Genomic DNA, 144,179 nt, shown 5'->3' on the forward strand with positions numbered 1-144,179 from the left:
GTAGTGGTGGAAAGGTGTTTTTCTGAATGGAGGTCTGTAAGTAGTGATGTTCCGCAGGGATCAGTGCTGGGACCTTTGTGGTTTGTAATATATAAAAATGACTTGGAAGAAAATGTAGCTGGTCTGATTAGCAAGTTTGAGGATGATACTAAGATTGCTGGAGTTGCGGAAAGTATTGAAGATTGTCAGAGAATACAGCAGGATATAGATAGGCTGGAAAATTGGGTGGAGAAATGGCAGGTGGAATTTAATCCGGACAAATGCGAGGTGATGAATTTTGGTAGATCCAGTTCAGACCGGAGCTATAAAATAAATGGCAGAACCATCAAGAGCATAGCCACACGGAGAGATCTGGGAGTATAGGTCCACAGATCGTTAAAAATGGCAGCATAGGTGGAAAAGATGGTGAAGAAAGTATATGGCATGCTTGCCTTCATCGGCCAAGGCTTTGAGTATAGAAGTTGGCAAATTATGTTAGAGTTATATAAAACGTTGGTTAGGCCACATTTGGAATACTGTGTGCAATTCTGGTCGCCACACTAACAGAAGAATGGGGAGGCTTTGGAGGAAATACAGAAAAGGTTTACCAAGGTGTTACCTGATATGGAGGGTATTAGCTATGAAGAGAGATTGAAAAAACTGGGATTGTTCTACCTGGAAAGACTGAGGCTGGGGTGGGGGGGGGGGGGGGGGACCTGACAGAAGTTTATAAAATTGTGAGGGACACAGATAAGTTGGAAACTTTTGATGACAATTACAAGGGGGCACAAGTTCAAGTTAAGGGGGGAAATGTTCAGTAGAGATGTGTGGGGAATTTTTTTTTTAAACACAGAGGGTAGTGGGGGCCTGGAATGCACTGCAAGTGAGGTGGTTGAGGCAGACACGTTAGTGACATTTAAGACTTATCTGGATTGACACGTGAACAGGCAGGGAATAGAGGGATACAGGCAGTTGGTCTAGATAGGACAACATGATTGGCGCAGGCTTGGTGGGCTGAAGGGCCTGTTCCTGTGCTGTACTGCTCCTTGTTCTTTGTTCATGTTAGCATTTACATGGCGTTAGCTAATCAGCCCAGTCACGTGACAAAAAACCTGCTTGCTGCAGTTATACTTCGACTGTATTTTTAAAATCAGATTATGTATGGACACAGGTGACAGCATTTTACTATGGCAAGATTGGCATTGAACATGAATTTGAACGAAGATTACCGTTAGTCATGGAGCACGAGCTGGAAGATTTGATGGCTTTAACTACAACTTGCCTGTGAACCAAATGCTAATGAAGAAAATGGCCTTTGGATCATTCCGTCCACATTTTTATGAGCTAACATTATGGATTCAGGTCTTAAGTCTTACCTGTCAGTTCTTTCCTGCTACTCCCTAAATGGTTCTGAAACATGTCTGGCCTCAATGTAAACCATTCGGAAGTCTCTCAATAGACTGCACTCAGTTAAAAAAAAAAATCATGGACTTGCCAATCCTTTTGCAAGAGTTAAAAAACACATTGAATTTGTCACATTTCGGTGATGACTTCATGTCCTTGTTCTCCTTGTTACAGCTAGAGATGCTTTGCCTGATCGCTAAATACAAAACTGACATGACACACCAACATAGAAAGCAAGGAAAAATATTTCATTCAAACTTAGTTTTGCTTTTTTTTTCTTGGCTCAGTTGATAGTGGTCTTTCCTCATTAAGAAGATCGGAGTTCAATCCTCCATTCGGGATTTGTGCGCATAGCGATGGATTGTCGTATGGACGGAGTCATTGGGCACAATTCTCCCAAAGAATTTCAAAGGGCGTGATCTTACCAGCCGTTCATGGCACACTCCCGCTGCAGCGGAGAATTTGGCGCCCAGCTAAGTATCCGTGCACTGCAGTGGGATGAGAAAATGCTGCCGGTGTGAATGGCCATAACATTCCGGCCTAAGTGTGGCCTCCAGCAGGAAATGCAGAGCAATTCCCATCAAGTGTGGTGACATGATCCCAGTTGCAATCCACCCACACTTAGACATTTTTTTGAACTTGGGGTGATTTATGCCGTATAATGGGCACCCCAATCTCAGAATAATGCAACAGACTACACTTCTTGCCAGCAACCCCGCCCCCCTCCCCTCCGTCAACTCATCAGCATCGAGTACCCCCCCATTGCCAGTACCAGTACCCTCTACCTCCAAATGGGTGACATCAGGCCACCAGAGGCCTTGCCCCCTTCACACATCCTCTTCAGGCCCTGCCCCTTGACAGTGCCATCCTGGAAGTGTATGCAATGCCAGGGCCCTGTCCAGCCATGTCCCCGAAGCTCTCCCTGGAGGCTACAATAGCGTGGTCATCAAGTCTATCCAGAAAATTCACCAGTGGCTGCGAGAAGGCTCTCATTGAGGAACCCTTGCACTTTAATATCTGGGTGGTGTCCTTGCCCTTTCTGGGAATGGGCCGGGAGCATCGAAACTGGTTAACGGCTGGTGCAAATCCCGTTTCAAGTCTCTCGCAAATTCACCAGCCCAGCAAGATTTGTGTCTGAGGCTAAAGGGACAAGAGAATCATCCCCATTTTGTGGAAATGAAACTTTAAGTTATGGTCTCGCCAGCTCACTCAAGTGACTATTGAATATCAGACGGCGTGACTTGAAGGGATCCAAAGAATTATTGGGGCCCAGGCCAATATTATTCCTTCAATCAACAGCAATTCAGATTAACTAGCTATTCATTCACTCATTTCATGATTTGTAGAATTTGTTGGGCATGAAAGATTGCCGCATCAGTTATAATCGTGGCAATCCAAAAGAAATGAACTAACAGTATGTAAAGTCCTTTAAAATGCTGCTGATAGATGTGATAAGGTATTACATAACTAAAAACTATTTAAGATTGCTTTTTAGGATTGATTATAGAGAAAGCCACAAAAGCATCGTAGACTCCAGCACAAAGACATAATTTTTTGTGTGCAGGAGAAATGAAAAGCAACGTATAAATAAAACACTAAAACTTCAAAATATCTGTTGTTATGAACAGGTGCTTAACTTAAACCACACTGCTTTCTCCTCCTACCATTTGTCCATAAACAGAAAGATGTTCAAATTTTGATTTCCCCCTTTATGAGCGATGGAGTATTTTCAGACCCCTCCATTTTGGTGTGATCCAATTTCTACTAATAATCCGACAGCAAACTTGAGATAGGACGAACTCTGGATTAGTTTATTTGCGCACACTCAAATATGAGAGGAGGGTGGCAACATTGCCTCTTGTGCACTCATACTCATAAAAGAGGGATAGAGAAAGAAACATTTACAGGGCAAAGACCACAGTGAAAATAATTATTGTTTCATGAGCGCCGAGGGTCCGGATTCATTCGTCCAGTGGTGTCTTCCTTCTCAGAGTTTTGCAGGCTGAATAATTCACTTTTCCCGTCGAGTTGACTTAGAATCATAGAATCCTATAGTGCAGAAGGAGGCCATTTGGCCCATCGAGTCCACACCGACCACAATCCCACCCAGGCCCTACACCCATAACCCTAGCTAGTTCCCCTGACACTAATGAGCAATTTAGCATGGCCAATCCACCTAACCCACACATTTTTGGACTGTGGGAGGAAACCAGAGCACCCGGAGGAAACCCACACAGACACGGGGAGAACCTGCAGACTCCGCACAGACAGTGACCCAAGCCGGGAATCGAACCCAGGTACCTGGCATTGTGAGGCAGCAGTGCTAGGCACTGTGCCACCATGCTGCCCATAACTGTGTCACCATGACTTCCACAATGAGAAATGACAGATTAAGCTTTGCAATTCCACAAGGCAAAATTTTAAGTTCCACCAGCTAGAAGGGTCATGTCACATGACTCCCACATGTCCATTTTGGCTTTCATCTGGTTCACCCTTTGTCTGAGTTCTTGAGATTGTTAATGCTTCAACTATTAAGAATCTGAAAGGAATGTTGCAGGGCCCTTTATTCTAGCAGACAAGTAGACACAGGTTGGCCAGCATGGGTTCTAAAATGACAATGTCCTTGGTACAATTCCCTTTGAATTTAGTCTCTGCAGTCCACAAGGATCTTTAGGGTCTCTTCAGCACTAACAAGGTGCATATTTCCCAGATAATGCCAGATTAGCTCCTATTGTTCGAAGGTCATACACAGACATAATTTAAGCTGTTTTGAAAGGTCATTTTCCAATTTCAAAATTTTAGAATTTTTTTTATTGTGAATGAAATATTAATTAAAGAGTGTCCTCAAAATGTATCATTTTAGAATTGGATTTCCCGATCTAATTTGTAATTTGGGAAGGTTTTAATTTAATTCAATTGCAACTTGACAACAATAAATTATATTAATCTTGTGTTTTTTGTGTAAATCAGTGTCCCATGGAGCTTTCATAGAAGTATTATCATACAAAATATGACACTAATCCATTAAGGAGATATTAAGTCAGAGGATCAAAAGCTTGGTCAAACAGGTAGATCTTAAAAGAGGAGATTGAGTTGAGTGAGTCAGCAAGGTGTCAGGAAGGAATTTCATAACTTAAGGTCTTGGCAAATGAAAGATTAACATTGGGATTACTCAAGGAGTCATAATTAGATTTTGATTTGATTTGATTTATTATTGTCACACGTATTAACATACAGTGAAAAGTATTGTTTCTTGCGCTATACAGACAAAACATACCGTTCACAGAGAAGGAAACTAGAGAGTGCAGAATGTAGTGTTACAGTCATAGCTAGGGTGTAGAGAAAGATCAACTTAATGCAAGGTAAGTCCATTCAAAAGTCTGACAGCAGCAGGGAAGAAGCTGTTCTTGAGTCAGTTGGTAAGTGACCTGAGACTTTTGTATCTTTTTCCCAATGGAAGAAGGTGGAAGAGAGAATGTCCGGGATGCATGGGGTTCTTAATTATGCTGGCTGCTTTGCCGAGGCAGCAGGAAGGGTAGACAGAGGCTGGTTTGCGTGATGGATTGGGCTACATTCACGACCTTTTGTAGTTCTTTGTGGCCTTGGGCAGAGCAGGAGCCATACCAAACTCTGATACAACCAGAAAGAATGCTTTCTGTGGTGCATATGTAAAAGTTGGTGAGAGTCGTAGCTGACATGCCAAAGTTCCTTAGTCTTCTGGGAAAGTAGAGTCGTTGGTGGGCTTTCTTAACTATAGTGTCAGCATGGGGGGACCAGGACAGGTTGTTGGTGATCTGGACACCTAAAACCTTGAAGCTCTTGACCCTTTCTACTTTGATGAGTGCAGATATCTGAATCCAGAATAAAAACCAATTAAAACTTGGGAAATATCTGGTTCTGGTCTGAACTGGTCTTGTATAGCTTAAAATGTAACTCCAGTTTGGACCAGTGCCAGCCATTTCGAAGTGGTACTGTATTATTTCCTTTTGGAAGAGTTGTAGGGCTGGAGGAGAATATAGAGTGATGGAAGGATAGCGGAATTGAAAATAAGGATGAAAATTTTCAAATCAAGGCCTTACCTGGATCCAATGTAAGTCAGTGAGCAGAAGGTTAATAGGGGAATGGAACTTGTTACAATTTGAGACACTGGAAACAGGGTTTTGGATGGCCTTAACTTTCTGGAGGGTAAAACTTGGGAGACCAGCTGGGATTGCTTTGGAAGAGTCAAGTCTAGATGTAATGAGGATATGAATGAGGGTTTCAGCAGCAGCTAAGATGAAATGGAGTGAAGTCAGGCAATGTTACACAAGTGGAAATGGACACCTTTTGTGACAGTGCAAATGCGACTAGCTTAATGTTAAAACTGTGCGGCATGGACAAGTTGAGCCGAAGGGCCTGTTTCCATGCTGTAAACCTCTATGACTCTATGTGGTCGAAAGTTCAATCCACAGTCAAATATGGTTGCGAACAAATTAGTTTTAATCACAGTATGCTGCCAGGGAAGGGGATGGAGTCAGCCTCTTTGGAATTAAGTTTGGAGCGGGGACCAAAAAAAAGGACTTCAATCTTCCCAATATTTGCCTTATTTGAGGAAGAGGGAACACTGTCCTATACAGTATCATCTTAGGTGATAAATATCTATCTTCTGCTCTTATTTTTGGCTTTCTTCAGCTGTGCACATTGCATTGATGCCTTCGGCCTTGTTCAAGGCATTAATTCTTGGTGTGCACACAGAGTCCCCCTTGAAGAGCAAGTCAGTGCTCTTGTCAAAAGACTTCACCAAAATTCAACCTGCTCCAATAAATCCGTCTGCACAACATAACACATAATGCAACAGCAAAGTATCAATTCTCCCTAATTCAAATTCTCTTCCCGCACCAAGGCACACTTTTGTCTGTTTCCATAGCTACTAATTCCCAGAACAGGTGCTAGTCTGTCATCAAGGGTTTAAAGCTTGAGGTGTGCAACTCCACATCAAGAGTGGCTGACCAGGAATCTCTCTTGCTCTTACTGCCGGATATTGGGAAGGATTTGCAGGTTGACACTCAACCTGTTTGACCGCGACGCACGTTCCTTGGCCAACATGTCTTGGGGTGGGACTCAAACCCAGAGCTTCTGGCTCAAAGGCAAGGTTGTTACCCACTGTGCCACAAGACCTCCTAAAGTATCCATACTGCGGCAAATGTCACAATATCATTTTTTGAAAATATGTCAGAAACTGCAACCCAACCAAAAACCCATAGGGTGCATGAATTTCCATCGACAGTTGTTGTTCACAGACGTTTAAGGTTCTCTGACTGATGTCAACAGTGGCAATGTCAGTCGCCAACTTTGACAGTTGGCTGTGGTGAAAGATAAAGGTCGTGGGATTGCTGACTCTTGAAACTTTGTCAGATTTGATTGCATGCCAATAGCACTTTTAAAAATAACTGGAATAAATCTGCAAGGAATCCTTATTAATAATGCAATTGACTGATTATCTTCAAGTTACACGTAAAGATATGTGCAATGCCTTTGCCAGGAGCAGTGGAAGGGACGGTGAAAAATCATTTAATTTGCTATTCCCAGTGCTTGGCAGCATTGCGAGGACATATCCTTTCTTACAATACAACACATACAATGACCCGGCGATGCTTTTGAAACATTGACTAAATCAAACGTTTTGAAGAAATACTCAGCGATGTTCAAAAAAATAAGCAATAATGATCAATCAACAGTCCAGGCAATGTTGTTGGCCATCTAGTCTTCCTCCCTGTTGTTGTTTTCTTGAGGTACAATGATCCTGAACAGGACATTGAAAGCAATTTTGTTTTGGAAATTAGATCTCAAAGTCTTGAAAGCTCAGAATGCAGTAAGCCCAAAGGACACAAGTCGTTGATCAGAGTTGAAATATATTATGACTGGGAGTCTCAGCCCAAGCATTTTATTCCTTTCAAATGTTAATTTGAGCCCATTTGGTTTTACATTTGTAGTTTGATGTGGTTGATTATTTTACATATCAGTGTAACAGCCGAAAATATTTTCGTGATAAAAAAGATCAAATCCAAGTTAAGAGGGTATGAATGAATATTGCAGATGGTAATGATATGCTTTTAATTAACCCTGCATCTATCTATGAAATACATCTATCTCTCTCGCACTCCAACTGACCTGCGAAACTCCCATCACCGTCATTAAATTCCTCTCCGTGACACCAATGTATTGTCAGAAAAAAATACATCTGCTTCACTTCTTGTCTTTTAAAAAGCATTTGAACAGTTACATGGGTAAGATGGTTATAGAGGGATATGGGCCAAACACGGGCAATTGGGACTAGTTTAGTGGTTAAAAAAAAGGGTGGCATGGATAAGTTGGGCCCCAGGTTCTGTTTCCATGCTGTAAATCTCTCTGACTCTAATGCCCTAACCAAATTTGGTCCACATGTAACCTCTGACCCATTGTAATGTGGCTGCCTCTTGGTTGCTCCTTGCAATGGTCTAGCAAGCCACTCAGTTGTAACAATAAATGCTTCAGAAGAGTTGCAAGGAATATAACAACGGATCCACGAGCATCGACCAGTACAGCAGAAATGACATGCTGTCCTGTTGACCCTGAATATCTTCTCATTGGCATCTGGCGACTTCAGACAAAATTGGGAGAATTGTCCTACAGACAAGCAGTAGCTTCAAATAATCATGCACGCCATGATAGTGCACAGATGACTAGATGGACATGGTGGCACAGTGGTTAGCACTGCTGCCGCATAGCGCCAGAGACCTGGGTTCAATTCCAGCCTTAGGTCACTGCTTTGAGGAGTTTGCACATCTCCCTGTGTCTGCGTGGGTTTCCCTAGGGTGCTTGAGTTTCCTCCCACAGTCCAAATATGTGCAGGTTAGGTGGATTGGCCATGCTAAATAGCCCCTTAGTGTCCCAAGATGTGTAGGTTAGGGGAATTAGCGAGGTAAACACATCAGGTTACAGGGATAGGGCCTGGGTAGGATGTTCAGTTGGAGAGTCGGTGCAGAATTGATGGGCCAAATGGTCTCCTTTTGTACTGGAGGGATTCTATTATGCACCTCCAATTTTGAACCCCAAATGGCCCCAATTTAAAACAAAATCACGAGGAAATGTTGCACTAGCTGGAAGGTGGGCGTGCAGGAAACAGGAAAAAAATTAAAATATTTTGATAAAATTGGGAGACAGAACAATAATTAAATTATCCTTTTCAATAGTAAATACATTTTCCGCATTGGACAGAAGATGAGATTGTGGAATTCAAATGTATCTCCTTTTAGCCAGGCACTGAGTAACTAAACGTGCAGCTGAAACAATTCTCTTTATTTACTGCTCCGTGGCAGTGATTACATTTTCACAGCTCACTAAACTGAAACGAGCAGCATCTGCTAACAGTGTCGGGCAACAACTCAGACTGCAGAAAGACCAACATGCCACATTGGAACTTTAATATCAAATCATCGCTTGTGATCTGACATCTACACCTCCATGGACTTGTTAATGGTTTCCTGCTCCCTTACAGAAAGGCCATTCATGTAAAACTGCGAAAGGCAAACTGGCTTCTGATATCTGAATGTACATTCAGGCTACACCAATGGAGGCCAGAATAAATTGCAAAATCTGATGTGGACTTTTGTAAACGTTACATAAGTAATAACTCCATGGAGGCAAAAGTCCCGTCACCAAGTTACTTTATTTACGCTTTACGTCTGTTCACAGCCAGCTCTCCAGTTGCTCCCTGCTGAATGCAGGCTGGGAGTCTGACACACCTGCTTTAAATAGGGAGCATGAGGCTCCCTGATTTAACCATCAATTAAGAGTTTATACTCTAGCAAGCCAACCTCATTAGCCTGGCTGAAGTCATCACACATAGTCTCACTTTCAAAGAAAATTGCCTCACGACCTCACCTTTTCCGACTTATCTCACCTTCCGTTCAAAAATCATTGCTCTCTGCCGCTCTCTGAAGTACGATATTTTTTTTTTCACTGAGATATCTTCAGTGCTTTCTCTGCTTAGCCTCTGCTCTGAGCAGCTTAGCATCCTTGGTTATTTCAACCTCCATCTCAACTCATTGTGCTCTCTCTCTTCCTGCCCTCTTTCCCTCATTATATTTCTCCCACCATTGCAAACTCACCAACCCACATTCATGGATAAACTCTTGACCCTGCTTGGCCATTTCAGAGGGCAGTTAAGAGGCAACCACGTTGTTGTGAGTCTGGAGGCCCATGTGGGTCAGACTGGCAGATTTCCTTCCTGAAGGGCATTAGCATCCCAGATGTTCAACAATCAAGAATTATTTCAGTTTCCAATTCCAGATTGTTATTAATTTGAATTAATTTGAACCACTTTCCATAGTGGGATTCGAACCATGACACATTTGCACAGAGGTTAGCACTGCTGCTCACAGCGCTTGGGACCCAGGTACGATTCCAGCCTGGGTGACTGTCTGTTTACACATTCTCCCCGTGTCTGTGTGGGTTCCCACTGGGTGCTCTGGTTTCCTCCCACAAACCAAAGATTTGCAGGTTAGGTGGTTTGCCCATGCTAAATTGCCCCTTCATGTCCAGCGATGTGCAGGTTAGGCAGTTTGGCCAAGCTAAACTGCCCTTTAGTGTCCAAAGAAGCATAGGTTAGGTGGATTAGCCATAGTAAATGTGCAGGATTATGGGGATATTGGGGAAGGGGGAAGTGTGGATCTGGATAAGATGCACTTTCGGAGAATCGGTGCAGACCCAATGGGCCGAATGGTCTCCTTCTGCACTGTAGGGATTCTGTGGAACCCACATCCCCAGAGAATTAGCCCAGGTCTCTGGATTGCTAGCCAGGTGGCATGACCATTATGCTCCATCTCTTATTAAGCCAGCACCAATTTGTTCCCAATGACTCAAAAAAAGCTAACAACCAACAGAAAGTTTCACATCTGGGAATCAAATTCTCCATGAGTGCATATAGTCAAGTAGAAAATGTTCCATTCCCTTGTTGTGGAATTGAAAAGATAAAGGTCATCACGGAGAAACAGATTGTATAGCAAAAATGAAAGAAAAAAAACAGTAAATGATGATCTGCCTCTTTGATATCGTCTCGAAGTTATTGATCACAAGAGAGATGCTTGAAAAACTGGATATAAAAAAGGTTACCGGTTATACAGGTAATATCAGAGTGTAGTACAGTTGGAGAAAGTGGAAGGTATACTTAAGATGGAGCAAGAACAGAGCAGAGAGAAGGGAGCCGTAAGAGATTGCTGAGATGTTGAAGAAGTCAAGAGGTTTTAAGGAGCAATTCGATGTCACCTGGATTTACGGGGCATGTTGCACAGACATATACAATTTATCGCGATACCTTCAGGGGTCCATTTCATTTTGTTACATCTAAACTTTCTCAGAGCTCTTAAAGAGTTCTGAGATGTTGAGTGGTATGAATCTCTTCCATCATTTCCTTGACAGGGACGAACATGTGAGATGGATTGACTTGCCGGAGTTTAGAAACAACAAACGTGTCCAGTGACAATGTATTTCTCAATGGATAAGGCTCAGTTAAAAATGGTAGGATGAGAATAGTACAACCAATGAAAATTGACCTTTGCAGGCGTATGATGGGGACAATTAGAAAAATGTGGTTTAGTCGCGATTTCAGAGGGAGGTTCCTTGCGCACTGTGACTTGTGCATGATTTTGATTAATTGCATTTCTGACATTTTTCCCACCGCAGTCAGATGTGCAGATCCCCCCTGAGGCATTCTGACTCACTGCCTGGAGACTTCAGCAGAGTCTGACTGGCAGAATAAAAGCAAGGTGACATTTTAGTGCAGCACAGTCTTAACTAACCATCTTCCATCTCGCCTACCTTACTGGCAGGGTCGGCCAAGGTTGCGATGGGTATCACTGACCTTTGAGGAAGAAAGTGTCAGACTGCAGACAGTCTAATTGCTGACTCTGTCCAGACACAGTGAACTTTCCTACTGCCCCAAGCAAAACTAGCAACTGGCCTTCCTGACTAACAGAAGGTGACAAATCTTCAAGGGCAGGTATTTTAATTGCTTTCAAGGTGTGCAAGGAGCTGCCAATCAGTTATCTTGAGGCATTGTGGGAGAATAAGATTAACCGTCTCCATAAATTTACCCGTGCTCCATTTTAACACAAATGCCCTGCAATCTCTAATTATTAAAAACGTGTTTCAAGAAAATATTAACATTTCAGAGAGAAGAGGAAGCAGGATGGCACCACATTGTTTATTAATATGGACAGTAAGAAGTCTCACAACACCAGGTTAAAGTCCAACAGGTTTATTTGGTAGCAAATACCAAAAGCTTTCGGAGCACAGCTCCTTCGTCAGATGGAGTGGATATCTGTTCTCCAACAGTGCACTCCAACAGATATCCACTCCATCTGACGAAGGGGCAGCGCTCCGAAAGCTTATGGTATTTGCTACCAAATAAACCTGTTGGACTTTAACCTGGTGTTGTGAGACTTCTTACTGTGCTTACCCCAGTCCAACGCCGGCAACTCCACATCATGATTAATATGGAGTCAGGTCACCAGAATTACTCAAAGCATCAAGATGAAGAACTTGAGGTATCATTTGTTTCCCTCTCCCTTCAAACCAGTTTCTCTCTTCACTTCAGGAAGTAGATGGTTTGCCCTCCCCGCCACGAATCAAAGTTGGCTCCACACCAGCCTGACTTGCAGATGTAAGGCACTGCGGGTGGGCTACATTGACTTTCACCAGCCCTCGAGAGCTGTTGGCCTATCCATTTGGCTGGCAGCTCCAGCAGCACCAAGATCTCATTCATGGGGTACTGCTGGGCCTCAACCAGTCCCAAGAAGAAGGTCCAGTGGATCCCAGAGTGTGGCAAATCCGGGGTATTGGGAAGGAGGTTTCAGCCAGTTTAGGGAGTGGTGAACAGGTCGATAGGAAGGAAGGGGCAGTACTAGTTTAGGGAGTGGTGAACAGATCGATAGGAAGGAAGGGGCAGTACTAGTTTGGGGCGATTGCCCCAGTTGCGCAAAGGGCACACCCTGAAAATAGTTACCCCCTCCTCACCCTTTATTCCTGCCTTTGAAAATCTTTTTAAACAAAATGGCCTTCCACACCTTGACTGACCATGACAACCCCCATATTATGGTTATATTATATTGTCAGTGTGTTACCAAAACTAGGCAAGTTTTTTACACAGAGGGTGGTGGGTGCCTGGAACTCGCGGCCGGGGAGGTAGTGGAAGCAGATACGACAGTGACTTTTAAGGGGCGTCTTGATGTATACATGAATAGGATGGGAATGGAGGGATATGGTCCCTGAAGGGTAGGGGGTTTTAGTTCAGTCGGGCAGCAAGATTGGTGCAGGCTTGGAGGGCAGAAGGGCCTGTTCCTGAGCTGTAATTTTCTTTGTTCTTGACACTTGATTATTTATTTAAATATGCCCACATTATGGGGATGAGCTTGCAGACATGCTGGACAGGAACATGCAACATCCAGCCATGTGGTGCTCCTGAGTTTAATTAGTTCTGGCTGAGACATCTTCAATATGTTGGCTCTACCACTCTGCTCTTTTTCTCTTATTTGCTCTACTCCAATGTCTCTCAGTTCTTTTTTTAAAAATCTCTTCATCAGTAGTTCACTCTCCATCCCCAACTCCTTTTCCTTCATTTTATTTTGACTACATTGGGTGGCACAGTGGTTAGCACTGCTGCCTCACAGCGCCAGAGACCCGGGTTCAATTCTGGCCTTGGGTGACTGTGTGCAGTTTGCACGTTCTTCCCATTTCTGTGTGGGTTTCCTCCGGGTGTTCCGGGCTCCTCTCCCAGTCCAAAGATGTGCAAGTTAGGTGCATCGGCCATGCTAAGTTGCCCGTTAGTGTCCCAAGATGTGTAGGTTAGGGTGATTGGCCATGGTAAATGTGTGGGGTTATGAGGATGGAGCAGGGGAAAGCGTTGGGTGTTCGATAGTCTATGCAGACTTGATGGGCCAAATGGCCCCCTTCTGCACTGTAGGGATTCTATGATTCTCTGATATATAAACATCTCCAGATACAGGAGATTGTGGATTATGGCTAAATTCTTTTATCAAGCGCAATAGCTTGCATAATTTGTGTAAATCTATTGCCAGGGCTCAACAAATTACCTCAAAATGATTCCTTGTTTAAAGAAAAACTCCTCATGGCACGAAGCAACTCAAAATAGCGCATACTGCCACATCAATACACAATTTGCAAACCCGTTGATTAGAAATTGGTTCAAGAAGGGAGTTCACCACCACGTTCTCAAAGGCAATTAGGGATGGGCAATAAATGCTGGCCAGACAGCGACGCCCACAGACCATGAATGATTTTTTAAAAATGGTGATATGGAAAGACACTTGGTGCTGTGACCTTTGTTGCTGGAATACCACGGAGTGATGGACCACATGCTCATAACCTGCTTGGTTAAATTGCAATCAAAGCCATCCCGTTGTCAGGAGATATTGTGCAGATGGCAGATGACAACAAGTGCCATCCGCTGACATTCCCACTTGTGCTTAATTCAGCAAGTTGTTCACCTTTAATTCCCAGAGATATCTGAGCTGATGAAATCAGGTGGTCCCAGAAGAAAATGTGAGTTTCACACGACTTATTAAAAAAAAAATCTGAACTCAGGTGGTGCGAAGTTCTGTTTGCTCCCCCAAAGATTACCCATCTGCCAATATCAGACTATTTAAGGACCGACATTAGCAAGCCGAGAACGCAATCATGAGGTGCAAACCAGTGTCCAGAAACAGAAGCCAGCCACTTTATTCCCATTGAATTTGCCACAAACATGAACAGGATCGGAAAGCAACTTGAGGCTTGATGGACGCTTGGCTGTTTTTGCAAAGAATCTGAATCAATTATGCAGCCTGTTCAAATACAAAAACTGAGAGAAGATCCACTTTGCTAAGTGTGCGTCACAAGACAAAAGTGCTTATTTCTCCTCAATTTATCTCTCTTCACATTCATCATGTGGGACAAAAACTGACATGTAAAACTTCATAACAGGCCCCAAGTGGTCTGTGCTACATAACGTTTCAACTATACCTTCAACAACTCAAAACTTTCCTGCCATCCTTCATGGACACAATGTCTGGAGATGTTTTATAGGTAACTGGAAAACTGCCATAAATGGTGAGGAACTTACAGAAGGTGATTGAAGAATTAAGTTTTAATCAGGCAGTCGAAGACAAATGTCACTGAAGTACTGCATAGGAGGGCAATTGCCTTTCTTTTTAAAAAAATTATTCATTGGGCATGGGCGTCACTGATGGGTTAGCATTTATTGCCCATCCCTAGTTGCCCTTAAGAAGGCAGTGGTGAGCTGGCTTCTTGAATACAACTGCGTGACTTGCAGGCCATTTCAGAGGGCAGTTGAAAGTCAACCACATTGCTGTGGCTCTGGAGTCACATGTAGGTCAGACCAGGCAAGTACGGCAGATTTCCTTCCTTAAAGGACATTAGAGAACCAGATGGGTTTTTCCAACAATCGAAGGTCATCAGTAGATTCTTAATTCCAGATATTTTTATTGAATTAAAATTCCACCATCTGCCATGGCAGGATTCAAACCCGAGTCCCTAGAATATTAGTTGAGTTTCTGGATTAATAGTCTAGCAATAATACCACTAGGTCCTCACCTTCTCTCGTATATGTTCAAGTGGCTGGAGTGCGATTTTCACCTTAGAGGCAGGAGCTGGACCATTGATTCATGGCTGACATAAATAGAATTTAGCAAGAACTGCAGTGATGGATGCAGCGGAATAAATCGGTGACAGGATACGAGTGGCAGAATTGGAGTTTAATCATGGGGCAGCATGGTGGCACAATGGTTAGCACTGCTGCCTCACAACACCAGGGATCCAGATTTGGTTCTCAGCTTGGGTCACCATCTGTGCAGAGTCTGCACGTTGCTCCCGTGTCTGTGTGGGTTTCCTCTGGATGCTCCGGTTTCCTCCCACAGTCCAAAAGACATGCTGGTTAGGTCCACTGGCAATGCTAAGTTCTCCCTCAGTGTACCCGAACAGGCATCGGAGTGTGGCGACTATGGGATTTTCACAGTAACTTCACTGCAGTGTTAATGTAAGCCTACTTGTGACACTAATAAATAAATTTAAAACTGGTGGAACTGGGGAGACCAGTGAAGAGAATATTGAAGTATTCAAGGCCTTATGTAATTAAACCAGCAATGAAAATCTCGACTATTAATGCTTTAAAATTCATTAGTGTCCTGATGAAGGAAATCAGATGGAGTCCGAACAAGTTAGACCTTGTTTAAATACAATTTCATTGTCAGGTAATTGTAATTACAATTTCATTGTCATGTAATTATAATGCTGAGACATTTTATTCAAACCACTTCTCACCTCTGCACAGTTTCCTTTCCCAACTTCTTAATTATAGCTTTTGTTTTAAAGGGTAAGAACTCTATTAGATTACCTTTGGCATGGAAAACAATTAGACTTTTCTCATTATCCAAATGCACCCAACTTCCACACTGATCTCCTCATTATACTGCCTTCTCCAACTTTCTCCAGCTTCCAAACTCTGAATGAAAACACCAGTATCTAAAAATGAGATGCAGGAGGCTTGGTTTTTGCCCATCATGCCCCCTCTGAAGCATTGGCAGTTAGATTCACATTAACTGAAAGAGTAAAATAATGTGGAATATGTCTTCACGCTGGGGGCATAACAGGCCTTCAATTTGAACAGAATTTCAGTCCATTTTCTGTCCCGTATGCTAAATATCCAGGACATAACTGGAACAGCAACATGCAAATCCTATTTTAACTGGCTGTCATTGAATATGTCTTTTCAGTGCACCATGATTCAAATTAGAAAAATAGAAAATAGAAAATGATCATGGCTGATCCTCAAAGTCAATATCCTGATCCCCCCACTAACCCACATATCCCTTGATCCCTTTAGCCCCAAGAGCAATATTTAATTTCTTCTTGAAATCACACGACGTTTTAGTCTGCACTACTTTCTGTGGTAGTGATTCACCACTCCCTGGGTGAAAAAATTTCTCCTCACCTCAGTTCTAAAAGGTTTTGCCCTAGTTCTGGACTCCCCCACCATCGGGAACATTCTTTCTGAATCTATCTTGTCTACCCTCGTAGAATTTTATAAGTTTCTATGAGATCCCCTCACTCTTCTAAACTCCAACCAATACAATCCTATCGTAAGGGCGGCACGGTGGCACAGTAGTTAGCACTGTTGCCTCACAGCGCGAGGGACCCGGGTTCAATTCCGCCCTTGGGTCACTGTCTGAGTGGAGTTTGTACATTCTCTTTGTGTCTGCATGAGTTTCCTCCAGGAGCTCTGGTCTCCTTCCACAGTCCAAAGGTGTGCAGGTTAGCTTGATTGGCCATGATAAATTGCCCCTTAGTGTCAGGGGAGTTAGGACGGCAAATATGTGGGCTTGTGGGGACGGGACCTGGGTGAGTTTTTGTTGATGCAGGCTCGATGGGCCAAAGGCCTCCTTCTGCACTGTAGCTTCTATGATTCTAACTCACTTAATCTATCCTCATATGGCAGACCTGCCATCCCAGGAATCAGCCTGGTAAAACTTCGCTGTACTCCTTCTATGGTAAGGACATCCTTCCTCAGATAAGGACACTCAAACATATATTTATTAAAAACATCAGACTTCAACAATATCCAAAAGGGAACATGCTATCTTTATTAGAAATAAAACAAACACGTTGATTTTTTTAAAAATTCACTTCCCATAATGTCATAATTATGTAAAATATTGAGGCCGTGGGTGTTAACTCATTGGTTACACCAGTATGTTCTCAGACTCTGATAAACAAGGACAAATCACATATCATTTTAATGCCATGATATACTTCACAAAGCTGAAAATCAATCTGTGAAGTCTGTTTCTATTTCAAATGTTATGGTTGGATTAGGTTTTCAGTTGACTGTATTAAAAATTCACAGAATTGCATTTCCTATTAAATGTGTTTATCCTTTTAGTTTGCACTAGATGAACAAATTATCCAACCTAAAAAGAATGCATTCAAAGTAAACTTTACCACCAATCTTTTACTAAAGAGAGAGTGAGGAGATGAATTGAAGCATACACACTTGCAGTTCCAGAACTTCAGTTTAAATCCAGTGTAGATTACAGGGGTTTAAAGTGTTTACTCAGAAACTCACAAAGGAGTGAACTAAGTTTGGATAGCCCCAGTGCAGTTTAAATAATACCTTTCTTTCTATTCTTTTCTGCCAAAATGGACAACTTCACATTGTCCCACATTTTGCAACATCCTGCCAATTTTTTGCCCACCCGTTTAACCTATGTGTATCCCTTTGCAGACTCAAGTATCCTCCTCCCAACATTGTATCATCAGAACATTTAGCGACAATACACTCTGTCCATTCATAAAAGTCATTAATATAGACGAGATTGTAAATAATTGAGACCCCCAACACCGATTCATGCGCCACTCCACTAAATTGTTTTCCAACTTGAAAATGACCCCGCTATCCTTATTCTCTGTTTCCCGTTTGTTCGTCAATCCTCTATCACCCCCAACACCATGAGCTCTCACCTTGTGCAGACAACTTCTATGTGCAACCTTGTCAAGTGCCTTTTGAGAAGCCAAGTGCACAATATCCTTTAAACAACTTATTTGTATCATCCTCAAAGAACCTGAATAAATTTGTCAAACAAGATTTTCCTTTCAAGATGGAACATAGGACTTAGGCGCAAGACCTTTAAAGCCTGCTCCACCATTTGATAAGATCATGGCTAATCTGTTTGTTGTCTGAACTCCATTTTCTGGTCTGCTCCCCTTAATCGGCAACTCGCGTGTCTATCAAAAATCTACCCAACTCTTGTCTTGAATAAATTCAATAACTCAGCTTGCACTGCTTCTGGGCAAAGAGAATTCCACAGAGTGGCAACCCTCTGGCAGAGAAAGAAATTCTCATCTCCATCTTAAAAGGAAAGCCTTTAATCTTAAACCGCATCTCCTAAATCTAATCTTCCCCATACCAGGAAACAGTATCCAGTACAAGAAACAGTATCCGCCTGATCAAGCCCCCTTTGGGATCTTATATATTTCAATGGCATCACCTCTCATTTTACTGAACACCAATAGGGACTAGCTCAACCTGACTTCATAAAATAAGCCCTTCGTCCTAGGAATGAGTTGAGTGAACCTTCTCTGAACTCTTCTAATGCAATTATATCCTTTTTCAAAAAAAGAGGGGAGACCAAAAAAATCTGGGCACTCCAGATGTGTCTCACCAGGAACCTGTGTGACAATTTCCCCAATGTTATATTCCATTCCTCTTGCAATAAACACCAACATTCCATTTGTCTTCTTAATTACTGCTGCGCCTGCATGTCAACTTTATCTGATTCATGTACCAGGATGCTCAGGTCAACTTGTACCACTGTGTTCTGAAATCTCTCACTATTTAAATAATATACTGTTTTTCTATTCTTCCTGCCAAAGCTGATATTTTCCCAAACTATGCTCCATCTGCCAAATGTTTGTCCACTCATTTAACCTATCTCTACCCCTTTGTAGGTACTGAAACTCCTCTTAACAATTTGCTTCCCTACCGATCTCGGTGTCATCCCCAAGTTTAGCCACTATGCATTTGGTGCCTTCAGCCAAGACATTTATGTGGATTGTAAATAATCAAGGCCCCAGATCTGATCCTGGAGGCACTCAATAGTTCCAGTTTGTCAACCCAGAAAAAACTCTATTAACCCTGATTCATTGCTCCCTGCTAGCTAACCAATCCTTTATTCATGCTAACATGATACCCAATCGCCATGTTCTCTTCTTATGTGGTAACCTTTGATGTAGCACTTATTAAATGCCTTTTGGAAATCTAAGTACACCACATCCACAGCTTTCCTTTTATCCACCTTGCTTCTTCCTTCTTCAAAGAACTCTAATGAATTGCATCAAATCAATTTCCCTTTCACAGAACAATATTGACGCTGCCTGATCCTATTATGACTTTCTAAGAATCCTTATTATCATAAAATCCTACAGTGCAGAAGGAGGCCATTCAGCCCATCAAGTCTGCACCGACCACAATCCCACCCAGGCCCTATCCCTATAATCCCTAGCTAGTCCTCCTGATACTAAGGGGTAATTTAGCATGGCAAATCCACCTCACCCACACTTTGGACTCGAGGAGGAAACCGGAGCATCTGAAGGAATCGGCCGCATTTGGAATACTGCGTCCAGTTCTGGTCGCCACACTACCAGAAGGACGTGGGGGCTTTGGAGAGAGTACAGAGGAGGTTTACCAGGATGTTGCCTGGTATGGGGGGGCTTGGTTATGAGGAGAGATTGGGGAAACTGGGGTTGTTCTCCTTGGAAAGATGGAGGATGAGGGGAGACTTAATAGAGGTGTATAAAATTATGAAAGGCATAGATAGGGTGAACGGTGGGAAGCTTTTCCCCGGGTCGGTGGTGACGTTCACGAGGGGTCATAGGTTCAAGGTGAAGGGGGGGAGGTTTAACACAGATATCAGAAGGACATATTTTACACAGAGGGTCGTGGGGGCCTGGAATGTGTTGCCGGGCAAGGTGGTGGAGGCGGACACACTGGGAACGTTTAAGACTTATCTAGACAGCTATATGAACGGAGTGGGAATGGAGGGATACAAAAGAGTGGTCTAGTTTGGACCAGGGAGCGGCGCGGGCTAATTGTTCTTTGTTTCTCGTTTCAAGGCTTCATTCTATGATCATCTTGCTGGTGCCAGTACAGAGCGAGACTGCGGATAGTTGGGAACCTGTCTCGGGGGCAGGGAATTCATATGGTGTTCGTGGAAGTGGAAATGAATAGGGTTGGGAAGCATTTTCCGATCAGGGCCAGTGTGATCTCCTGGACTCGTTTCGATCGCCTCAGGGGGTCGGAGAGGAATTTCCCAGATTTTTCTTTTCCCCATATTGGCCCTGGGGTTTTCACTCTGGGTTTTCGCCTCTCCCTGGAGATCACATGGTCTGGAATGGGGGGGTAGGGGTGAGTTAATAGGTTGTGATGAACAAAGCATCATAGCTGTGAGGGACAGCTCGGGGATAGGATATTAGTATGTAGATAGGCTGAAAAATTGGGCGGGGATCCTGGATTCAGGATTCAATCCTGGACCGGGGAGCAGCGCGGGCTTGGAGGGCTGATGGGCCTGTTCCTGTGCTGTATTGTTCTTTGTTTGTTCTTGAAACCCATGCAGACATGGGGAGAATGTACAAACTCCACACAGACAGTGATCCAAACCGGGAATCGAACCCGGGTCCCTAGAGCTGTGGGGCTGCAGTGCTAATCATTGTGCCACCGTGCTGCACGTGCCACCATATAACCTCATTAATACTGCAGTCTAGCAATTTCCCGATGACAGATGTTAGGCTAACTGGCCGAAAGGTTCCTGCTTTTTGTCTCCCTCTTTCTCGAATAAAGATGACAAATTTGCTATCTTTCAATCTGCTGGGACCCTTCCAAAATCTAATAAAAATTGGAGCATTATGACCAAGGCCTCTGCTATCTCTTCAACCACTTCTTTTAAGATCCTGGGATGCACACCATCTGGTCCTGGGAACTTTCTTTAGGTCAAATGATTTTTCCAGCATATTTTCCCAGGTGCTGGCAACTGTTCAACTTCCCTCCCTCTTTCTAACACCTGGATTTTCAAGTATCCTTGGGAACTGGCCTAGGTTGTTTCCACAGTGAAGACAGAAAGAAAATAATTGTTCAACATCTCTGCCATTTCCTTGTTTTCCATGATCAATTCCCCACACTCAATTTCTAGAGGATTAACACTAGCTTTAGTTCGTCATCTCCTATTTAAATACTTGTAGAACTTGGTAAGGTGTATTGACCCGAACAGGTGCCGGAATGTGGCCACTGGGGGAATTTCACAGTAACTTCATTGCAATGTTAATGTAAGCCTTATTTGTGACTCATAAATAAGCTTTTTTAAATGCCTAGCATCTACTTTTATGTTACTAGATAGCTTTCTCTCATACTCTACTTTCTTCTTTCCTTTTGTAATTCTTTGTTATTTATTAAAATCTGACCTATCTCCATGCCTACGGCTAACCTTTGCAGTTTTGTGCAGTGTTTTCTTTCATAGAATCACCACAGTGCAGAAGGAGGCCATTCAGCCCATCGAGTCTACACTGACTCTCTGACAGAGCATCCCACCCAGGCCTTGTACCCTAAACCTCACGTATTTCCCCCTAAACTACACATCTTGGGACACGAAGAGGCAATTTAGCATGGCCAATCCACCTAACCTGCACATCTTTGGACTGTGAGAGGAAACCGGAGCACCCAGAGGAAACACTCAATTCTAAACTTTCTTATTTAGCCACAGATGACGCTTCCTCCTCACCAGAATAAATCTTTGCTGAGAGCTAATAACGCTCGCTTTAAAAGTCTGCCAATGAATCTCGACTGTCCTACCTTTTAATCTAATTTCCTGGTTCACTTCAGCTAGCTCTGCCTTCAGACCCTGATGTGGAGATGCCGGCGTTGGACTGGGGTAAACACAGTAAGAAGTTTAACAACACCAGGTTAAAGTCCAACAGGTTTATTTGGTAGCAAAAGCCACACAAGCTTTCGGAGCTCCAAGCCCCTTCTTCAGGTGAGTGGGAATTCCATTCACAAACAGTTTTAGCCTGTCTTGATGCTCTCTCCACTCACGTTGTTTGTATCTTAAAGACTTGATTAGCTGTAAGTATTCGCATTCCAACCATTATTCATGTAAATTGAGTCTGTGACTTTATATGCCCTGTTTGTGAACAGAATTCCCACTCACTTGAAGAAGGGGCGTGGGGCTCCGAAAGCTTGTGTGGCTTTTGCTACCAAATAAACCTGTTGGACTTTAACCTGGTGTTGTTAAACTTCTTACTGTGTTCAGACCCTGATACAGACCTTTACTTGGGTTAAAGTACTATGCTTAGACCCACATTTTTCCTCTTCAAAGTAAAAGTGATAGTCTGTCATGTTATGATTGCTGTCACTGTGAGATTCCTTTACCACCAGGTTATTGATTAATCTCATTGCACATTACCAGCTCTAGAATAATTCTGCTCCCTGGTTGACCCTTGCATGCACTGCTCCAAGAAGTTGTCCTAAATACACTGTTATCAACTCATTCTGCAACGACCTTTGCTAATTCGATTTGTCCAGCACGTGTGCACATTAAATTATTACAGTAACTTTTCAACATGCCACAGTTATTTATTTCTTTATACTCTGACCTGACGTGTAACCACTGTTTCCTGCCTTTTTAACTATGTTCACAAATGAAGAGGAGTCATAAGGACTCAAAGCATTAACTCTGTTTTTTCTTCATGTATGCTGCCATGCTTGTTGAGATTATCCAGTTTTTTTTCCTGTTTTATCCCACAAGTGACCTCTTACTTTCCTATTTCTTACCTCCTCAAAACTGATTCTGCATCCTGTCTTCTCATGCTAAGGTAATCTCTCACTACTGTACTTATGATCTTTTCAATTAACAGAGGAACCTTTTCATAGCTTCCTGCCTTTTGAAAATGTTAAATACCCTTCAATATTCAGGTCCCACCCTTGGTCATCTTGCAAAACCACGGTGGCACTGATTGTTTATATTGTGATTCACCAAATGTCCTCTTACTGCCTTTTAATTAATGGATTCTAACATCTTCTGCAATGACTGATATTGGCCTAACTAACTAACTTACAATTTCCTAATTGCTGTCTCCCCCTTTTCTAATAGAGGTTTTACATTTGTGTTTTTTTTAATCTACTGGCACTTTCCCAGAAATAGGGACATTTTGGAAGATTGCAACCATGATCTCTGCAGGCAAGACTCAAGCCATCAGGTCAGCCTCCAATCCCATTAGTTTTCCTCTTACATTTTCTTTAATGATCCTGATTTTTGTTGGTTTACAACTGAAGACCTATTTTCCACAATGGATAGAGTGGATGTGGAGAGGATGTTTCCACTAGTAGGAAAAACTAGAATCAGAGGGCACAACCTCAGGCTAAAGGGACAATCCTTTAAAACAGAGATGAGGAGGAATTTCTTCAGCCAGAGAGTGGTGAATCTGTGCCGCAGAAGGCTGTGGAGGCCAGGTCATTGACTGTCTTTAAGACAGAGAAAGATAGGTTCTTGATTAATAAGAGGATCAGGGGTTATGGGGAAAGGACAGGAGAATGGGGATGAGAAAAATATCAGCCATGATTGAATGGCGAAGCAGACTCGATGGGCCGAGTGGCCTAATTCTGCTCTTATGTCTTATGGTCTAATGGGAAAAGATTCTACCTATGGAGCCAAGGCCAAGACAGTCATGGGCTCACTGTCCACGATTTCATGCCCATTAATTTAAGGAATGGAAAGTCATGAGTAACAACGCCATGATATCCAGTTTGTGTGATGAGTGGGCTATGACTTTCGCCTCTAGCAAAGCAGAACATCTGTCCTCTGCAATCTCCAGTATGCAATGAAATTACTAAACACCTGGAGAAGCCCCGGTTAATCAAAAGCCAGCTAGTATAGATTTCCAAATCATTTTGGATCATTTTGGACCAGCTTTATAGAAATCTTAGCAGAAATGAGAGAGAGTACTGGTAAAGGAAATAGATATGATTTTTAAGGATTTTCATTGAAAGAAAAATCTGGGAAGACATCAGATAAAAGATTGATGAGAATGAGAATGACAGATAGAAATGAGATAAACTTTTGCATGAATAGGGTGATGGCTGATGAGTAGGGAGTGAGGACAAAGAGAGAATGTAGGTGGAGCTCTGTGTTAGAGCCGCTGCTATATACAAAAATGACCTGAATTGAAAATAGTCCACATCAAAATTTGTTGATGACAAATTGTGATGAGGTTGAAGTTTATTTTATTAGTCACAAGTAAGCTTACATTAACACAGCAATGAAGTGTTTGCAAAAATCATAGAACTCCTATAGTGCAGGAGATCTTTCAGCCCATCAAATCTACACCAGCTCTCCAAAAGAGCATCTTACCCAGGCCCACTCCCCCTCTCTTTGACTGTTATTTGTCATTTATATTAATGATTTGGATGAGAATATAGGGGGCATGTTTAGTAAGTTTGCAGATGACACCAGGATTGGTGGCATAGTGGACAGTGAAGAACGTTATTTCCAATTGCAACGAGATCTTGATCAATTGGGCCAGTGGGCTGACGAATGTCAGATGGAGTTTAATTTAGACAAATGCGAGGTGATGCATTTTGGTAGATTGAACCAGGGCAGGACTTACTCAGTTAATGGTAGGGCGTTGGGGAGAGTTACAGAACAAAGAGATCTAGGGGTACATGTTCATAGCTCCTTGAAAGTGGAGTCACAGGTGGACAGATTGGTGAAGAAGGCATTTGGCATGCTTGGTTTCATTGGTCAGAACATTGAATACAGGAGTTGGGACGTCTTGCTGAAGTTGTACAAGACATTGGTAAGGCCACACTTGGAATACTGTGTGCAATTCTGGTCACCCTATTATAGAAAGGATATTATTAAACTAGAAAGAGTGCAGAAAAGATTTACTAGGATGTTACTGGGACTTGATGGATTGAGTTATAAGGAGAGGCTGGATAGACTGGGACTTTTCTCTCTGGAGCGTAGGAGGCTGAGGGGTGACATTATAGAGGTCTATAAAACAATGAGGGGCAGAGACAAGGTAGATAGTCAATATCTTTTCCCAAAGGTAGGGGAGTCTAAAACTAGAGGGCATAGGTTTAAGGTGAGAGGGGAGAGATACAAAAGTGTCCAAAGGGGCAATTTTTTCACACAGAGGGTGGTGAGTGCCTGGAACAAGCTGCCAAAGGTAGTAGTAGAGACGGGTACAATTTTATCTTTTAAAAAGCATTTAGATAGTTACTTGGATACGATGGGTACAGAGGGATATGGGCCAAATGCGGGCAATTAGGGTTAGCTTGGGAGTTTTAAAAAAAAGGGCAGCATGGACAAGTTGGGCCGAAGGGCCTGTTTCCATGCTGTAAACCTATATGACTCTATGACTCTATAACACCTCCTCCATGATCATCCTCAACACCGGTACCCCACAAGGCTGTGTTCCCAGCCCCTACCATACTCCTTATAAACCCATGACTGTGCAGCCAAATTCCCCTCCAATTCGATTTTCAAGTTTGCTGATGACGCCACCATAGAGGATCGGATCTCAAACAATGACGAGACAGAGTACAGGAATGAGATAGAGAATCTGGTGAACTGGCACGGCAACAATAACCTCTCCCTCAATGTCAACAAAACAGATTGTCATCGACTTCAGGAAGCGTAAAGGAGAACATGCCCCTGTCTACATCAATGGGGACGAAGTAGAAAGGGTCGAGAGCTTTAAGTATTTAGGAGTCCAGATCACCAACAACCTGTCTTGGTCCCCCATGCTGACACTATAGTTAAGAAAGCCCACCAATGCCTCTACTTTCTCAGAAGACAAAGGAAATTTGGCATGTCAGCTATGACTTTCACCAACTTTTACAAATGCACCATAGAAAGCATTCTTTCTGGTTGTATCACATCTTGGTATGGCTCCTGCTCTGCCCAAGACTGACTGCAAGGAGCTACAAAAAGTTGTGAATGTAGCCTAATCCATCACGCAAACCAGCCTCCCATCCATTGACTCTGTCTACACTTCCCGCTGCCTCGGCAAAGCAACCAGCATAATTAAGGACCCCACGCACCCCGGAAATTCTCTCTTCCGCCTTCTTCCTTCAGGAAAAAGATACAAAAATCTGAGGTCACGTACCAACCGATTCAAGAACAGCTTCTTCCCTGCTGCTGTCAGGCTTTTGAATGGACTTACCTTGCATTAAGTTGATCTTTTTCTACACCCTGGCTATGACTGTAACAGTACTTTCTGCTTTCTCTCGTTCCCTTCTCTATGAATGGTATGTTTTGTCTGTATCGCGCGCAAGAAACAGTACTTCTCACTGTATACTAATACATGTGACAATAATAAATCCAATCAAATCAAATCAAAGAGAATTGTTCTATTATATGGTGAATAGCCATGGTTCATTAATACAGGATGAACATTGACATTTGGATAATGCTTCGAGAAACTTGAGTCCATCAGGGCCAATTAACCAAAGTCTCCAACTTGAATGAAGTTATAAGCTTGAGTGGGGAAATGCCCACTTTCTGCACTCCACTATTCCAGGAAACTGCTGAGCAAGTCATTGTAATGTTGGCTTTGCCGAGTTGAGCTGTTGTCGCACAGAAGCAAAATGTCCCTAAATTTGCACAGGCATCCACTTCATTTGTTCTGCCTGTGAATCATTTTAGATTTAAAACCAATCAACCTGCTAACAATAGCCAGCCTGCCAGCTGAACTCTCCATTTCACCGTCTTCCCCACTCGTCTCACACTCATCATTTTCTTCACCTTTAAGATGTAGCCTGTGGCACGAATTAGCATTGTGTGTACACTCGACTCAATCTCCTTACAGCTCAGGGAAGCTTGCTCTTTCTCTTTTAAATGGCCTCCTTTTGAGAATGTCACCAAAAAACGTGATGTATTGTGCTCAAACGGATGGGCAGCATTTGGATTCCCTGGTGGGCAATCTCCTCACCTCAAAAATCTCCTCACCTCAAATGCAACATTTGGACAATAAACAGTAATTGATGAGCTGGCACACAAGCTCAGGAAAGAGGGATTTTTTTGGAGACACCAGTCACTCATAAGGGATCGGGTAAACATGTTCATAGAATCCCTACAGTGCAGAAGGAGGCCTTTCAGCCCATTGAGCCCGTATTGACAACAATCCTACCTAGGCCCTATCCCTGCACCCTACCTATTTACCCTTGCTAGTCCCCCTGACACTCAGGGGCTATTTAGCATGATCAATCCACCTAACCTGCATATCTTTGGATTGTGGGAGGAAACTGGAGGAAACCCACACAGACACGGGGAAAACATGTAAACTTCACACAGTCACCCGAGACGGGAATTGAACCCGGGTCTCTGGCGTTGTGAGGCAGCAGTGCTAAACACTGTGCCAACATGCTGCCCTTGGATTTCCAGATGCTTCATCGCTTGGTATGGATCTTGCTCTGACCAAGACGGCAAAAAACTACAAAGAGTTGTGAAGAGTTGGAGCTGTGCCAAGGAGAAGAGGTGAGGATAAAAGCAATAGAATTATCTATCATTCCCAAGCTTGATTTTGGAAAGTATTTGCTCCCTGGGAAAACATGTAAGAATACAGCAGGATTACTGAGTGATGTGGGTTTCCTCCGGGTGCTCCGGTTTCCTCCCACAGTCCAAAGATGTGCTGGTTAGGTTGATTGGCCATGCTAAAATTGCCCCTTAGCGTCCTGTGATGTGTAGGTTAGAGGGATTAGCGGGTAAATGTGTAGGGATACAGGAATAGGGCCTGGGTGGGAGTGTGGTCGGTGCAGACTCGATGGGCCGAATGGCCTCTTTCTGCACTGTAGGGATTCGATTCTATGAACGTAGTCCAGTCCATCAAGCAAACCAGCCTTCCATCCATTGACTCCGTCTACACTTCCTGCTGCCTCGGGAAAGCAGCCAGCACAATCAAGGACCCCACACACCCCGGACATACTCTCTTCCACCAGGTAAATGATACAAAAGCCTGAAAACACAGACCAACGGACTCGAGAACAGCTTCTTCTCTGCTGACATTAGAATTTTGAATTATCCTATCTCATATTTAGCTGATCTTTCTCTTCACCCTTTTGGTATCTGCAACACTATGTCCTGCAACGTCTCCTTTCCTTCTCCCCTATGTACTCTATGAATGATATGTTTTGTCTGTATAGTTCACAAGAAACAATACTTTTCACCATATCCCAATATATGTGACAATAATAAAACTAATCAATCCCTCTCCCACTGGAAACCATTTCTCTTTATTTACTTAACCGAACCATTCGTCATTTTAAACAACCTTTACCTGTGGTTTGGAAAAAAAGCGGGTTTGGAGTGGTGGTGGAAACAGGGACACTCCCTTCATTGATATAGACTAGTAATAGTTTTGGGAGACTCAGTCTCACAGATGAAGAATGGCCACTTGGGATCTGTAAAAGGAACTGTCATCTTATTATTGGCGCACCATGGCAACAAGTGAACTAACCTTTAAATGCACCACAGTTGGAACGGAACTTAGTATGCCGCACTGCCTTTCAAGCCAGTTTCAACTGTGATGCAGACTTCAGTTCCTGCTAGCTCTATACAAGTAGTGCACGTCAAGATCCCAGTCCATTACTTCTGCATTTTATGTTAACAGGAATCCTGGCCAAAAAAGACATTGAGGAACCAGGAGCTGTGCCAAGGAGAAGAGGTGAGGATAAAAGCAATAGAATTATCTATCATTCCCAAGCTTGATTTTGGAAAGTATTTGCTCCCTGGGAAAACATGTAAGAATACAGCAGGATTACTGAGTGATGATGCTGTTTAACAGGAGCGCTTTGAGGATTTTACTAATGTGCAACACATCTGCTTGCATTCAGCAATAAAACTGCAAACTATGCTAATGTTTGTGAGGGGCCAGGACTCACCTTTGCCATCTGTTGTCTGCTGAGCCCCACTGTCACTGGAATCTGTCTGGTGATGAACTACTGATAGCTAATAAACTGTTTCAAATTGCAATTGCCGTCACATTGGCCATTTTGTGCCTACTGGTCCCCCAGTAAATGCACCAGAAAGAGACAAGCGAAGCCTCCAAGCCTTACATCCATGATTACTCCAATTTAATGGGTAATGCTGTACAGGGATTACATTTCAATTTACTGCTCGCTCGTCTCATTATCTAGCATGCTGCTGTATTACAGCCTTATATACAGGATTAGGAATAAAATTGGGTACAGTGTGTATTCATACAAGTCCCAAAAGTGAGAGGCAGAGAGCTGCAGAATGCATGAGTCTGCTTCTGAATCTGATGTTTGAAAGAAACATTTCAGTAATAGCTTCATGCAAGGTGTGAAGGGAGATCTGAACAGGTGCTCACAGATCATCAAGCATGTCCTTTGATCAAGTATCTCTCTTCACATGTGAATGTCAATGTTAAGCTTCAGCAAGTAGCTAAGCAAAACCATAGAGGGACAATTTTGTTTGATTGTGCAAGTACACAGCCAGTATTTTGCTTTAAAAATGTTCTCTCCCTTGGTTCTCTCTTTGATTTGATTCATTTCATGGTGGTTAGCACTGCTGCCTCACAGGGCCAGGGACCCGGGTTCGATTCCCAGTTTGGGTCACTGTCTGTGTGGAGTTTGCACGTTCCCCTTATGTCTGTGTGGGTTTCCTCCGGGTGCTCTGGTTTCCTCCCACAGTCTGAAAGAGGTGTTGGTTAAGTGCATTGACCCAAATAGGCACCGGAGTGTGGTGACTAGGGGAATTTCACAGTAACTTCATTGCAGCGTTAATGTAAGGTTTACTTGTGACTAATAAATAAACTTTACATTTTCACTGTATCCCAGTACATGTGACAAAATATTGTTTCTTACACGCTATACAACAAAGCATACCATTATTCTGTTTTGGGGCCGCTGCTGTTTGTCATTTTTATTAATGACCTGGATGAGGGTGTGGAAGGATGGATTCGTAAATTTGCGGATGACACTAAAGTCGGTGGAGTTGTAGACAGTGCGGAGGGAAGTGGCAGGTTATAGAGGGACATAGATAAGCTGCAGAGCTGGGCTGAGAGGTGGCAAATGGAGTTTAATGCGGAAAAGTGTGAGGTGATTCACTTTGGAAGGAGTAACAGGAATACAGAGTACTGGTCTCATGGTAAGATACTTGGTAGTGTGGATGAACAGAGGGATCTGGGTGTCCACGTGCATAGATCCCTGAAAGTTGGCACCCAGGTTGATAGGGTTGTTAAGAAGGCGTACGGTGTGTTAGCTTTTATTGGGAGAGGGGTTGAGTTTCGGAGCCAGGAGGTCATGCTGCAACTGTACAAAACTCTGGTGCGGCCACATTTGGAGCATTGCGTACAGTTCTGGTCACCGTATTATAGGAAAGATGTGGAAGTGTTGGAAAGGGTGCAGAGGAGATTTACCAGGATGTTGCCTGGTATGGTGGGAAAATCGTATGAGGAAGGGCTGAGGGGCTTGAGGTTGTTTTCGTTAGAGAGAAGGTGGTTAAGAGGTGACTTAATAGAGGCATACAAGATGATCAGAGGATTAGATAGGGTGGATAGTGAGAGCCTTTTTCCTCGAATGGTGATGGCTAGCACGAGGGGACATAGCTTTAAATTGAGGGGTGAGAGATATAGGACAGATGTTAGAGGTAGGTTCTTTACTCAGAGAGTAGTAAGGGCATGGAATTCCCTGCCTGCAGCAGTAGTGGACTCGTCAACAGTAAGAGCATTCAAATGGTTATTGGATAAACATATGGATGATATTGGAATAGTGTAGATGAGAGGGGCTTTAGATTGGTTCCACTGGTCGGCGCAACATCGAGGGCCGAAGGGCCTGTACTGCGCTGTAATGTTTTACGTTCTATTTGTAAAGTACATAGGGGAAAAGGATAGGGTGTAGAATATAGCATTGCAGTTAGAGGTAATGGTCATAAACAATGAAAGTAGGGGGTATGCTGGGGACGGCTTGCAAGAAGTCACCTCGCTCTGGCGCCATTTTTTTTTTACAGCCATTGTTTGTCCTCTTTTATAGACTTCAGTTTGCTCAATTCAGTGGTAACTAAGTCAAAGCCATGAGAAGTTATGATGTTTCTGCCTTGTTTGATTCCAGCTGTAATTGCTTAACTAGTCTGCAGAAAAAAGACCAGACATAATCTCATTCAATGACATGACAGGATTGTGGGACTAAAAGGACCAGTCCTGTCCCTGTAGTCCAATAACTGAATATGTAGGCAGCTATTTCAGACCAAGTGAAGCACACACAATAAATCAGGTCTCCAAGTGCTTTAATTGGAACTAACTAATGTAGAGCTCAGAAGATTTCAGATATAGAGTCCCTACAGTGCAGGAGAGGCCATTCAGCCCATCGAGTCTGCACCGATTCTCTGACACAGCATCCTACCCAGGGTCCTCTCCCCTGCCCTATCCCCACACACATTCCCCATGGCTAATCCATCTACCTTACACATCTTGGGACGCTAAAAGGGCAATTTAGCATGGCCAGTCCACATAACCTGCACATCTTTGGACGGTGGGAGGGAACCGGAGCACCTGCAGAAAACCCATATAGACATGGGGAGAACCTGCAAACTCCACACCAACATTTACCTAAGGCTGGAATCGAACCCAGGTCCCAGGCGCTGTGAGGAAACAGTGCTAACCACTGTGCGACAATGCTGCAGATGCGAGTTGACCTCTACAAGAGCAGCTGTTAGGGTGTTGCCTCAGATTCATCATGGCAAATGGAGGGCAGGAAGAACAATTAGGTTTCTGCTTTTGGTTTCTATCCCATGACTCATACTGGAAGGCATGCTGATGCAATGGGTGAATGTGAATAGGATGGCAATTTGCTCTAACAATCTGGAAAGACAAATAGCTTGCTGAAACTCATTCTCCAAGCTCAAATTGGAAGAAGCGGCTCCTATGAGAGATACTAGAAGCTTGTTAATATTCATGACATGAGATTCCAACAAGATGGATTTGTTGATATCAGTTATCGACCATCTCCTATTTCATGCCTACGTACTTTGCAAAGTTTGGCTTCATGCAATCCATTTTCCGAGTTGTTATTTTATTGAAAAATATAGCTACAACTGGGTTTTGATGGATTAACTAAGGAGAAACTATTTTTACTGGCTAGAGAATTGGTGACAAGCACACCAGGGTGGAGAGAAGCGGAAATTGTTTTACGCAGTGATCTATGATGATCTGGAATGCACTGCCTGAAAGCAGATTCAATAATTACTTTCAGAAGGGATTTGGATGCATACTTGGAAAGGAAAAAAAATGCAGGGCTTTGGGGACAAAGAGGGGAAGGGGATGAATTTTAAAGCTCTTTTCCAATCATGATCTACAAAGTGGCCTCTTTCCATTCTGTATGATTCCAACATCTGAATTATTTTCTGAATTGCAGCGTATGTGGTTTTTCTTTCATTCTCAATATGTTCAGCCTATTCTTAAATCAAGAGAAGTTGAGCCAATGAGGCCTTTGAGACAAAGGTCAACAGACCCATGTTCACTATTTTTCTTCAGGCATCATGACCCACGTGAAAGGAATGATCTATTTTAAGTTCAATACTCTAAATATTTACCACACTGACAAAAAAGTCCTCGTAAGCTTTTAGTAAATGCTGCACTCCCATTTTCAGAGCACGCAATGAAAGCTCCACAGGAATACAATAAGCAAAGAACAAAGAACAAAGAAAAATACAGCACAGGAACAGGCCCTTCAGCCCTCCAAGCCTGCGCCAATCATGATGCCTGCCTAAACTAAAACCGTATGCACTTACGGAGTCCATGTCCTTCCATTCTCATCCTTTTCATGTATTTGTTTAGTTGCCCCTTAAATAGTGCTATCACACCTGCTCCCACCACCTCCCTGGGCAGCGCATTCCAGACATTCACCACCCTCTGTGTAAAAAGCTTGCCTTGCACATCTCCTCTAAACTTTTCCCAATGCACCTTAAACCTATGTACCCTAGTACTTGCCTTTTCTACCCTAAGGAAGAGCATCTGACTATATACTCTGTCAATGCCACTCATAATCTTGTAAACCTCTATCAGGTCACCCCCCTCAACCTCCATCGTTCCAGTGAGAACAAACCGAGTTTATACAACTCTCCTCATAGCTAATACCCTCCAGACCAGGCAACATGCTGGTAAACCTCTTCTGTATCCTCTCCAAAGCATCCACATCTTTAAAAATATTAAGGTCTTTTCATTAATTAATTGAGAATGTTTATGCAACTATGAGCAATTCAACCTTTAACAGCTTGCTGCGTTTCTGATCATGAGGCACATTTAATTAATTGGATTTAATAAAAAGTGATATTCTGCAGTTAACATCTCAGAAGTCCTATCAGTCTTCCCTCTACCCCAACAGTTCTTAATCACTGTGGGGATTTGGGTGAAATCATGTTTGGCACTTGCGCTCCAAATATGAAATATTTTTGTGAATAAAAACAGACTGTTGGGGGAAATTATGCAACTAAAGTCTGGCAAATATAATTTGAGTATTTCATTTCCAATTTTTGGTGCTGTGGATGAAGATAAACAATCCCAAATTAGGAAAAGGCATCGCATAAAACAAGGTCTATAAAGTATTTGTAAAAGAAACAGTGTGTCAGATTTCAGTCATGATGTGGAGATCAGGAGAACAGTGACCATGACACCACACAACCCTGCCACAGCAACCTCTGCAAGACGTGCCGGATCATCGACACGGATGCCATCATCTCATGTGAGAACACCATCTACCAAGTACACGGTACATACTCTTGCAACTCGGCCAACATTGTCTACCTGATACGCTGCAGGAAAGGATGTCGCGAGGCATGGTACATTGGGGAAACCATGCAGACGCTACGATAACGGATGAATGAACACCGCTCGACAATCACCAGGCAAGGCTGTTCTCTTCCTGTTGGGGAGCACTTCAGCGGTCATGGGCATTCGGCCTCTGATATTCGGGTAAGCATTCTCCAAGGCGGCCTTCACAACACACGACAGCGCAGAGTCGCTGAGCAGAGACTGATAGCCAGGTTCCGCACACATGAGGATGGCCTCAACCGGGATCTTGGGTTCATGTCACACTATCTGTAAATCTCACAACTTGCCTGGACTTGTAAAGTCTCACTGGCTGTCCTGTCTGGAGACAATACACATCTCTTTAATCTGTGCTAATGCTCTCTCCACTCACATTGTCTGTACCTTTAAGACTTGATTAGCTGTAAAGACTCGCATTCCAATCATTATTCATTATTCTGTAAATTGAGTTTGTGTCTTTATATGCTCTGTTTGTGAACAGAACTCCCACTCACCTGACGAAGGAGCAGCGCTCCGAAAGCTAGTGGCATTTGCTACCAAATAAACCTGTTGGACTTTAACCTTAGTTAGACTCCTTACTCAGATTTCAGTCACAGAGTCATGAAGAATTATTGTTACTGAGGCAGATAGCTCATGCCAGGGAATTTCACAACATGGCTTGATTTGTTTTGATTTATTATTGTCACATGTATTAACATACAGTGAAAAGTATTGTTTCTTGTGCGCGATACAGACAAAACATACTGTTCATAGAGAAGGAAACGAGAGAGTGCAGAAAGTACTGTTACAGTCATAGTTAGTGTGTAGAGACAGATCAACTTAATGCAAGGTAAGTCCATTCAAAAGTCTGACAACAGCAGGGAAGAAGCTGTTCTTGAGTTAGTTGGCACGTGACCTCAGACTTCTATATCTTTTTCCCAAAGGAAGAAGGTGGAAGATAGAATGTCCAGGGTGCGTGGGTTCCTTAATTATGCTGGCTACTCTGTCGAGGCAGTGGGAAGTGTAGACAGAGTCAATGGATGGGAGGCTGGTTTGCGTGATGGATTGGGCTACATTCATGACCTTTTGTAGGCTCACCAATTTTCACTCCGAGGTGATGGGGACAGGATAAAAGCATTTTATTCATTTTAAACAACATGGGACCTTGATTGCTACTTAAACCTTGCCTGTCCTTTCAGAATGTTTGGGCGGGATTTTCCAGCCGTGCTCGCCCCAAGACCGGATAATCCCATCCGACATCAAGGGGCCTTTGAATGGTCCGTGTCCTGCCTGCTACAACTCCCATGATGAGCGGGATGAGAAAACTCCTCCCTTTATGTTTATTTCACCAATTTGTGGCTCCCACACTGAGTTAAAGCTCTTGGGGCGACTAAATGTTCTCTGCTTAAACTCAGCGCAAAGGTTTTGACTTGATTTGTTATTGTCACATGTATTGGGAAAAGTATTGTTTCTGGTGCGATATACAGACAAAACACACTGTTCACAAAGAACATATGGGAGATGGAAAGGAGGGAGTGAAGAATACAGTATTACAGTCACAAATAGGGTGTGAGAAATATCAGCTTAATATATTATAGGACCACACAAAAGTCTGATGGCAACAGGGAAGAAGCTGTCCTTGAGTCGATTGGTATGCAACGTTAGACTTGTGCATCTTTTGCCCGAAAGAAGATAGTGAAAGAGAATGTGTCCGGTTCAAAGTTCAAATGGCCCTGCTGATTTATGTTTCCCCACTTATGTGATTCACATACCGTCCCTTTCCCCATGTTGATAAAACGGTCCCTGTTAGAAATGGGGGGGGGTGGCGAGCTTCTCTGGCCTACCAGCCACGTGTTTCCTGCCGGCGGGCGGTGGCGTGTTGTTTGCTCCTGGCGGGATTCTCTGGTCCCGCTGCTGTCAATGGAAATTCCCACTGAGGTCACTCCACGCCGGCAGGAAACCTAGAGGTGGGGGTGTGCTGTCGGCTGGAGTAGCTGGAGAATTCCGGCTGGGGACTTCCGCATCCAGGTTCTACCATGCGTTTTTTAAAGTCTCCTGAGTCAGCAAAAATGTGACCCATAAATTCTGGAAACTTGCGTTCACATAACTGGTTAGGTTACTAGGAGTGGCATTTTTAATTCCTTTATAAAACTACTCCACTTTTTTTAAACTCACAGTTCAGATTAAATACATAGCACAAAGCCTACATTAGGTTGAGAAAGACGCAATAACCTTTCAATTAGGATCCTTCATTTGGATTTCCCACGGTCAGATCTTTCTATTCATTCCTGCCTAATGTAGGATTTTATGTAACCCATGAGAAAAGTGTTTTTAACTCCATTTTAATTATTATTCACACATTGCGCCATTTACCTGACTTATGGGATAACAGTGATTATAATCAAACAGTTTATTATAATCAAGTGAACATGGTCTATTTATCCTTGGTTAGGCTCAGTACCTCATCACGCACATGCAAGAGCAGTTATTTTCTTTTCAACCTTCAATTAAACTTGCTGAAATGAAGGCCCTGCTTAATTTAGCTGAAATCGTGCCGTTCAGAGGTAGCTGACCATAGCATCCAGTCAAACCCATTCGCTGAATCTTAGTGTCCACCTGTGCTGTAAAACATGCCATTTCAGTACGGCATATGGTAATGCCAGACATTAGCAAACCCTCTGTGTCAATGTAAGTCTACCATTTAATGAAAATATTCACTTTTCCCCCCTTACGGTGCCCATTTATCCTGTACGACTTGGCTAAATCAAAATTAACAAGTTGTTATATGAATTTATGATGCTACAAATCTCTTAATAATCTCAGTGAGAATTCCCAAGCCAGTGAGCCAATATGGTTTTAACCATTCTGATGATGATCAAGTACCGTCCCTAAATATCTATTTTCCAGTTTTGAGCGCAGATGGATGTTAATAATTATTAATATTTTTCAGTTACGCTGTGGGAATAATGAGTAGATTAAATGAGGCTATTCATTTCTATATGGTCACAGAGCATTCACTACAAAGTCACATCCTATCAATTTATAATGGCTTATGCTAAGCTCGTGTGCATCATAGTTGAGTGGTTTAAAATGAGGAAAGGGATTTATCTGTCTGACCTGTTCATTCCAAGGTCAAAAATATTCCTACCAAAGTGTCCAGCCTAAAAGAGTAAACTTTCCCTTCCCTTTTCCTTTCTTTAAAAATGCATTTAATTCTACTCTAAAACAGTAGAAACATTTATTTGTTTGCAAGAGTTTATTTTCCTTAATTTTCTTTCACTCTGCACAGCGTCTCAGAAAGAATGGTGCACAGTGCAAATGTGGCAGAATGATATTGGGGCTAGAACGATTGAATTATGAGAATAGGTTGCCCATAGATTTCTAATATATCTTCTTCCACTTGAATATCGGAGACTAAAGGGTGATCTCATTGGAGGTGGTTAAGATGATTCAAGGAGTTGATATCGTTCATTGAATAGGAACTATGGTGGGCAAGTCCAGAAGTTGGGCTCATCATTCAGGCCTGATGTCAGTTAAGAATTTCTTCAGCCATAAAAATGTGAACTCTCTCCTCTTAAAATGTCATTGACACTAGGGGTCAACTAAGATCGATAGATTTTAGTTAGGCATGGGCATTAAGGATTACAGAAGGTAAGATTCACATCAATCATGATCTAATTGAATGTTGTGTGATCAGGCTCTAAGGGCTGAAATGTCTACTTTAATTTCAATGTTCTACAGGATAATGACTAAAATTCATGGCAGAATCTGTATGCATTCTGAATAAAGAAGGGACTAATCCAGATGTAGTGTATGAAATTAGCTGCTTATGGCTAGTGAGGGTGTTTGGCTGTAATTGTGAAGTTAGTATGCCGTTAAAAATCAAGTTACATTTCATTTAATAACCTGTAACTTTTTCAAGGGATTTTGCAACAAGGCTAACATCATTCAAGTGCAAGCTGTTGTCACTTAATAGATTTCCCATTGACTGAAATCTAGGGTTGCCACAGCAGCACACACTCTGGAGAAACTTCCAGAACTCATGTCATCCTGCGCATGTGGAAACTCCAGAAATTACTGTCAGTTTCAGTGCAGTAATGTCAGTGAATGCTGACAGTTTTGCCATCATTACCACAAAATAATCCAGGCCAATATATCTTGTGTTTTGATTGTGTGTCAGAATCAGCAATGGATCATGCCACTTTCCTTTTAATTGGGAAGGACACAGGAACATTCACTCTTCAGTGTTTGCATGACAGATTATTAACATGATGTGGAGATGCCGGCGTTGGACTGGGGTAAGCACAGTAAGAAGTCTCACAACACCAGGTTAAAGTCCAACAGGTTTATTTGGTAGCACAAGCCACAAAGCTTTCAAAGCGCTGCTCCGTCATCAGCGCTCCTGAAAGCTTGTGGCTTGTGCTACCAAATAAACCTGTTGGGCTTTAACCTGGTGTTGTGAGACTTCTTCCTGAGATTATTAACAAACAGAACCTTGTTTTCTGAAAGTTGGATAGAATGTCTTTGAAACTGCGCAACCTTAAGACCATAAGACCATAAGACATAGGAGCGGAAGTAAGGCCATTCGGCCCATCGAGTCCACTCCACCATTCAATCATGGTTGATTTCAACTCCATTTACCCGCTCTCTCCCCATAGCCCTTAATTCCTCGAGAAATCAAGAATTTATCAATTTCTGTCTTGAAGACGCTCAACGTCTCGGCCTCCACAGCCCTCTGTGGCAATGAATTCCACAGACCCACCACTCTCTGGCTGAAGAAATTTCTCCTCATCTCTGTTCTAAAGTGACTCCCTTTTATTCTAAGGCTGTGCCCCCGCGTCCTAGTCTCCCCTGTTAATGGAAACAACTTCCCTACGTCCATCCTATCTAAGCCGTTCATTATCTTGTAAGTTTCTATCAGATCTCCCCTCAACCTCCTAAACTCCAATGAATATAATCCCACGATCCTCAGACGTTCATCGTATGTCAGGCCTACCATTCCTGGGATCATCCGTGTGAATCTCCGCTGGACCCGCTCCAGTGCCAGTATGTCCTTCCTGAGGTGTGGGGCCCAAAATTGCTCACAGTACTCCAAATGGGGCCTAACCAGTGCTTTATAAAGCCTCAGAAGTACATCCCTGCTTTTGTATTCCAAGCCTCTTGAGATAAATGACAACATTACATTTGCTTTCTTAATTACGGACTCAACCTGCAAGTTTACCTTTAGAGAATCCTGGACTAGGACTCCCAAGTCCCTTTGCACTTTAGCATTATGAATTTTGTCACCGTTTAGAAAATAGTCCATGCCTCTATTCTGTATAATTATTGCAAATTTCTAACGGGTTCAAGAAGTCATCAATTAAAATATGACAAATCAGATGCCAAGTAATGGTAAAGATGCAAAATAGTCCACATCTATCCTTCAGCAGAAGAAAGTTAGCAGGATAGAAAGGATAAAACAAATAGAATCCAAACACAATGCGGACACATCAGTGAATGCACTTTAAGGAGCAACACTGAAGAGGCCTTTCAGACCTCACTCATTAAAGTTTATTTATTAGTGTCACAAATAGGCTTATATTCACACTGCAATGAAGTTACTGTGAAAATCCCCTAGTCGCCACACTTTGGCGCCTGTTCGGGTACACGGAGGGAGAATTTAGCATGGTCAATGCACCTAACCAGCACAACGATCAAACTGTGGGAAGAAACCAGAGCACCTGGAGGAAATCCACGCCGACAGAGAGAGAACGTGCAGATTCTGCACAGTGACCCTAGTTGGGAATCGAACCCGGATCCCTGGCACTGTGAGGCAACAACGCTAACCACTGTGCCACCATGGTTACTCCTTTGGGACAAATGATTACGCTGGGATAAAGATTTAACATAGTTTGACATATGTCACCTAGATAAAGTGATGGAGGATTGTAGGATTATAAAGAAAGATAAGGTAAATGGCTTAATATCCCCTACCTGCATTTTATGCTATACAAGGTTATTTTTTATTGATTGTAATCCTTATCTCTCATTTGTTGATGCCATCAAAGCTGACCTATGCAACAATCCTGTACATCAGTATTTTGAAATTTTCAACAATAATTTTATTCGGAAGTACCTTTGGTAAACTTGTGTTCATAATCCCAGAGATCATCACAGAGCCTCTGAGTTTAAATCCTACCATGCCATGTGGAACTGAATTCAATCAATCTACTAAGTGTATGCGAGAACCAAATTGTTACAAAAATCCAATTCATTCAATAATGTCCATCCGGAAAGGGAGCTTACCATCTCTACTTAACTTGGCTAGATTTGAGTCCAGTCCCCAATGTATCAATGACTCTGAGTATATTTGTAGAGGTACACAAGTACAAAAAGTAATTGGGCAACCAGATAGATATGCAGAAGTGTATATAGGTACACAGCAGGTAGGAGCTTAGTGTAATGGTGAGGCATTCAAGGGTTCAATGCATACTTAATTCAGAATCTGCTCATTCCCAGACAGGAGCCTTGAGCAGTTTTGCTACACAAAGAGACAATGCATGTAAAGTAGAAACTTGTTTAGTTTTACAGACGAACGATTGCTGTGAATGGGAACCCTGTTTGCATTTACAAGATGTGGAGATGCCGGCGTTGGACTGGGGTAAACACAGTAAGAAGTCTAACAACGCCAGGTTAAAGTCCAACAGACTTTAACCTGTATAGTCCGGTGTTGGACTTTAACCTGGTGTTGTTAGACTTTTTTATTTATTTCAAAAATATACTTTATTCATTAAAAAAAACTCTCAAATAAACCATTGCAAAACGACAGATCCAAGAATTACAAACAGTGCAAAAAAATAATAATTTTTACAGTACAATACCATGCTTATTTACATGACATTACATTAATTACATTTCAGTACTTAAACTATATACATACATCAGATTTTACTGTGTGCTGTTATTTTTCAGTTAAGCACACAGATACGCAGGCCGAGGGTGTTCTGCAGTTACCAGACCCTTGGTCTGCCTTGGTTGAAAGGCTTTACACGGTGGCCTTTCCCCATTGTGCCTTTGCGGCGGCTGTCCCAAGCTTGAGCATGTCCCTCAGCACGTAGTCCTGGACCCTGGAATGTGCCAGTCTGCAACACTCGGTCGAGAACAAATCTTTCAACTGGAAGATCAGCACGTTTCGGGCGGACCAAAGTGCGTCCTTCACCGAGTTGATGACCCTCCAGCAGCAGTTGATATTTGTCTCGGTGTGCGTCCCCGGAAACAGCCCGTAGAGCACAGAGTCCTGCGTCACCAAACTGCTCGGGACGAATCTCGACAAATACCACTGCATCTCACTCCAGACCTTCTTTGCAAAGGCACATTCCACAAGGAGGTGTGTGACCATCTCATCACCCTCGCAGCCGCTTCGAGGGCAGCGTGTGGTGATGTTGAGACCTCGAGCGTGCATAAAGGATCTGATGGGGAGTGCCCTTCTGACCATCAGCCAAGCCAGGTCTTGGTGTTTGTTTGTGAGTTCTGGTGATGAGGCATTCTGCCAGATGACACTGACAGTCTGCTCAGGGAACCATCCGACAGGATCCGCTATCTCCTTTTCTCTCAGAGCCTCAAGGACATTATGTGCTGACCACTGCTTGATCGCTATGTGGTCAAGGGTGTGTTTGCGGAAAAATTCTCCACGAAGGACAGGTGCAGCGGTACGGTCCAACTACTTGGAGCATTCCGTGGCAGTGTGGCCAGACCCATCCTCCGCAACACTTGGGACAGGTAGAACCTCAAAAGGTAGTGGCATTTGCTGTTAGCGTACCGAGGATCTACACACAGCTTGATGCAGCCGCACACAAAGGTGGCCATCAGGATGAGGGCGGCGTTGGGAATGTTTTTCCCTCCATTCTCTGGAGATTTGTGCATCGCTTCCCTCCGGATGTGATCCATCTTTGATCTCCAGATAAATTTGAAGATGGCCTGGGTCACTGCTGCTGCGCAGGATTTGGGGATCGGCCAGACCTGCGCCACGTACAACAACACGGACAGTACCTCACACCAGATGACCAGGTTTTTTCCGGTGATAGAGAGGGAGCGTTGATCCCACAAGCCCAATTTTTACATGGCTTTGGCCATGCGCTCTTCCCAGTTTTTGGCGCATGCCCCTGCCACTCCAAACCATATCCCCAGCACCTTAAGGTAGTCTGCCCTGACGGTGAAGGGGACAAAGGATCTGTCAGCCCAGTTCCCAAAGAACACGGCCTCACTCTTACCCCGGTTGACTTTGGCTCCCGAGGCCAGCTCGGACTGCTCACAGACTTGGAGGAGCCTACAAACAGGTGAGGGGTCTGAGCAGAAGACAGCCACGTCATCCATGTACAGGGAGGCTTTGACCTGTGTGCCTCCGCTGCCTGGGATTGTAATCCCTTTGATGCCTGGGTCGCTTCTGAGGGCCTCGGCAAAGGGTTCAATGCAACACACAAAAAGGACGGAGGAGAGAGGGCAGCCCAGCCTAACTCCAGACCTGATCCGAAACCTACCTGATTCCCACCCTGGTGTTGTTAGACTTCTTACTGCATTTACAAGGGACATAATCACTGTAATATGGGTGCGACAAAAGCTTGATTAGCTTTACAAAAGGAAGCATCTACTTCAGGTGGAGATTAATCTAGTCTTCTGGCTAAGATCAAGTGTAGTATCGACATGCTGTACTTGGTTGAAGTCATTAGGTTACATTTTAGCTTCATTTGAAGCAATTTTTAAAAGTGGCATCTCAGCCTTTTGGCTAAGATGCAAATTAGATCGAGCCTTGGAGGAGGTGCAATGCCTGCTCCAATCAGCTTGGATCATATAGATCAAGCCCAGGAGGTGAGAGCCCTGTCTTGTCAGCTTGGATCGGGAATGTCTCACTTGTTGAGACTTTGAATTGGACTTGAATTGGATTGAATTGGATATAAACAAAAAACAAAAATAAAGTGTAGTTTGCATCCTGTACTTGATAGAAGTCAATGAGGTTACACTGAAGCTTCACTTGCAGCAATTTTTAAAAACACTACCTAGGCCTTTTAGCTAAGATCAAGCCCAGGAGGGGGTGTAATGCCTCATCTTGTCAGCTTGGATCTTGTTGATCGAGCCCAAGACAGGAAACGTAGGGCCTACCTTGTTAGCTTGGATCTGTAATGCCTCTCTTGTAGAGACATTGATTGGACCAATTTGGTTTTTTGATTGGAAATAAATAAGTAAAAAATCAATACTGTAATTGTATCGCTTCTTGGCCTTTTGGCTAAGATCCAGCGTAATTTTTGGTCTTGCATCTAGTCTTGGCCAGTGAGGTTATACTGAGGCTTCACCTGAAGCAATTTTTTAAAAGCCATCTGGGTCTTTTGGCTAAGATGAAACTCAGATCAAACCTGGGAGGGGGTGTAATGCCTCATCCTGTCAGCTTGGATCTTGTTTGATCGAGCCCAAGATTGGAGGTATGGCCTGACTTGTCAGCTTGCATCTGTTTTGAATTGGATTTTTGATTGGGAATAAAGTACCAAACGGTACGCACAAAAAAAAATCAATATTGCAATTGTCTCTGCTTCTTGGCCAAGATCAAGTGTCAGATCAAGCTCAAGATGGGGTGCAATGTCTTATCCTGGAAGCTTGGATTTTGTTTGTCTCTCTTGTGGGGATGATTAATTGGATTCAATTGGAATTTGAATTTGTTTTTTGGAGAAGGCAAGGAATGGATTTGGGTTTGCCTGGTCAATTCTAAGCATTGGTTTTGTACATTTAAGAATGGAATAAATTGTCTAGTTCCATTTGTGGTCATGTGAGAAATGAGGTACCTGAATTACAAGTATAATTGTAAAGTGTACAAATATACAAAGCAAACTTTGTTCGTTGAACAATCTCTCTCTCAGTATCCCTGTCAGTATACTGGTAGGATAAAGTCTTTGCCTTGTCTGGACCCTGCACTATCGCAATATAAAAGAACATCAGTTCAGATGTCACAATTATGTTGACAAGTTAACAACTGAAAGTCAAAAATATTACTCAAATCAGTTATCTTTAAATTGAAAAGAATAGGTGGTGCCTGATCAGGAGATTTCTCATTCTGATACATACAATTTATGGATCAGTTACATTCTTATCGGCAGTCAATGAAACACAATTACCAAACTCACCGTGTCACCATCAACAACTCTGTTGTCTCAGACATGAGTTTCACTTGATTCCACTCTTATCTCAGACTCCCCCTTCTCCAAACTTAGGGACAGCGCCCTCCCCAATCCAATTTCAAGCCCCATTTCCTCCCAATTCCAGCTTTGGTCCCTCTCTGCTCCCATCTGAAACATTTACCCGGCTGGCAGTCTCTTTGTTCCCAGGCTCAGCTCAGAATAGAATGAATCAATAAAGGAACAGAGAGATTGTAACAGATATTTGAGTGAAAATGATGGAGAGATCAGATTTATTAAAAGTGGGAGAAAATAAGTGAAAGGTAGAGTTAGAGAGAAACAAAGTCAGCTCACTTCACATGCATTCAGTAGTAAGAATAGAATCCTACAGTGCAGAAGAAGACCATTCGGCTCATCAAGCCTGCACCGACAACAATCCCACCCCATGTCCTATCCCCATAACCCCACATATTTACCTTGCTAATCCCCCTGACACTAACGGGCAATTTAGGATGGCCAATCCACCTAACCCGCACATCTTTGGACTGAGAGGGGAAACTGGAGCACCCAGAGGAAACCCACGCAGACATGGGGAGAATATGCAAACTCCACACAGACAGTCACCCAAGGCATGAATTGAACCTGGATCCCTGGTGCTGTGAGGCAGCAGTGCTAACCATTGTGCCACCGTACCACTCACAGTGATGTCAATCTAAAGCAGGGCCACATTCAATGTTTCCCATCCTTAGCCGTACAATCCCCAAAACTGTAATCCTGACATTATGATCAGAAAAAGTTTGAAATCAAGCTAGGAATCCGCTATGGCTGAGGATTATACTATTTACCCACTTGACGAATGCACAAAAGGTTTCAAGTTAGTAATTGTGCTAACTACAAAATCAAACTATTACAAAAAGGCTTATTAATTCTGCTTTCTGGAGCATACTTGAACAAAATTGGAAACTGCATTTGATGCAAGAGAAAGAAGTTTTTCTTGCAGCGCTAAAATCAGTTTTTCTGTGCATTGTTTTCTTCTGTCTGATTTTTTGTAACATTAGAATGGAAGTTGATAAACTTGCATTTCCTCAGTTTCCTCCCCACCCCTTACCCTACTCGAGATCTAATGTTAATTCCAATATTCCAGTGGGATGAAGCCTCAACCTGGACCAAGCAGTTACTGATCCATTCTGCAAGTGACATCTTCAATTGAGTGAATCATTAGACATAATCTTTAGCACAGTCCAATATTTCACTGATCTGAAATCCCTGCAGTCAGTCATCGACTATTGTTCTTCTTCCAGTCTAACATCACACCAGTTCCTATCATAGTTCAATAAATTATTCATGACAGGTTACCTTTACAATGCCTACAGGCGATATTATGCATCACACAGGCGTTCTTAGACACATACCTACTGCATTATTGTTGCCGAACACTTTCTGAATCTTAACAATTGGACAACATTTGAACATAGTTCAAGTAAGAAAACTAAGGTCTCAGAAGGGGGAGAAAATTCTTTCTGCTTAGAAGCAACTTTTCAGGTCAGTAATTGCGACACCAACTGACAACTTGAGATTTGGCATGTCCTCATGTTAATGCAGGCCATGTCTCTGTATATGTAGCTCTCCTCATCTTTCCCTGGACCAACCATCATTCCACTGATAAAAAGCAATTAGACTGTTTTCATAGGACAGTTTAAAGTTGTTCTGGCCTTCCAGGTTGCTATGAAACTTTGTTCCTTCTACCCCACCTACATCCCATGAGGCATTAGCATCAAAGAACATACAACCTTTGGATAAAGACATTGATATCTAAAGTCTGGAGTCACCATCTTGAACCTTTAACCACAACACAACTCATCATTATGAGCATTTTGTGTTTTCTTTACAAAGATCTAATAGTACTGCAGAATCCCTTAAAGTGACATGACATTAATATCAGTTCCTTAATACTCTGTGCAGTGTATGTGACGACTGTCTTTTTAAGATGGTAAAGCAGAAGACGGTCACCTGACTTGAAGGACCAACAGCGACTGAGAGTGAGCAATCGCAACACAACACCCTGCTGCACAATTACATTGTTCTTGGCTTGGCTCCGACATTTTCTTCAGCTCTGAAGATTAGCTCATTAAGGAACATTTATAATGGTAAGATTCAGTTAACCTCTCAATGAGGATGTGACGGGGGAAGAGTTGTGTCCAGCATTTGTCACCCATCATAGTGGGATACCTCATTTTATGACAATTTTCACTGTCGACAACTTGCAAAATCGAACCGGAATGCATCAACACAAGTATGGGATAGTGGTTGAGACGGCACAGCGGTTAGCACTGCTGCCTCACAGTGGCACGCACCCGGGTTCAATTCTGGCGTCGGGTCACTGTCTGTTTGCACGTTCTCTCCCTGGCTGCGTGGTTTCCTCTGAGCGCTCCAGTTTCCTCCCACAGCCCAAAGATGTGCTGGTTAAGTAGATTGGCCATGCTAAATTGCTCCTTAATGTCAGGGGACTAGCAGGTTAAATACGTGAGGTTACGGGGATAGGGCCTGAGTGGGATTGTTGTTGGTGTAGGCTCAATAGGCCAAATGGCCTCCTTCTGCTCTGTATGGATTCTATGATTGCCAATCTCCTCATTTTTTAAAATAGTTTGACCTTTACTTTTGGTCCTTGTGAGATGCGTTGCCAAGTTACCATCTCACAGAAGGCATCCAAGTTCTTTTTGATATTCAGGAAAATAGACTATGACAGTTCAAGAAGGTGGCTCACCACCACCTGCTCAATGTTATTTTGGGATGGGTGACTGTGGTGAACAATAGATGGTTACCACTATGGGTACTGAACCATAGATGGTTAGCACTATGGGTACTTGCACATATGTTACTGTTGTCACTGTTGGGGTTAGGGTTGGGGTGTTCTACCTGTTGGTATTGTTCTGTGGTACACTCCGGTTGGCTCCGCCTACCTGTAAGAGTATAAAGGTCACTGCACTGCCTGGTGACCCTTTAGTCTGGGATTGTATTGTTATATAGTATGCTCCATTCTTGTTACTAATAAAAGCCTTTATTTCCCAGGTACGATCCAGCCTCCCGAATGATTTAATCGCGCATCAGTGACAAATGCTGGACTTGCCAGCAAGGGCCACATCCCACTCCAGAATAAAATTTTTAAAAGGGCTTTTAACCAAAGGGTGGGAAGCAAGAAAGTCACACTTTATATGCAGAACTATAAAGTTAAACATGTAAGCCTTTGAATAGTCTTCATTAAATTGCAATGGAAAAGACTCCAAAGCAAATAAAAACATGGTTTATCTTGAATACAACTGGTGTAAATTAGGTCAATTGAGTCTGCAGCGCAACACAAAGGGGAGATTTGGGATATTGATGGACAGCTCAAAGACACCAGAAGCAGAAAAGATCCTGAGAGTCTGGGATTGTTTATTTCAAAGAAAGGGAGACTCAACGTATCGATCTCTCATTACTTAGCATTCAATAGAAGTTATAGCTCACAAACAGGCCAATCAACCATGTTGGTCGACATTGATATTTATGATCCATGTGCCTTCTCCCATCCATCTTCAGCTAACCCTATCAGCATCTCCTTTCATTTATTTCTCCCTCCTTTTCATCATGCTTCTCTTTAAACACACACTTGCTATTTGCTTCACCTAGTCCTTGTGCTGGTGAACTCCACATTCCGACCACCGTTACCTCACAGCCCCAGGGACCTGGGTTTGAGTCTCAGCTTGGGTCACTGTCTGTGAGCCTGCACTTTCTCCCCATGTCTGCGTGGGTTTCCTCTGGGTGCTCCGGTTTCCTCCCACAGACTGAAAGATGTGCTAGTTAGGTGCATTGGCCATGCTAAATTCTCCCTCGGTGGACCTGAACAGGCGCTGGAGTGTGGCGATTTGGGGATTTTCACAGTAACTTCATTGCAGTGTTAATGTAAGCCTACTTGTGACATGAATAAATACACCTTTAAACATTAATTTCTCTTGGTAAAGTCCTGAATATGCCCCATTAGACTTATTGGTGACAATTTTAAGTTTCTTAAGAGACTTGATAACTGATGTTACCATTCAAATGATTCAAATGTTACCACAAACACTAAACCAGTTGATAGCCCTGATATTTAGTTTTTAAGGTACTTTTGGTCCTTATAGAAAATTCATTGCAATTCATCAAACTGAAACTTGATTTTTTCAGCAATTAAAGACATATAAGCAGACTACCCATCTACTCCTATAACCATGACAATGGAATCAGCAAATGAAAACATTATTCTATAGAGGACATCGTCACAGACAACAACTGATTCCTAATACATTAACCCGGACCTGATGAGGGTTGTGTCATGGAGAGAACTGATAAATGGGATCATTTTATTTCCAGTGGGGCATCACATCACAAGTAATAGGCTTCAACAGTAATTTATTCTGCACAAAATAGAAATTAGGTAGTGTCTGCCCTTTTTTGAGAGCTTCAAACAACCTTACAGACCAAACACAACAGATTATTTACGATTATGACAGAACGTCTTCAAAATAAGGAGGTCACATATTACTTGGAAAATTAGAACCAAAATAAGTTACAGGAGCAAAGGATTCTGGGAGTACAAATCACTGAAAGCTGTGACACAGGTCAATAGGACGATCACAAAAGCAAGCCAAGCAGCAAGGACTATTTCTACAGTAATAAATCTGAAAGTTGAGCAGTTATGGTAAACTTATATTGAAACATACTTAGATCACTCCTTTTTAAAATTTGATTTATTATTGTCACACGTATTAGTATACAGTGAAAATTATTGTTTCTTGTACGCTATACAGACAAAGCATACCATTTGTAGAGAAAGAAATGAGAGAGTGCGGAATATAGTGTTACAGTCACAGCTAGGGTGTAGAGAAAGATCAACTTAATGCGAGTTAGGTCCATTCAAAAGTCTGGTGGCTGCAGGGAAGAAGCTGTTCTTGAAAGTGATACTCTTGAGTGTCATATTAAGTTCTGATTGGCATATTATAAAAAGGATAGAGGGATACTGCATCAGAGAGTTGTTCTACACTGACAATGTCTCACCGGCATTCCATACTGAGAAAAACCTTCAGCAACAAATGAACAGACTCTCTCGCACCTGTAAAGAGATGATGCAAAGATAGGTAGGAATGTATGTTGTGAAGTGAACATAAGGAGGCTTAAGATGGATACAGATAGGTTGAGTGGGTGGGCAAAAATCTGGCAGATAGAGAATGTGGGAAAATGACAAAGGGTCATCCTGACTCAAAACGTTGGCTCTATTCTCTCTCCACAGATGCTGTCAGGCCTGCTGAGATTTTCCAGCATTTTCTGTTTTTGTTTCAGATTCCAGCATCTGCAGTATTTTGCCTTTACTTTAGTGGGAAAATGAAGCTGTCCACTTTGGGAGGAAGAATAAAAATGCAGAATATTACTCAAACAGAGTTCAGCTACAGAATTCTGTGGTGCAGAGTGGTCTAGGCGTCCTTGTGTATGAGTCACAAAAAGTTAGCATGCAGGTACAGCAAGTAATTGAGAAGGCCAATGGAATGCTATCCGTCATTATGAGAGGAATTGAGAAAAAAAGTAAGGATGTTGTGTATCAGTTATACAGATCAATGGTGAGATTACATCTTGAATTGTGTGTGCATTTTGGTCTCCTTGTTTAAGGAAGGATGTAAATGCATTGGAGGTGGTTCAGAGGAGATTTACAAGATTGATATCCGGAATAAGTGGGTTGTCTTATGAGGATAGGTTAGACAGACTGGGCTTGTTTCCACTGGAATTTAGAGGTGTGAAGGGTAGCTTTACTGAAATATATAAGATGCTGAGTGGTATTGACAAGGTGGACATGGAAAGGATGTTTCCTCTTGTGGGCGAGTCCAGAACTAGGGGGTCACTCTTTTAAAATTAATGGTTTTTCTTGAGGTTTTTTTTCATGAGGGCTGTGTGACTTTGGAACTCTCTGCCTCAGAAGGCAGTGGCGGAGAAGGAGGGATCATTGAATATTTCTTGTTAGGCCAGGGAGACAAAGGTTATTGGGGGTAGATGAGAACGTGAAAGTCGAAACACAAACAGTTTAGCCATGACCTTATCAGAGGGTAGCATTCAAGGGGCTGAATGGCCTATGTCTGCTCTGATTAAATATGCAAGAGCTTGATTTGATCATCAGCATCAGGAAGACAAATGTCATGGTCCAGGATATTGTCAGGTGACCATCTAACAGCATTGACAATGTGACACTGGAGAATGTTCACGGTTTCACATATCTAGGTTCCGTAAGCACCAACAATCTGTCACTTGATGCTGAAATCAAAACATACATTGCAAAACCTGCAGCTAATATGTATAAACTGAGGAAGAGAGTGTGGAACACAAGTGTTGAAACTTGACCAGGAACACCAAACTGTAAGTCGACAAGCCAGTGTCCTCAGAATGCTCCTTGACCATGGTAATATTTGGACAATGTATGCTAAAAGGCTGAACCATTTCTATCTTCACTCTCTCAGACACATCTCTTGACAGGACAAGCTCACCAATTCAGAGATCCTGAAGTGTGCTAATTCCATCAGTACACACTCAGTGCTCAGCCAATCAGTGCTGACTCAGCCACATCCATCGGCTGGATAATAGTCAAAGACATTCTGTTGAATCGGTCACCGGGTCACGACCTCCTGGGTGTCTATATTGCTGCTACAATGACACCTGCAAGTGAGATGTGAAAATAGCAAACATTGACCCTGACAACTGGGAGACAGTTGCTGAGAGCTATGACCTCTGGAGGCTGATTCTTTGGAAGGACATTTGAAGAGAGGGGGGCAGAAATGAAAAGCTCAGGTGGCCAAGAAGAGGAGCCGGAGAATGCAGAGGCCAATAAATGGTACAGTTTCCCAGTCCACTGTCTTCCTCTGCAGCACAAGGAGAAGAGACTGTCATCCCAAAGTGGGACTCCTGAGCCAACCAGACGATGCTGAACACAGAGCCCTCCATCAAGGTGCAAACCATTACCATATGAGATGGAAGGCTGCCACGCAGAGGCATTGGAGGGGGAACAAAAAGATTTACAAGTATGATACCAGAGCTGTGAGGTTATACCCATCAGGAACGGCTGAACAGTGCTTGGATCTTGTTCCTTTTGAAAGGAGAAGACAGAGCGCTGATCCAATAGAAGTTTACAAAATATGAAAGATTTTGATAGTGTTTACACTTTTAATATAGAGCAAAACTAGAGGTAATCAATGCAAGACATCATAAAGGGAATTCAAGAAGAAGCATCTACTCAGTGGTCAGAATGTGGATCTTGCTACCACAGGAAGCAGTTGAGGCAAATGGTCGAGATACACTTGAAGGAAAGAAAAGAGAGAATGTGTGAATGAGGAGACAGGGTTTTGAATGTGTTGCTGATAGAGTTAGATGGGGAGTGTAGTGGGGAGTCTGCAGTGAAGCATTAAAACCAACATGGACTGTTGGGTCAAATGGTCTGTTTTAGTGCGAGTATATTCTTTAAAATTCTATGTGATTCCTGAAACTTAATTTCAACTCACAAGAATCGTATAGTGTAGAAGGAGACCATTCAGCCTATCATTCCTATGATAGCCCTTTGAAACAGATTTGCAATCTTACTCTGCTCTGGACAACTCCAGTTGATAGAATAGATGATTTCTAATATCCACAGGAACAAGACAAGATTGGAAAATATCAGGGATTATAGCTTTTCCTCACACTGGACCCATCTATTTTCTCCGTCTCCCTTTCACCAAGTATATTAGTGCCCTCCCCCCCTCCCAAATGAGCCGAATGGTTCTGCACTGTAGGGATTCTATGATCAACAAGAAATAAGCTGACATTTCCATTGGCTTGGTTTGTTGCATGATCTTTGCTGCTAATTTGTAACCATCAAAAAATCCAATTTCCTGCTACAAGCAGACTGCTAGGAAATGTTGATTATATAGCTATCCCTATCAACCTTCATTTCATTGCTAGCTTATAAACCTCCTCACCGTGATCCCATGATATATTGCTTGCACTTCTGTCCTGTTGGCTCTGCATTATATATCTTCTGGAAAATGCAATAAAAATTTAAATTGTGCAAAACCGTACACTCAGGATTGCCTTTCTAAAACACACCATCCTGTGACAAGTTTCTCTGTACCTTAGTATTCAATTTCAAGACAGGAAATCTTGTCTTTTAGCTTCATAAAGAAGTGCCTGATTTCCACAACACTGCTTCTGAAGCAGATGTTAGAATAATGCGGAATAAAAAGAAACTAAAATGGCTGGGACCCTTTCCTCCTGCAAACAGATCATAGAAACCCTACAGCGCAGAAGGGGGTCATTCGGCCCATCGAGCCTGCACCAACATCAATCCCACCCAGTAACCCCACGTATTTACCCTGCTAATCCCCCTGACACTAAGGGGCAATTTAGCTTGGCCAATTAACCTAACCCATACATCTTTGGACTGTGGGAGGAAACCCATGCACACACGGGAAGAACGTGCAAACTCCACACAGTCACCAAAGGCCAGAATTGAACCCGGGTCCCTGCCAGCAGTGCCAACCACCATGCCACCCCATGACAGAAGGGTAGCTGAACACAGGTCTTTTAACATTATGAAAGGATTTGATAGGGTAGGTGGAGCAAAGATGTTTCCAGTGATGGGTGAGCCCCAACACCCATTGCAGTCAGAAATATTAGTCACTGAAGAACAATAAATCGGGGAATTCAGGATAAATCTCTTGTGGATTTTATGAGGCTCGCAGTTAGATAATTGTACAATGTGTGCGGGGGAGGAGATGGAGAGGGAGAACATGATGGTTTTACAAGGAAGGAGGGAGGACCTGCATCGACAAGTGGCTCAAAATCTATTTGTGGGTTGTGAAGGAGCACTCCTCTTTCACCCACTCCGACAAAGTCAAGATTAAATTTTCCTGGCAGCATCTCTTCAAGGTTTTACTGAGCCATGTGGCTACCAGTGAGCAGTTAAAATCATATCGCAGTCTGAACAGCGTCAGACACTCAGGTTCATTTACTTGTTGGGCACCCACCCAAACCACACAAGAAAACAGTAGTTAACATGGGTGGAGAAGGAAATTAGCCTTCAGGGCATGGCTTTGATTTAACTCCCATTCTGCTTGGTGCCAATGCAGAGAGATAATACACCCTGGTATTATATTAAAACAGCTCATACTGTGCAGCATCTACTGAAGGAAAAATGCACACTCCCACACCTAAGGGTCACCAATGGTGTCAGACACAAAACATGGAATACAACAAGTAACTTACATATAGTAAGCTTAAACAAATGGCCTGTACGGTGGCACAGTGGTCTACACTGCTGCCTCACAGCGCCAGGGACCCGGGTTCAATTCCGGCATCGGGTGACTGTCTGTGTGGAGTTTGCACATTCTCCCCGTGTCTGCGTGGGTTTCTTCGGGTGCTCCGGTTTCCTCCCACACTCCAAAGATATGCAGGTTAGATTAAATTAACCCTAGTGTCAGGGAGTTGATAGGCCATGGTAAATTGTCCCATAGTGCCAGGGAGACTCGCAGGGTACACACTTGGGGTTATGGGGATAGGGCCTGGGTGGATTGTGGTTGGTCTAGATTTGATGGGCCGATTGGCCTCCTTCTGCACTGCAGGGATTCTATGATTCTAAATGGTTAAGATAGGTGCTCATTAACCAAAGTTCCTGCCTACTTCAAAGCCTCATCAGTATTAGTTCAGTTAGCTGGACAGCTGGTTAGTGATGCAGAGCGATGCCAGCAATGTGGGCTCAATTCCCATAGCAACTGAGGTTATTCACGAAGGTCCCACCTTCTCAACCTTGCCCCTTGCCTGAGGTGTGGCGATCCTCAGTTTAAATCACCACCAGTCAGCTCTCCGCCTCAATGGGGAAGCAGCCTACAGTCAACTGGGACTAATGGTGACTTTAATTTACTTTGACACATAGGCCACCCTAATCTAAGTAATTACTGTTAAAAGGATCTGAAGCTCGATGATAAAATATGAATCTAAACACAAATCATCTTCTTGATAATAGGTTTACTTACAGAATGCTGCATTATTCATACCTGCTTCCACCCTACAAACACCTAGCATCCCAGAAGTCTTCCCTTCTTTGTGCTTTAAGGTACTTAATGAATCAATCACCTGAACCATGGTATCCTTAACCAAGGTATTACAATTAACATAGCATTAACAGTTATACTTAAGATTCATTTGCTGTTTTCTGAATCAAAATCCTATGGTGTTATTCATAAAATGGATGACTAGAACAATTTAGCATGACAATCCATCATGATTTCTGAAACAAGTCTCTGTCCACTGTGATACATAGAATGCATTGCAAAAACGGACAGCTCTGCTATATTCTGGGGCTCTTCATACCACAGCGGCATGCAGCTCAGACGAAATCAAGTACACAGTGAGAGCAAATTGCTTGTCTGTTGTTTTTTTAACCTTGGTTAAATTTTTATTTCAGCCACTTGATTTTTAAGTTCATCATGGACCCCATCAAACCAGCTGTGAGGTCAATGAGGTAGATGCCGTATAATTAGGCATCAGTTCATAAATGTAGAATGGTTGACTTGCCAATTATTTTCCGTCCCTCTGATGTGAGAAGTTTTTTTTAATGGAAACGTTCTAAATGTTTTTATAAGATAAAGGGGGCAATAAAATGTATAAATGTTTAATGGTGCGCAAGTTGTTTTCCGTAATTTATATTTTCAGGAAAAAGAAAACATTTTTACGGAGTGAGGGGACGCTTGGTGAGGGCACTACATCAGAGCGAAATCATAAGACCATAAGATATCGGAACAGAATTAGGCCATTCGGCCCATTGAGTCTACTCCACCATTCAATCATGACTGATGAGTTTCTCCACCCCATTCTCCCACCTTTTCCTTTGATCCCTCTATCAACCAAGAACCTATCTATTTTGGTCTCAAATACACAATGAGCTGGCCTCCACAGCCTTCTGTGGTAATGAATTCCATAGATTTACCACTGGTGCACACCGGGTGTGGTCAACTAATCCTTGGCTATCTGGCTTTACTTGGGTTGGTCTTCTATATTTACTTGGCTGTGTGGGTAGTGACAATGGTTACTTGATAACTTGGCTTATGAAATTTACAGTGGACATATACTGTTGTTTGGGTTTCCTTGATGAGGGGAAATGGATGGAATCCCGTCGGTGGTGGGGCATAAGTGGCACCTCTGGTGTGCCTTGAGATAAGAGTAGTTTGCTTTTTTTCAATGTATAAGATTGATGTGAGTATCTTTGGCCTGTCGGCCCTGATTCTGGTGTGTTGCTGATCCTAGCTTCGCTCGATTGAGGGGAGGAGCCTAAGCACGTCGGGGAAGTCAGCTTCAGAGTGCTAGGGCGCCATTGTGCAAGATGCCCGATCTCCCTGTGAACTGGGAGACCACCTGCCATTGTCAGCAGCAGAATCAACCCCTCAATCAACCCCCCCCCCCACCCCCCCCCCCTCCTCCCACACACACATCAACATGGGTCACTGTCACTGGGGCATCAGGACCTTCGCAATGAGTCCCCGATGGATCCCCAACAAGCCCCCTCCTCTGTGCGCCCCCAACCATGCATAGCTCCCCTGCATGACCCCCCTTGCCTCTGTATTCCCCCCCTTGATGCCCCTCATGCATAGCCTTCCTTGTATACCACCCTCCCTTAGATAGCAGCCCCGCATAGGCTTCACTGTCACATGCATATCCTCACGTGCATAGCCTCACCCCTACTCAGGTCCCACCCCACACATGCCCACCCCACACTTAGACCCCACCCTCTTGGCAAAGTTATGGTGCCCAATTGGGCACTGCCAGGGTGCCAGATGGGCACTGCCAGGCTGACACTGTGGATGGGCACTGTCTGGCCATGTCCCTGACCACTTGGGGGCTTCATCGGCCTCCGATCCCCCCACCATGACCATGGCACCTGGTCCCGCTACCACAGAGTAGTGATTCTCGCCAGAGAGGAGGGAAGTAGCTGTGAGGCCGGAAGCAGTTGTGCTGAATGTGCTGAATGTGCGAATGCCATTTAATTGAAGGCATCTCTATGTTAATAGGCTTCACACCTTTTCTGGGCACGAAGTTGCTCTTGTCGGCAAAACATTGCCGGCAGGTACCAAACTGGTTCGTGCCTGGCATAGAAATCATAGAAATCATAGAAACCCTACAGTGCAGAAGGAGGCCATTCGGCCCATCGAGTCTGCACCGACCACAATCCCACCCAGGCCCTACCCCCACATATTTTACCCACTAATCCCTCTAACCTACACATCCCAGGACTCTAAGGGGCAATTTTTTAACCTGGCCAATCAACCTAACCCGCACATCTTTGGACTGTGGGAGGAAACCGGAGCACCCGGAGGAAACCCACGCAGACACGAGGAGAATGTGCAAACTCCACACAGACAGTGACCCGAGCCGGGAATCGAACCCGGGACCCTGGAGCTGTGAAGCAGCAGTGCTAACCACTGTGCCACCGTGCCGCATGAATTGGACTTTTAGCCACACGGAAATTTCCCAGCTCGCCGCACCGGTCAATAGCCTGGATGAGCCATTGAGATCAATATCATTGAAACCTACAGAATTCTGAGGGGGCTGGAGAGCGTGGACGTTGAAAGATTGTTGCTGCTGGTCGGAGAGTCCAAAACACAGCGGCACAGTCTGAGGATGAGGAGCCGCTCATTTAGGATTGAGTTAAAGAGAGGGTACTTCACTCAAAGTGAATCTTCCACTGAATGCATTTAAGACCCGGATAGACAGATTTTTGGTCTCTCAGAGAAAATGGATCCGTCATGATCGTGTTGAATGGCAGAACAGGCTTGACAAGCCATATGGTCTACATTCCCTTCTGTTCCTTGTGTTTGTGCATTGATTTCCTTGTAACATTGACAGTACCGTGATTTGATTTGATAGATGCATTAAATGAAGCATCTCCATGATCTATATTTCACTCTACTTCTCAGAAATGATGAACTTTCCATTCTTGTTATAAAATAAACTTTGATTTTCTATTCCCGCCAATGAACTGAACACAAACTATGCACAAGTCACCTATTATTTAATTCCTGAAGTATTGTTTTTGAGCTAATAGTTTAATATCAAATTATGCCTGATATGTTATTCCAATGTTTCATAATTGAATTTAAAATGTATAATTTTATTTAATGATTTTTTTTAGCTACCTTACAGTTATGGCATTATGCTAATGATAATGGCTCCCAATTGCAAAACCTTTCACAGCATCCACTCTGTTAACTTGACAGAGATTCAATTTATTACAGAGCAAGGCTTTATCACCTCCATTTACAGTTTGCTTATAGACACATCAGCACATGCTTTCTTTCCAATTGGATATGTTGAATAGAGCACAAACCCTACAGAGTCAGCTGATCTTGCAGCTGGAGTTGTAATTCTTTCAATCACCTTTTCAATGCTTTGGGGATTGGCCATATTTTAACATTACATTAACCAGCTATCACCGTGTGCCTTTTGTTATTCACTGCATCCTATTAGTCTTCCAGTCATTTTCTTTTGTTGACTTCTTTCTCATAATGAAAATGCTTCAGGTTTGTTGCTACACAATATTCCAGAAATCGTTCAACGAACTGTATGTAGAATATTTATAAAGTTAAAATGACTTGGGCTGGACGCTTGCTTTTGAGTAGCGTAATGCTAGTGTACCTTTAAGAATTTTTTTTCAAATCATGTTCTCTGCAGCTATAAGCAGCTTTGTTTTTTTTGTTCATTGTTGCCGGGCTGTCTGCCAGAAGTCCTTTTATTGCTGCTTCAATGGTTTAAGTGAGGTTTTGTTTATTTTTACTCTGGCCCTCAGGTACTTTCTGCGATCTTTCATGATCTTGCATTGTGAGGGGCAAGATTGATTGACAAGTCAGAGTCAGGTGGTTCCGCACCAGAAGAATCCAAGGACTCACTTTGAGTTTTGGTTTTAGAGTCAGAAGATGCCCTGGTTGTCAAGTGGCAGGTGGTTTTCTTCTCCCTCTCTCCCTGGAATTATAGACTCTGCTGGCTAGCTGGAAGCAGGTCTCATGGCCTTCCTGGAGTGAAACTTCTGTTGTTGGTGGCTTGCTACCTCGTGTCTTGCTCTCTCTCCCTGGTGTTTTGGGAAGTTGTTCTGACTTCAGGTTTGTTTGTGAGTACATCAAGAGGGCTGCTGGAAGTTACAAGGCTGAGAAGTCAGAATTCCAGTTATCCAACCAAGGGACGAAGTTCCACCATCACGTGAGCATTTGTATTTTCTGTGCTAAACCTCTAGCAATGGTTTTGTATCAGGAAGTTTGATTGGAACATTTCATATATTTATTAAGGGTTATACAATATCATGATTGTTTTTCTTTTTTATTTGTAATTGGTAAAAGTTATTGCCACATGTTAACTATATTCTTAACTAAACTTTGTTTGATTAAAGCTCCCTAGTGGGTCAGTTGAATCATGCCTGAAGTGGAACATATCATGTTCACCCTAGACAAATTCAAATTGCAAAACTTATGATCCAGGCAGATTCATAAAACACTTTGAAGTCTCTGAACCGAATTATAACATTAGCTTGAGTCAGGAAACTTCCTGACTCACCAGCTGCATCTCAGTAAGAAGTACCCCGAATCACACAATTGGGTGGGAGGGAGCAGATACGGGAAGGAGTCATACCATTGACCCCAGAGGCAGAGCATTGGCAGTCGCAGGGTAGAAGGTGGGTGCTGAGGAGGGCTGGTTAGAAGGCTTTGTCCCAGTTATTTCAGAATAGAGGCCTGTTAGGCCCTCTAGGTCTTGCACCCCCTCACCCACATCCACTCACCATGGCACCTCATGCCCTCCATGACAATTCAATGCCAACTCATGCTCCCCCATCTCCCCCACCACTCCTCATGGTCTCTTAGTACCTTCTATGCCACCTCCATTACCACTCACACAGTATTCACCAAGACATATCTCAGAAGCCACGTGGAAATGGGAAAATAAGCATCTAACAATCTAATACAGCTCTCAATCATACACACTTGATAGTGAAAAATACTCCCATCACAAAACCCATCCAAATGGTTTCAATCTCAAGTGGTTATCTCTGAATAAAAAACAAACAGATATTGCTCCAGATAGAACATAGGAACATACGAAATAGGAGGAGCAGGTAATTTGGTTCTTCAAGTCTGCTCTGCCATCCAATAAGGTCATGATGGATCTGCTTGTGACCTTGACTCCTCCATTCTGCGGCCTACCCTGGGCTCCCTTAGAGGTCAAAGATATGTCTAACGCACCATTCAACATGCTCAGTGACCCCGCCTCCATTCCTCCCTGAGAGAGAATTCCAAAAACTGTTTGAGTGAAGAAATTCCTCTTCATCTCCATCTTAAACAGGAGAGTCGTTATTTGGAAAATGTGCCCCAAGTTCTAGATTCCACGTGGAGAAACATTCTCTCAGCACCTACCCTGCCAAACTCCCAACAAGACTTTAGTGCAATCACTGCATATGATAGTGTTGCAGCTTTAATATACTGGCTGGCGATTAGCTGGGAAGAACAAAATGGGAGGTGGGTCAGGAGAAGAATTTGATCCTGGATTAATACGTGGGGCAAATTTCAAGTCAGAGGTGAAATGGCTGATGTGGTGAGAAAGTTTTGAAAAAAATACTAAGGGGTGAATTTTCCTGTTCTGCCCGCCATGAGAATCATAGTGGGCAAGGGAGCCGACCATGGAAAGGTCTGTTGACCTCGGGCGGGATTTTCCGGTTTCAGGGCGAATGCGGCCGGAAAATCCCGCCCGAAGTTTCTGTCATGTCTGGAGCGTTGAGCCGAATGTGTCTTGTTAAATCCCTGAAGACGTGAAATTTTGAATTGTAATCGTGGAAGGCCAAAGATGGTGCGTGACCATGTCTGCATGGGTGCCAATGAAGGAATCGCTGCAACAGTGGAGAATTAGGTAGCCAGAGAAGATTGAAACATTCCCGAAGGACGGCAGTGACAGGAGTTCAAAGCCAGGGGCTGATACCGCAGAGATGCAGTATGGTTGAAGAGAATCTGCTTTTGAGGGTTCGCGACTTCTGGACCAGCCCAGAAGGAATGACAATAAAATGGGGAAACAAGAACACTGGTCCAAACTGGTTTTGTATAGTTTAAAATGGAGCTCAAGTAAAACGAGGAAATATGAATACTGGTCTTGTATATTTTTAAATAGAACACCAGTTAAACAGGGAAATCAGAAAACTAGTCTAATTTTTCCTTCTGGGAAGTCACATAAAAATAGAGGAAGAGTGAAGAGGAACAGCTATGCCGGTACATTGACAGTATGCTACCTTGTGTTGATATTATGATGGTGGAAGGCTGTTAGTTCAGCCATTTTATGGAGCTGCATGTATATTTTCAAGCTGGTTTGAGGTGCTGTTGCTGGAGGAGACACTGACAATCCAGTTTCCTTTCTGTTCATTTACTCAGGGCGTAGTAGGGGGTGGAAAATCTTTCCTTACTCAGTTGGAGTTTGCTTCTTCATTTACATTCTCAGGTAATCTAATTAGGCTGAAAATTAAATCTCCATTGATTCAAACTCCTGAAGCAAGGGAGAACAGATCAATCTTCCGACTACACTCACAGACAAAACAATCCCTGTCACCTCTTTTTACCAATTTTGAAAAATATTCTTCCATGTTGCTGTAAAAACCTGGATTATTTAAGGAATAACACTACTGTGCTTTGGACTCCACACGCAGTGTTATTTTTGTTGTAGGTTACGGGAGTTCAGCAGGAATGGAATCAATTTTCATTTGTCTGGGCACAGCTAACAATCTGGGCCTGTGCCAGTCCACAGGGGGACCTACATTAGAAGTTCTGTTCCACTCCTTTGCACCACGTTGAGCCTGATGCTCTTTCTTTGCAGACAGATGAAAGATCAAAGGAAAACCAACGTAAGAGATTTAAAGGCTCAGAATTAGTCAATTAAAAAAGAACATTAAACTCTCATGCTGTTTGAGCTCCAGCTTGGTCAATCAATGCAGTGTAATGAAAAGCCACAGCAACCAGGGAGGGTCTTACTGTTCATGCCCAGGCCTTCTGAAGTTGGTCAGTCTCTGCCAAGATGGCAACGTGGGTTGAGCTAGAATTAGCTTCCCCATGGCAGGATTTGAGATACAATCAAGGATACCAGCCCTGATTAGAGGTCTATTGTCCAGGTTTCACACAACAGGTATTCATCAAGAGACAGCAGGATCTGCAAGTATTCATATGAAATTGTAATTCCAATGGGGAGTTCAATCCTTCGCAAGAGTAAGGATGAGATGAAAAAAGGGTTGAAATTGTTTCCCTCCCAGAAGTTACAACCCACTGATTATATTATTATCTATCCATTTTTTAAAAATTAGAACACATAATAAAGTCATAACTCAAGCACTGATAAACGATTGGATTTTCTGTCACCATGGGCAGCACTGTTGCCTCACAGCGCCAGGGACCCGGGTTCAATTCCGGCCTGGGGTGACTGTCTGTGTGGAGTTTGCATGTTCTCCCCGTGTCTGCTGAATCATTTCATGGCCACTTTCCTGGAATTTCCAACCTAATACCATTGTGGCGGTATCAGCACTACAATTACCGCAGTCGATTAAGGATGAGGGTGTACCACTGCCACCTTCAGGCAATAAGGTACAGGCAATAATATGTGGCGCCTGCCAACATTGCTCACAAACCGAGAGTTTCCTCTGGCAGCTCTGGTTTCCTTCCATAGTACAAAGGTATGCAGGCCATGCCAAATTGCCCCTGAGTGACAGCGGGATTAACCTGGTAAATATATGGGATTATAGGGATAGGGCCTGTAGGGATTCTATGAATCTCTATAATAAAATCCACCATTCAAGCACTGGTGAGCTGTTGGATTTGCTGTCACCATGATGAATTAAGTAGGACCCACCCACTCTTGTAATGCTCTTGAACCAGAGTGTTTCAACACTGCGCAAGTAAACTCAGCAATAGTAAGCTAACAGTATGGTGCAACCTCTAGATTTTTACATAACTCATTTTCTCTGCTGTGCTATGCTCTTGTTCAAACAGCAGTACCTAGTCAGCTGCTCTGGTGCAATTATTTTGGTGCAGTTCCCTTTAGTGCTGGAGTGTGACTCTGAGAGATGCTGGCTTGTTTCTCCCCATTAGTTATTTTTAAAAATTCACTTTCAGTTTGTGAGCAATGTTGGCGGGGGGCCACATATTATTGCCTGAAGGTGACGGTGATGGACCTTCATCCTTACTAGACTGCAGTAATTGTAGTGCTGATACTGGTATTAGGTAGGAAATTCCAGGAAACTGGCCATGAAATGATTAAGGGGCAGCATGATGCATTTCAGTCAGGATAGAGTGTGGCTTGAAGGGGAGTTTTTGAGGCAATAAATTTACAAATAGGGAGGGATAAGCTCAGCCTTCAGAACACGGTCATGAGCATCCGTTCAAATCATAGGCCTGAGCGATGTTCACATTCTGCTTTGCTCTGATACGTACCCATGTTGCAGCCACGAGCAGGCTATGCTAATAAGATGACAGTGCACCTCCAAGCTGAAGTTTGCAATCAGAAAATTAATTTCAACCCTTGCAGAATAATGAGAAAAATACTCGCAATTACTTGCACCTCATCACATCTCACGGATACATATCAATTTCAGAACAAATTACTCTCGAGTGCGGTTACATTTGTTCCGCTGCCAGTTTGCACACAGATTACTGATACTCCTTCCCTGTGGTGTTCAATATTACATTTTTCAGATTTTCATGCATCTCAGAAGTGCTTTTATCGCAGAGACCATTGTGGCTGCCAGCACACTTCCGTCTGTGCCTTACGACTTAATTCCCTTTGTAAAAGTCAGTTTCAGAAACTAATAACTAGCTACAATGCTTAGGCCTGTTAATTACTTTTTTTTTACATACAATAAGAGAGAAACTGTAGCAGATCTCTAAAAATTTTCTCAGCAATTCAGGTTAATATAAAGTTCTGTGGAAGGGTCATTTAGATCCGAAACGTTGGATGGGATTCGCCAGCAAGCCCGCAGGAATTCTGATAGCCCACTGCATGGGGTGTTGGCCAAAAGTCGGGATTAACCCAACCCGCCCTGCCGGCCCCGACTGTGTTCTTTAGTGGATCGGACGGCCCGTGCAGCGGCCTCCCCAGGTCTAGGAGGTGATCCATGGCACACACACGTCACTCTTAGAGAACCAACTCATGGTAGAGGGCCCTTCATGAATAGGAAGCGCTTCCACTTCCTAAATCTACAGCTAGTGTGCCACCACTAGCTGAATGTCATGAACTTCGGTGCATGTTATCCTGGGAGCATGCACCACGCCTACATTCTGGCAAACCTGAGGTACCCGGATAAGTCTGTAGGGCCAGTGGAAAGATGAGGTCAGAGCTGGAGACAGGAGCGCTGGCCACCCCCATTACCCCATCCTCACTGATAAGGCTGAACTGGGTTTTAGAGTGCAATGAAACATGATGTTTCACACGGGGCGGTGGGGTAGTCAGTTGTGGTGGTGGGCTGGCCCATTTAAATGAAGTGGATTGCTTTTGCTGATAGAGGCAGTGCAAATTACTCTCACTATCATGCCAGCTGGAGCACTTAGAGTGAAAATGGTATGCTTCCGCCCATAGGGCGGCACGGTGGCTCAGTGGTTAGCACTGCTGCCTCACAGCGTCAGGGACCCGGGTTCAATTCCTGGCTCGGGTCACTGTCTATATGGAGTCTGCACGTTCTCCCTGAGTCTGCATGGGTTTCCTCTGGGTATTCTGGTTTCCTCCCACAGTCCAAGTATGTGCGGGTTAGGTTGATTGGCCATGCTAAATTGATCCTAGTGTTAAGGGGATTAGAAGGGTAAATGTGTGGGGTTGCAGGAATAAGGCCTGGGTGGGATTGTGCACGGTGCAGACTCGATGGGCCGAACAGCCTCCTTCTGTACTGTAGGGATTCAATATTACTTCTGTTTCTCTCCACAGATGCTACCAAATTTGCTGAATTTATCCAACATTTTCTGTTTTTATTTAATATAAACTGTGAGCTTGGTCAAGGGAGGAATATTGGCCAGGACGCGACCGGAACCCTCTCCAGACGTGTTATGGGTCATCTCACACCAATCAAAGCCAAAATGACAGGAAGATATAATCTAAAGACAGCAGTTCTAACAATATAGCATTCCCTCAATTATATTTGGGGAGGCGATGGCCGAGTGGTGTTATCGCTAGACTATTAATCCAGGAACTCAGCTGATGTTCTGGGGACCCTGGGTTCGAATCCCGCCACGGCAGATGGTGGAATTTAAATTCAATGAAAAATATCTGCAATTAAGAATCTACTGATGACCGTGAAACCATTGTCGGAAAAACCCATCTGGTTCCCTAAGGTCCTTTAGAGAAGGAAATCTGTCATCCTTATCTGGTCTGGCCTACATGTGATACTCGAGCCACGGCAATGTGGTTGACTCTAAACTCTCCATGGGCAACTAGGGATGGGCAATAAATGTTGACCCAGTCAGCATGTCCCATGACTGAATTTTTAAAAATGTACATTCTGAACGCAAGTGCCAGAGGGTGGTTTAAATGAACTCCAGCAAAGTGGTATCCTAATGATTGAACCAAGATGCCACTTCATATTAACCGGAATTGTTGGTTCATGTTTTAAGAGCAATCCCATCAACGTTTTAAAAGCCATGTTGTGGTTTTTATCTTATTTTGTGAAGCACGTAGTTAATAGGATTTACTGGTGCCGCTGCCGGTTGGTGAGGCTCCGACTTTCACAATGGGAACTAGGAAAGGTACAGATGGATGTGTGTTGGCAGCTACAATCCTACCTGTGTGAAAAAAAAACGCTACGGAGATAACATGAAAATCAGCAAATGTAATATTGAAAACCGCAGGGAAGGAAGATGATGCTTCCAGTATTGGAGAGATCAATCTGGATGTGTCGTCAGAGCACCTACCCATCTGGTACAGGGCTTAAAATAACAACCTACCACCTGCCACCACTGGACCCAGATTAACCCAAGCAACACCATGAGTACACTTTTGCAATTCTAGCTCGTCTGCTCCTACATAGTCAATGCAAATGTCCCAGCAAGTCACTCAAACCCGGTGAGATGCTACATCATTGCAGAATAACTTGAATTCTCCACGTTATTTTCTTTTGCGCAGCCTTCCTGAGGTTAATACACAATCCAAGTTTGTGCTTGCAGAAGAATACACGGGACATAAGCATATTTTTAAATGGTTCTAATTTATGTGCAGATTGTCCCTGAGCCAAACACTCCTGGTTACCGATATTCACGGCATTGCATCCTGGATATATGGATCAGTGATTCCCCTAAGAGGATTGCTCTCTCTCTCTTTCTCTCTCTCTCAGGGGTCTGAGGCTATAGCGTTCCCTGTTTTCTGGAAGCCGCTTTGTTTTTGTTGGTTCCTGATGTTTTTCAGGCCTCTGTGCCTACGCGAGAAGTGAACTTTTGTGAAGTTTAATGTTTTTTTTTGTTTGCGTGGCATCACAAAGGCTGCGATATTTTATATCAGGGTATCTGTAAAAAGCCAGGAGTGGAAAGCAGCAATATAGAATCACAGAATTCTACAGTGCAGAAGGGGGCCATTCGGCCCACCGAGTCTGCACCTACTACAATCCCATCCAGGCCCTATCCCCATGACCCCATGCATTTACCCTACTAATCGCCCTGTCACAAAGGGGCAATTTAGCATAACCAATCCACCTAACCTGCACATCTTTGGATTGTGGAAGGAAACTGGAGCTCCCAGAGGAAACCCACGTGGACACGAGGAGAATGTGCAAACTCCACACAGACAGTGACCCAAACCGGGAATTGAACCCGGGTCCCTGGCACTGTGAGACAGCGGTGCTCACCACCGTGCCGCCCCTGTGCCATGGAAAGGCAAACCTTAGTTCATGTATGGAAACAGCTCCTCAATGTACGCACCAGAATTAGATCTGTTAATTGAAGTGAACTTTTGCAATTACACCAAATACAACTGAAGTCTGATTTGGCACCAAAAGAAATGTGGAAATGCATTTAGTACCCTCAATATTATTTTTCTTCATGCTCACCAGATAACTCAGATGCTAAACAGATGGCGCCGTCTGTTCATTCCATGCAAACAGCTGTCGTGGTAAATCTTTACCATTAGATGTTAAAAGGAAACATCTTTTGTATTACGTTTCCTCAAACTATGAATGGGTTTAATTGAAAGTAGAACAGAATGTACAGTGAATTAATGTACATTTGGATTGATATTACATCCCCTTTTAGCCCCAATCGTACTCCCTGCTGTGTCCACTTCTGAAAATAAAGCTCGAAAAAATCCACTTACAACTGCACTTTCTATATCCGAAAAAGGCAATGTCTTGCCTTTTCCACCTTGAAACTTCTGTAGCTACCAATCTACTCAAGCATGTTTCTACTTTTAGCTTGTATAACACCATCGCTTATATTCTCATGCAGTCCTCAAAACTGCTGCGTCAAGTCTAAAGGATGCAGACTTGAACATAAAAAGAGTAGGCAATTTAGCTATTTACCACCTGGACCATATGAAGCACTACCGTGTCCTATTCGTGATGGCACGGTGGCACAGTGATTAGCACTGCTGCCTCACAGTGCCAGGGACCCGGGTTCGATTCTTGGCTTGGGTCACTGTCTATGTGGAGTCTGCACGTTCTCCCCGTGTCTGCGTGGATTTCCTTCGAGTGCTCCAGTTTCCTCCCACAGTCTGAAAGATGTGCTGGTTAGGTGCATTGGCCATGCCAAGTTCTCCCTCAGTGTACCTGAACAGACATCAGAATGTGGGACTAGGGGACTTTCACAGTAATTTAATTGCATTGTTAATGTGAGCCTACCTGTGACACTAATAAATAAACTTAAACTACTCGTCTGCAATGCTCTCATCTCACCTCACGCTTGGATCAAGGTTGTAATGGGGTCAGGAGAATAGCCCTGATGGAATACAAACTGAGCAGGTAATTGCTGAGTAAGTTCCACTTGATAAGCATTGTTGACAATAACTTCCATCACTTTGCTGATGAGTGAGAGGAGAGTGATGGGGCAGCTGGATTTGTTCCGTTTGTTGTGGATAGGGCATACCTGGGCAAGTCACCACATTGCCAGGTAGGTGCCAGTGTTGGAGTTGAACTGGAATAGTCTGGCCAGGGATGCAACCTAATACTTAAGCACAAGTCTGCAGGGCTGTTAAAATCTTGCTGCATGTATATTGGTGACCTTACACCTGGAGTACTCGGCATATCTTTGGTCTCCATATCCAAGGAAGGCTATATTTGTCTTAAATAGAGTACAACAAAGATTCACAGCATTGATTTCTGGGATAATGGGGCTAATTTATTAGAATGCATTGTGTATAATGGCCTACATTCTGCGGAGTATAGAAGAATGCGTGACTATTTAATTGAAATGTAAAAATAATTTGACAGGATAGATACCGAGAGGTTCTTGGAAGGAGAGTCTGGAACAAGAGGTTTTAATGTCAGGGTTTGGGGTTGGTCATTTAGGGTTGAGATGATGAGAAGTTTCTTCATTCAGAGGGTTGTGATTCATTGGAATTCTCCCACGAGAGCTGTAGATGCTCTGTCCTCAAATGTGTTAATGATTGTGAGCAGTAGATTTTGTGCATTAAAGGAATGAAGTACTTTGGGATAAGACAACAAAGTGGAACTGATGCAGGATTTCAGCCATGATCTTCCTGAACAACTTCCATTTCTTATGATTACATATTTATTTATATTATGTCATGTAAGCACATACATGTAATTGTGCCTCTTTCAGATCATGGGTATTTTCTGAATGTGACAGTCTGCCATCGGGTACTTAGGTTTGGCAAGAGGTGACCTAGCCACAAGGAATTCACTTTGAGAAGCAGCCATTGTCATCATATCCAGCGGCCTCCCATTTGAGAAGATGTCGACAATGGCCAGCGCCTGCATGAATGCTTGGTTTGTGGCAAAAATGGCAACTGCCCTTCCATGCCTCAATGCACCTCTGTGCCAACATTGCCACTGCCCAGTCAGTTTGTGTTATTTCATACATGGAAGTTTGCTTTGTGACACAACCGCATGTCTTCTGGCTACATGATTAGCACCTGTGAGCACATCCAGAGTTGATACGGAATGCAGAATACAGGATAAATGGATACACTGGGAGAAATGACTTTTTGCAAATTCATGAAGAGGTTTGGAACTGGAAAAAACAGGACGCCATTAACATATAAATATAAAAATGAAGGCAATCTCCTAACACCCAAGGCTAAATTTAATGGCTACGGCTTTGGCCCCATCAACCTGTAGCCTGTGGTGACCCTTCTGTTTCTGCGTTAGTTGTGTTGGCACCACAGTTTAATATATGTATTCTACCAACATTTACATGTGCAGCGCAAGCTAAACCAGGCCAGAGCTGCTGAAATGGACATCCTGATAGTGAAAACTTATAAATGGAAATAATCTGAAGATTGGCCTTAAAAATGTCAAGTGCTGAAGCTGTGACTATTTCCTATCGCAGCTTGTTCCAGTGCGGATCTGTCTTTGGGAGAAGTGTTGATACACTGTCTTAGAAATAAACGGTCTTTGTAGTTAGTGTGATGGCTGCCTCATGTTCTGACAATGCCGGAGGGTATCAGGGCTTCATTTCTGTTAATGACCACGAGTCCATCCCATGGCCAGAATTCTCCGATTTCGTATACCCCACCACCGCTGTCAGCGAGAGTGGAGAATTTGACACTCAGCCAAATCTCCATTCATAGCAGCGGGACAGGAGAATCCCAGCTGTGGGCAAGGTCGGAGAATTTTGATTTCTCAGATACTAAAGCAGTCCATGCCCGGACAACAATTAGGTCTAGACTGATAATTTGTGCCTGCACTGACCAAACAATGACCAACTCTAAAAAATAGATAATCGAATCATCTCTCCTTGATGTTCAACAGCATTACCATCAACATCCCAGGGGTTACCATTGAGTAGAAACTGAGCTGGACCAGACATATAAGTACTGTGGCTACGAGAACAAGTCATAGGCTGGGAATTCTGTGACGATTAACTCACCTCTTGATTCGCTAGAGCCTGACAACCATCTTCAAGGCATAAATCAGGCATGAGACCAAATACTCTTCACTTGCCTGGATGAATGCAGCTCCAACACGCAAGAAGCTCAACATCATCCAGATCAAAATGACCCATAGAAACATAGAAACAAGAAGCAGGAGTAGACCATTTGGTCCTTTGAGCCTGTCCTGCCATTCATTTTGATCATGACTGGTCATCAAATTCAATATCCTGATTACCCCCTTCCCGCCATATCAATTGATCTCTTTAGGCCCAAGAGCTATACCTAATTTCTTCTTGAAATCAGACAACGTTTTGGCCTCAACGCCATTCTGTGGTAGTGAATTCCACACATTCTGGGTGAAGAAATTTCTCCTCACCTCAGTTCCAAAAGGTTTATCCCTTATCCTCAAACTTTGACCCCTAGTTTTGGACTCCGCCACCATTGGGAATATTCTTTCTAAATCTACCCTGTCAGAATTTTATAAGTTTCTATGAGGTCCCCTCTCACTCTTCTGAACTCCAGTGAATGTAATCCTAACCGATTTAGTCTCTCCTCATATGACAGACTTGCCACCCAGCAATCAGCCTGGTAAATATTCACTGTGCTCCCTTATAATAATGACATCCTTCCTCAGATAAAGACACCAAAACTGCACACAATACAATTGCAGCCCTGTTCAAAAACATTACTATCAGTATACTCAAATCCTCTCGCTATGAAGGCCAACAGATCATTTACCTTTTTACTGCCTGCTGTACCTGCGCGCTTACTTTCAGCGTCTGATGCACAAAGACTCCAAAGTCTCATTGAGTATCCATCTCTCTCAATTTACACCCATTCAAGTAATAATCTGTCTTCCTTTTATTGCTACCAAAGTGGATAACCTCACATTTATCTATATTATACTGCATCTACCATGCAGATGCCCACACACTCAGCCTGCCCAAATCACGCTGAAGCATCTCTGCATCCTCCTCACAGCTCACCCTCCCACCCAACCTTGTATCATCTGCAAATTTGGAGACAATACATTTAGTTCCCTCTTCAAAATCATTAATATATAATGTGAACAGTTGGGCTCTGAGCACAGATCCCCGTGGAACCCCACTAGTCACTGACTGCCAATCAGAAAAGGACCCATTTATGCCAACTCTTTGCTTCCTATCTGCTAACCAGCTTTCTATCCATCTCAAGACATTACCTGCAATCCCATGTGCTTTAACTTTACATGGTAGTCTGTTATGTGAGACCTAGTCAAAAGCCTTCTGAAAGTCTAAATAAACCAGATCCACTGTTTCTCCTTGGTCAACTCTACTAGTTACATCCTCAAAAAAATCCAATAGAGTTATCAAACATGATTTCCCGTCTGTAAATCCATGCTGACTTTGTCTGATTATACCACTGCCTTCCAAATGCTGAGATATGAAATCCTTGATAACAGACTCAAGCAACTTCCCCAGTACTGACGTTAGGCTCACTGGTCTATGCTTCCCTGTTTTCTCTCTATCTCCCTTTTTGAATAGTGGGCTGACATTAACTACACTCCAATCTGTAGGAACTATTCCAGAGTTCGAAGAATTTTGGACAATAACCACCAATGGATCTACTATTTCGAGGGCCACTTCCTTAAGTACTCTGGGATGAAGATTATCAGGACCTGGGGATTTATCCACCTTCAATCCCATCAATTTCCCCAAAACCATTTCTCTACTATACTGATTTCCTCACTAAAATTTATTTCTCTCAGCACTTCTGGTACATGATTCATGTCTTCCTTTGTGAAGACTGAAGCAAAGTACAAATTTAGTTCCTCAGCCATTTCTTTATTCCCCGTTATGAATTCTCCTGTTTCTGACTGTAAGGGGCCTACATTCATTTTTGTCATTATTTGTTTCTTTACATATGTACAGAAACTTTTACAGTTTATATGTTTCCCGCTAGCTTACTTTCATACTCTATTTTTCCCGTCTTAATCAATCCCTTGGTCCTCCTTTGCTGAATATTAAATTGCTCCCAATCCTCAGGCTTTTTCTTGCCAATTTGTATGCTTCTTTCTTGAATCTGATACTAACTCTAATTTCCCTTGTAAGCCATGGTTTGGCCACAATTCCCTTCCCACTCTTGCACCAAACTGGAATAAACAACTTCTGGACTTCACCTATTCATTCTTTAAATGCCTGCCATTGCCTGTCCATTGCCTTTCTTTTCAGTAATGTTTCCCAGTCCGTCATGGCCAATTCATGCCTCATACCACCATCGTTACCTTTATTGTCGATTGTTGGAAAAACCCATCTGTTTCACTAATGCTCTTTAGTTAAGGAAATCTTCCGTCCTTACCTGGTCTGGCCTACATGTGACTCCAGAGCCACAGCAATGTGGTTGATACTCAACTGCCCTCTGAAATGGCCTAGACAGCCACTCGGTTGTAAGGCAGCTCACCACCTTCTCAATGACAACTGGCGATGGGCAATGAATTCTGGCCAGCCAGCGACACCCATGTCCCACAAATGAATAATAAAAAGCACTGTAGGTATACTGCCACGTGGTGGACTGCTACAGTTCAAGGTGGTGGCTCACTGCCATTCTCAAGGGCAATTAAGGGTGGACAACAAACGATGATCTTGTCAATGGTGCTCACGTCCGAGAAACAACTTTAAAAAGTGGTTGTGAAATGTAATGATGTTGTAATATAAGAAACATGGTGGGAAGTTTGCATACAAGTTTGCACAAACAACACAGAATTAAATTGATTGCATTATCTGTTTTCAGTGTTGATTAGAGTGATCAGGACCCCAAAGAATATTCTTATGCGCACCTTTAAATAGAATCAGAGAATCCCTACAATGCAGAAGGAGGCCATTTGGCCCATCGAGTCTGCACTGACCACATTCCCCCCCAGGCCCTATCGCTGTAACCCCACGTATTAACCCGGCTAATCCCCCTGGCACTAAGCGTCAATTTAGCACAACCAATCCACCTAACCTGCACATTTTTGGAGTGTGGGAGGAAACCGGAGCACCCGGAGGAAACCCACGCAGACGCAGGGAGAATGTGCAGACTCCACACAGAGAGTGACCTGAGCCGGGAATTGAACCCGGGTTCCTGGCGCTGTGAGGCAGCAGTGCTAACCACTGTGCCACCCTAAATAGTGCTGTGTGATCTTCTGCATTCACCTGAGAGGGCAGACCTGAAAATCCACACCTCCAACAGTACTTTCCTCGCACGGTACTGCAAAAAACCACCAGCTTGGATATTGTGCACAAGTCTCTGAAGTGGAACTTGAACCTGCTGAGTGAAAGATGATGACACCACCACTAAGCCAGGGCTAACAGCATTACCATTTTTTAAAATCCAGAATGCTCTTAAAATTGAAGCATCTTTTTTAAAGTGCCATTTATTTTCCCCGTGACGAGCAGAAAGCCCGACTGTTATTACTGAAGTGTTAATGGAGGGACGAGCCTCAAAGGTCAGTGGGAAGGAGATGTGTTATCGTTTTGCTGGCTTACTGAGTGGCTACTGTGCCACGCCGCACAGTGAACACTTTGACAGCTTGCTGGGTTCCGTTTCAAATCAACAGCTACTCGAGAGGATGAGATCCTCGAGAATTCACAGGTGTAATTGGAATCAGGCACCAAGTCATGTGGTCTTTAGACAAACACTATTGAGTCAACCATCTGCCTTCAGGTAGACTGTGAGTCACTGAGCAGAAGGCATACCATATGGAGGAATCTTTAAGTGGACTCTAACATTGGAGACTGCCAACATTAGAAGGAAAATGGAAAACTTACAAGGAGTTTTTCATTTCAACTATTGCTGCCACCTACAGTCACTCATGAGACTCGATTCCGGAACATTCCTCGGTGTTTGATGCTAAAATGCGTTCTCAACTAGTTGGACAGCTAATCGGAGGGCCATTATCTGTCAGCTGTTGGAGGTAAGCTTGGTTAAGCAATTAAAATGTAGATTCTTATTTGACTAGAGCTAATTCAACCCCAATTGGATTTCCTCCGCCAAAAAAATGTCATTGCTCTATTCCAACAATCCAGTTGCCAAACAACATCAAGCGGTCTGGAAGTATTTGCAACAGATAAAGATGTCTGTGCTTTTCCTATCTTTTTTATTCATTCATGGGACATGGACTTTGCTGGATGGCCAGCATTTATTGCCCATCCATCATTGCCCGAGGGCAGTAGAGAGTCAACCACGTTGCTGTGGCTCTGGAGTCACATGTAGGCCAGACCAGGTAAGGATGACAGATTTCCCTCTCTCAAGGACGTTAGTGAACCAGATGGGTTTTTCCGACAATCGGTTTCATGGTCATCAGTCGATTCTTAATTCCAGACTTTTAAATTGAATTTAAATTCCACCAGCTGCCATGGCGGGATTCGAACGCGAGTCCCCAGAACATGAGCTGAGTTTCTGGATTAATAGTCAAGCGATAACACCACTCGGCCAGCACCTCCCCATGTTCCTTTCCATGGACCTTGCAATGTTGGGCAGCCTCTGATTTTAGAGTCAATTTAAAGATTCCTCCATATGGTATGCCTTCTGCTCAATGACTGACAATCTACCTGAAGGCAGATGGTTGACTCAATAGTATTTGTCAAAAGACTACATGACTTGGTGCCTGATTCCTGTTCTGTGAAGAGCCAGTTCACCTTGATAAGCTATCAATGCAGCTAGTCAATGATGATCAGTGATTCTCGGGAGGAATAGCCATACCTCTCACTTCTGACTGCTACCCAGTGACGGGACTGGAAACAGCAATGATGGGGGTGAATGCTCCCTGTAGTTTCCCCTTGCTGTGATGGCCCATTTGTTGCACTGCATGGTCGTCTTAAAATTGATGTGGAGCTCCGAAAGCTTGTGTGGCTTTTGCTACCAAATAAACCTGTTGGACTTTAACCTGGTGTTGTTAAACTTCTTACTGCCCTTCTTAAAATTGCCATATGGTTACACACATGCAGGTTGGAGGGAATGTTGATGGGGATGTCAAGGGAGGGTTGGATTGGGTTTGACTATGATGGTTTTTAACAGTTAAATGTTCTTCTTAGTGCACTGGTTCTGTACAGCTCCACATTAAAAAAAAACACTTTGGTGATTAAAGGTACCTGATGCTTGATGTTTAAAAGTTTAAAGTTTATTTATTAATGTCACAAGTCGGTTTATATTATGAATGTGAAATGAAGTTAGTGTGAAAATCCCCGAGTGGCCACACTCCAGCACCTGTTCAGGTACACTGAGGGGGAACTTAGCATGGCCAATGTCCTAACCAGCACGTCTTTCGGACTTAGAGGCCGTACCGTACATGAGATCAACCCCTGTTTCTGCCATTGGCCTTACGGCTGTGGTACCATCCGATGGATGTCACTCAGATTCCGTTCTGATGTGCGCGGCTACGTCGACGAGCAACGTAAAGACCCGAGCAGGGCACTCACTGAGTGTTTTTAAAAAAAGAGAGGTAGTTACTGTAACTGAGAGTTTTGTCACTTTCTGTAACACAGTGAGTCGCGCTTCCCTGATGGAACATCATCACTTGGGCAACCGAGTGATGATGGCTAAAGCCGCTGGCCGAGAAGTGGTAGCAGGCGTAACTGCATCTCTGTCCTGCATAAGAGTGCAATTACAAACAGGCGGTTTGGGACTAGATTGATGCGGGGGAAAATGGACCCTCTAGAAATTAAATATAACGACCATTCCCACTTGGATGGCAGCAAAGGGCTTGCATTGCACAGTCCCTACAAAGCCTTTGGGTGTCAAAAAGTTCTGCACTGGCAATGACGTACTTTTGAAGTGTAGTTACTGTTGTAATGCAAGGGAGCCAATTTTGACACAGCAAGATCCCACATACAGCAATCAGATAACAACCAGATGATCTGTGGCACAGTGATTAGCACTGCTGCCTCACAGCGCCAGGGACCCGGGTTCGATTCCCGGCTTGGGTCACTGTCTGTCTGGAGTTTGCACATTTTCCCCGTCCCTGCGTGGGTTTCCTCCCGGGTGCTCCGGTTTCCTCCCACAGTCTGAAAGACGTGCTGGTGAGGTGCATTGACCTGAACAGACGCCGGAATGTGGCGACTAGGGGAATTTCACAGTAACTTCATTGCAGTGTTAACGTAAACCTTACTTGTGACTAGTAAGTAAACTTTATTTTTTGTTATGGTGGTGGGAGAAGACAAAGAAGGCACTTTTATTTGGGAAATATTGAATGACCCAGATAGAAGCTAAGATCGGACTAAACACAAAAATATCTGACAGACTGGAGAAACAGGTTTTAATAATGCAAGTATCAGAGCAATACGGGATGGGAAAAGGAAGAGTGAACTTGAGCTTGGTTTACTAAGGTGTAAAAAATGCATTAAAATAGCATGAAATATTTAACAGCTGTAGTACGCCATGTGGTGATAATTGACATGAATTTGAACTAAATTCAATCCTTCAGTACTTGCATCATGTTAACTTTATTTACATAGCTCACAAGTTTTCCTTAAATATGAGTTGAAAGAGGATTCTTCCACAGTTTGAGATTATTGGGACCAGGCCAGGGGTCTATGAACTCCTCGCTGCAGTTCAGCAAACACAAAGTAGCATGAATGACAAAATGATGGTATGGTGGCACAGTGGTTAGCACGGTTGCCTCACAATGCCAGGGACCCAGGTTCAATTCTGGCCTTGGATGACTGTCTGTGAGGAGTTTGCACATTCTCCCCATGTCTGCGTGGGTTTTCTCCGGGTGCTCCAGTTTCTTGCCACAGTCCAAAGATGTGCAGGTTATATGGATTGGCCATGGTAAATTGCCCCTTAGTGTCCCAGGATGTATAGGTTAGGGAGAGTAGCAGGGTAAATGGGCGGAGTTAGGGGAATGGGGCGGGGGTAGGTGTGGGCCGAGGTAAAATGCTCTTTCAGAGAGTTGATCCAGACTTGATGGGCCAAATGGCATCCTTCTGCACTGTAGGGATTCTATGGTTCTATGATTAGTGGACTGAATAGTCAGTCCAAAGATTTGCGAGTTAGGTTGATTGGCCATGCCAAATTGACCTAGTTTTGGGGGGATTAGCAGGGTAAATATGTGGGGTTACGGGTTAGGGTGGTATTGTTGCAGGTGCAGGCTGAATGGCCTCCTTCTGTACTGTGGGGATTCTGTGATTCTATGAAATATGTGAGGTTATGGGGATAGGCCCTGAGTAAGATGCTCCTTCGGACAGCTGGTGCAGACTTGATGGGTCAAATGGCCTCCTTCTGCACTGTTGGGATTCTAGGATTCTATGAAAATATCCGAACACATAATTCAACAAAATTAAGCTCAGACAAAAAAACGACTCAATAAAGCAAGTGAGAGGGTGAACACAAAAGCACATGTCCCTGATGTACATTGATTGAAACATCATGTTTGATAGTCGTAACATGGTCAGATAATGATAAGAATGCTACTTGCAGTTTCAAGACACGATATACCTTCAAATAAATAGGAGGTCAAAATCAGCTGAATTAGTTTTCATCCATCTAATGCTGATGTTTTTCTTTGCTGGAGTGAAGCTATTTCAGTGGTGGGGTTTTGCTCGCTGCAAACAGGTCGTCAAGTGGTAACAGAGCATTTAAAATTTGCTTGAAAAATTGAGCCGGAATGCTATGAAAATGAACAACCTGAGATTATGGCAAAACCTCTTGTTTTAATTGCAAGCAGTTATTGTTTGGGTTTCTCATTCTCTCCATGAAAAAAATGGGAGAACTGTACATCATGGCAACGAGAATGTTTCAATCTCCTATCCTTTTTTTTTGTAGTATAGAAATGGGATGATATGCCAGTTTATCCATCCCGGACATCAGTCAGCCGAAAACAGACCCAAGCCTATTCCTTGTCTCACAGTGGGAAGCTCAGTTTTCCCAATAATACCTTTCACACGCCAAGGCTGTCACCAGACTCGCAAGTAAGCCAATGAGTCAGGGTGCCAATAATGTGATGCCAATTGCAAATGTCAACATGTTGATAATGCTAGGTTAGAACAAGCTGGTGCTACACAGGGAAGATGGTTTCATATTGCGAGTTTATAATTAAAAGATACAATAGTTGCCTGGAAATTATCACGTGCTTGAAGTAGGAGTAATTATTAATAGACCAGGGTAAATTCAATTCAGTACAACATGGCTTCTGAAGGAACTAGCATTTTGATATGAATTTCTTTCAGATAATCAACTGCCCACCCAATTCCATTCAGGTTATCTAAAGGTAAGAGCAATTCCTGCAGAATAATACATCATGAAAAAGGATGATTATACTTCAAAAGAAGCTGCTTAGCTAAGATTTCAGTTGATTCAAAAAACACACACTTTTTAAATTCACTCCAGCAAATAAAAACACCAGGGCAAAGTCCAACAGGTTTATTTGGCAGCACAAGCTTTCGGAGCGCCGCTCCTTCATCAGGTTCCTTCATCAGGTGAGTGAGCCCCTCACCTGATAAAGGAGCGGTGCTCCAAAAGCTCGTGCTACCAAATAAAGCTGTTGGACTTTAACCTGGTGTTGTGAGACACCTTACTGTGCCCACCCCAGTCCAACGCCGGCATCTCCACATCAAAGAAAGGCATCAGCTTTCGGTGGATGAAAAATAATTCAGTTGATTCTTAACTCCTATTTATCTGGAGACGAATCGTGTCTTGAAACTGCAAGTAGTATTCTTATCATTATCTGACCATGTTACGGCTGTCAAACAGAGAGGATGTTTCGGTCAGTGTACGTCAGGTACATGTGCTTTTGTGTTCACACTCTCACTTGCTTCATTGAGACGTTTTTGTCTGAGCTTAATCTCGCTGAGTTTCTATTTGCCAAATGCAGCATTATGTGTTGACTGTGTACCTATTCCCATCAGATTGCCAGTTGAAATATTTTTCCAGTTAATGGTTATGACTGACATCATTGCTCGGGGTAAACAAATCCTGATTCAGGGTTGAGCAATCAAAATGCAGAACTATTCAGACTGCATAAAATACAGCTTCACATCTCACGAGTAGCTTGCTGATAATTCACTCACAGCAAGGAGGTTATAAACTGTTAATATGGGAGAAGGTCTATATTGCAACTATAAATCACCGTGAAGCTGAAATTCTCAGTAAAATCATACTGATTGATTGGAAGAGTAGGTGTCAGCTCCAGTCTCTCTATTCTCTAAACATAAATTCAGTGTCCAGAATAATGACCCGAAGACATTGAGAAGAGAACATGATGCTGTCTATTTCGGTGATTCCACATCAAGTCAGAAGGCTGCTTGAGACAATGATGTGAATGTGACAACTAAAGACATTTGTTTAAAAAAAAGATGTGCAGCATTAAAAATCTGATCGGAGCTTGCTTGTCGCTGATATTGACAAATATTTCATCTTTTCTACTGAGTTGTCTAAATTACAGACTTGCCAAAGCAAACACAATGGAGTAAATCTTCCAACCAGCTTACTTTTCACATGCCTTTTAATACATACACACTAAATTTCTCAGTGCATTTAACACGTATATTAACCCATTTATTTTAAACAGAACACGCGTTATTTCCGATCAGAATGACATAGAGTCATAGAGGTTTACAGCATGGAAACAGGCCCTTCGGCCCAACTTGTCCATGCTGCCCTTTTTTAAAACCATTAAGCTGGACCCAATTGTCCAGATTTGGCCCATATCCCTCTATACCCATCTTACCCATGTAACTGTCTAAATGCTTTTTAAAAGACAAAATTGTACCCGCCCCCACGACTGTCTCTGGCAGCTTGTTCCAGACACTCACTATCCTCTGAGAGAAAAAATTGCCCCTCTGAACTCTTTTGTATCTCTCACCTCTCACTATAAACTTATGCCCTCTAACTTTAGACCCCTCCACCTTTGGGAAAAGATGTTGACTATCTAGCTGATCTATGCCCCCTAGGTCCCAGTCTATCCAACCTCTTCCTATAACTCAAACTTATCTGTGCTTTTATGTTAAACATTGGATGGCACAGTGGTTAGCCCTGCGGCCTCACAGTGCCAGAGACCTGGGTTCAATTCCAGCCTTGGGTCACTGTCTGCGTGGAGTCTGCACATTCTCCCCATGTCTGTGTGGGTTTCCTCCGGGTGCTCTGGTTTCCTCCCACAATCCGAACATGTGCGGGTTAGCTGGATTGGCCATGCTAAATTGTCCCCTTAGTGTCCCAAGATATATATGTTAAGGGGATTAGTGGGGTAAATACGTAAGCCTGGGTAAGAGTCAGTGCAGACTTGATGGGCTGAATGGCCTTCTTCTGCACTGATAGGGATTTTATGAATGCAGGGGTGATTCTCTGATCCCTTCAGGTGGCAGGCAGAATCCCAATGCCCTGGTTAATGGGGCATCAGCCGAAAATGACGGGCATAAGGGTTCTCACGATTCACCCAATCCACCCCACCAGCCCCAATCAGGTTCCTGCCCAGAGTGGGCAGCAATCTGATAATTATGCAAACTTGCTGCGTTGAATGTCATCCATGGGTTTGACCATTCACCAGCCACCTGCCATTCACCCGGCCTGCCAGCGGGAGCAGCACTGGGCGAGCTTTACAAGTGCTACCCACAAGTGGGGATATGGCATGCTGGACCAGGAAGGTCCAGGGAAGCACCACCAACCCCGCAGCAAAGAGAGGCATCCTTCCCCCCACCCATTCCCACCCCATGTAGGCATAAAGGTGACCTGACCCAACCCCCTCACAGCCTCCCTCCCCCCCAGACCTCCCACTCAGGCCTCCTTCCCCCTCAAACCTCCCTTCAGGCCAGCCACCTCGGCAGTGCAAACAGTGCACTGTCCCCTGGCACTCTGACATTGACACCCTGTCCTGGCACCTGGGGCCCCAAGGGGCTTTAAGATGTGTATCCTGTGGCCATTTCCCCCTCTGCTGCTGCCAGGCTGCAGAGGAAGGGTCCCTCAAGGGTCCTGGAGTTTGGGTGGGTTCAGGCTAGAGGAAAGGGCCATTCTCCATTGAGGTGGGGGTGTCATGGATGGACTGATTCTTCTAACCCTGACAGACCTGAAGATCACCCCTGGCATGGGGATTTCAAGCAGTCCTGTGATCAATAGCAGTGAAAATTCTTAAGTGGCCAGGTTACTTTAATTTCCATGCCCCCCTGGTCACCTGGCAGGATTTTAAATCATTGCAGCACTCCGTTCTGCAGCAGAGATTTTGCTTTCCCCCTGTCAGAAGCTACAGGTGTGAGCAGACCCCTTTGAGGTCCTCTGACAGAGAGGAGATGTCAATTTCATCTGCCATTCTGTATAGCTGTGCTCTCAGCCTCAATGTATGCACACATCTTTAATTTCAAGTTGCTGTGGCTTCCCAGCAGGCTGAAATCATTGAAATCCTCTCCATTGCACTTGAAGCCTTTGATCTGCCACAAATTCAATGTGCAGTGCCTCGTAAGAGATTCAATTACTAGCTCAATGGATTGCTATCATCCTCCAGCCACCTGTGTTTTTTTTATTTTCCTTCACAGTTGAATGTACCTCAAGTACGCCATTGAGCCTGACCACAATGTTGACAGAGTCCCAGTCCGAATAGTAGCCTATGGTTTAACTTCCTCTTTTGCAAACCACACAACAGAAGCCTCAGCAACGTCAAATCAAGGCTGTGTGCTCAAAATGAGCTTATTAGCAGCTTTCAGGTGGGTGACTCGCACCTGACAGATGCTGCCTACAGGAAACACTCTTGCTTTCCCGCTGGCATGAACACTGAGCCTCAAAACAGGAGAATCAGGCCCATATATGTTCTCTTTTGCATTCAAAGGAACTGTTGGGTAGGATTTTCCAGCCGATCCCACCAACAGTATCTTCCAGTCCTGCTGATGGAAACCCCTCCACCGTAGGTTCCCAGGCAGTGGAGGGTACAAACAGCAGGAAACTCCGTTGACAGGAGCAAGGTCGGAAGATCCACCGCAAGACATGCCATTGGTCCCAAGTGGTTGGGAGAAAGGAAAATTGGAGGGAGCAGGGGTAAGGACAATCCCATCCATTTTTATTGAAGTTCACAAGCATTTAGCTGAGAATCTCTTTGCTGCCGGAAATGGAATTCAATAAGAAAAAGTACATATGAGTTCAGACAAAGTAAATGTGTACCAAAAATTAGCTTCAGATAGTCTGTAGTTTGATATTAGTTCCTTTGTCTTTGTGTCAGGGGAATGGCTAATATAAGAAACTGATGATCAGAGCACTTTCAATGAGTGTTAACGAACTTTCCTTTGTGATGACAATAGAGGTATTCACAACCTAATTAGATTAACTTTATTGGTAGCTGGGAGGTTCTTTCTTTGAAGTGTTAATGTCTGCATATTTTTTGGGATGAGGGGAGTAAGTAAATGTATGATTTCGAGTATCTGATCCACGAGGGGATATATTAAGAGACCAAATTAATAGACCAACTTTAATACTAGTTATATGAAAGGCTCGTTTTCACATAAAGGCTCAGCCAAAATTGTTCAACTGAAATTTATGTTCAGTGTTCAGCTCAGTCTCAGTAATGCATAGTAATATATATAATATATAATAATAATATATAATCGCTTCAACAGTGGGGGAGCCACAAGACTTCTCATCTGACCCTTTTGTGATGTGGAGTTGCTGGTGTTGGACTGGGGTAGGCACAGTAAGTAGTCTCAGAACACCAGGTTAAAGTCCAACAGGTTTATTTGGTAGCATGAGCTTTCGGAGCACTGCTCCTTCATCAGGTAAGCGCCTGATGGGGTCACTCACCTGATGAAGGAGCAGCACTCCAAAAGCTCGTGCTACCAAATAAACCTGTTGGACTTTAACCTGGTGTTGTGAGACTACTTACTGATCCTTTTATGGAATGACCAATCTTTTATTTCTTAAGTACTTTGGAATAAATCTGACTGTTGCAGTTAGCCTGAGCAAATCAATTTGCCTTTTGAAGTTGATGTCCCACATGGTCTTGAATGTAATCTATAAAATAAGACTCAGTTGATTGCTCAATGCCATTCCCGTTCACTTTCGGCACATTGGAGGTGGGTGTTTGAATCCAGGGAAAATCGGACCCATTCATAGAGACAACTGTTTTGATTTTGACACAAGTTATAACTATTATTCTGAATCAAAACTGGAAAAGTAGCAGTATTTGCAATCTATAATACTGTCTCCCAAGATGGCCAGCCTGTCTTTCCATTGGAAGAAGAAAATTAGTGACTATTTTTTAAACAAAATGTATTATATCTTCTGGTTGTGGCAGAGGACAAAGAGTTTTCTCAAAGATTGGGAATGCCACCACTCGGATTGCTCTTTGGACAACACCATTAGCAATCAACCATCTTTCTTCTCACAGTGAAAGCACTAGCAATTAGAATTTGAGATTCCCGTGTGGCATCTCAGAGGGAAGCACTGGCCAAGGTTTTACCAGCCTTTGAGAGTTGGACTGGGAAAGGGGCCAGGAAAATCACAGCATGGGAAGGCAGCCTTCAGGAATTCTCAGGAAGGGTTTTCTCTCTCACACTGAGCTCCATGATTTGCTTTCCGTTAGTTGCTGCTAAATGCCCCAGGCTTCTTACATTCCCACTGAGACAACAGATTTGCCAGCCCTCTGAATGGGCTGGCACCTGGCCACTATCCTTAATTGGATGTGAGCCCATAGCCTGCCACTGATGGTAAGTGAGGGCACAGAACACATGTTTTGCCCCCATGGTGAGGTCCTTATTCCCTTCATAAAATGTGGGGGCGATCTTACCCTCTCGTCCCGCCAGTTGATGGGGGGGATGAGGCAGAAAGATCACAGGAGAGGTGAAAAATCAGGTTTGCGCCCGATTTCTTGCCTATCGCAATCTTACTGGAGCCCATATTTCCAGCATGATCATCCTCATGCCCAGAAAGGCCAATGATCATGGGGGGGGGAGGCAGGCAATATCCAGGGAGTGGAGGTAACTGACAAATCTCTCTTTTTTGCTGCACAGAACAGGGAGATCTGCGCATTCATGACTGCGCACTCTACTGTCTGCTGCTGGCTTTCTGGCGAGCTTAAGCCCTCCTCCTCCCCCTACTGGCAGGAAACAGTTTGTGCAAAAGGGCATAAGATTGAACTTGAGGCCTTGCCAAAAAATCGGATCTGAAAATTTTCTGTTTTCACGCTCATTAGGGACTTAGACTTTTTTGGTATGATCGCCCCCAGTGTGTTTAAATTGGAAGTGTCATACTATCTGAAGGTATTTTTTCAAACATTGCAAGATAGTCATTGTTAATCAAAAGCAGCTTCAGTATCAACTAACCTGTAATCAGGGAGGAATCACCACCAAAAGACTTAAATTTTACCATGGTCAAGAACAGTTTAAGAGCATGGAAAGGTAAGCAGTTATCAAATTGCCTGATCAAAGGGCAGTTTTGCTTGATTTAAGGACTAAAGTTCCCACTAGATTCGTAATTATGTGGGGACCTCCCCACGACAGATGGCAAAATTTGAATTCACGAAAAGAAATCTGAAATTAAGGGTTGGATTTTCTGGCCACACTTGCCCCAGGGTCAGAAAATCCCACCTGAGGTCTACAGACCTTTACATGGTCCTATCCCGCCTACTACGATTCCCATGGCAGGTGGGACGGGAAAATTTCACCGCAAAAGTCTAATGCCGACCACAAAACCATTGTCCTAAAACCCACCTGGTTCCGTAATGTCCTTTAGGGAAGGAAATCTGCCATCTTTACTGGGTCTGGCCTACACGTGACTCCAGGTCACATCGCAATGTCATTTACTCTTAAATGCCCTTCGAAATGGAGGGAAATTAGGAATGGAGAATAAATGCTGGCCCAGGCAGCCATGGCCACTTCCTGTAAATGAATATGTAAAAGATTTCAACAGTTTACTCAGCCAAAAACTTTCACCGGCTAAGCTGACCTTGTGCTGTGATGCATTCATGTATGTGTTGTGGGAATAATGTCATCAGTGACAGACATGTCTTCATAACTGTGCCAAAGTATTTTTCATAGAAACGTATCTTCTCGTCAAATTGAAATTAATTGTTAATTATTAAGACACCAGTGAAGTATCTGACCTGTCACAACAGGAAAGGCAACTGAATAAATGTGGTCAAAAAGCATACAAACCAGGCTGGTCTGCATCTATCTGCTTCTCCATTCTGAGAAAAAGCCAAATCATAACCTCCTCATGTTTGCGTGATCCTGTTGTTTGCAAGAAATGAGTCAAAGTTTCCAACAGGTACAGACATAGAATTATAGAATCCCCACAATGCAGGAGGAGGCTATTTGGCCCATTGAGTCTGCACCGATTCTCCGACAGAGCATCCTACCCAGGCCCTATCCCCGTAACCCCACATATTTACCCCACTAATCCCGCTAACCTACACATCTTGGGATACTAAGGGTCATTTAAGCATGGCCAATCCACCTAGCCTGCATGTCTTTCCGATTATGGGAGGAGACCGGAGCACCTGGAGGAAGCCCACGCGGATACGGGGCAAATGTGCAAACTTCACACAGACAATCTCCCAAGGTTGGAATTGAATTCGGGTCTCCGGTGCTGTGAGGCAGCAGTGCGAACCATTGTGTCACCTAGACAGCTGTGATCTGTTCTGCCTACAACTGTATGTCCTATTTTTTGAATTGTTTTGAAGTGTTCCAGCCTTTTAAAAGAGGAAACCTTGTTCTTTCATGAAAAATTTAAACGGCAATTATTCGTCAAGGATGAAGTTCAATTTTCAAAATTCAAGTTTCAAACTTCAATTTTTGAGCTAGATGTTCAACATGTAGACCACCTGCATTCAAAATACAATTTAAAATAAAATACCCTGTTCAAGTCAATGGCCTATGTGGTATTGTTGCGAGACTATTAATCCAGACTCAACTAATGTTCTGGGGATCCAGGTTCGAATCCCGCCAAGGCAGCTGGTGGAAGTTGAATTCAATTTTTTTTTAAATCTGGAATTAAGAATCTACTGATGACCATGAAACCATTGTCGATTGTCAGAAAAATCCATCTGGTTCACTAATGTCCAGTAGGGAAGGAAGTCTACTGTCCTTACCCGGTCTGGCCTTGCTGTGACTCCAGAGCCACAGCAATGTGGTTGACTCTCAACTGCCCTCCCAGGGCAACTAGGGATTCGCAATAAATGCTGGCCCATGTCCCATGAATGAATAAAAAAAATACCTCTATGAAGAGGAATTTACGAAGAATAATAGTACTTCCATCGATTATCATTGAGCCATTGTCAATCTTGAGCAATATCTATTTGGGATCTTACCCGTCAAATCACAGAATTCCAGAAGAAACTGAAAAAGTATTGAAGAACGCATGTTTTGGCCTCTTATACGATGACATTCCTTGCTTCCAAGGCAGATTGTGATGGCAGTTCTCCTTTAACTTGCATTTGCCTCTTTTGCAGAAGAAATCATGTAACAGATGTCTCACAATAGGATGGGCCAGGTCAAATCATTTCTCCATATGCACTTTTTCAATCAAATTACTGGTTTCCACAGGAAAGTCATTTTTCAAATTAAAAACCCTACTCGTGTAATGTCGTGCCAGCCAGCAGCAACTGAAGTAATAAGCAAAATCACTGAATCACATCCAGCATCTATTTATAAAGGTCATTACAGAGATATGCTGAGTGGAATCATTCTGAGTCTGCCCTGCTCTTCCTCTTCAGCCCCACACGCTAACATTAAGGTCTTTACATTCCCAGAGTTTAAATTCTCCCTCATTTGGGTCACAAGTTACTGTTGTCATGGTTTGGATTACGTGTGTATGCTGTTTTTCATATGTGTGTGACAATATTGCACATCATTTTTGGTGTACTAAAACCAATCCACACCATGGCTTTTCCCCGCAACATATTTCCTGGTGGTGGCTTGCCATTGGCCGGAGGCGGGATCCTCTGGTCCCGCTGTTGTCGACAGGGTTTTTCGTTGAATGCATCACTCACCCCTGGTGAAACCCACAGCGGGGGTGCACTGTCAGTGGGACTGGAAGATCCCACTGGCGTGAACAGCTGGAAAGTTCCAGCCTAAATACAACATTTTCCACAATTTAGTGTGACTGTTAGAAACAGATGAAATGTCACCAGGCCCACCTCCCCTCTGGCACCAAGAGTGCCTTTGTAATATTATCCACCTTCACCCCTGCCAGGGATCATCTTCCTCTGTAAGTTATGTCTGCGATAGTCTAGATTCAGCTATTCTCATTCTGAAATGGTCAGCTTCACATCCTTCACCTTCAGTTCACCTGAGCTCATCCAAAACTCCATTGCTTATATCTTAAACTTCACCCAGTCCAATTCATCCAATGCCCCTATGTGCACTGACCTAAATTTACTCCCAGTCTTAAAATGCAAATCCTTAGTTTCAAATCTCCCCATGACCTCAATCCCTCCCCATGTTTGTCATCTCTCCCAATAACCCTCGGAGATCTCGGCCTTCTTCCAATTCCACGTGTCACAATGTTGTCAATGTGCGGTGAAGACATCCTGCCTCAAAACTCTCCGAGATCCCTGTTCCCTCCAGTTTATTCCTGATTTCCATCACTCCACCATTCAGCTGCAGAAACCCTCACCTCTGAAAATTTCTCCCCAAATCTCTTCACCTCTCTATTTATAACGCTCCTCAAAACGTATCTCATTCATCAAGCACTTGTTCACCCTTCATGATACATTCTTTTGGCTCAGTGTCAGATTTAGATCCTGTGAAGCACTTTAATCTTGTTTTACTATGTTAACAACCCGCAACTTCCCATCTCCCCAGCATCGCATTGGCGGAGTACACCAAAGATGTACCAAGAAACCCCGCTCCGAACTTCACAGGTAAGGGTTAGCATGGCAATTATCCTGAAGTGCAAACTTCCTCTGGCCAATTGCCTTGCAATGGGGATCATCAGAAAATGAAATGTAAATCGCAAACTTTGGATGTTTCTGACAGAGTTACACCAGTAGTTGCTCAATTAAAAGAAAAACCCTTTTCCAACTTCTGGGTACCTGGTGTAAAGACCCAGACCAACCCCTACCACACCTCCTCTCCACAGTGTTCCCACACCCTTAACTCCCCATGTTATTCCCCACAGGGCAGCAGGGCTTCTCCTCAACCCCCCTTCACAGATTGCCCCCACAGCTGACCTCAACCCCCTCCCAATACATCGCACTGTTCAACAACCCCTGATTCAAGTCCGACCCTTGCACCCCCATCCCCAACGTCTGACCAACACCCACCCAACATCCTCCCCCTTGCATAGTTCGACTGCCCGAGGTTCGACCCCGCTTCGTGATCCCATCCCTAAAGTCCGAACCCCCGAGCTCCAACCCCCTCCAACTCCCAAATCCTACCAATTTGCCATGGACACGATGTGGAGGCTTTGGAGAGGGTACAGAAAAGATTTACCAGAATGTTGCCTGGTATGAAGAACATTAGCTATGAGGAGAGGTTGGAGAAACTTGGTTTGTTCTCCCTGGAACGGCAGAGGTTGAGGGGCGACCTGTTAGACGTCTATAAGATTATGAGGGGCATGAACAGAGTGGATAGTCAGAAGTTTTTTCCCACGGAAGAAGAGTCAATTACCAGAGGGCAGAGGTTTAAAGGAGAGGCAAGTTTTTTTACACAGAGGGTGTGGGTGCCTGGAACTTGCTGTCATGGGAGGTAGTGGAAGCAGATACGACAGTGACTTTTAAGGGACTCTTGACAAACACATGAATAGGATGCGAATAGAGGGATATGGTCCCTGGAAGGGTAGGGGGTTTTACTTCAGATGGGCAGCATGGTCGGTACAGGCTCGGAGGGCTGAAGGGCCTGTTCCTGTGCTGTAATGTCACAGAAGAAAATCCACCAAGTGAATTGGGCACAGAATGGCAATCCAATGCTGATTGCCACTCTGAGGAAGTTACGGCCCAATATAAATGCAAGTTGGAATTGAAACAGTAAAAGGAAGAGGCACTTCTGCTTTGTGCAAATGTCCCAAAGGTCACACATCTTTGCTGATTTCCCCTTTACCTCGGCACGTGAAATGTGAAGGATTATAAATGGCATCGCTGAATTGATAGCCAAAGCAGCGAATTACAAGTAAAGTGCAGGCAAGCTGCTCTGTAATTCATCTCCAGTTGTCACAAAGCCCTCAAAATAAAGAGGAATTGCTCTCGTTATTGACTTTGCAGCATTTAGAAAATGTTTCATGCCACACATAATAAACTACATCGCAGGTACATTCTTGATGTGCTTAAATAATGCATTAAGCCAAGAGAATGTACCATTATGGAGAAAAGCAAACCCCTTCACCTCTTGAATCCGTTATGTGAGGTGTGTTAATAAATGCAGCGTATTCCGGATTGATCTGTCATGCTTAACAGCACACATTTAATATTCAATAGCCCTGCTCCCTGTTCTGGCAAAATGAAGAGAAATTAAAAATATATTTGATAATATTCCAAAGAACAATGATTTGGACATTCACCCTCTCAGGTGGGTGAGAAGATTTTCCATCGTCTTGAGCAGATTTGTTCCAATCCCAGAATATGTTAAACTCTTGCTCAACCAACTCTTCCACGAACTGCCAAAAGTCTTGCTTCGTCTAAGTGGCCAGGTTGAAGAGGGAGGTCATCTACTAAATGTCCAAAGGTGTGCAGGTTAGGTGGATTGTCCACGCTAAATTGCCCTTAATGTCTCAAGAAGTGTAGGTTAGGGTGATTAGTGGGATAAATACATGAGGTTATGATGATAGGGCCAGGTTCAGATGCTCTGTTGGAGTCAGTGTAGACTCGATGGTCCGAATGGCCAACCTTCTGCACTGTAGGGATTCTATGAAGTGAAGTCCAATCTCACTGTCAACCTCCTCCAACATTTACACAGCTAATTTAGGAATTTATCTTGGGGTTAAGGATACTTTTCATAAGGGTACAGGGTAGATGGTGGAGTAGTGGTTTGTTGGACAACAGGGTAATGCTCAGCGGATGGTAGAATTTTAATTCAATAAAAATCTGGAATTAAAAGGTGACTATTAAACCATTGTCAATTGTTATAAAAGAAATCTCACCATGGTTCATTGGTGAGCTTTCGGGAAGGAAATCTGCCATCACTACCTGGTCTGGTCTATATGTGACTCCAGGGCCACAACAAGGTGGTTGACTCTTAAATTCTCTCTGCAATGGCATAGGAAGCCAATCAGTTGTATGAACTCATTAGAAAGTGAAGAAGAAATGAAATGGGTGGACAAGAGGCATCGATTTCGACAATGGAACTCAACTTTGCTGCCCCAGGGAAGTCCTCCATACTAACAATGGGCCTTGTGCAAAAATTGGGAGAGCTGTCCCCCAGAGGAGTCAAGTAAAAGCCTGACATAGTCATACTTACGCAATCATACCTTACAAATAATGTCCAAGACATTGCCACCATTGTCCCTGAGTATGTCCTGTCCCACCAGAAGGACATACCCAGCACAGGTGGTGGCATGGTCCTCAGCTGGACACAGTCAGGAGGGAGTTGCTCTGGGAGTCTTCAACATCAACTCTGGACCCCATGAAGTCTCATTGCTCTAACATATAAATATGCTACACAACCTTCGTATAAGGAAGATACCGTGTGGCAGGCAGCAGGTTCTGTCTCTCAAGCATGCTTGTGAACTGTTACTGCAACTTACAGATTTAAGTGGTTTCAATCCTTTACCAAAACACCATGCTGAATCCTGATGAATCACAGTAAATTACATTCACACTATTATTCAATTTCCCTAAATTAGAACCAGATTTTAACCAGCTTGAAAAAGTTTAAAGTTTATTTATTAGTGTCACAAGTAGGCTTACATTAACACTGAAATGAAGTTACAACCATCATCCCAGTACCAAAGCAATGCCAAGCAGTGTGCCTTAATGACTATTGTCCAGTGGCTCTGACATCCATCATTATGAAGTGTTTCAAAGGACTAATCATGGCACAAATCAATTCCAGCCTCCCGGACTGCCTGGATCCACTACAGTTTGCCTACCGCCGCAACAGGTCCACAGCAGATGCCATCTTCCTGGCCCTGCACTCAACCCTAGGACACCTAGATAACAAAGACACCTATGTCAGACTCCTATTTATTGACTATAGCTCAGCCTTCAACGCCTTTACTCTTATGAAATTCATCTCCAAACTCTGTGGCCTGGGCCTCTGCTCCTCCCTCTGCGACTGGATCCTAAACTTCCTAACCCACAGACCCACATTCAGTAAGGATAGGCAACAACACCTCCTCCACGATCATCCTCAACATTGGTACCCCACAAGGCTGTGTTCTCAGCCTCCTTCTATGCTCCTTATACACCTATGACCATGTGGCCAAATTCCCCTCCAACTCGATTTTCAAGTTTGCTGACAACATCACCATAGTGGGTCAGATCTGAAACACTGACGAGACAGAGTACAGGAATGAGATAGAGAATCTGGTGAACTGGTGCAGCGACAATAATCTCTCCCTCGATGTCAACAAAACAAAGGAGATTGCCATCGACTTCAGGAAGCGTAAAGGAGAACATGCCCCTGTCTACATCAACGGGAACGAAGTAGAAAAGGTCGAGAGCTTCAAGTTTTTAGGTGTCCAGATCGCCAACAACCTGTCCTGGTCCTCCCATGCCGACACTATAGTTAAGAAGCCCACCGACGTCTCTACTTTCTCAGAAAACTAAGGAAATTTGGCATGTCTACTATGACTCTCACCAACTTTTACAGAAGCACCATAGAAAGCATTCTTTCTGGTTGTACCACATCTTGGTATGGCTCCTGTTCTGCCCAAGACCACAAGAAACTACAAAAGGTCATGAATGAAGCTCAATCCATCACACAAACCAGCCTCCCATCCATTGACTCTGTCTACACTTCCCGCTGCCTTGGCAAACCAGCCAGCATAATTAAGGACCCCAAACATTCTCTCTTCCACCTTCTTCTGTCGGGAAAAAGCTATAAAATTCTGAGGTCACGTACCAACCGACTCAAGAACAGCTTCTTCCCTGCTTCCATCAGACTTCTGAATAGACCTACCTTGCATTAAATTAATCAATCTCTGCACTCTAGCTATGACTGTAACACTACATTCTGTATTCTCTCATCTCCTTCTTTATGAACAGTATGCTTTGTCTGTATAGCGTACAATAAACAATACTTTTCACTGTATACTACTATGTAACAATAATAAATCAAATCAAACTGTGAAAATGCCCTAGTCACCACACTCCGGCACCCGTTTGGGTACACTGAGGGAGAATTTAGCATGGCCAATGCACTCAACCAGCACGTCTTTTGACCTGTGGGAGGAAACCGGAGCACCCGGAGGAAACCCACGCAGACACGGCGAGAACGTACAGACTCCGCACAGACAGTAACCCAAGCTGGGATTCGAACCCGGGTCTCTGGCGCTGTGAGGCCTATGGTAGTCATGATGTGGGAGCCTCGAAAGCTTGTGTGGCTTTTGCTACCAAATAAACCTGTTGGACTTTAACCTGGTGTTGTTAAACTTCTTGCTGTGAGGCAGCAGTGCTAACCACTATGCCACTGTGTCACCCCCAGCAATGAAATATAACTGTACAGGCGAGGGGTAAATTTTAACAACTAGACCATAAAAAGTGGAATCCAAAGAAATTCCTGGCTTCCAGTTCAAATATACAATCGTACTATACCACTGATATAATTAATACACCTGTTTATTAAAAATAGATCTTAATTTGATGTTTAGAAAGTAATATTGACAGGACAGCTCTCGCTTTTTCTTCTACTGTTGTTAAATGCCAAATGTGTCATCATCACACTTTATTTCACTGGAGTTTAAGTTAAGCTCAGTGCTGTTTACTTCTCAAGCTATCTCTTTTCCAAGCTTAAAACTTTTCTTCAGACTTAATCTTCCCTAGTTTTTATCACTCACAACCGTTTAAGCCCTTTACTTACCATCACATGAATCAATATTGTTAGGATCCTGATTGAGACCCCCATAGCATAAGCTTATCTCCAACCAATTCATGCGGTTTGGCTTCTCTCTTTGAAAATCTCAGCCTCGGTCCCTTTCCATCCTTACTCACTTCTCCTTCTGCAATTCAATCTTAAGCTTCTGTATTTCCATTTCTTTTTTGGGCTCAAGTCTTTTCATCTCTTTTTCTTCTCTTTCGCATTCAAACTTTTTCAGTTCTCTTATATTTTTTTATTTCATGCTGTTTCAACTCCCGACTAACTCCTGCTGTGCTGAACCTGGGTCAGGGCTTTTTCTACTTCCAATCCCAAATGCTGTGTGACTGCATCAAAACTTTCTCTTTCTTTTAGCTGAAGAGCTTTCATCTCTTCAGCTCTCCTGCTAATTCTGTTAACCCAACTCTGGTAAATTGTTGCAAACTCACTCGGGGATAAATATTCCCTCGCCAGTGAAGTCTACATAACTCACACAGCCATCCTGCAGTTCACTTTGAAAATTAAAATTCACTATGAGCTCTTGCTTAGTTTGAGCCTTCATCAATAACTGTATGTGTGTGTGTGTGTGTGTATGTGAGTATGTGTGGGGGCGGGGGGATGTAGCTGTGAGTGCGGTGAAGGGAGTCAGGAGACAGGGAGTTGAGGGAGCAGGGAAGGAGTTTGGGCAGCTACGGGAGCAGTGGGGTTAGAACAAAGAAAAAAAAATGAAGAAAATTACAGCACAGGAACAGGCCCTTTGGCCTTCCAAGCCTGCACCGACCATGCTGCCCATCTGAACTAAAATCCCCTACCCTTCTGGGGACCATATCCCTCTATTCCCATCCTATTCATATATTTGTCAAGACGTCCCTTAAAAGTCACTATTGTATCTGCTTCCACTACCTCCCCTGGCAACGAGTTCCAGGCATCCACCACCCTCTGTGTTAAAAGACTTGCCTCGTACATCTCCTTTAAACCTTGCCTCTTAAACCTATTCCCACTGGTAACTGAATCTTCCACCCTGGGAAATAGTTTTTGATTATCCACTCTGTCCCTGCCCCTCATAATGTCTGTTGGCGGGACAGCGGGGAGAGCTGTGAGAGGTGGGGAGTGGGGAGAGCTGAGAGAGGTGGGGAGTGGGGAGAGCTGTGAGGGGTGGGGAGGGGGTGCCCTGTAAGTTGCAGAGCTGTCACGAAAAAGCACCTACCGTCTCACTGGCTTCTTTTGGGAAGACTTCAAAAATTGGTCAGTTGGACCATGATCAGCACCTAAAGAAAAGCTGCAAGGATTTAAAGGGGCCTTTAGTCCGTTACTACTCGACTGGAGCAACACAGGACCTATTGCCTGCAGGCCCAAAATTTAACTTTGTCACCCCACTGGGGGTCGCACCTCACGGTTCGAGCCCCCTTTTGTTACCACCCCAGGCATTTCCCCTATTTGTTATGATCGCAGTAGAGACCAGAAACATTCTAATTATTCTTGCAATCTGTGTTTACGCAAGGAGTAAAGCCACATGATTCACTGTTTAAATGAAATAACCTTTATTTATTACACAAAAATTGATGAACGTGAACACTAATAAATAAAATCTACCTTAAATAGTTTATGTTAAAGATAGTAATAGAAAGTATAATGAATTCAGTTATTTATAATCTAAACCAAATCCTTTAAATCACAGTGGCTTCTATATCTATTAGACTTACGCCCCCAGTTTATTCAAATTAGATACTTAGCAAAATTAGAAGATTAACCACTTGCTCTGAGTTCTGTTTCAAAGTTTGTGTAAGGGTTGAGGTTTCTTTGGATTTCTGCTTACTTCCTGCAAGGTATTCCCTTCCAACCTCCTCCAGCCATTCTATGGTTGCATCTCCCTGTTCAGCACAGGCAGGTCCAGTGCCTTAAGCATAGCCACCTCGAGTTCCATTTAAACTCTCTCTCTGGATGTGATTTTATGTTCCTTCTCATTGGTGGGATCTTCTAGACTCGCCAAAGTCAAGCCCTGCTATGGCAGGACAGGTGAACCATACAAGATGCCGGAGACTTCCGCGGGGCTGGAAGATCACACAGGCAGGGAATGGTGAGCCAATTCTCACCTGAGGAAAATTCCAGCCTCCCTCTCTGGACTGTACTTTTGATAGAATCCTTACAGTACAGAGGGTGGCCTTTCGGCCCATTAAGCCTGCACCAACAACGATCCCACTCAAGCCCTACTCCCGTAACCCCACGTATTTACCCTGCTAGTCCCTCAACACCAAGGGTCAATTTATCATGGCCAATCAACCTAACCTGTACATCTTTCAGACCTTGGGAGGAAACCAGGGGAAACCCATGCAGACACGGGGAAAACGTGCAGACTCCGCATTGACAATTACCCAAGGTCAGAATTGAGTCCAGGTCCTTGGTGCTGTGAGGCAGCAGTACTAACCACTGTGCTACTGTGTCGCCTTGATTTTTACCAAGTTCAAATGATTCAGGAGCCCTTTAAACGGCAGCTGGGACCCAATTCCAGAATTCCCAATCCCATTTCTGGGGCTTCTAATTTTTGGCAATGCCTTTTCAGTGTGTGGGCTGGTATGAGTCAAAGGTCCATACCTTGTATTCCCAACCTGGCTAGCTGCATTGCAGGGTTAGGCTCCGAACCCCACCACAATTTTCAATGGGTTGAACCAGGATGTCAGTAGGCCATGGTTCATGGCACCTCAGAGCTGTTGTGAACCACTGTCTGCGTAGCAGGACCTTTAAAAAGTAAGTTCAAAAAGGTTTCCTCATTCCGTACCCATTCCCCCGCCAAGGTATGTCGCACCCCCCCTCCAACAATCCTTACGACCCATGATGCCCCCATGCCAATGTACGTCTCTCCACCCCTGGCCCTCATGCCCTGTATGCCATGCCATTTTCCTCCACCCACACCCAATGAGCCCTCATCTCACCCATGTTAAACAGTGGCATTTCCATGCCCACTTACCCACTATAGAATGTATTGAACCAATGAACGTTATATTGACAGTGGGATGTGTAAAAAAAAACTTTTAAAAAAACATTTGTTCATAACTTTCCACAATGATTCAAAAAAAGTACTTTTACAACAGAGCAATAAAAGTATCAATCATCTGGAACCTTTTAAGATAGATTAAGCCATTGGAAATGTGCGGTGATACGGGGATAGGGCAGGAAAGAGGGCCTGGGTAAGATACTCTGTCAGAGAGTCAGTGCAGACTCAATGGGCCAAATGACCACTTCTGCAACAAAGGGACTCTATGATCACAATTAAATGCACACATAAAACCATTTTTTTAAAAAGCGACAAAAATATACCATTCAAGTGTGGACCCCAAAGCGAGAGTTAAAACTACCAAGCACTTGTCAATTCAAATTCATTTATCAAACAGTTGAAGATGAGTGATTTGCATCTGTGTTTGTTCAACAATTAGACTATCTAGCGCTCAAAAGACATAGCTCCACCCCCGCAGAATAATACGTTGCTCATTACACGGCACAATATTCCGATCATGCATCATCTGATTCATGATGGGTAAATCCACGGGAGACCTACACTGCACGTCATAATTTACATGTATCCACAGCAAAAGAAAATCAATTCTAATTTTCCTATTGGTCTGCATTTCTGCAGGTAAATCCAAAGGCATTTTATCATTAAATCTTAACTGTCTCCATCTCTGATGTGCAACAATTGATGGCCATTGGCAATAGCGCGGGATAAAGATTTGTCTTAACTGCTCGTGAGAGGTGCATGTTTATGGGTACCAATTTTTAAAATCCAGTGTACATGTTGGCACGATTAGATTTATCTTTATTATATTCCCTAATTTTGCTATCAGTTTAATTTTTTAAAATGTGAGCTGCAAGTGCTCAAAGAGAAACGCAATTTTGTTTTATTCAACAGCAGAAGCAGCTTATTTTTGCAACAAGGCACAATTCACTCTCATATCAGATCCTGAATCTTTAAACATCTTTCAGCGGAGGTTTGGCTTTTGCAGAAGTTTTGTCACAGTAATGGTGGGATATTAATGGACTTCTTAATCTTCAGATAATACAGGTATTTCTGTTTCAACTTTAATATTTACTCTACCTGCTGCATCCGCACATGCCAGGGGTGGGATTCTCCAGCCGCGCTCATCCCAAAACCCGAGAATCCTGCCCGAGGTCAACAGACCTTTGTGTGGTCCGCCCCCTGCCCGCTAAAATTCCTGTGGCGGACAGGACGGGAGAATTCTCTCCCTTTATGTCCTTAAACTTTGCTCTATATTCTGAACCAGGTTTGAGATTAATGATCCCGGTACATTTTGCACCTGGTGTCGGCTTGGTTTTGTCTGTGGCACTCAAACTTCAGATTTAAAAAGTCATGGGTTCAAACTCCATTCTAGGACTTGAGTACATAATCTAGGCTTGCTACACTTCCTTCGGAATGCTGCATTGTCAGAATAATTGATTGCACAATTGGGACATCACTTCGAGATTGGTAAATCACGCCTTCTTGAAGCCAATTTGGAGATGTTGGGTGGGATTGTACGGCCTCACTCGAGTCTGACCAGAAATTCCCACCCGAGGTCAATGAACATTTTCATTGCCCGCTCCTCGCTCTCTCCGATTCCGTGGTGGGCAGGCTGGTAGAATTCTGGTGGTTGTTTATTTAGTCATTCTCACAAAGAGGTTCTGAGTCTTGTATGGTCGAACATTATGGAATCTCACCTGCCACGGCAATCATAGCGGATGGGGCACTGACCATGCAAAGGTCTGCTTACCTCGACCGGGATCTTTGGGGCAAACACGGCCAGAAAGTCCCACCTAAATTTTTAATTGATTAGACATAATTATGGACTCTACGCAGAGTATAGCCCAATCTATGAGCTAACTCCACACGTGCTTCTACACGGGTCTCTGTCCAGTCCACAACTGTCCCTAGTCTCAGGTGGCGTGTCTCTTGACATCTTATTGTAGGCGGTGCTGTTTGCTAGTCCCATGTGACCCTTGCTTTGCTAGATACCGGTAGTGAAAAAAGTCATTGATTTGAACTTAGAACATTTATTGCTAATTACACAAATGCTGACAATGTGCAGACTTCCAGAACCTTTGGCCTTGATCTGATAACTTGTCAACCTGAAGGATGATCCAGTTTTTAAAAAAAAAGAAATATTATGAAAGAAAGCATTTTGCGATTGGATCCAATTTTTAGCAGCTGAATTGAGTGCAAATAGTTGATGTGTCATTTCCCAGCGGTCTCCCAAGACTGATGCGCTGGCCTTTAGCTCAAAACCCAAGGCTGTTTAATAATTGAAAATATGAGTGAGTGGCATAGAGGAGTCAAATCAAAATCTCAACTGTCTTTTTGATATCATTGTCATTTCTGTTTAATCACCCCATTTGTTTTTCCTTCCCATTCCAGGGAGAGACTGTTTGAATACCAGCAGATATCCATCAATAAAGAGATAGTTAATATTTTTCATTCTCTACCCTTTCCAGAATAAAGAATGGAACTTCTCTGTATTTTCTTTCTTGACCTGCTGCGCTGCCTGAGTCAGACCCTAGAACCACACACCCGAGAAAATAATATCTCTCTTGTTGATCCTCTGGGGGGTGATTCAGTTTGTGTGTGAAATTGAAGGACTGTGTATCTCACAAACAATTCTGAGTTTGGCACATTTATATTAAAAAAACCAGGGGTGGAACACAAGACATATTCCATTCTTAGAATCATAGAATCCCTACAGTGCAGAAAAGACCATTTGGTCCATCAGGTCTGCACCGACTCTCTGAAAGAGTATCTTGCCCAGGCTCTCTTTTCCCATCCTATTCCTGTAACTCCACACATTTACCACGGCTCATCCATTGAATTGACACATCTTGGGACATTGAGGGACAATTTAGCATGGCCAATCAGCCTAACCTACAGATCTTTGGACTGTGTAAGAAACCCGGAGGAAATTCATGCAGTCATGGGGAGAATGTGCAAACCCTACACCAACAGTGATCCAAGGCCGGAATTGAACCTGGGTCCCTGGAGCTGTGGAGCAGCAGTGCTAATCACTGTGCCACCCCTTCAAGCTTCAAAAAACATTTTCCTTGTTTACTCAGCAAATGTTGACTAATACGTTTTTTGCGCAGAAATATTAATCCTGAAACACTGAGTATCTTTGGTTTAATTATTAAATATTCCATTCAATATGCAGATAACTCCTCTGGTCTCAGCATTTTTCCGTATCATTGACTTGGCAACTAATTAAAAAGCCACCAAATTCAGCATTAAAATCATTGGCTGTACATCCTCTAATTAAATGTCAGAGCTCTTAGTGGAAATACACTGTCTAAACGATATGCTCTTTGTCAAGATTTAAAATCTCATTAAAGCCTGACATTTACTGAGCAATGCAAAGAACTGGTGGAGGTGTTCAAATCCAAACATGCACTGACCTAATAAAGATAGTTCTGGTTGAATCTGCTTATAATCAGATAATTTCCTGGGTCATTCTCAACCGCCAGGTCAAAGTTACCAGCATTTCAGAGATACACTGCATGTGCAATGGATTTGAAGGCAGAATGTACACACCAAAAAAAAATCAATAAAAATTTACCATTTGGAATGTCAACTGTCTTTGCTTAATAAACAGATTTAAGATCAGAGGACTATTCAAGGAGCAAAGCAATGCAAAGCATAATTACACTCATGGCTAAGTTGAAAATACAAGTACGGTTGTGATAACATTGCTGTTGAGTATGGCTAACCCACTGAAGATACAGAGGTAAGGTTTTGCTTCATTCAATAAAGGGATCATAATTGCTGCTACAGTTTCTATTTTTGGTTCCAAAAATGATGCACAATATTATTTAATTTGTTCTACAACCAATGGTATTTTAGCATTTGCCTTCTGAGGTCCACATATTAGACTCAGAGAGTGTGTGGTTAGGTCATTCAGCCCCTTGAGTCAGTTCTACCATTCGAAGAGCTGAATGGCTGATCTGTGCCCTAACTCCACCTATCCACCTTGGCTCCATATCCCTTCATACCCCTGGCTCACAAAAATTGATTGATCTCAAATTACTAATTGATCGAGCATCTTCTGATTTTTGTAGGAGGTGTTCATATACTTCCACCATCATCCTGAGCAGCCTGGCTCTGAATTTAAGATTATTCCTTCCAAGACTTCCCAAGGGAATAAAAAGTTTCTGTCACAAATTCCTTTAAAAATCCTAGAACCTTCAATCAAATTACCCTCTCAGCTCCTATACTCCAGGGACTACAAGTTTCATTTATGTAATCTCTCCTCATAATTTAACCCTTGGAGCCCGGTAATGGTCTGCTGAATCTATACTTCCAAGTCCAAAGATGTGTGGGTTAGGTGGATTGGCCATGATAAATTGTCCCTTAGTATCAGGGGGATTAGCAGGGTAAGTACGTGTGATTAAGAGAATTGGGATTGTTGTTGGTGCAGGCTCGATGGACTGAATGGCCTCCTTATGCACTATAGGGATGCTATGATGATATGAAGAACTTTCTAAGTTGTGGTGTCCAGAATTTCACACCATACTCTATGGGCCTGATTTTACCAAAACTTCGCGCCAGTTTGCATGCATTTAAATCGACTTAATGAACCGCGCGCCCAACTCTACCGCCAAATCCCACTTTACCGTCTTCTGGCGCGATCCGCATCCGCGCTGTTACCGACCTGCAAAATGAGAGTCTGAAGTCGCCACTGCAGCCTCCGAAGAGCGGGGTCAGAGACTGCAATGGCTCTCTGACCCAGGTCATCCTCTGGTCGGGGCGGGAGTGGGGTGGGAGGAGGAGAGGGGGTGTGACGCCTCATCCCCTGGGCAGGGGGTGGGGGGGGCTGGTGGTGGGGGTGGTTCGGCTGCCAGTCTGCGGCCGATCCCTCCTACCGGAGTGGACGTGCGGCCATGCCATCCCATGAAACCTTCAGGATGAAGCGATTCCTCACTAAGAAGATGAAGCAGAACCGGCCGATTCCACAGTGGCCAATTCCACAGTGTAAAGGGATACACCATCACTGGTACATGACCAGCCACAGATTACTCTTCCCTGCAGGAGCAAAAGAACGGGAGAGATGGCTGTGGCTGGTAGTGTACCAGTGATGATGTATCCCTTTACACTGTGGAATCGGCCACTGTGGAGTCAGCCGGTTCTGCTTCATCTTCTTAGCGAGGAATTGCTTCATCTTGAAGGTTTCGTGGGATGGCATGGCCGCACGTCCAGTCCGGCAGGAGGCATCGGCCACAGACTGGCAGCCGACACCCCCCCCGCCCCCGACCAGAGGATGAGACGTCACACCCCCTCCCCTCCCCCCCCCCCCCCCCCGCCAGGGGATGATCGGTCACACCCCCCCCACGCTGCCCCCAGAGGATGAACGTCAGAGAGCCGCGTTCTGCTTTTTCTTTCGCGCCCAGGCGCACTGTCAGATTTTTTTCGAACCGCGCATGCGCAGTTCAGAGCTCCGATCAGTCCGCCAGCGCTAAGCCCCGGCCACGGCGCGGATCGGGCCGGAGACGGCAAAACGCGTATGGGCGCGCTGGAAAGAGGATTCCAGGCGCGGATCTATTTGACGCCCAGATTCGGCACTTAGGCTCAAAATGGTAAAATAGGGCCCTGTGTCTAACTGAGGATTTATATAGCAGTTGAAAAACATATTTATTCTCACCTTCCAGTAATAAAGACTAAAATTCCATTAGCTACTTTGATTATCTTTTGCAGTTGACTACTGCATATAAATGGATTCCTACAGTTCTTTGAGCCTCCATTGTTCCTGTCTTTTCATCATGTCCAAAATACATGGATCTATTCATTTTTTTGGTCGAATCTGGATGACCACACAATTAACCTGCCTAACCAGGTCAGTATATGACCGTAACATACGTACATTCCCCCAACTACTGCTTTAGTTACTTCCTCAAAAAAAAAATCAATTAAGTTCATTAGACATGACCTACCCTTTACAAATCCATATCAGCTCCCTCTAATCAGCTTAAATTTCTCCAAGTGCTCAGTCATTCCGTCCTTAATTATAGATTCCATTAACTTCTCCACAACAGATGTTAGACTAACAGGTCTATAATTTCCCGGTTTCTCTTGTTCACCTTTCTTAAATAATAGAGTTACTGTTGCAATTTTCCAATCTAAAAGGTACATTTCCTGAGGTCAGGATCTTGCTCTTAATTAGAAATACACCATGCAGCACTGTAAGTTTTATCAGTAATGATAAATGGCTCCCTTCGCTACATCAAATAATAAAAGCACAAAATGTCAGTGGAGAGAATATTGAAACCCATGTAGCTCGCTACAACTGTAGTGTATATATTTTAACAAGAACAAGACATTTCTCTTCATTTTTAGGCTTTATTTGGCAACCATTCTCCTAAAGCAAAACAGTCATTTTAATTTATTTGTGTGGCACAGTGGTTAGCATTGCTGCCTCATAGCCAGGGACCCGGGTTCGATTATTGGCTTGAGTCACTGTCTGTGTGGAGTTTGCACATTCTCCCTGCATCTGCGTGGGTTCCTCCGGGTGCTCTGGTTTCCCCACACAGTCTGAAAGACCTGCTTGTTAGGTGCATTGGCCATGCTAAATTCTCCCTCAGTGTACCCGAACAGGCACCAGGGTGCGGCGACTAAGGGATTTTCACAGTAACTTCATTGCAGTATTAATGTAAGTGGCACAGTGGCACAGGGGTTAGCACTGCTGCCTCACAGAGTCAGGGACCCGGGTACAATTCCAGCCTCGGGTGACAGTGTGGATTTTGCATGTTTTCCTTGTGTCTGCGTGGGTTTCCTCCAGGTGCTCCGGTTTCCTCCCACACTCCTAAGATGTGCAGGTTAGGTGGATTGGCCATGATAAATTGACCTTCAGTGTCTGGGGGATTGGTAGGGTAAATTAGCAAGGGTTACAGGGTTTCCTTCCACAGTCTAAAAGACAAGCTGGTGAGGCGCATTGGCCATGCTAAATTCTCCCTCAGTGCACCCGAACATGCGCCGGAGTGTGGTGACCAGGGGATTTTCACACTAACTTCATTGCAGTGTTAATGTAAGCGGCACGGTGGCTGTGTCACAGCGCCAAACTCCCGGGTTCAATTCCGGCCTCGGGTAACCGTGTGGAGTTTGCATGTTCTCCCCGTGTCTGCGTGGGTTTCCTCCGGTTGCTCTGTTTTCCTCCCACATTCCTAAGATGTGCGGGTTAAGTGGATTGGCCATGCTGACTTGCCCCTTAGTGTCAGGGGGATTAGCAGGGTAAATATGTGGGGTTATGGGGAGAGGGCCTGGGTGGAATTGTGGTTGGTGCAGTCTCGATGCGCCGAATGGTCTCTGTCTGCACTGTAGGGATTCTATGAATACCTGTAACACTAATGAATAAACTTTAATGCCAAAAATAAGCAGTTCAATTTAAGAGTGGCATAGTGCAGTTGGATATTGCAGTCAGAGTGTGAAGGTGGGGCCTGAAGGTTGTTGTGCCGTAAGCCTCTATAACTCTCAATTCTGCCCTCTTTAAATTAACTGAATTTTTAATGGCACTCAGGTAACTGTCATCTGAAATTCCCAGGTGGAGAACAAAACAGTTGACATTAATTTCTACATTTGGTAAAAAAATTGCAATTCTATCTCCTAAATGACCAAAATAATATTTGTCCACACAATCACCGCGCACCCACATCCAGTCATCTGTCCCATCAAAGTCAAAGGAATGATAACATCTTCTCCCAAAAAGAAGCCTCCTACCTGGTTACATCTTCCGCCACATTCCCCAACGCTAGGGCATTGCGGGCTCCCATCAGTAAATCAAACCACGGTCTGCTGCACCTTCCCTTCTTGGTTCCGATGTGAACTGATATTGTTAATGGTTCTTTTCTCCTCAGTTAAAGTTGTCCTTTCCTTCAAATCTGTTGTCATTATCTCCCTTCCTCAGATAAAATCAACCCTGACCCTTCCGTCTTTGCTAAAGATCACACTGGCTGCCATCTACTTCTTCAACCAAACTTTTGGTCATCCACCCAAACACCTCTTTATGTGGCGCAGTGTCATATTTCATGTTCATCTGAAGTACCTTGGGACATTATACATTAAAAAGGACTTTGTAATTGATAACTGTTGTTCTTCAACCTTTGACGAGGGACGGTGAATAGATAATAGATGGGGTGGCACAGGAGTTAGCACTGCTGCCTCACAGCGCCAGCGACCCGGGCTCAATTCCGGCCTCGGGTGATGCTCTGTGTGGAGTTTGCACATTCTCCCTGTGTCTGCATGAGTTTCCTTCGGGTGCTCCGATTTCCTCCCACACTCCAAAAATGTGCGGATAAGGTTGATTAGTCATGATAAATTGCCCCTTAGTGTCAGGGGGATTAGCCAGGTAAATATGTGTGGTTATGGGGATGGGATCTGGGTGGGATTGTTGTCAGTGCGGGCTCGATGGGCCAAATGGCCACTTTCTGCACTGTAGATTCTATGAATTCAGATTCAACTAATCAACACCAACAATACTGAATGTATGGGACATATAACCCAGGACATAAGTGCAAGTAAATACCATTGGCACATTGATGGAGCAACTGGACAGATATTTGACAGGAAGAAATGATTTGACGGGTGAAACATATAAAATTCTTAGAGATTTTGTCAGGGCAGATTGACGGAGGCTGCATACCCTAGGTAAAGGTCTAGAAGGTCACTGTCTCATAATAAGTGGTCTACCCTTTTAGGACTGAGAAGAGGAGAAATTTCCTTGTTCTAAGGATTGCGAAGCTTTGTAAGTTTGTACCCCTGAAGGCTATGGACGATCTGTCCTTAAGTATACGTAAAACTGTGGTCAACAGATGTTTGGACACAAACTGAGTGATGTGGGGAGGGAGGAAATTGGAGTTGAGAGAGAAGGTTAGCCATGATCTTATTGAATGGCCATACAAATGTTGAATAGCCTTATTCTTCTCCTGTTTCACCTGTTTGCGTGTGAGAGACCATGCAAGAGACATTTGGTGGGATTTTGCAGCCCTTCTTGCTGGCATAATCTCGCGATCCCGTCAAAGTGGACCCCAGGACAGGTGAGCCATGCCATCTGCCATTGACTTTGGTGGGACCGAAAGATTTGATTTGATTTATTATTGTCACATGTATTAGTTGACAGTGAAAAGTATTGTTTCTTGTGCGCTATACAGACAAAGCATGCCGTTCATAGAGAAGGAAAGGAGGGGTTACAGAATGTCGCGCTACAATCATAGCTAGCATGTGGAGAAAGATCAAGTTAATATATGGTAGTTCCACTCAAAAGTCTGATGGCAGCAGGGGAGAAGTTGGTTGGTACGTGACCTCAGACTTTTGTCTCTTTTTCCTGACAGAAGGTGGAAGAGAGAATGTCCAGGGTGCATGGGGTCCTTGATTATACAGGTGAGCCATGCCATCTGCCATTGACTTTGGTGGGACTGAAAGATTTGAGGCAGTGGTAAGCGTAGATAGAGTCAATGGATGGGAGACTGGTTTGCGTGATGGACTGGGCTTCGTTCATGACCTTTTGTAGTTTCCTGCAGTCTTGGACAGAGCAGGAGCCATACCAAGCTGTCATACAACCAGAAAGGATGTTTTCTATGGTGCATCTATAAAAGTTGGTGAGAGTCGTAATGGACATTCCAAATTTCCTTAGCCTCCTGAGAAAGTAGAGGTTTTTTTAACTATAGTGTCGGCAAGGAGGGACCAGGACAGATTGTTGGTGATCTAGACATCTAGAAACTTGAAGCTCTCAACCATTTCCACTTAATTCCCGTTGATGTAGACAGGGGCACGTCCTCCACTATGGCTCCTGAAGTCAATAATGATCTCCTTCAATCCCACTGGTGGTGAATGGTGAGCTGTCTCTGCCACAGGAAAACCCACCATGGAGGTGCCATTGTATTTTCCAAACGTTTGGCTGAGAATGGTATATTTCCTTCTCTTCCATTCCTAAATAATCTGCTGACTGCCTCGCAGGCAGAATCTGAAATCACGTTCGGACTTTGTCAAGTGGACCTTCATACAGCTCGAGAGCAGATTCTAACCTTGACCCAAAAGTCACTGGAATCAAGAATCATTTAAATTCACAGACAATCTGCATCATTTTATACTGCAGACATTGCAAATATCAAAGTTATGAATATTGCATGGTCCAGAAACAAAATACAGAAACTTCCAACCTTTTAACGGCTGAATAATATCTTGCAGAAATGGCTTTATTCCTGTTCCCTCAATAAAACTGACGGGAAATGTTAACTGAAATGTGAACACAGTGAGGGAACAGAATGCAGATGTGATACCGAGAGATTATTTCAAGTTAACAACTTTATTTAAATGTTAGTGAATCAGTCAGTCAATTCCACTGCAAGTGTCCCATTGAAGTTAATTATTCACTTACATTAGGACATTTCAAGTCGAGTGACTATGCACTGGAATAATGAGTGCTGAAACCTGCTGACCTGTGTGGGAGGAAGCAATCTTGCTATCCCCTAACTGTGCTCTTGATAAATGTTTCCAGTTACGATAACCTTTGCAAAAAATTATTCATCTGATGGTGTACATCTGTAATCCTGATAAGTATGTAATTCATATTCTTCCCCACTACATGCTGCATGCACACTTATCCGGGGCATACGTATGATTAATATTTACTGGCCCACTCTATCATTGTGCGTCTGCTAGCATAATATACTGTTGGATATATTGCTCAGCGAGTGTTTTCTATGGTTTCCTCATTAATAAGTACACTGCAAGCAATGTACGTGAGAGCCTAAGTGAAATGTGGTCAACATAAATGGTTCAAGGACACACTTGGAGCAAAAATTCGATCAATGTTCATGCTAATGGAGGAATGGAGTGTGCTGCCAAGGACCAACTGGGTTGCTGCATCAGGCTTTGCAAAAAGCAATGCAATTTAAAAGCCTGTTGTCGTCAAATGTTTTAAACGCGATAGTGTTTTTCAAACAGGCGCAAGAGTCATCCGCATGTGCACATGCATTCGACCAGAGATTTACACTGTCACTTGCATTGCATTCAGAGGACAAGCACTGCAACAAAATGTAACGCAACATGTTAAGGGCCTTTTTTATACTGTCCCTGATCACTCCTCCCAGCACTAGCCCTTGTGGACTCTGTCAGTACCTCGGTTCTCACTAACCCTCCCCGTTGCGGCGATAGGCAAACTGTAGTGGATCCAGGCAATCTGGGAGGCCGGAGTTGATTCGTGCCAGGACTAATCTTTCAAATCACTTCCCCAGTGCTGACATTAGGCTCACTGGTCTATCATTCCCTATTTTCTCTCTACCTCCCTTTTTGAATAATGGGCTTACATTTGCTACCCTTCAATCTGTAGGAACCATTCCAGAGTCCAAAGAATTTTGAAAAATGACCACCAATGGATCTACTATTTCCAGGGCTACTTCTTTAAGTACTCTTAATGTTTCTCCTTCTTCAGGTACAGCTCCCCACTTCTTTGCAAATCTATTCATCAATCCCTCCTTGATCCCTCCACGGTTCTCTCAAATTACTAATCTCCAACTTCCATTTCTTGTCCATAGTCTTTGATTATGATGTCACCTCCCAAGTCCGTGTCAATTTTTCCGAACACTCTCATGTTTGAATCCCTCCACTTCCAGCCCCATCGAAGTTTATTATCATAGAACCGCTACAGTGCAGAACGAGGTCATTCAGCCCATCGAGCCTGCACTGACAATAATCCTACCCAGGCCCTATCCCTGCAACCTCACATATTTACCCTACTAATCTCCCTGACATCCCCCAACACTAAGGGGGCATGGCCAATCAACCAAACCTGCACACCTTTGGACTGTGGGAGGAAACTGGAGCACCCGGAGGAAACCCATACAGACATGGGGAGAATGTGCAAACTCCACACAGACAGTGACCCAAGCCGGGAATTGAACCCAGGTCCCTGGCACTGTGAGGCAGCAATGCTAACCACTGTGCCACCCCAAGTTATTAAATGGCTTTCATTAAAGTCACAAATGTCATCCTTATGTGACTGTTTAGCTCACCTTGTGTTTCTCAACTTGATTCCCTGACACAGTTGACCACACCCTCCTCCTGCTCCAACAGCTCTCCACTGCTGTCCATCTTAGTGGGACCACAATCCTATAGATTTAATTGTAGCCAGAGACTCATCGGCTTCTCTTCCTGCTCCCTCACCATTACTTCTGGTATACCCCAAGCAACCATCCTTGATCCCCACCTATTTCTCTGCAATATGTGGCCCCTCAGTGATCCTATCCAAAAGCACAGCATGAGTTGTTGCATGTACGTGGATGACTACCTCACTACCATCTCTCTCAACCTGCCTGCTGTGCTGAAATTCTCAGGCTGCTCCTCAAGTATCCAGTAATGGTTGAGCAAACATTTCCTCCAATTGAATATTTGGAAGGTTGAGGCCATTATCCGTGATCATGAACTCCATTCCCTTGTCACTGACTCCATCGTTCTTTCTGGCATCTCTCCAAGACTGAACCAATTTCTTTGAAACCGCAGTGTGATATTTAACCCTGGGATGAGCTTCTGCATATACATTCATGCAATCACTAAGCCTGTCTATTCCCACCTCCGTAACATCACCTGATCTCATCACTGCCTCAGCTTATCTGCTGGTGAAACCTTCATTCATGCCTTTATTATAAGTAACTATTTGAATGCACTTCTGGCAGACTTGAGATCATCCAGAACCCTGCTTTCCATTTCCTAGCTTACACACAGTCCGACTCACCCACCACCCGTATTTCACTGAACCATGGGCGGCACAGCGGTTAGTACTGCTGCCTCACAGCACCAGGACCCGGGTTCAATTCCAGCCTCGGGTCACTGACTGTGTGGAGTTTGCACATTCTCCCAGTGTCTGTGTGGGACTCCTCCGGGTGCTGCAGTTTCCTCTCACACTGCAAAGATGTGCGGGTTGGGTGGATTGGCCGTAATAAATTGACCCTCAGTGTCAGGGGGATTAGCAGCGTAAATTTGTGGGGTTACGGAGTTTCCTCCCACAGTCCGAAAGACGTGCTGGTTAGGTACATTGGCCATGCTAGATTCTCCCTCAATGTGCCTGAACAGGCAGAGTGTGGCGACTGGGGGATTTTCACAATAATTTCATTGCAGTGTTAATGTAAGCCTACTTGGGACAATAATAAATAAACTTGAAAATCTAAACTTAAGTAAGGCCTGGGCAGGATTGTTGTTGAGCTCAATGGGCTGAATGGCCTCCTCCTGCACTGTAGGGGTTCTATGGTTCTATTTTTATGACCCACATTAGCTTCCTGGTAAGCAGCACATCGATTTTGAAATTCCTGCCATTATTTTCAAATTCTGTCATGGCTTTATCAAATCTCAATAATTTCTTGCTGCCCTGCACCACTCCGCGATATCCACGCTCCTTTAATTCTCACCTTCTTGTGTCTTCAACTGCTGAGGCCTAAGATCAGCAACAGGTTCCTGAAAAACTCTCTGCCTCTCTACTTTTCTCTCATCCTTAAGAGGCTCATTAAAACCTATCTCTTTGACCACACTTTTGGCTAGATCTCCTTATTTAGCATGATGTCAAAACACTGTAAAATACAAGTTGTTGTTGCATTACACCAAAGGCTATTTTATTTGAATCTTAAAGCGCTCTTAGCAAAAAAAAGCCAATCATTTTCAGCCCATAGAAGAAGTTCACCAGGATCAGAAAATCATATTAATTGATCCGAGGTGTCAGGGGTTTTAAAAACCTGTTGTCTTCTTTTTTCTGATTTCCAGAAACCACTTTAATTTATCTTGTTCTATTCTTAACAGATGTTGCAGCTCTTAATGGAGCGCACCATATTTGAGTTAAATCCAGTCCTGGCATGATGGGGCAAATGGTCTCAATCCAGGCTGTCTCGCTCTGGAAATAACATTCACTGCTGCGGGTTAGGTTGATTGGCCATGATAAATTGCCCCTTAGTGTCAGGGGGATTGGCAGGGTAAATATGTAGGGTTACAGGGTTAGGACCTGGGTGGGATTGTTGCCGGTGTATGCTCAATGGGCTCAATCTGCACTGTAGATTCTATATTCTGTTTATTGTAGAAATTCACACATCCAAACAGGTTCTTAAACATCTCTTATCCTCCAGCCCGGGGGTTTATGCTCAGATATTTTCCTGAAGTTCCTTCATAGCCTACCGCAGTTGGCTTCTTCTGGTCTCTATTTCATTTCAGAACTTACTCAACAACAATTAGTCTCCAAATGAAAGGCACAGCGGTTTAATCATGTAGCTTTCAAGAGACAACAGTCAACATACCACTGTACTTTAGCAGGAGAATATGTGTTATTTGCTCCCTTTCTACTAAAATGGTTCATCTCCAGTGTCCTGTGAGGAATGTTAATTAATTATCAAGGAATTCAGTTTGTATGGTGCTTGCTGTTTTTCCTTATTGTGGTACAAATTTTCACCTCTTAAAATCAGTAAAGCAATGCTGAACCAATTTATAAATAACCTAACAATCCCAAGAGTCAGTTACAGCTTTGAACTTGCTGCGTAGGATTTTGTTTCCTGCCAGTGTGCAGAATATTAATCTGATTGAGCAGATGCAACAACAATTATGGAAAGTTCCAGAAATTCCTGCCAATGCTTCCCTAACCACAACCCACCACCCACTGGAACTCACAGTGCCAGGGACCCGGGTTCGATTCCCAGCTTGGGTGACTGTCTGTGTGGAGCCTGCACGTTTCTCCCTGTGTCCGCGTGGGTTTCCTCCGGGTGCTCCGGTTTCCTCCCACAGTCCAAAAGACATGCTGGTTAGGTGCATTGGCCATGCTAAATTCTCCCTCCGTGTACCCGAACAGGCACTGGAGTGGCACAGTGGTTAGTGCTGCTGTCTCACAGTACCAGGGACCCGGGTTCAATTCCAGCCTCAGGTCACTGTCTGTGCAGAGGCTGCATGTTCTCCCCGCATCCGCGTGGGTTTCCTCCGGGTGCTCCGGTTTCCTCCCACAACCTGAAAGGCATGCTGATTAGGTGTATTGTCCATGCTAAACTCTGTGTACCCAAACAGGCACTGGAGTGGCACAGCAGTTAGCGCTGCAACCTCACAGCTTCAAGGACCTTGGTTCAATTCCAGCCTCAGGTCACTGAATGTGCAGAGTCTACACATTCTCCCCACGTCCGCATGGGTTTCCTCCAGGTGCTCCTGTTTCCTCCCACAGTCCAAAAGACATACTGGTTAGGTGCACTGGCCATGCTAAATTCTCCCTCAGTGTACCCGTACAGGTGCTGCAGCGTAGTGACGAGGGGATTTTCACAGTAACTTCATTGCAGTGTTAATGTAAGCCTACACGTGACACTAATAAATAAACTTAAAATTAACACTGCTCGGCAAAACACTATTACTATACCCAACGCTGTGCTGAATGGCCCCACCTTGACCTTTGAACTTCACTGTTGTCTAGAGTTTCAATCCAGGCAAGAAGGAAAGTTGGTATTAAATGCTAACTTACTTGAGTTATAGACATCGTGTAATTATCCACTTCCATTTGAGCAGATAAAATGTCTAACTTTTTGTTGAAAGAATTTCACATCTCAGTTCAGCATTAACAAGCATTTTTAACATAAATTTCCTCGCGCAGTTTGAAGGCTGCAGCTAAAACCCACGTACAGTAACTATCACCTGGATTAGCATGAGGCAACCTTACAATTTTCTTCAGTCATTCAAGTTTTTTGGCTGATTAACATAAGGTATGAAAACAAAGAAGACAGTCACATCCACATTTTCAATCCAGTCAGACACATGAGCACAAAGCCAGATGACATTCATTTTTAATGACTTAACAGCCTTTGGGAAAAAGAACTGTCAATGGTTCAAAGTGATTCACCTACAATAGCGATCCCACATCAATGCCCGACCAAAAAAAAATGAAGCAAAAGCCTTCCACCTTTGTGCACTGTCTTTAACCTTGCCTGTCTGAACATAAGCAAGGCTAAATGACATTAAAGCCAGTGTTTGATGTATGCTGGTTGCAGCCAAGTACACTCAGAGGGATTGAAGTCAGTGCCGTGATAGATTGGGACAGATTGGGAGCTGGAACCCTCTTGAGAAAAAATCAAGAGGAATGATTATTAATGAAGCCAGCTATGTGTTGAGGCCAGTTACCGCTGAGAGCACTCCCACACAAAGATTAATAAGGAACGAAAACAGAAACAACATTAACATGCCAGTGAGAACCAAATACTTCATTACACATGGGGTTGTAACAAGGACAGGACAGGCTTACTAATGGGTGATGACAAAACCAGCATCTTGCCATCTTTCGACATTGCATTCCCACAAGGATAAATTTCCTTCGCAACCTATGCTTCATATTTTCTGACTTCCTCCAAGTAAACAGATAATAACCCACAAATGTTATTCTAAGGCCATGACTGCTGATTTAATAACTGCAATTATGCAATAAATTGGAATTTGAATGAACCGCAGTATCAATGTTTCCATTATCAATCTGCAAATACCAAGTACCAGCATTACAGAAAAAAAAAACCCACCTCTGTAATATGAAGTACCCAGTTGCTAAGCTGCACCTTCATTAGATATTTTGATAAATTTAAGTACCAGTACCAGGTCACTTAAAAACGTTAAGTATATTTTCACAAATGTTAAGTACTGCCATTGGGTCCATTTAGCATTCAATCTATTGTGTCTTTCCCAATGCAAGTGTAGATACAATCAGCCTATATCAAGGGCTATTTAACTAAAATCACGAGTTTCATGGAAAGCACATTTTTAATTTGTTTCACTCCTCCCTCACTGCAAGGACCATAGGATATAGGAGCAGAATTAGGCCATTCGGCCCATCGAGTCTGCTCCGCCATTCAATCATGGCTGATAAGTTTCTTAACCCCATTTTCCTGCTTTATCCCCCTAACCTTTGATCCCTCACCTATCAAGAACGTATCTATCTCTGTCTTAAATACAGTCAATGACCTGGCCTCCACAGCTTTCTGTGGTAATGAATTCCATAGATTCACCACCCTCTGGCTCAAGAAATTCCTCCTCACCTTGGTTTTAAAGGGTCAGCCCTTTACTCTGAGGCTGTGCCCTCGTTCCTAGTCTCTCCTACCAATGGAAATATCTTCCTCATGTCGAATCAGAAAATGTCCAACTCCCACTGACAAATTTCTTCGATCAACTGCGACCACTCATTTGAAATGGAGTGTGCTTAAGTTTGCCAATTCTAACTACCGTATTCTGGGAGATGCCAACACATGTCCTCCTACCTTCTCCCCCAGACACAGTCACCCTTCATGCGTAACATCATGGAGCCCCTCCCTTCCCAAGGTTTCTCAATGTGTTTGCAATCTCAGAAACCGTGCAGTGCAAGAGACGAAAAAAAAACAGCCGCCCAGGTCCCTGGTTGAGGTTAAAACTCCAAGTCCTTACCGATCCTTAATTCCATTTTATAGCAAGGAACCTGCCTCACCACCATGCTGGGCCTCAGTGTACAGAGACAATGGATTTTAACAGCAGCAATAGACTAATGGAACCCCAGGAGGAAGGAAAGAAGATAAATCCCTCCTTGGACAGCACCTGGCTCCCTCAGCATACTACGGGCAGAAATCAGAAAGCAGAGTAGCCAAGAAGGGTATGTGCAAGCAGAAAGAAATGTGATCATCCCGAGGTAAAAATTAAATGTTGCACAGTGTTATCTCCCCAAAACACCCACTGCTGGGTGCAAATGGATTACACATTCAATCGCACAAACTCTGGCCTACTGGTGGTGGTGGGAGGCCATTTCTTTGCTGCTGTTCTCATGCCACCGTTCTGAGAGAGTGACTCAGGTTAAGCAGTGCAGCCTTCACGCACACCCTCCAGCTGACGCCAATTGTCTGAGCAACCGCTGACACTGAAACTGGTAGCAATATCTAGCCCGGCCCAATCAGGGGAAACGGATGGTAACTCAGCTATATAATTGTCATTTTTTATTCATTCATGGGACATGGGTGTCGCTGGCTGGCCAGCATTTATTGCCCATCTCTAGTTGCCCAAGGGCAGTTGAGAGTCAACCACATTGCTGTGGCTCTGGAGTCACATGTAGGCCAGACCAGGTAAGGTCGCCAGATTTTCTTCCCTAAAAGACATGAGTGAACTAGATGGGTTTTTCTGACAAACAACAATGGTTTCATGGTCATCTGTACATTCTTAATTCCTGAGTTTGTTTTTATTGAGTTTAAATTCCACCATCTGCCGGGGTGGGATTCGAACCTGGGTTCCCAGAACATTAGCTAAGTTTCTGGATTAATAGTTCAGCGATGATACCACTAGGCCATGTCATAGGATCATACAACACAGAAACAGGCCCTTCAGCCCTCCAATGTCTATGCTGACCATCAAATACAAATCTATACTGATCCCATTTACCAACACTTGGACCATAGCCTACTATGCTTTGGCGATTTAAGTGCTGGTCCAGATACCTCTTCGATGTGGTGAGAGCACTGCCTCCGCTACCCTCTCAGGCAGCACGTTCCATATTTCCACCACCCTCTGGGTGAAATATTTTTCCTCAGATCCCCTCTAAACTACTAACTTCTCATCTTAAACCTATGCCCTCTGGTCTTTGACATCTCTGCCATGGGGAAAAGATTATTGTGATCTACCCTCTCTGTGCCTTTCATAATTTTGTTGCGTCAATTAATTTTCCGAACATTTCTCATCGACATTTCCCGGATTGTTTCCAGCAGTCACCAGGAGAATGGTGACGATTCCGGTAGGCTCCCAGCCAATTCAGGAAGTTTGGCAACCCTACAAAGTTTGGATTTGTTCTCCGTATCATCAAGGTCATTTGTGGAAGAGGAGTGTCTGGGTGAACGGAAAATTTTCCTCAGAGATCATCACTTTTTCAGTGATAGTTCCTTCAATGTCACAGAGATGCAAAAAGGAGTTATCCTGCATGGCAGCCAAAGGCGACAGATCCTACATCATCAAAGCAAAAGACCGACCATGCGTGCACAATTTGTTTTGAAGTTTCAAACTTCACACTCTAACTTCCAGGTGGAAAGCATGTGCAAAGTGGGGAGGGGTGAGATGGGGCAAGAGAAGCAATTCCAACCCATGAAAGCAGATTGAGTCTCCATCAACATGCACTAAAAAAAAGAGTGACTCCTTCCTCTGCTAACAACCTTTAATTTTGCCTCTGAAGACACTGGGCCAGAGCATCCTTTTAGATCAGTCACTGCACTCCAGGGGTAGAACTGCTGCCTCATTGACCTCTCAGCTCTGTTGCTGAAAGGAAGGTTGTCATCAGTGGAGGCAGTGCAGCAGAAGAGGTTTCTACGTATGAATGAATACAAGATCATTGCACTCTCTCTGTGATAGGATCACAGTACTGAAGGAGACACCGTCTCACAGTGCCAGGGACCCAGGTTCAATTCTGGCCTCGGGTCACTGTCTGTGTAGAGGTTGCACTTTCTCCCCCTGTCTGCCTGGGTTTCTTCCAGGTGCTCTGGTTTCCTCCCACAGTCCAAAGATGTGCAGGTTTGGGTGATTGGCCATGCTAAATTACCCCTTCGTGTCAGGGGGATTGGCAGAGTAAATGTGCGGGGTTATGGGAATAGGGCTTGGGATTGTGGTTGGTACAGACTCAATGGGCCAAATGGTCTCCTTCTGTACTGTAGGGATTCTATGATTTATCCTCTCATCTTTGTCCCTGCTCTTTAATCTATTCCCTGACAGGTGCTTATCTGATACCATTTCGAAAGCCAGCTTTGAATCTGCCTTGACCATACTTTAATGCAGTACATTCCAGATTGTAAAAAATTGCTGCATTAAAAATATTTTTCCTCATCCTGCCTTTGGTAGCGTTTTATTTTTAAATTGTTATGGATTTGCTGGTCGCCTTATTCAATGCACCAAATACAGACAGTAAGGGCTTTGTCCGTGATTCCATGTTCCCTACCCAGTTCCAAGTTTCAGATCCTCCAACAAGGAAAAGTCAGTCAGTGTCAAAGTCTCTGGCCATCTGAATATAGAATGGCCATGTTAGAAGTGTGATATAGATTTATTTACTCTCAAGAAGTTGAGGCCAGTTCACCAAAAGTTGATTGCAGGGGATCATTATGCTTCCATCATGTCTCATTTGGAGTTTCTGAGAAAACTAGGAAAACAGTGTATGCCGATAACATTGCTAATAACATTATTATGATCCTAATGTCAAATAGACCAAAGTGTTTGCTGCCCCCACACATTCACTCAGCCCCACATTGCTTTCCCACAGGACGTAATGTTTATGGACATTCACTGTGGATGCAGAGGAGGCCAGTTGCCCACGTATTCAACAGCAAGTGCTGCACGAGGTACAAATGCAAAAAAGAAAGAAAATACTTTGAAGAGACACACCTCAAAAAGATGAATCACGTCGACACTGGGAAAGAACACCACTATCACACTATCGCAGATCTTCCACACGCCAAGGGCACAGGAAGGTTTGAAATTTATCAAAGCCTGAAATCGAGCCAAGACTGACAGCAGGCCAGAAAACAGACAAGTGGTGATAACACAACAGACAAGAGCAAAAATGAGCAACCCAACAGCACGATTGAAACAGATGAGAAAGTACATGAATAAAGATTACTGTGATGAAAGCAAACTGAGTTTGAAAAGAGCTGCTGCGTTTGTGTTGTAATTGATGGAGGCATACACGACTTGAAGTAGGAAGTGCAGGTGGGTGGCAATGCGGTTTCAATGTGAAGCCTCCTGTCCCTCACACACACCATCATTTTCACATTTCATATCAAAGCAAATAAGGATGGGAGGAGATTCAAAAAGACACGCACTGTTCCTTAAGTTGTCAGTAAACTGAAGAGAAGCACATTATCTACAACCCGTGGCTAATTTAACAAATATAAACAGCCCCATGGCAGGGATTAACTCGTATTTGTAATTTTTGAACCTCCATAGCAAATACAATTTGCATATTTGATGTGATAACCAAACACCCAGGGGGCAATTTGACCATCCAATCTGCTTCAATCCGAGTTTCATGAAGTGGTCTTCACTGCCTTGCTGAAGAAGCAAATTTGCATTCAAACAAAACTCAGCAAACGTATTCAGTTATGATTTGGAATACTCGAAATCCACACAATCGATTTGTACCCAATTTCACAATCTTTCAATGGAAATAGTTCCATCAGCAAGGTAGCTCTAAGTGGCAGTGAGTGGCAGGTCCCATGGCACTGATCAACAACTGAGCAGCTTCTTGAGAGAGGCAGAGAATCATAGGCCAGAATTTTACCACCCTGTCAGCCACAAGAATCAGAGCAGGCGAGCAGCGGACAACAGGAAGGTCCGTTGACCACGGGTAGGATTCTACATTTCCGGGGCAAGCGAGACTGTAAAATCCCAACCATAGATTTCCTACAGTGCAGGAGGAGGCCATTAGGCCCATTGAGTCTTCATCCACTCTTTGATAGAGTATCTTTCCCAATCCCTCTCCTCCACTCCATTCTCGTAACCCCGCACATCTTCCCATGGATAATCCATCTCATCCACACATCTTGGGACACTAAGGGACAATTTTTTAACAGGGCTAATCCACCTAGCCCACGTATCTTTGGTCACTGAGGGGCAATTTAGCATGGCCAATCCACCTAACCTGCTTGTTTGTGGACTATGAGAGGAAACCAGGGAACCTGGGGGAAACCCACATAGACACGGGGAGAACGTTCAAACTCCACACAGACAGGAACCCAGGTCCCTGGTGCTGTGAAACAGCAGTGCTAACCAGTGTGCCACCGTGTTGCCCATATTGATAGGGGCGTGTTGATGTTCTGTGCATGTCAATTGACAGGAGGGCAGGCCTATGCGATTTGGCCATTCGGTAGGTCTGTACAAAAGGACACAATGTCAACATACACGTGCTCATGTGCAACTTCCTATTCAAATAAAACTTGCGTCTCTGGAGATTTTATGGGAAGGAAGGGAAATTAGTAGTTACCACTATTTTTTTCCCCAACTGCAAAAAAAGGCATCACGTGAAATCCTGCAACATAAGCTATTTTTAAGAAATGAACCTTTCGGTAGGATTATTTGGGTGATATTTTGCATGAAGTAAATCTCAATTTTCTTTTTAATGCACATTTAACATTGATTGGTAATGCTTCCCGCACTGAAAGCTGGTATTAACCATCTGGTGCCCCATTTATGTCAATACTCACAGCCCCTTGTTATGCTGAAGAACAGAGGTATTATTGGAGAGGAATTAATAGTGCCATTTAAACATGCAAATTGCTGGATATGGTGGATTCTAATACTCTCACACAACTGTTTTCTTAAGTGCCTTGAGCAGAGTGCCTGTGATGTCTGTGGGCCATTCCTTAAGGAATCATTTCATTGCCTGCTGAGCATAAGACCTATTAAACTCAGGAAAGGGTATTCTGCCTGTATAACATGAACTTGGATTGAACAGCTTTGATCTGTTATAAACTCTGCCCAGGACCTTAGGCAGGGATGTTGAGACAAACATGGTCAACTGTACAGTTTGGTGTACTTTACACTCGAATTATAGAATCCCAACAGTGCAGAAGCAGGCCATTCAGCTCATCAAGTGTGCACTGACTCTCCAACAGAGCATCGTATCACCGCTCTATCCCCGTAGCCCCACATACTTAATCCCCCAAACCTACACATCTTGGAGCAATTTAGCATGGCTAATCCATCTAACTGGCACATTTTTGGACTGTGGGAGGAAACCGGAGCACCCAAAGGAAACACGGGGAGAACGTGCAAACTCCACGCAGACAATCAACCAAGAACGGAATTGAACCCAGGTCCCTGCTGCTGTGAGGCAGCAGTGCTAACGACGGTGCCACCATGCTGCACTGATACGGCATGTCTATTATGGTTAGCTGCTTTTACATTCTCATCATTAATCTGTGCCGGTAATAAGGCTTTGATTCAACGTCCTTGCTCTCCCAAACATTCAGTCCATTTAGGGTAGATTTTAAGGGCCGTCACCTGGTTACCTTTTTGACCTCCACCTGAGACCTTTGCCTTTCAAAACCAATCATCCCAGGTCTACTGAATTATTGCATCATTGAAGTTGAGGCGCAGTAGATTAAATTTAGTCTACACTCATACCCACACCCTCCCCTCAACAAATCCATGTGATCCTTGCATTCACCCGATGGAGGGAATTCTCTTCAAAATGAAATGCCACTCACGTTTTACTGGAACATTTCAATACGCCTCAATGATGCAAGTCCCACTTTGTGTACACCTCTTCTGACTTGCTTTATAATTCGAAGTCAGATATGTGGTAAAGCAGTGAAATTGGTTCTCAAAACTGGATAATAAACTCAGATCCATAGCAATATGCCATGGCTGAATGTAGATCTCCTACATCAACTTTGAATTCATTAACACTTCTTCAGTTTGTCTGCAGCTTACCCTGATTATCTGTCACTTTAATACACAAAGGTTCAATGACAAAGTGAGATTTTTTCTGTGGTCCTTTCAACATTAATATATTTAGAAAAATCAAACTCAAATGGATAATCAAGAATAAATGTGGTCTCCGGCTGAAGCAGGGTTAGTGCAAAAGGTAAATGAACCTATATACATACAGAATTCAGTTCTCCTTTGAGAGTTTTATATTCTGCCTTCCACTGGTCAAATTTCCATACCATTACACAGAGAAAGTAGCACTCTCAGCCACTTCAGTTTTATGTGTTGCTGTTTCGCACTCTTTTCATTTCCTGTTGTCCTTCCTTTCCATGTTGTTTCTCTCTCTCCAACTATTTGTTCTGCTTTTCTTTCCACCATCATCTCATCCTCTTTTTCATCTTCTTCCTGCTCCAGTTGGCTGGGTGGTATGGCAAGAACGGGAAGCCCTGTGGCCAATTGGGGCGAGGGATGTGAAGAATATGTGAAGCACCAGAGCTTCCCTCCTGCGTCCACTTACCTCTGGTCCTAACTCTCAGTGGATCCTACTATTTCACATTCTCAGTGCACACTCCTTTTTGACGACCCCCATTGACTCCCTCAGTTGTCTGACCTCATGTCCTTTGAACGATTCCCCCCTTGCCCAGCTCTCCCTGACGTGTATTGCTCTCTCTCTTCTACTCCCACTTACACCCTTCCAAGATAAAACTTCAAACAAATAATCAAATTAGAATGAAGAAAGAACCTCTCTCTCTTACTCTCTCATTGGATGATTTTAACTTGTTGCACTTGACGTTAATCAGGCTTTGATAGTCTCACAATGTGGTCAATAGTCTGATTGACCCTGACAATGCAGCCTGCACTATTTTGAGTTTATCTGGCACATGGGATTGAAATTAATTGCATCATGCATTTGGTGCTTGATGCATCTCTCTGTAGTTTGGAGAATGACTGACTTGCCAGTTGATCACTTGACAGTCAAAATGAATCTCTCCATCTCAGAGGTGACAGGAATTAGAACTTCTAGCTTACAACTGTTTGCAATTAGCAGTGACCTTTCCTGCTAACAACAAGGATGAATCCAAAACAGATGAGCCAGAAGAACATTTCTTTTTAACACCCACACTCGAACATACTGCCTCACCGCTATTATTAAAACAAAGATGCCATCAATTTTACCTTAGTGAAGCATTTGAAATTTATCCTGTTATTAAAAATGATTTGAAGATAAGTTCCTGCACAGAAAGTACTGACAACTGAAGAAGATTATCAATCAGTTCGGCTGACTGAATGATACTGATGCATCCAGGGAAATTAGATATATGTTGACATGATATGAATCTAAATTCAGCACCCAGAGTGCTGAATTTAGAACTGATTTGACCAGTTCTGGACAAAGATATCAAATCCTAGCTGAGGATGAAGTATTCAATACTCTTGCTATAAAATAGCAGCTGTGATGCATCACACTGTATCACACCTTTGTCAATTAAAAGCTCAATCACCATGGACAGGGCAAGCAGTATTTACAGTGAGTTGTCAATCAAATGTACACCTCACGTTCTAAATTAGCAAAATCTTTAGTCATTCTGGATGAAATGCTAGCCATGCTGTTGCAATACTGTTTCAACACCAGCAATGACCTGACAAATTGAAAATTTCCCAGATGTGTCCTGTTCATGAAAAGAAAAGGACAAATCTAACCCGGCCAATTGCCATCTCCTCAGTCCACTCTCAGTCGTCACTGAACTGATGGAAATGTCACCCAACTGTACTATCAAGGGACACGTACTCATAAAAAAGTCCATCCCCCTCCGTAAGGCTGCTCTGCGCGGTGCCATTTTCCTGGTGTGACTGACTTTGTGTGCATTGTTAGTTAGGATTTATTTATGGAGGGAAAGCTGGAACAGGGTGGCACAGTGGTTAGCACTGCTGCCTCACAGCGCCAGGAACACGGGTTCAATTCTGGTCTTTGGTGATTGTCTGTGTGGAGTTTGCACGCTCTCCCCGTGTCTATGTGGCTTTCCCCCCACAGTCCAAAGATGTGCAAGTTAGGGTTGATTGGCCATGCTAAATTGCCCCTTATAGTCCAAAGATGTTTAGGTTTGGGGGATTAGTAGGGTATATACATGGGGTTACGTGATAGGGTGTGGGTAAGATGCACTGTCAGAGTCGGTGCAGACTTGATGGGCTGAATAGCCTCCTCCTGCACTGTAGAGATTCTATGATTCTATAAACCGCTCACTGAGGCTCATTCTGTGTTCTACCAGGACCAAAAGGCTGCAGATCTTGCTTCCAGCTTTTGTGGACAAAAGAGCTAAAATCCAGAGGTGAGGTGAGAGTGACTGCCCTTGACATCAAAGCAACATTTGAGCAAATGTGGCATCAAGGAGGCCTGGTAAAATTGAAGTCAATGGGAATCAGTGGGACGGTTCTCCACTGGCTAGAGTTATACATAGTGCAAAGAAAGATGGTCGTGATTATCGCGAATCAGTCATCTGATCTCCATGACATCACTGTAGGAGTTCCTCAGGGCAATGCATGGGTCCAATCACCTTCAGCTGCTTCATCGATGATTAATCCCCACCATAAGGTCAGAAGTAGAGAAGTTCAATCATGATTTCATCGTGTTTATTTCCATTCAAAACTCCTCAGATACTGAAGCAGTCCATATGCCCACATGCATCATGATTGGGCACATTTAGGCTTGAGGTGGTAAGTGGCAAGTAACATTCATGCCAATTGTCACAGAAAGGTTTCTTACCTGTCAGTGATTAGTGTGTTTCCTATGTGAGGAGTGTGCTTTTGCTTCGCCTTCGAGTGTTTGTCCCAATTTAAATATCTCCAGCAACAAGCTTTCTGTGACACGATTGTGTCATAGCTTAGTAACACTCAATTCTTCCAACTTGTCTGCAGTGCAACTCTTACCCACCAAACAACTTTTAAAAACTTTGCTCATGTTTTATAGGTGTTCCTGGCAAGGTCAGTATATGTTGCCCATCCTTAATTGCTATTGAGAACGTAATGGTAAACTGCCTTCTTGAACTGTTTGGTGTAGATACATCCTAAGTGCTGTAAGTTAGAGAGAGAAAAGGTTTTGACTCAGCAACAGTGGGTCAAAATCTTATTTCCAAGTCAGGATTGTGTGTAGCTTGGAGGAGAACTTGCATTTGGTGATGTTTCTGTGTGTCTGTTGTCCTTGTTGTACGTGGTAGAGGTTGCAAGTTTAGAAGCGTTATCAAAAGAACCTTAGTAAGTTGCTGCAGTGCATCTTATGATACGCACTGCAGCCACTGTGTCCCTGTGGTGGGAAGTGTGGCAATCATTTGACTGTGTTCTCCTGGATGGTGTTACGTGTTTTGACAGTTGTTAGGGTATCAGCCAACTAGACAAGTGAGGAGTATTCCCTCTCACTCGTAACTTGTGCCTTAGGGAGTTAGGGCACAAGTTACTCGCTACAGGATACTCAGCCTCTAACCTGCTCTTGATTCTTTGAAAAGCTGGCCCAACTCCATGAATATCATGGAGTACTAGGACATGCCGAATCCCACATTGGAGCCAGCTAGACCAGGAGTGCAAGGTACTGCCTTGTGACTTGAAACAGCCTACATCCTTTAAAGCCATTCCCAAAAATCAGAAACCCCTGCAATGGAGTTGGGAATTCCAGAATTGGGACTTACCTGCCATTTTTAAAGGGTTCCTGAGTCATCCCAAAGCTGCAAATATCCAGCCTGACTTCTCTCTCCTCCATTAAGATAGTCCTTGAAACCGACTTAATGGGCAAAGCTTTTGGTCACCTGCCCTACTAAACCCATATTTCACTCTGTTTCATCGAAGCATAGAATCCCTACAGTGCAGAAAGGACCATCCTGCACTGACAGAGCATCTTACCCAAACCCTCTTTTCCGCCCCATCCTCGTAACTCCACACATTTCCCATGGCTTTTCCATCCAACCTACACATCCTGGGACACCAAGGGGCAATTTACCATGGCCAACCCATCCAGCCTGCATATCTTTGGATACTGAGGGGCAATTTAGCGTGGCCAATCAATCTAATCCGCACAACCTTGGACTGTGGAAAGAAACTGGAGCACCGGAGGAAACTCACACAGACACGGGGTGAACGTGCAAACTCCACGCAGTTACCCAAGGCCGGAATTGAACCCAGGTCCCTGGCGCTGTGAGACAGCAGCGCTAACCACTGTGCCAACTTGCCATTTGATATAGTTCTTGTGAAGAAACTTGGAATGATTTTTTCGATGTTAAAAATATTGTTCTTGTGTACTCTTTTACTTTGTACATCTTATCAGCACATTTTGGCTAATATTCCAGAAGCAAATGGAATTGTCTCTCGCACATTGAATGGACTAAATTCTTCAGTCACTGTTCCATTGCTCACTTCATCTATCTGCATCACACTTTCATTTGCCTCTAGAATAACACTATCACAGAGAAGATTCCAGAAGAGAAATAATGACCAAAGTCTGTGCATGCCCTGAATATTCCAAAGCTCTTTTTATACAAGTCATTCTCTAGGTTTTTGTATTTATAAAAGGAATCATGGGTGTCTGACTTTTAACATTATTTTATCTTGTTTCCCCGCTTATAAAGTTTTGAACGGGTTTGTTTGAACGGCGAGTGATGACATGATTTGGAGACAGATTGAATGGATTGCTTTAAAGCTGGTGAATTGTTGCTCTGAGTTTCGTCTGTTCAGCCCATGTGGTAACAGTCAATGAGTGAGTCTATTTGAAACCGTATTTATCCTTTCATGTTAGAATGGTGTCTGAGCAAGCAATGAAACTTGAGCTTCCTGATGCAGCTCTTCCAGCTCTCCACTTGCTGGAACCTGATTCATTTATTTATAATGAACATTAATGGACCTAATCAGGAATCAAAAGAGGCCTCAGGCAAAAATTTCCAGTTAATTTGAGTACAGCTACATTAGGTCATCTCTCAACGAGTGATTAAGTATGATATACATCTTGAAAAAGCGACCAAAGTCAGACCATCCCTTCCAACAAGAACATATAATAATCATAGAGTTTTACAGGACAGAAAGATGCCCTTTGGCCCATCATGTCTGTGCTGGTCATCAAACTCCTATCTGTTCTAATCCCATTTTCCAGCACTTGGTCTTTGATTTTGATTTGATTTGATTTATTATTGCCAAATGTATTAACATACAGTGAACAGTATTGTTTCTTGCGTGCTATACAGACAGAGCAGCATACCATTCATAGAGAAGGAAACACGAGAGTGCAGAATGTAGTGTTACAGTCATAGCTAGAGTGTAGAGAAAGATCAACTTAATGCAAGGTAGGTCCATTCAAAAGTCTGACAGCAGCAGGGAAGAAGCTGTTCTTGAGTTGGTTGGTACATGACCTCAGACTTATGTGTCTTTTTCCTGATGGAAGAAGGTGGAAGAGAGAATGTCCGGGGTGCATGGGGTCCTTAATTATGCTGGTTGCTTTGCCGAGGCAGCGGGAAGTGTAGACAGAGTCAATGGATGGGAGGCTAGTTTGCACGATAGATTGGGTTACATTCACATTGTACCTATATTCACGTTTGTAGCGTTGCATGGTACGGCGTTTCAAGTACTCATCTAAATGCACCTTAAATGTTCTGAGGAAATGTTATAGATCTGATCAACCTCAACTTGCCTGGCTCAAGCTCCTGAAGGAAATGCATCACCAAAGTCAAAATGTTGAGGTCGATATCTATAAATATAATGTCCCCCAAATCCCAGGGAAAACATTCCAGAATAACCAATCTACAGTGCATTCCTAATTGAAGCCTGACTAATTCTGTTGTGCAATGGACTTTCCCAACTGTTCAGGAACCTACATCCTGGCATTTGACCAGCCGGTCACATAATTATCTTTTTTACCCTCCATCCAGTCTCGAAGAAATATTCAGACAGCTTCTCTTTTGAAGACTGAATTGCTTCAGTTAAATCCACAGCCGATATCCCTTACTCCACATGCAGCAAAAGCAATTAACACAATTCAGTCAAGAACTGCTAACATTGTGTTATATTCTGTAAATTCAGACTTAGTAGCCCACTTTCACCTCCACAGTTCAATAATGCAGTCAATCGCACATGAATCTTTGTGGTAACCCCCACGAAGTCCATGGGGAATCACTGATTGATCTCCCTGTGGGACTCGTTGAGTATGAGTTCCCCTGGTAACAGGCAGTGGCCTGCCCAGCGATAACCCATTACCTGAGCCTTTTATAAGGCAGGCCCAGGACTGGGCCTGCTGAACTGTAGTCCCCGGCAGGTACAGATGTGTATACACCATGGTAGTGGTTTTACTTTGCATTCTGTAATAAACTAGGTTCCTTTCTAGTCGGGCTTCCTGAGTCATCACAATCTTCCATCAGTTAGAAAAAGTTCAACTTCAGACACACCTCTTTGTAACCTAGAAACACCCTTGTCTGACCTCTGAATCCTCTCTGATGAATCAACATCTTTCAGAAGCAGAATGGCATGGCATTTCATACAACTCTCTGCCTTACCAATGAATTATACAATGAAAATAACCTTTGACATAGAATTAAATGCTCTCCCCAGATACACAACTCAATTATACATCGAAATTCCTGCCCCTTTGTGTATGTAATAAGATATAAATCAATGCATATCAAATTAATCCCTCACAGACTCTGAAGAGCATGAATTCACTGAGGTTATCAATGGCACAGAACCAATAGTCACTACCCCGCACGGCTAATTCAGTCACGATTTCAACATGAGGCAGGTTATTTGACAGTACACAGATATCGACTGAAACGATAATGTTTTACGCAGGGCTCGAAACATTGGACACTGGTTGGAAACATTACATTCGCTGAAAGACAGCGTTAAAAAGATACTGCATAATAAGCCATTAAACCAATATTGACAGTGGTACTTTGCTTTTTGTATAATACACACATCATTTGCATTTAAAAATCTAAGTCGACAGTTCTATTTATAGGAGTGCTCATATGCATATTCCATTTCAAAGAAAAGTATGTTTTCCCTCTGCAACAATAATGTGAATATGACATGATTCACGTGGTGAAGGAAATGTTGCAATTAAATTCATTGGCATGTCATAATTAATTGCCTCATCACAAAACCAATGAAAACATCTTCCTATCCTGTCGGCAAATGTGGATATCCACTGCTGTTGTGGGCACTGGCAGTGGGGATTGGATAGTGACATGCGTTAAGCTCCCACTAGGTCATCACATGTTTGTGGTTAAATTAACAAGCAAAGAGGTTATAGGCCAGGTTCTTACAGGGTGCATGAGAACTGGGGACCTCATGGTGGATCAGGAGAGTTCAGCAAGGGGGAAGTCATTTAAATACAACTTTGAGGACTGCTCGCGCAACATCAGTCTGGATTCATTACCCAGAGAGCAGTGGGGGGAAAGGGGCAGGATGCTGAAGCTAGGAACCAGTGGGGAGTCAATCAGTAGGAGGGGATGTTATCAGAGTGTTTGTCATCAATTGGGAGCACAGACCAAGCTGACACAATGGGCACTCTTATATGTGATCGAGTGCCCAATATTCCTCTTGAGATGATATACGAGCGTCAGACTGACAGATCAGAGAATCATAGAATCCCTACTGTGCAGAAAAAGGCCATTGGGCCCAGTGAGCCTGCAGCGACCACAATCCCACCCTGGCCCGATCCCCGTAACCTCACATATTTACCCTGCTAATCCCCCGACACTAAAGACCAATTGAGCATGGCCAATCAACCTAACCCGCACATCTTTGGACTGTGGGAGGAAACCGGGGCACCCGGAGGAAAGCCATGCAGACACGGGGAGAAGGTGCAAATTCCACATAGACAGTCACCCAAGGCTGGAGTTGAACCCGGATCCCTGGCGCTGTGAGGCAGCAGTGCTAACCACTGTGCCACCCGGTATTGAGAACATGTCAACTATCCGGTGAATCTCTGAATGGGAAATCCACCAAACTCCATTCCTCCTGACAGGAAATGCTGACGTTTGCAGCCAATTATTGATGATGCTGTTAAGAAGTCTGGAAAACTGGGGATGTTGGAAGGCTGGGGAAAGGGTCACATCCCAAAATTGTTGACTTAACTCCAGACGTTCAGAATTTTATCCCAGTTTAGAATTTAATTCAGTTCTAAACCCAAATGTTATCTTCCAGGAATTTGAAGAAATCTGCAGAGATACTTTGTTCAAGGATGGGATGATGGAATATTTTACACAGTAGAATAAATTAACAGATGATGCTTTTGGAAACATGCACATGGTGCAACAGAGTTTTCACTCTTTGAAGCTCCATTAGTTTCTCCTGCTCCAATCTGTGTACCTGTCCAGCAAATGACACTTGTCCAGCTCGCTGAGTGCCCAAGGCCATTTGGACCACGGGTATCTCCAGCAGGGTCTGGAACTGGAGGTCTGAGCTGGAGAGCAGCTAGTGCTGACGTAGATTTTGATTATAGGCCAGTATTTCCAGCAGCAGCTAGCAAGTTTTCAGGAACCATAAAGTCCTACTTGGTCATTTTGACTTATCTTTAGAAGTTCTCTTGCTTGCTGCTGGACACTGCTGGTTTGAAATGGATATGTCCCAGGACATGCATTCCCACATGTTCTTTTTTGGGGGGAACCCAAATATCTAGACATTCAAGTGCGAGCACAGGATAAAAGTAAGTGGAAGATTGGACTTGCTTCCCTCTGCCTAGTTAACCTGTAACTGATTTGTTGAAAGGTATTTTGAGAGACAGGATCTACAGGCATTTAGAGAATCAAGGACTGATTAGGGACAGTCAGCATGGCTTTGTGAGTGGAAAATCATGTCTCACAAATTTGATTGAGTTTTTTGAAGGGGTAACCAAGAAGGTAGATGAGGGCAGTGCAGTTGATGTTGTCTACATGGACTTTACCAAGGTACCGCATGGTAGGTTGTTGCATAAGGTTAAATCTCACGGGATCCAGGGTGAGGTATCTAAAAGGATACCAAATTGGCTTCTTGATAGAAACCAGAGGCTGGTTGTAGAGCATGCTTAGTTTCATCAGTCAGAACATTGAATACAGGAGTTGGGACATCTTGTTGAAGTTGTACAAGACATTGGTAAGGTCACACTTGGGATACTGTGTACAGTTGTGGTCACCTGATTATAGAAAGGATATTATTAAACTAGAAAGAGTGCAGAAGAGATTTACTAGGATACTACCGGGACTTGATGGTTTGAGTTATAAGGAGAGGCTGGATAGACTGGACTTTTTTCTCTGGAGCGTAGAAGGCTGAGGGGTGATCTTATAGAGGTCTATAAAATAATGAGGTGCACAGATCAGCTAGATAGTCAATATCTTTTCCCAAAGGTAGGGGAGTTTAAAACTAGAGGGCATAGGTTTAAGATGAGAGGGGAGAGTGACAAAAGTGTCCAGAGGGACAATCTTTTCACTCAGAGGGTGGTGAGTGTCTGGAACATTCTGCCAGAGGTAGTAGTAGAGGCAGGCACAATTTTGCCTTTTAAAAAACATTTAGATAGTTACATGGGTACAATGGATACAGAGGGATATGGGCCAAATGTGGGCAATTGGGATTAGCTTAGGGGTTTTAAAAAAAAGAGCGGCATGGACAAGTTGGGCCAAAGGGCCTGTTTCCATGCTGTAAACTTCTATGACTCTATGACTCTATGACTGCTCCATCTATATTTGGCCCAATCTTATTGCCAACTCTGGAAACTCTGGTTAAAGGTAAATGGAAGCAGAGGCCTACTGGAATGGTTTTGACCAGCCTTATCACAATGGACTGGGAGGCAGGAAGGCTAATCACACGGCAAGGGAAGGCATCAGTCTTTCTGCTGCCCCCGGCATATTACCAGTAGTAGGAGCCTCAGCACCACGGCTGTCCACCAGCTGGTCATTTGAGCCATTTAACTGTCCAATTAAGGGCCACTGCCTACCCCTACTAGCATTTTCCCTTCAGAGTGTGGGCCTTTACCATGTCTGGAGACTGCCAGATAAACTTTGAGGAGTTTTGAGGGGGCCCCTCCTTAATAGTTGCTCCATGACCCACGGATGGAGCCCATGAGGCCCAGGTGTTGGTTCTGTAATATGGCCACCCTGCCCCTATTCGCCCGAGCCACCTGCCTGGAACTGACTTGCTGAAAGAATCTTGCCTCCCCTTTAAGGGTGCCTCAACAAGGACGTGTGCCCCCCACCTTGCGCTGCAGCCTCAGTAACCCTTCCAACCCTTGAATTGGGCCAACAGCTCTGGGAGGCCCACTGTCCTCAACTCGACAATGATCCCGGCAATCTATGAATTGACTGCTGCCAGAAAAATACCATCCCTGGGACCGACCCCTGCTGTCCCGGGATTGGCTCCTGCTTTCAGTCACAGCAGCGTGACCTCTCAACTCCTGACAAAATCAGCTCAGTGTGGCATGTCTCCACTTCCCATTCTCCGGCCTTCATGTCTGGGAATGGGCATTCCCTGGCTGGCAACAGGCAAGTAGGTTAAGTCGTTTGTATTTAAACTTGACCATAGAAGAGCTGCATCTTGGCCTCCAGCAGTCTTTTCTCCTTCCACCAAATGTTGACGCAGGAATGGCACTGTGGCACAGTGGTTAGCATTGCTGCCTCACAGCTCCGGGGACCCGGGTTCAATCCCGGCCTCGGATGATTGTCTGTATGGAGTTTGCACATTCTCCCCGTGTCTGCGTGGGTTTCCTCCGGGTGCTCCGGTTTCTTGCCACACTCTGAAGATATGCGGGTTAAGTGGCTAAAGTGCCCCTTAGTGTCAGGGAGATTAACAGGGTCAATAACATGGGATTTGGGGATAGGGCCTAAATGGGATTGTTGTCGGTGCAAATCTGATGGGCTGAATGGCCTCCTTCTGCACTGCAGGGATTCTATGATTCACCTTTATTCCTGAACTAACAAGACAGACTAATCATACATTCACAAAAATTAATGTTTTCAGTTTGGGACATATCAAATCTAGTTGGCAGCTGCCTCCTGGGCCAGAGAGATTGCAATCACTTCAGCCTGAGCTTGACTGAGGGATTTGAACAAGCGCGTGAAACATTCGAGTTTAACCATAAAAGGGAGTCTATTCAAGTCGACAAAAATTGATTTGTTCTCTTTGAATTCATTCGAGTCAATTTTCTAATAATTGCAAAATCTTCTTAATGATTGACAATTAAATTACATTCTTTTGTTCACTCACCTGGTTGTGTTTAAATTTATATAGTTCACATATCATAAGTGTCATAACATGCCAACACTTCCTGATGTGTAAAAGTCTATGATAATAGAGCCATAATTAAACCACATTAATCACAGAACTCCTACAGGAAAAGAAAAATAATGTTAAATAAATTGATTTATGTGACAACAAAACGACCATATAAGTTGTTTGTTGTGTATTTGTGTTTAGTTCGCTGCATCATCTTTTTAAACAGAGTCATTTTATAAATAATCTTCATTTAGACAAAAATAATTATGTTCCCAGTGAAATTATTCAATGAATTTGCATTGTGAGTTTTAAAATGGGTTCTGGCACAGAGAAAGCTGAGATATCCTCATTGTCTCAGATTTTATAAATACATCATTGCATTGTCTGATCGGAAGATGTAGCACTTGTTACTGTTTTGCCTGCCCTAAAAAAGATATTGCTCTTCACACAAATCTGAAACGACTGCATGTGATTTTGACACAGGAGCAATAAATAAACAAGTCGCTTTCTAATTGGCAGAGTCTTTAAAATAGTTTCACATCTATATTGTCTAACATCTATATTCAGGTTGCGGAATTCAATAAGCATGTGATCATCTTTTTCTGAAGCTTTTGACAGATGAATTTCAGGCACACAAGCGCTGAATCAGACCTGTCTGCAAGCTTTACAGAATGGCAGAATTGTTACGCCGCAGAAGGAAACCATTTGGTCCATTATGCCTGCATCAGCTCTGCAAGCGAGCATCGTGACTTAGTGTCATTCCCCGGTCTTTCCCCCATACCCCTGCACACCATTTCGATTCAAAATAACCAACAAGTCCTCAAGTGCCTCAATTGAACCTGCTTCCGTCACACTTCTGGCTATGAGTTCCAGATGTGAAACACTCATCGTGTCAAAGAGATTTTTCTTGCATCGCATTTTCTTCTTTTGCAAATCACATTAATTCTGTGCCTTCTTGTTCTCAATCCTTTTACGAACAGGAACAATTTCTCCCTATCTTTTCTGTTCAGCTCCCTCTTGATTTTGAACACCTCTATCAAATCTCCACTTAGCCTTCCTCTCTCCACGAGAATATTCCCAACCTCCCCAATCTATCTTCATAACTGAAGTTTCGCATCCCTGGAACCATTCTCCAATGCACTCACATCCTTCTTAAAGTGTGGTGCCCAGAACTGTACACAGGACTCCAACTGAGGTCTAACTCATGTCTTGTACTGCTACTCTTTGCCCATATTAATAAAGTCTAGGATACTGTACTCTGTTTTACAAACTGCACTCTCCACCTGTCCCATCACCTTTAATGATATATGCGCATACACACCCAGGCCCCTCTGCTCCTGCACACCCTTTACAGTTGAACCTCGTATTTTATACTGTTTTTCCATGTTCTACCTACCAAAGTGAATCACTTCACACTTCACCATATTGAACTTCATCTGCCACCAATCTACTCATTCCAACTTGTCTTAAACAGGAGAAGCAGAGAGAACAGAGCAGACATGGACTAGAATCATATGAAGTGATGGTGTAGGAGTATGAAATGAGCGCATATAAAGAGGGTGCATGTGTGTGTAAGAGCATGCATGTGAGATAGAATGCGAGTACATGCATGAAACGCCGGTCGAATCTTGCCATTGTGCCTTTTGCACAAACAGTGGGTGATTTACTTGCTGGGAATAATGGGTCTTTCTGGAAGTAGTACAACTAGGAATCTATCTTTGAGATCGCCATCAAATATAGGGATGGTGGGTGTGAGGACAAGTTGGTATCCCAATTCAGCGTGCAGGAAAGGGTCACAGAGTTTGCACAATGGCTGCAAAACTCCGAGATGTGGTGACCAGAGCTTCTTCTGAAGGAAATGGAATGGAGTTGAGGAAAGTCTCTCGCCCTGTTGAGTTGCGAATGTCTCCTGCAAGAACTGCCAGCAAATTGAACTCCTCCAATTGGCACAGGCCACTGCCTATCGCTGACCTCAGAATTGCTGCTTTTCCCTTCTATAGGGCTGAGTGCTTGTCAGTTGCTGGCTTCAAAGATTTCCTGCTGTACATCACCTCTTCGAAGCTGACAAGTTGCAGATTGTGTGTGTCACACATCCACTGTTGGCAAATAGCCATTGCAAGTGCAACATCTCTTTCAGTTGCCTCCTTAAATACTTTAATTGACTTCCCGTTGCTGCTGCATGGGGCTGCCGACAAGATTTCCAACCCACGTTTGGGGAGTCAGAGGGAGGTGGGAAGACGTTGGAATATTGGCCCAATGACTTTTTTCCAGACTTTAACAGCTCCCTCTTTCAACTGCCTGGGAAACATGTGTGCAAGTATGCATGAAAGTGTGTGTGTGTAAAGACTTAGCCAAGTTTGTTGCTTGATGCAACATTTCCTATCCTCAGAACACCCTCGGGCCAGAATGTAAGTATTAAATATTTCACGGTTAGAACTCATTAAACAATATCAGGTGACCTTGCACAGCACTGGGAACGCACAGCAGATGTAGGTTCAAAATGCATCCCAGATTAATGATCCTTAAATTATTTATTTTTTCCAGCGCATAGCTAATTATGAAATTGCTTGGATAATCTTAATCCTGCTTCTCATGGGCATCAGTCTGTGGCACAAAACAGACTCTGATTGCCGATTAAATGCCCAAAATACCAGGACTGCAGCCAGTACAGAAAATAAAAAAAATACACTGCAGTGGAAAGGACCAAAATAAAATGTGGGAGAGTGGAAGAGGCAATTGGCAGAATTCGCCGGCCATTTATGGACTTGCTGGTCTTGCTGCAGTGAATGAAGATTTGGCTGAGCACCAAATTCTCCACCCTCACTTACAACGGGAGCGGGGAATGAACGGCCAGTAAGATCGCGCCCACTATACTTTATTGATCCAAGCGAGAGTCCAAAGATGTGCAGGTCAGGTGAATTGGTCATGTTAAATTGCTCTTTAATTGTTATGTGTGGGGTCTAATTATAAACTAATAAAAGACCACGAGGTAGGTCAGTAGAATTCAAACAAGGGACGGTTTATTGAACATTTTAACAGTTGCACAGTCAGTCCAAGACTGACTCTGCCAAGCTCCACCCCAGATGGAGCTTATTCCTTGAGCCACCTGACTCGCTCTCTTAAAGGGCATAACACCCCAACTGCATATATAACATTAGTGTACAAAGATGTGTAGATTAGATGGATTAGCCATGCTAAATTGTCCCTTCGTGTCCATAGGTGTGTAGGTTAGGTGCATTAACCTTGGTAAATGCGTAGGGTAACGAGGCTCACGCGGTGTGTGGGACTGGGTAAAATGCTCTTTTGGAGAATCGATGCAGACTCGATGGACCGAATGGCTTCCTTCTGCATCGTAGGTGTACTGTGGTTCTATGGAAATTGGCTGATGAGCAATTATCACCCTGAAACTTAATTACGGATTTCATTTGGAAAGGGTCCAGAGGAGGTTCACAAGAATGATCCCTGGAATGAAAGCTTGTCGTATGAGGAATGGTTGAGGACTCTGGGTTTGTACTCGTTGGAGTTTCGAAGGATGAGGAGGGATCTGATTGAAACTTACAAGATACTGCGAGGCCGGAATACAGTGGACGTGGAGAGGATGTTTTCATGAGTAGGAAAAACTAGAACCAGAGGGCACAACCTCAGACTAAAGGGACGATCCTTTAAAACAGAGATGAGGAGGAATTTCTTCAGCCAGAGAGCAACGAGTCCGTGGAACTCTTTGTCGCAGAAGGCTGTGGAGGCCAGGTCATTGAGTGCGTTTAAGACAGAGATAGATAGGTTCTTAATTAATAAGGGGATCAGGGGTTATGGGGAAAAGGCAGGAGAATGGGGATGAAAAAAATATCAGCCGTGATTGAATGGTCCAAGTGGCCTAATTCTGCTCCTATGTCTTATGGTCTTATTTACCTTAAGCAGAAAACAACAAAGTTGGCGTGGCTTTCAAATATTATCTGAAATCTCAGTGTGCTACTGTTGGTAAACGTTCCCAATGAGGAAATACCACACAGAGTCATGAAAATCAACGCATACATATATATTTTTTAAAGTTTATTTATTAGTCACAAGTAAGACTTACATTAACACTGCAATGAAGCTACTGTGAAATTCCCCGAGTCGCCACACTTCGGCACCTGTTCGGGTCAATGCACCTAAACCAGCACGTCTTTCCGACTGTGGGAGGAAACCGGAGCACCCGGAGGAAACCCACGCAAACACGGGGAGAACGTGCAAACTCCACACAGACAGTGACCCAAGCCGGGAATCGAACCCGGGTCCCTGGCGCTGTGAGGCAGCAGTGCCAACCACTGTGCCACTGTGCCACATATATCATTTTTTTCATTCTCTAAATTTGTAAACACACTCACTCAAGTTGAGTCAATTATATTATTTATGTTCAATCTGTCACAGACAAGTTGTACCTTTTGCTTCAGAGTGTGTGACAGAAGGAAGCTCAAATTATTAGCAATGTTGGCTAACATGTTACTTCCATATAGTGCATCTCCTGTAATTCAAGCCCAAGAGACTTCAGAAGGAACTTGCAGTGGACATACATCTTGGAATTACAGTGTAACAACTGGTGGCCAAAGGCATGATCAATGAAATACAGTTGAAGGAGACTTTTGAAAGCATAAGGGGCATCACAAAGTAACAGAGAGAATTCCACTGCACCAACTGTGGTGGATGAAGGGGAGCATGTACGGGACCAGAACAGTAGTCAGTGCGGAGGTGCGACACACGGCAGAGGTGAGATGGACCAAAGGATTCCGGGATGGATTTAAAGCTCAATGAACATTTGATGTTTCTTCAAAGAGTGATTAGGAGGACCAGAGGACAGGGCCGACGGATCTGTGGTCTCACAGTCATATCTTGCATGGGCTAGGAAAGGTTTGAGTCGGGCTAAGCCGGGGACATTCATGAAAAACCTGCCCAAAGAAATGAGTATTAAGCTATTAAAGTTATGGATAATGACTTCAATGTCAAGGAGGTTAAGTGAATCATTTCAAGAGGCAGATTTAATGGTGTTCTCATGGTGGATTAGATGTGGTAACTGAAGCTCAGTTCAGGATTTACCAAGGTGAAATGATCGAATACTGTTAAGTTCAGTTTGAGCACCGGTTGGGAAGGAGATTGAATCACTGCCTGAGGTTTCTGCTGGAAGTCAAGTGCATCTCACAGATAATGGGCAGCATGAAAATGATGACGGGATCAAAGCTGGTGACAGAGAGATGGAATGGGAAGCATCAGTCCATTATATGGAAGCTGACTCCATGTTTACAGATAATCTTCCATCCATATGCTCAGTAACAGAGTTATAGAACCAAGGATGGGAGCCTTCTAACATGAGGACATAGGAACTAAGATAAGGCATTCAGCCCTTGAGACAGTTTCATCACCCAATTAGATCATGGCTGATCTGAGTTAGATCCTGTTGTATTAAGGCTTCTCTCCTCAATAGCTGTTCCACAGTCAGTTAACACAACTCTTAATTAGGTCTATTTGCACCACACTCCAAACATTAACTGCCCGCTCTCTGGGCGGATCCCAACAGCTTACCCCAACATCTGAGGTCACGTGACCCGTTCCCTTAAAGGACTATGCCCCAACGTTCATAACAATCTGTATCTCAATTCCTTCCACCCACCTTTGCTCCACGGGCCCTCAATATCTTCCTCAAAAAATTAAATCAAGTTCCGTTTTGAAAACTTCAACTGGCAGTTTCAGGGGAAAAAGGTTTTAGATTTTCAATTCCTTTTGTGCGAAAAAATGCTTTCTGGTTTCAGACCACAAGAAACTACAAAGGGTTGTGAACGTAGCCCAGTTCATCACGCAAACCAGCCTCCTATCTATTGATTCCGTCCACACTTCCCGCTGCCTCGGAAAAGCAGTCAGCATAATCAAGGACTACACGCCCCCTAGACATACTTTCGTCCACCTTCATCTGTCAGGAAAAAGATGCAAAAGTCTGAGGTCATGTACCAAATGACTCAAGAACAGTTTCTTCCCTACTGCCATCAGACTTTTGAATGGACCTAACTTATACGAAGTTGATCTTTTTCTACACTCTAGCTATGACCATAAAACTACATTCTGCACCTCTCCTTTCCCTCTCCCCTATATACTCTATCAACAGTATGTTTTGTCAGAATTAGACATGTGACAACAATAAATCAAATCAAATCAAATCACTTTGAACGACTTTATTCCTATTCTATGCCTCAGTGGTCTGAATTTCCCCACCAGAGGGCAACAGTAAAGTTTATTTATTAGTCACAAGTCAGGTTTACATTAACACTGCAATGAAGTTACTGTGAAATTCCCTTCGTTGCCACAATCTGGCGCCTATTCGGGTCAATGCACCTAACCAGCATGTCTTTCAGGATATGGGAGGAAACTGGAGCACCCAGATGAAACCCACGCAGACATGGGGACAACGTGCAAACACCACACAGACAGTGACCCAAGCTGGGTATCGAACCCCGGTCCCTGGCGCTGTGAAGCAGCAGTGCTAACCACTGTAGCACAGTGAGAAAAAGCATTAGATTCCCAGTTTCTGGGTATCCAACGCCTTTTATCATTTATAAACCTTAATTAGATAACTTTTTTCCTACCCATTCTCTTCTGTAATAGCAGAGACATTTTGTAATCCAAATGTCTAATTCTGAACATAGAGAATTTTGAACCATTAGGATTAATAGATGATCAATAGATTGGTTAACCATACTGGAGGCCATGAAGAGGTCACAGTCAATAAGGATGACATGTCACAGTCACCGGCATACATGCATTTGACCAAACTATTCTCTGGGACAATGTTCCGAAGTAATTTTCTTTATTGGGTTTGAGTATGCTGGCAACCTGCATCTTCTGTGATGCGTTACAGTGGATGCTGATGCTGGACATTTCTAGGTGGCACAGTGGTTAGCACTGCTGCTTCACAGCGCCAGGCACCCAGGTTCAATTCCGGCCTCAGGTCACTGTTTGCGTGCAGTTTGCACGTTCTCCCCCTGTCAGCGTAGGTTTCCTCTGGAGGCTCCGGTTTCCTCCCACAGTCCAAAGACGTGCGGGTTAGGTGGATTGGCCACGTTAAATTGACCCTAGTGTCAGGGGGAATTAGCAGGATAAATGTGTGGGGTTATGGGAATAGGGCCTGGGCGGGATGTAGGTACAGATTCAATGGGCCAAATGGCCTCCTTCTGTACTGTCGGGATTCTATGATTCTATGACTTCTGATGCTGGGCACTTCTGACTCGATGGATTCAAGAGACGACAACTGTAGCCTATTGTGCCACTGTTTGGTTTTGAGTGACTTGAAGTGCAGTTCACCAGGATACGAGTCTGCTAGCCCAGAGTATGGGTTTGCTGTTTCATTATATCAATGATGCCCTTTCAGTTTCCAGAGCATTTAATGCTACCCCTTGCCATTATCAGTAATGGACTTTTCATTAGGTTGAATTAATTTGACATCCCAGTGCTGAAGTGAATGAATGTATTATATGTTGTAATATTAAGATGAACAGACAATAAAGATTGACTGTCTGGCCTGTGTTGAGGTTTTAATGGTTGGAGTACAATATTTTGTCTTCAGTCAAGAGGTTGGACTGCAAACAAGAATGGACGAGGGATCCTGTTCCCAATGGCAACACCTCATGTTGAAAATGCTCACATGTTGGCAGGGTGAGTCTCAGCTGAAGTATTGAATTGCAAGGTGAGGTGCAGCACCTCACCCAAGTAACCAGAGAGCAGTTGGTGCAAACAGAACACATCGGCTACCTGCACTTTAAACAGGAAGGTAAAAACATTGGAGATTAAAGAAAAATTGATACAAACTACACAGGCGATGATTAAATCAGGGTTACTGGAGTATTGAGCGAGATTCTCTGGCCTCCCAGCCGCGTGTTTACTCCCAGTGGGAGGTGGTGCATTGTTTGCTAGCGGTGGGATTCTCTGGCCTCTCCGCTGTCAATGGGAATTCCCATTGACGTCACCCCACGCCTGCAGGAAACCCGCAGGTGGGGGTGCGCTGCCATCGGGTCGGAGAATCCCGCTAGTGTGAATGACCGGAGAATTCCGGCCATTATTTGTGGTATTGGTCAAATGGAAAAGGAATATGCTCAGAGGCTTTTATCCACAGTCACCTGGATTGAAATATCATGCAGAAAAATGCCAATGCTCCAATAACTCCTGTTCAACAAGTCAGAGATGCGCCTGCCTCTGTTTGTACTTTCACATCCAATGTAACTTCAGAATTTTCTTAAAGATCATGAATGATGTGCGCCGGTTGAAGGGAAGAGGGAGGCTTTCAGGGATGTGGAGTTGAACAGAAGGATACACAGGAAGAAGGGGCAGGAGGAGGCCATTGCCCCCACCTTTTCCCCAAGCATGCTCTGCTATTCAATGAGATCATGGCTGATCAGATTGAGAGGTAAAGGGGATTGTGGAGGTGAGGAGAGAAAAAGAAAGAATGAATGTTTCCCCAAGGTAGAAAATCTGAAACTGCGAGATTAAGGTCACTTTCAGAGCCTCACAAAACATTCTGGATATAGCTACTTGATTCTACTGGCATATGTAATTAGTCTGCTCGAGTGCCCTGTTACCAGAGCTGGAACATAAGCTGACACCTTCATTCAGATAAAAAAAATACAAGCAACTAGGCATTTTGTGCATTTCAGCCTTACTGCACAGGGAGCCACATTTTCAAAATGAAACATTTTCTGTTAAAATGTGCAATTTTGAATGAGATTCATTTCTCACTGGTTGCATGTAATTAAGAGAATCAAAAGCACGAGGCTTTGGTAGAGTGTGCTAAGATCGGCAGTGTCTTTAGTTGCTCCTTAATTGATTTTTTTCTTTAGAATTTGTAGAACTGAAGGAGGTGACCTTTTATCTTGTATTCCTGCCATGTGAGACACTCAGGTGGACATCAATCTCACATAAGCCTGGTGGGAGTACATCTATATGCTGGCTGTCACTCTGCATCTTCTGGCTCGGTTTGTGTGATTGGCAGGAGGCCAATTAAGGTAAGGAATAGCACAGAATAAAAAGACAATATATGACACTGGAAGGATATTTGTTGATAGATCACCTTTTCTCTTAAGGACAATGTTTGCTGCAAAAGCATTCTGGCAAAAATTCAAATAGAGTAAGTCAACTCTTACTTTTTAGGTTTGTGCTCAGCGAAGGCAGCATGTCCAGTCTGGGGAATGGAATATTTTGCTTACTTGTCCATTCATCATCAAGAGAAAGCCTAGAAAAGAGGAGGAGGAGGCCATTCAGCCCTTCGAGCCTGCTCCACCATTCGTTCTGATCATGGCTGATCATCCAACTCAATAGCCTGATCCCACCTTCTCCCCATATCCTTTGATACCCTTCATCTCAAGTGCTATAGGAATCTAACTGCTTGTTCAAAACATTCAATGTTTTGGCCTCAACTATTTGCTGTGGTGGCGAATTCCACAGGCTGACCACCCTCTGGGTGAAGAAACTTCTCCTCATTTCTGTCCTGAAAGGTTTACCCTGTATCCTCAGACAGTGATCCTTGGTTCTGGATACCCACACCATCGGGAATGTCTTTCATGCATCTGCCCTGTCTCGTCCTGTTAGGGTTTTACAGGTTTCTATGGGATCCCCCCTCATTCTTCTGAACTCCAGCGAATAGAATCCAAACTGACCCAATCTCTCCTCATTCTATGCTGTATGGTCACATGTAAAGGATAGGCCCAGAGCTGATCTTTACATTAATGAGCTTTTATTGACAGGAACACAGAATACCTATTTATAGAAGCAGAAATTAATTGCTAGGCAATGTCCACTATTGGGATACAATTAAACACTCAATTGTTAGAGAACTTGCTGCTCAGGGGAGGGGATGGCCTAGTGGGATTATCGCTGGGCTATTAATCCAGAAACTCAGCAAATGTTCTGGGTAACTGGGTTTGAATCCAGCCACAGCAGGTGGTGGAATTTGAATTCAATAAATTATGTCTGGAATTAAGAATCTACTGATGACCATGAAACCATTGACAATTCTTGGAAAAACCCATCTGGTTCACTAATGTCGTTTAGTGAAGGAAATCTGCCGTCCTTACCTGGTCTGGCCTACGTGTGATTCCAGAGTCACTCTCAACTGCCCCCAGTTCAAGGGCAACTAGGGATGCGCAATAAATGCTGGCCAGCCAGCAACGCCCATGGGCCGTGAATTAATAAAATAAAAGCTCTTCGTAATCTGTCCAATTTGTTTTAACTTTATGAGAGAATTTTTGCTGTCAGATTACTTCCACAATTTCATAGCTTTCAATAAATCCTACGTTAATCCCTCACTGCAAAAAAAAACTTGCTTAAACCATGATACTTGGTATAGATTATCTGATTTAGGTAGCTAGTGAATTGTTATATGACCTCACAAAGAACTCAGAGATCCAAAGGAGATTATATGTTTAAGAATGTATTATGGAAAATATTACATCAAAAAAAAAATCCCAGTTGTCGGGCTCTGTTTGAAACTCAGAGATAAAGGAGGCTACTTTGCACCCACGTTCACCATGAGCGGAAACAGCAACATGGGCACAAAATCTCACAAGAGTCAAGAAACTAGATACTCGCCAGCGAGATCTCTTTCCCCTGCCCCTCAGGAGTGACGTAACGGCCATTTTAAATGGATTTTAATTTTATTGTTAATGGGCCTCCTACCACATCCTCCCCCCCCCCCTCACTGAATATTCAAATACGTCAGTGAGGTTTGCCACAGCTTCAGCAGAATGGGATTCAGTCGAGGGGAATCTGCCAGGGATGCTCAGGTAAACATAGCCCCCTGGGGGGAGGGGGAGATGCCTGGGCAGTGCCCTGGAGCAGGCCCTCTGGGGAACTCCACTGGGAGAGGGGTGTTCCTGTTGCGTGTGCGGCGGGGGCAAGGTCAAAGGACCGATGCCTTTGAAGTGGGGGGACGTGTCAGTGAATGGGTGGAGGGCTTGCTAATGAAGGGGGTGGGGAGGGGGACTTGCCAGTGAGGGGGAGAAGGTCCGCCATGGTGGAGGGCTGGGGGGACAACCCCTGATAACTTTGTGGTGGGGGGGGTGGAAGAGAGTCCTCAATACCTTCATGGTGTGGGGTGGGGGTTGGCTCACTGCTTGTGGGGGTGTTGCTCCATGTCTGTGGGGGCGGGTGGGAATGGGATAGTTGAATCTCAGCGCTTGATCGGGGTGCCCTTTAAAGATGGCATCCCGATCTCTGTGGAGCCAGCCTTGCCAGCTCCATCAGATCCCGCCCACCAGAGCGAAGACATAAACCACACCCCCAGATTTTTTTTGTCAGATTGGCTGTAGATCTGGTCCAAAAACCCAACAGTTCATCTGGAGAGATACACGTTGATTGCACTCAGAGCCTGACACTCTGACCAATTATGGGAAAATTGCACCTGAAGCCTATCCTATTTTCAAACAAGACAGACACAACCCTTGCAACAACCTCAAAAATATAACTTGTGGCTGCAGAGGTTGTAAGACAGTTCGCAGTGAAAGAGCAGAAGATGTTGGATTCAGAGCTACTAGAAGTAAATTTGTTTGCAAATCAGGTATCTCCACTCCCTGAAAACATAAATTTAAACAGGATGAGGTAGGTAGTGAAATCTTTCTCAAATTAAACAAATGTGGTGACTTTTATGACGCTACTGTGCCTTTAAGAAATGTGTTTTTAATCATGTTCTCTGCAGTTATAAGCCAGCAGTGAGCTGCCTGACTAGATGTCCTTTTATTGCTGCTTAAATTATTTATTGGGTTTTTGTTTATTTTTAATCTGGGCCTAATGCGCTGTCTTGGAGGTTACAATCCTTTTGGATTTGTTGGGTGGGGCGAGGGGGGGGGGAATGATTGACAGGTGGGGTTGGACAGTTTTATTCCTCACGAGTTTTTTTACTTTCAGTTTTGATTGCTGGCTAATTAGAAGGTATTTAGACTCCAGGCTGGATGTGGTGTTTTGTCTCTCTCTCTGGTATTAGAAATTCTGCTGGCTAGTTGGAAGCAGTCTTTCTTACTTTTATGGAGTGAAATTTTTGCTGTCGGGGGTTTGCTAGCTCAAGGCGAGCAGTGGCTCTATCTTTACCTCGAGGTGCTGGGAGTTCCAGAACAGAGAAGCCAGAGTTTCAACTCTCTATCCAAAGGACTAATTCACAGCAGGTGTTGCAGAGCTGAAAAGTCACGTGAGCATCCGTATTTCCTGTGCTAAAATTGACATTACACATGTAAAATTACATGTGGTAAGAACGTTGTGTTGGAACAGTACATTGAGCTGTTAAGGTTTATACAATATCACGCTTGTTTTTTTTTTCTTGTTTGTAATTGGTAAAAGTTTTTGCTAATTTTCTTTCTATTTGTTAACTGTATTCTTAAATAAACTTTGTTTGATTAAAGCTCCCTAGTGGGTCATTTAAATCATATCTGGAGTGAAACATCTTATGCTTACCCGTGCCAAATTCAAAGTGCAAAACTTATCATTTAAGCTGACTTCACAAAATATATTGGAGCTTCTGACCTGGATTATAAGACTTTCTAAAGTTAACATGGTCTACTTTCCACAGCACTTCCCCAGTACTCAGCTTCACATTGCTCAGACAGCAGATACAATCAGATGACAGGCTCTTTAATTCCATAAGATCATACAATTACAGACTCCTTAATTACATAAGAGCATAAAGCAGGGATTTGGTCTGTTAAACTGTGTACCAATGTTTTCTACATGCGCACTTAATGTAATCTTATTCACCTATGTATGTGCACCGTTTACTGTTCCTCCTTTTAAAACAACAGAAAAGCCAACATTTGTGGGGAAATTAAAGTAGAAAATACTGGAAAGCACTATTATTTGTGGAGAGAGAAACAAGATTAATATTTTAAATATGCTATGATGTAAACTCATTAACCTGAAACATCAACTTTGTTTTTCTCTCTTAATAGATGCTGCCTGACCTGCTGAGTATTTTCAGCATTCCTGTTCTTATTTCTCTGAATTATAGACTCTCGCTCAGCAATAACAGAAGCTACTAAACGTTAAGGAATTTTTCTTACCATCGATTAATTTTTTTTGTCTTTCTCAAACTGGATGTCCCTAATTTACTGGTGGAAACACTACTTAACTTACCTTTCTTCATCTTGGTGAGCTTTGTACGCAGGATCGATCAAAAACATGCACTTTGAATAATAATTCCCAGTTTCTCAAGTTTATTTTCACAACAAGAACTCCTGTAAATCCGGCAGTTTCCAATCAGTGTGTGAGATCAATATTTTTTCCCCCCCCGTGTTGCTTTCAGACATTCCTTTATATCCAGGTGCAGGTAGTCCAGCCACCTTCTCCCATTCTCCCGAAACGTCAGTTTTACACCAATTTCATTGGTCACATTTTGACATCCTAACTGCAACTTTACCCATTTATCAATTTCTATGTATTATCTGTTCCTTATTGCCTTCATGTATGGATCCTTAAAGAGAAAATCGCAATTGGAAAAGTGAGGAATCTAAAACTAAAATTCAGGGGCAAGGCGTGAAAAACAGCCAGTGGACATAAACTGATGACAAATTGAAACAATGCATCAAAGCATCCAGCATCAGCAAAGTTCAACATACAAAACAGAAACTAACCAATGTAGTGGATCCAAATACTTTTTTGAAAGGGCTTTGAGCTATTGGGCTGGATCCCCCAACCTCACCCGCAGCTGGGATTCCGCTGCAGTGAACGGAAATTTGGCTGAGCACCATATTTTCCGTTCTCATTGGCAGCGAGACGTGAATGGCCAGAGAATTCCGGCCATTATCTTCATTTCTATATCAAGCTACAAAAATGTCAACTGAGAATAATGCTTGTAAGAGAATAACAAAATAACTGAAGTTGCACCTTAATACTTTCTGTGTTCGAACAAAAGCTTTCATTGAAGGCTTTCCCTTAACACGAGTCTGAAGTTCAAGTGCAGGAATCTTTCCATAAATTTCACTTGAGTCAGATTGCAGGAACTCCCAAGCAGTGTAGCAGACTGCAATTTCCAGCAGATACCACTGTGATTTGTCAGGAAGCAGAGGTACTTATAAGTGATCTATATTTGTGATCTATACTCCCCACTTGCGTGGATGGGGCAGATCCAACAACAACACTCAAAAAGCTTGACACCATCCAGGAAAAACAGCCCGTTTGATTGGCATCACATCTACAAACATCCACTCCCTCCACCACCGACGCTCAGTAGCAGCAGTGTGTACTATCTACAAGATGCACTGCAGCAATTCACCAAAGATCCTTAGACAGCACCTTCCAAACCCACAACCACTTCCATCTAGAAGGACAAGGGCAGCAGATACATGGGAACACATGGGAACCACCTGCAAGTTTCCCCTCAAGCCACTCACCATCCTCACTTGGAAATATATCGCCATTCCTTCGCAGTCGCTGGGTCAAAATCCTGGAATTCCCTTCCCAACGGCATTGTGGGTCAACTCACAGCATGTGGACTGCAGCGTTTCAAGAAGGCAGCTCACCACCACCTTCTCAAGGACAACGAGGGATGGGCAGCCAACGATGCCCATGTTCCACGAATAAAAAAAAATAGTGCTGCTGGATGTTAGAAATAAGGCGTAAATTTAGTGGGTTTCATCT

This window comes from Mustelus asterias, chromosome 27 (assembly GCF_964213995.1).
Source record: "Mustelus asterias chromosome 27, sMusAst1.hap1.1, whole genome shotgun sequence".
NCBI classification, from domain to species: domain Eukaryota; kingdom Metazoa; phylum Chordata; class Chondrichthyes; order Carcharhiniformes; family Triakidae; genus Mustelus; species Mustelus asterias.